The sequence below is a fragment of the Temnothorax nylanderi genome, unplaced genomic scaffold, assembly GCF_030848795.1.
Source record: "Temnothorax nylanderi isolate EJ_2023f unplaced genomic scaffold, tnyl_v1.0 TNYL_tig0361_pilon, whole genome shotgun sequence".
Taxonomy (NCBI): Eukaryota; Metazoa; Arthropoda; class Insecta; order Hymenoptera; family Formicidae; genus Temnothorax; species Temnothorax nylanderi.
In genome coordinates this window covers 55,428-194,969 of record NW_027249423.1, presented here as the reverse complement: position 1 = coordinate 194,969, position 139,542 = coordinate 55,428, and the positions used below count along the sequence as shown (strand labels likewise).

General features: G+C 38.2%; 1 protein-coding gene across 1 annotated transcript; it reads right to left on the bottom strand.

Annotated features, from left to right (window-relative positions):
* Window positions 1–17,890: 17,890 nt before the first annotated feature.
* LOC139781765 (protein CEPU-1-like) lies at window positions 17,891–120,803 on the bottom strand (the record flags this gene model as incomplete). The annotated part of the gene is made up of 5 exons (XM_071720641.1): window positions 120,053–120,803; window positions 68,953–69,062; window positions 24,213–24,420; window positions 18,193–18,351; window positions 17,891–18,019 (listed from the first exon to the last, which is right to left on the bottom strand). Coding segments are annotated over exons 1-5 (931 nt in total), but the record flags the coding sequence as incomplete, so codon positions are not given.
* Window positions 120,804–139,542: the final 18,739 nt, after the last annotated feature.

The window sequence follows — 139,542 nt, the reverse complement described above, 5'->3', positions numbered from 1 at the left end:
GGCTTGAAAAAGAAAACAGGGAAAGGAAAGAAAAAAAGAGAGGAAAGGCCGACACGCCCCTTCTCATGAAAGACATCCTATCTTTCTCTCTCGCTCCTCTCTCTCTCTCTCTCTCTCTCTCTCTCTCTCTCTCTCTCTCTTCTCTCTCTCTCTCTCTCTCTCTCTCTTTCTCTCTCTCTCTCTCTCTCTCTCTCTTTCTCTTCTCTCTCTCTCTCTCTCTTTCTCTCTCTCTCTCTCTCTCTCTCTCTCTCTCTCTCTCTCTCTCTCTCTCTCTCTCTCTGCCTCTGCCTCTGCCCCTGGGTTTTTGCGTTTTCGATGTAATGTCGTAAAACAGACAGCTCTTGAAAGACAACTCGAAAAAACGAGCGTAATAGTGCTAGCAATAGAAATTAATGTAATTTAATAGAGAGACATTTTGAAAATAAATAAAAAAGAAGAAATACACAAACATTTTTTAATAGCATAATAATTAACAAAATGCCGTATCGTTGAGTGGACTTTTTTCGTCCATATAATTATAAGTATAATAAATCAATCAGTGTATTTTAATATTAATTACATTAATTTTTGTCGTTAACAATATCATGCTTGCGTTTTTAAATCATCACGGAGCGACGTATAAAATGCAAGTGGATCTTATTACTAAAACATAGTTTATCCTATTTATATGTGGTTCGTTGCCTGGAGGCAGTACGATAAAGGGTTAAGCAAAGGCAAGCTGTTTAACATCAGAAGCCGAGATAAGAGATGAGATGAAAGAGATAGAGAAGCGAGCGTACGTATTATATATCGTGGCGTTTCAGTGCGCAAATGCCGCTTCAGGCAGACGACAATCGAATACGAAATCCTTTCCCTAATGCTATCCACCGACTACCACCGACGATCGCTCGACGATCGCTCGACGATCGCCCGACATTCGTCCCTTCGATTTGTCTATCGTCAATCCACGCAAAGCAGATTCATCTTCGAATGCCTACGTTCAAACGAGAATCAAATGGAGAATAGCGCGATGAAATGTCTACACAATGTCGAAGATTATTCGCGTTTATGCGAAATGCAGGGCGCTTGATTGGATTATAAAATTGTCATAGACACTCGTCAAGTCTCCGAATTTGTAAAACTAGTCTAAGATCGTAGCATTTATATATCATCATCCATTTCCTTATATCATATTACGAATAATATTGCCGGAATATTTTATTATGAAATATATTTTTAAAAACACCTTATAATCAGTTCTGGATCTAGTGAATTGATGAAATATAAATGAAATATAATTATATGGATGATAAAATAGAAGAAGTGATAAACCTAATGAAGTTCCTCTAATTAGTGAGAATATTTAATATTATTATAAAATTAAAATATTCATTGCAGCATTAAAGAGCTTAAAATATGGATCAATATGAGATATTTAACAGATTTTCTATCATCTTAAGCATATTCCTAATGTTCGTTAATAAACGTGATTCCTAACAGAATATCTAATAAATTTATAATAGCTAAATTTTTTTAATCTGATAAAATGTGTAAAATGTTGATTGTTAATAATAACGTTGATAATATTTAAATATACGTTTTTGTATTCCGTTTCCAACCTCCGTTTAATGGTACTTGAGAACTGTTTGGCAGTTCTTGTACGATATCGTTTAAACGTCGTTTCGCCTAAATAGAGTTTTAGAACGCCCCTACGCGATCGCATCATGGCCGGGAACGCAAATGATTATTTCAAAGATTAGTAATTACTTCCCTTTTCGTTTTACTCCCGCCAATCTTCCCAAGAGCCGTTAGACTTCCCTTCGTTTCAGCCGGGGGTGGTAAGCGTGGCGGCGAAGGGAGGAAGAGCAACATCTTGCTCGGATTAGAGATTCGCGGGGAGGAGGGGCAGGAAGAAGCTGCTTGGGAATGAAGACAGTTAAGAGGGGATGAAGATGGCGCCGATGCCGTTGTAGAATATGTACGGGGGGTTGGGATCGTAATGACACAGTCAAATTCATACGGAGAGAAAGAGAGACGAGGAGGCAGGGAGAGAAAGAGAGAAAGAGGATGAGAGAGAGACGGGGGAGAACCTCGGATGAAAAATTACCGATGATAACGGGCGCCGGGCGCGGAAACCGCGCTAAATGATCGCTCGCGGTTCTTTTGTGCGATTTGTGGCACCTTTACAAGCGGGCGCTCGCGGGGGGTGGTGGCGCACTGAAAAGGGATCTGGGGCTCGCGAAACCACGTCCATGAGAACTGCCGTTCGCTATTGCCGGGGGGTTTTACGAATTGTTCCTTGATGCAATATACGCGATAAGATAATGGCCGCGTTTTGAAAGTCGAATATATGGGAACGACAGGGGTGATAAAGCGTAATTAGTTGACGCATATATCTCGCTGCGAGACAAAGAAGCCGACGAATTACGTTAACGTAAACGGCGTAACGGCGCCGAAAATGTTCTAATTTGACGTTGTAGTTAACGCGGAAAAGTGCCGCGGCAACTCTGCGCGCATACATCAAGTAAACGTACGTAAATTTTAGTATTCCCGACCACGGTATACAACGTGGCCCAGCTCAAATTGGTTATGTGGCGTTGCTCGAAATAGAGCAATTAGACTATCTTAACCGTTCCCCAAACAGTAACGAGGTAATTTACGCATATTCTCGGTCAAGCCTGGCGTGCTAGGGTTGCATTTCAGCCCCGGAGGAGCGTCAAACGCGCTATATAGCACCATTGAGCATATGATAATTACACGACTCGTATTAAAACTTATGCAATAACGTTTAATATAGAGATCAATCGAGAAACAATAGCGATTCGTCGAAAAAAAAAAATAGTTATCGATATAATTATAAATAATCACACACACAAGTCTATAATTATTTATAATATCTATTATTATTTTATAAATGTTATAAGTCCTGAATATTATTATTATTATTATTATTATAAGATAGCCATACCATACGGAGGAGGTAACAATCTTTAACAGTGATCCTCGAATTTTTCGTGAAAATCGCACGACGTTCCGCGGAATCGGAAAGAAACGTCTCATCGGATTGAATTAAGATATAGCTAACATAGTCTACTCGCGGATAGTCTCTCGATCGTAGCTTTCTTTCAAAAATTCCGTCGAAACGCTAATCAAGGGTCGTGTAACGGGCCTAGAATATAAATTCGCTCTTACCCGCAAATTTTCTCGTGGCCATCCCCCCGTCGCTGCCCTCCTTCCCCCTCACCGGTACCGCGCACGGCACACAGCGTCGCAAGTATTCTTTCCACGCGGCTGCTTATCCGCACGGCGCTGAATTATTTCCCTCGTTTGCCGCCGCAGATTATTCTGTCAGTCAGCTGGGACTTAGGGCGAATGGAAGAAGGAGCCGCCATCGTGTTGAAGAGTGGTAGTGTGGCGGCTCGTCGCTCTTCACGCACACACACGCACACATACATACACACATACACATGCATCTCTCACACCTCTCGTCCGCGTCCCACCGTGGTATATGATAATTTTACGGTAGCCGTCTAGCGGAGTCCGTGATAAAAAGACGAGCGTACCCTCGGGCTCTCGGCCGCGAAGCACTTTTCCGGACGACGACATATTCGCTGATTCATCCGCTCAGGGCCAAGTCGCGAAGGTGAAGGATATGAGCGTGGAGAGAGTTACGTGTCCAGACTGCGAAGCTATATCGATCGAATTGTAACACCTAACACCCGATGGGGGAGTTATTGAGCGATTAATGACAAAGGATTAATTTAAGGATGACTAGATAAATATGTCGCAAATATGCCATACTTGAAGGCTCATCAAAATGTTTACTCTAAAATGACAGGGAGAAGCTTACTATCTTATTTTGAATTATATTAAAATTTCTCGAATATTTATAAACGTTGGCTTATAATTAAACTGGTTTTATAATTAAACCGAGTTTTCAAGCAATTATTTTCATATAACAAAATACTTCTTGATAAGACGAAAATGGTTGATAAAACAAACTTTAAGCTCTTTGAAGGTTGACGATAGGTAAATGGCCGCGGAAGTGTCTTTAATCGTCACGGTGAAAATCACCGTGTCGACCACCGTGTGGCGTGCAAAATCGACGGCAGTGTTAAAAGTCGTGGAATGACGAAATCGAGGGGTAACTTTTGCAGTCCAAGCACGTAACCTGTCTCGCAGGAACGTTCGTTATCTTGGGTCAGACATAGACGAATAAATCATAAAAATACGCGACATCAAAATTATAAAATTGCGCGATTCCTTGAATATCGGATTATTTCACGAATATACGATCGATGAAACGATATCGGTCGATTTTACTATTCCAATATTTCAAAGAGTAAATTATGACTGAGTCATTAAAAAGTATAAAGAAATAATTAAAAGACCAGTCATTATAATTTAAAATAACATAATTGAATAAGTTGTAACTTCATAATTTTTTTTTTTACGCGATTGTAAAGTTGTGTAGCAAGTTTTAAATATAAAGATGGTAGGACGATTGTTGAAGTCCGCTTAAGTATTAAACATTAGCGTGCATGGTTGAAAATACTCTAAAAATTTTTATAAACTTTTAAAAAGCTTTTAAAAAACTTTTAAAATTTTTTATAAATAAATGTTACTGCAAAAGTTGCTCAGGTATACATCAAATATTAATACAAGAGTAATAAACTGAAAGTAACGTTCTCTTACGCGTGTACGTTTAACAACTCTTATTTAATGACTTTTATATTAATTGAAGTAGTGGACTACACTTTGTATGCGTTAATTATAAATTGTTCAAATTACAGAAATCACGTCGCTCAAGAATTAATCGAATGATCATTAGTAATCTGGTTAATTTGTAAAAGAATATTTCTAACTCCGCATCGTAACTTTTTATGATGCAATTGTTTTTAATTCCGCATTTTTTCTCAATTTTCCATGGCATGTTAACTCTTTATTCCATATATACCTACATAAAAATAATTGAGTAACAACGTCTGTGATCCCTATGTTAATTTTTATCATGAAATTGAGATAGAGAATGCCATTGTACGATGAAAAATATCGGAAAACATTTTGATAATGCATTTATTCTCATGACACAATTATCCTAATTAATTTCAAATTACTTTTCAAAACATTCAATCGATACATGGATGAAAAAGGTTAGTAAGTATATCTTCATTAAGGGATGCGCTGAAAAATCTCGGCGTGACGGATCTTCATCGAATTCCACGGACTCTGACGCAGTAAACGCGTCTTCGGCGGAGTATTCGCAGTCTCGTTGCGACAACGCGTAAGAAATGTAGTTTGCCCGAGTGGACAATGACTGCTCGAGTAGTCGAGGCACGTATCGGGCGCGCCGGAGGGACATCGCAACCGCTTCACTCTCGACGAGGACGAATGAATCGAGAGACGCTTGACATTACAATTATCGGATAAACGTGGCGCGGGCAGCGTTGCGTCCGTCTTAAGCCAAAGAAAATGGATGATGGGGCCCTGTTGAAGGAGCTACGGCGATTAGCCAAGAGCATTCTGTGATTTATGACGCCGAGACAGACAGAAATGACAAAAAAAAGACGAGAGAAGAGAAATGAAAGAAAAACCGTTTTGATAGAATGAAATCCGTCCGGAGATATAACCGATGAATTCGGCATTCAATAGATAAGAAACAGAGGAGGGGGCGGAGTGCGTTTAGCTATTGTGCAATTTGTAGATATACATCGCGTTGCGAATTAATAAATCGAAAATTAATAAATCATTAAGCTCCGAAAGGCCATTAGGCCACGCTGGAAAGTATAGCCGGGGGCTTAAGTCATAATGGCTCTTATCGCGTAATATCGGATTATAATGTGAGACGTATAATTAAACTTCAATGTAACCTGGCGCGCCGTACTTTGAAAGCGTCGCTTCTGTCGTTGACATCGCGTCCATGGAGGACGCGAGCTCGTGTACGCAATTGTACAAGCCACTTTAGCGTGTGTGCATCGGGAGTCGATGTATGCCGCGTTAAAGGCTATAACGAGTCCTCGTGTGGCGCGATAATTACAAGCCTCGGGTACCCGCGGAAAGCACGCGCGGATTGCGTTATGACATGATTATTGTAGCCCGCCCTGCCAGCAATACAGTATAACATGCCGCGCAATACACTCCCCGGCGATATGTCACGTCGCGCATCCACTTTATATACGCAATTGCAGTACGTTATAATTTGTCCATGAAAACGTAAAACGATATAAAACGTTTGACTTGTCCGCGCAAAAATCGCGCGCGTCCAATGCGCTACATTACCCGCAGTCGTTTGCCGACAGAACAAGAATAAATATTATCACTCTTGTGACTGTAAATGTTTCGTATAATTGCGATTGCATGGCGTATACACGCGTATATATTGTTAGCTGGAAAAATTTATTCGTTATTCGCCGAATAATAAATGGAGCAAATTTAGAATTTAACCAACGCATGCACGTACAATTTCATATCTTCAGATAGATTTAAGATAGACTAAAATTAAAGTGGACTTTACAAGGTGTGGACATAATTCTTGCTCTTAAAACATTTATGTACAGAAGAGGATCGTACAATTAATGTGTAAGGAGATTAATATGTTATATCTTTCTCTCTCTCTCTCTCTATTTCTCGGCGCGCGGTCTCTGCCATATTCAACTAGCAGGGTCAAAGGCTGATAAAGATCGTTATAACAATTATACACGCGTATGAGAGCGGATTGCGTTATGACATGATTATTATGGGTGAGCCCTGGTCCCGGTGTAACGGCACGGTTACAATACACTACTCGGCAATACGTCAAGCCGTACGTCTACTCCATGTGCCGTTGAATACTGGCTACGCGACATGCAACTGCTCACCCTCCCTCGTAACGCCGGGCATCAGACGGAGAGAATGAGAGTCATGCGATGAGAGACCGTAGAGACGCGGGCTTGCCCGATGAGGAATGAGGAGGAAGGTAGCTCGACGCACGACGCAACGCGCAAATTCACCGTGTACTTCTCTCGCCGTGCTTTACATTTTTCTACATAATTTTGATTACGCCACCTGCGCTTTCGGATACCTCCGCACCAGGTGTATCGCCGTGCCTGGAGATTGGAGAGAAAATTTCGGAGATTTCGAAAATATCAAAAACTAAAATATATTCCTCCTCCTTCTTATTTAATCAGTGCTCGACGCTTAATTTATTTCCTCATAAAATTCAATATGATACAGCTGTGCAGTTGAATTCTGATTTTTAATAAAAATGAATCTTCTTTAGACTTTATATGATATGTAATTAGAAAGAAGTGCATGCTCTTTTTCGCAAGGAACAAATTTCAAACTGTAAATCAAGGCATAGAAATTATGATTATAGAAATCACGATATCTCTTGGCATTTTTACGTTATCATGTATAATTTAGATTCGTATTATCTACATATACGTTCGTTAGTGTAAAGGTAATAATTTTGACTGCGCTAAGTAGTGTGAAGTAATACACAAAAGCCGCGAGATAATTAAATTGCGCTTCAGTAATCTAGTTGCCGTCTTTAACTACGCGAAAGTACACGGTGCATGGTGTACATAGCGCGCACAGCTATATACGGTCTCGAAATCTAGCGCTATTTCTCGACCACATCTCGAGAAGGAGAGCTACGATACGCTGTCGTTTGCGTTCAGGGCAAAAGCATCGGAGACCCCATCTAATACACATGCCTGTTATGTTTTTTATCTATCTTTCTCTTATACTTATTTTAACGTGAGAAGCTGACGTCTAACTAGGGAGTTGCAGCACTTTCCATTCGCGCCGAGTGCGAAGTGAAATGTAGCCCGTTCGGAGGACTGAAATGAGAAGATATTGGCGACCGGAGGCGTGAATCCATGGGATTTTATAGTTTTATCGCGTTAACGGTATTTTCCGCGAGCCGGAAAATATCCCTCGCTTTGTATGTGCAACTTAGGAATTGCTGTAAAGTACACATTGTCGTCTTTCGAGAATAGAAATATCGACGGGACGAGAGGACTTCTTCCGCGCGAAACAATAATGTAAAGATCGTTAATTGCGGAAATAAATTATCTGTTTCCGATGAGAGTACGAACGATCTTATCAACGCGCGTCGATTCCGCATCAGCGTGTTGCGAAGTCATATAGCAGCGACACGTATATGTGTGTGCGCGGATCCGTGTATAAGGTAGACGAAACGTGGGCTAATTCGCGGTATGCAAGCTCATAAAAATTCAACGCCCCTCGGAATTCATACGCGTCGTCGCGCCTCGCGTCGCGTCGCCTCGATGCGGTGCAGTGAGACCGCATTTAAAAAGGGCAAACAAAAGCTACATCACCGGACACCGGGTATCGCTGCGTCTCGGTTCCCCCCCTTGAAGAGTATCCACGGCTATTCCGCTCTCTCTCTCTCTCTCTCTCTCTCTCTCGAATGTGCAGCTCTAGGAAAAATTATTCGCGACGGTATGCACTGTTCGCGCGCATTTCCGAACGAGGAAACCGCGCTAGGTCGAGATCAAAAACCGGACTCTGCCCAGTTCGCCGTCTTTATGCTACGGGCTTTGAAGCTCAAACACTGGAAAGTGACACGGCTGTGCATTAGTACAGTGGGAGAGCATATAAAAGGCATTACGTAATCGCAATTACTTTTGTGGAGAACGCAGAAATTGTTCACTTCAATAATATCCCTGTGAATAATATGTAGATATCTACTTTATTAAAAAATGCAACACTTGATTTTATATTACACAGAATATTTGATTATTAAAAGTGATAAAGAGAATTTTTATACGGCGTAATAAAGATATTCGATTTAATAAGACACTCCTCAGTTTGAACGGTAAAAAAAAAAGATTTCACTCAAGACTGATTTCGTTCAATGTTTTGTGTGTGACTATATACGAAGACACGAATCACATAAAGGATCCACATGCCTTTTCAACGAAGCTGCTCGACGTGCGGAGATCAAAAACACTGTTTCGAGCTCTCGAGGCTTTTCAACCTCGAGCTTTCGAGCTTAACTATCCTGTGCATCACTATGCGCACTTCACCGTCACGTATCGCAAAAACCATAAAGACCGGAAACAACTCGTTTTCCGATAACATTAAAACTTGGACTATAACTTTCAAGTACGCCAATATAATTAATACGCCAGTTTGATTAAAATTAATTTGTCATATGCGACACAAAAATTGTTCTGTCACAGCAGTTTTTTTTTTCAATAAATCTAATCTCTATCCATTACTTCCAAATATCGATATCATGTCTATATTTTAAGTTATTATAAAAAGAAATATCATGTCATGAAAAGTCTTGTTGTGATAATAATTATAATAGTTGAAATCTCGTTTGTAATGCTTTCTGTATCAGTCAGATTACGACAGAGTCGCACAAATTTTCAACGCACTCGAAAATGCACAAGTACCTGACACATTTTGCGTTATTTCTTCATAAAAGTAATTCTTCAAAGGTGGCCCCGTGTAAACATATTTCGTGAGCAAGGCGGAATGACGTTGAATGGTGCGACGTCCGCCTACACCCTACTATTTTATCATGTCGCGTGGTGCTCACTTATGAATCTTCCGTAGGCGCGAGACTGCACCACCCGAGTACTCGCCAAATGTAAACGAGTGTTAGTCGTCGAGTCGCGTAACACCTATCTAGATGCGCCCAAAATCATTTCTACGTTTATCGTTCGATCGTCTCGCTGTGTTCGGCGAACCAGAAATGATCGGAACAAACGTGCTCGTTCCTGCGTAACTCCGTAAAGATACTTGGTTGCGGTTTGCGTCGGAAGTACAGCACGTGGTTTATTGAGGCAACGTGAAAAAAATAGATAAGAAAACGTGAGAACTGTAAAAATAAAAAGTGCAAGGCGTACCATGCCACCGCGTGATCTCTTTGATCCTCTTCGTTGAGGAAAGCGTGGAGAAATAAATCTAAATTTGATCTCCTCGACTTCAACTTCAAGATTAATTTTCTCCGAAGTTATTGAAAATAAAAAAGAAACGAATTAAATTACAGCCGGAGTTTTAACTTCGATCGCTCTTCAGGCGCTGTATATACGTATTGGTGTGTCAATGTATATATGTATGCGTCTTTTTCTCAGCTACGAAGACGTCTCTTTGTTCCTTGAAAGCATGTGGCTAGGATTCGCGTCTCTTTCTATGTATGTCACCGAGCGCTTTGATATGCTGCGAGGGTAAACAGCGGCGGCTTCGTCTGGCAGCTTTAGTGTTCCGCGCGTGGTGAGTGAGTTTCGAGGGCTGAAATATTTTATTTATCGCCCGCGCGAGAGAAGATCTGTAATCTAACTTTACACCAACTCAAATGCCTAATACAGCGCGTAACTTAACTTTAACCCGTGACTTAGTTACCAAGGCATCTATAGCATTCAAGCTTTAAAAATGATAAAAAACGAGCTAATTATGGTGGAAGGAAAACTATTTCACTTTCCAACGAAAATCATCACTTTATTCGCACGAAATGCGTTTATTGCGCTGAATTTCCTTTATAATGTAAAAACGTAATTCACTCAGAACGTCTATTCCGAGTAACTCACGGATACATTCGTGAAATCAGATTGACTCAAAGGGAAATCTTTTGTCCATTTTTTTACGCTTACTGGCCTCATGTGACATTATTTTTAACATATTCCGCTAATTATATTTAAGCATTGCAAAAAGAGAAACAGGAAAATGTAAAAATGGAGAAATTGAAATGTATTTGAAGGTAAATCTCTAAAATTATGGTCCAATCTCGCGTTGAAACAAGTGAAAATAGAAGTTCTTTTTCAACGAAGAGAGAGAGAGAGAGCTTTCCATTTTTCATCATATTTTTATACAAACGTGTTCTAAAAATTACAATGCGCTTTTATTCGCGCGGATTAATTTCGCAGCTTGATTTTCAATACTTCTCTCTCAAGACACTCGGCGCTCCGTCACGTCGTCGTGGCGGCGGATTTCCCATGCTGTGCCTTTTCGCATCGTTCGCGCACACGGGGGCATCAGTGGAGAGGAAGAGGAAAAGGGAGAAAGAGGGAATAGGCCACCGAGACACATTAATGAGTTTTTCGAGGGACGTGCCGGGCGCAGAGACGATCGACAAGAGGCGGGAATTAGAGGTGCGAGAAAGCCACGAGGTAGGGTCGTTTGGCAACAAAGAAGGAAAGAAGCGAAAAGTCAGAATGAGAGAGAGAGAGAGAGAGAGGGGGGGAGGAGGAAGAAAGAGAGAGAAGACGGCCAAATCGAGGGAAACCGGGGGAGGGGCCGCTTGAGATCGATTCCCCAGTTTTAAATTTAAATAAATGCCAGCTCGCGTAGCCGATAAGGCCTTACCTCGCAATAGACGCGCGCAAACCCCTCTCGTTTTAGTGGCAATCTTTCTTTCCACCGCCGGTCGACTTGCTTGACAGAGACCTGAGAACATCCTTTCCCTCCCCCCATCCCGGTAAGATCAATATTATCAGAAAATCCGATTGTCATTACTTGCATCTGTTAATACTTACATCTGCTGAAGATTTTCGAAACGTTTCACGCCGTACCCGATAAACGCGATTTGATTTAGCGGCAGAAATATCGAAGGCAAATATCGTTCGACGACGTCACTTTATTTTCGCAAGGATAGTCGCTTGATGTATTACTTCAGAATGTAGCGTTTAGAAAAATAATCTTTGAGAGAGAGAGAGAGAGAGAGAGAGAGAGAGAGAAGGGGAGAGAGAGAGAGAGAACACACGTATGTATGGTAATTACCTAACATTGTATATTGAGCTGACTGAGACGCGAAACTAGAAAGCAGAAATGATAGAAATGACGATCTGTTGCGAGGTAACAATTAATTTTAAATTTATTGATAGATTCGCGAGGGTTATGAAATCGCATTTTCGTCGGTCGGAAAAGCGGATGATTTCCGGGCTTTACTCGGATAAACCGAAATCAATGGATTCAAATGCCGATCTGTAATATCGGCGCCCACGTGGCGTACGCTCCAAGCAGAATTCCAATTTCCTCGGGCGTCGGACAATTAAATTACAATCGGCAAACACGATAAGCACGATCGTTCCGATCAGAATGGATGTTGCGGGGTAGCATCGTTTAAATCAAAATGTCCGACTTTTTTCGGAAAAAAAGGGGACAAATAAAAACACTGTCCACGCCGTTCGTCGATGTAGATCAATACTCCTCGTATCGTAGAAATTAAATCTTGTTTCATCGGAGATACCGCGCTCGTTAATAGTTTCATGCATAAATAATTCTATAATTGCCGCTGTAACACTACAGAAGTTGTGCTTTTCTTTTTTTTTTTGCGTCAAGAAAATCGTAAATATTTAACAAATTTTCTGAATAAACTCTTTTCCCTATACTGGATGTCTCGTTAAAAATCGTTTAGTGAAGAGTGCGAAAGAGCGATAAAAACACATTTCGAAAGACAATTTTCTAAAACCAACATTTAGTTATTTGCGAGCGTACATTCATCTCTTGCACGTAATCGAAACAAACAGTATCTTCGCCTAGTCTCTCTACTATTCGGGTTAGAAGAGCGTAACGTAATGCGACAAAGAGACGCGGAGTTAATGATCGTATTTGCATCAATTTGCCGCTACTTTTTGTACAACAAATTTACCTTCCAAGTAAAACTTGTTTCCATTTTCACCCTCCCTTCTCATTAGCGTAATACATACTTTTTTTTTTAAACATATTCACTTAGATTACGATGAGAAAAAGATAAAGAAATCTGACGCGCGCGTAGTACGAAAAAAAAAAGAACAAAGTTTTTCGCGATTGTACGTAACAATTACCAGCAATTGTCCCCTGGTTTAGCAGTGGGGCGCCCTATTTCCCATCAAGATTTTTAACAGCGGCAATAGCGACGGCCACCTTGACGTAATTCCGTTTCCGAGTTTGCAGGTGGCTTAATTTTTGCCGTAACACGTCTGTCGTTGCGCGCGCTCCGCTCCGGTGCGTCCCGCGGAGATACGGCACGGATTTTTCTCGTTGCTGATTTTAATAACAGATTGCTACTGGAGGCAAGGGAGGGAAACGCAGGGATGTTAGCGCCGGAACCCGAGGGACAAGGAGAGGAAGGTGAAAGAGAGAGAAGGATCGCGAGCCTGAGTCACTGCTTATACGTGACTACGGCGACGACGACGACGGCGGCGGCGGCGGCGGCGGCGGCGTCGTCGCCGCCGCCACCTCCGCTACCCCCTTTTACCACCTCGATATAACCCCCCCGTCCCCCGTGCCGCATTCTCTGCAATGTTTCGCCGTTACATTCTCTGCAAATGCGATACCTATACTCACCTACACGAACGGCGGACACGTTCGAATAAATTAAAACGATTCTTTCCGTGACCTGCAACCTCATTTCGTCTTTCGCCGTCTGACGGGGGGCATCTTCGGCGACGCCGACGACGGTAAGAACGATAAATAAAATTAGCACGACCCGTGACGGATTGCACCCGTGCTTCTGTACTACGTGTACTTGCGTGTGAATAGTTTATCGCGTCCCGTTTATTGCAAATAGATCGGGCTATTTATCGCGCTGATAGCTTCGCGAACGAAATGTATTGTGATAAACGACAATTGTCTTTTTTCGTAAGAAATGTATATAAATATACAAAAGCATAAATATTAATAAAAATACATGTCATAAATATATATGTCATATATATATTGTTATATAATATCTATATATAACGGTAACAATTCGGGAACACAGCAAAATAGATTATTTGTTTGCACGAACTGTTGTTATTGCAATGCTGAATCCATTTCTGAAGCACGTTTCACATATTAAAAAAGTTACGCTGTGTACAATAAAAGTGAATACTGCATAGTTGCGCTTTGCATCTCTAATTAGTAAACTCAAAAAATTAAATAATTTGAATGAAAATAAACGTAAAGCTAAATATAACCGAAAATTAAGTTTTTAAAACATTATCTCGATTTAATTGCGTTTGCGCTGAAAATTCTTTGGCACACGAGCGAACTCAATTAGAGTTATTTGGTACGTTGTGACCAAATTAAAAAAAAAATCAAAGGTTGAACGTTTCTGGAACTTTATTCAAAAATTCTAGTTTACACACTCGCGTTTCTTAATGGAAATTTATGCAGAACGCGCTACACGTAATTTCAGCTTTCTCCCCTTCATCAACAAGTCCGTCTGTCCGAGTCGGAAATGGTGACTTTATCATCCTAAATTCGCGTCAACTAATGAGAGACGAAAATTATATTCTTTAGTAGGACGTTGTTTTGCCGGAAGTAATATTCTTTGACGAGACCACGCATATCGTTTCGCATACTCAAAAATTAAAGAGCATACGTAAAAGTAAGCTTTCCGCGTTACTATAATTGTCATAAAGGATTAATTAAAATCGTCAGGAATGCTGAAAAACTGCACGACACGAAATATTTCCCCAGTGAACGGTAAAAATGAGAAGATTAAAAAGTCAAAATTTTTTAATTAGAGTTATTGTTGGTATAAAAATCAAATACGTCGACGGTACATACGCGGTATATTTGCGAACGTGTCATAATTTTGCAAGTTTACAAGTATAATGCGCGTAGATAAAATATCTAAATATAAGCACATATATGTCCTCAAATATCAATACTTGCAGAATATTAATAATGGTACCAACGATACAATGTTTGCTTTTCTGTTAACTGTATTAATGGTTGCAACAAGGGAGTTCAATTGTGTTTGCTGAAATTACATTCGCCGGCAAACAAATGCGATATACTGCGATCGCATTGGCGTTTCACGTATTCGAGGGTGAAAATATTTCGCGAGACGTTTGCAGACGTGGCGACAATATGTTTAACGATAGCTTTATAATTATCATATTACAATATTGTCACGTTGTGTACGTCACGTTGCCGACGCACGAAGTTACGAGGGATGAAACAGCGGCAACAGCAGGCGGGGTGAGATGAAAAGCGTATACAACAGTTTTTCAGACCGTAAACTTGTAATGTCATCAGACCAAGGATCGCTGGTAGATGGTTGTAATCTGTCTGACCATTTAATTAATCTCCGCTTGAACACGTAAAAACGCGCCAAGTGTTACCGCCGGCCTCCCAGCTGCAGCACTTGCGTTCTTCCCATCTAAAAATGTGTCACCACGGCATCGTCTAGTAATCATCGCAAAGGCGCTATCGATTTCCACATACTAGCATATAAATCGTAATACACATATATGTATATGTACCGTTTGAAATATTCTCACACTAAAACAGTCCTATCGGAATTTATATCTCTCGGTAATATCTTGTATATTGATTACAAAATGAAAAAAGAACTATACACCCCTATTTTTTAAAAAGAAGAGCATTTCATATTGCAAGTGAAACGTAAAAATTCACTTTGCAAAATATTAACCTCGCATATATGCGATCGATTCCTCGTTACTATTGAAATTCGTGCTGATATTATTGACCATTGGAATATTCTGCCGTGATACGCAAACAAGTTATAATATGAAATGGCCACGGGTCAATGAAAGAGCCAATATTAAAAGTGTTTCTTTTGAATGAATGAGAACGATTGAAACGAGAAATTGGACAAAACTGTGTATCGCTCGATGGAAACTATACATTGTATTTCACAATAAATACTATATATGTGTGACATTTTACAGGATATTTTCAGATCCTGCAAATATTAGCTACTAATCTTCGACGCCGACTGTTTGAACAAATCTATTTAAAAGCAAAAGCGTAATGAGATATTAATCATTCTCATATGCAAGTATTCTGTAGTAAACAACGTGATCACTGTATTAATGATGCAAATTGACTGTTACCCTCTCTTCTCCTGACTGTTTATAAAACTGTTGGCATTAATAAAGAAGGTAATCTTACAAAACTTTTGTTTTTAACATTCTACAACATCCTAATTGCGTCAGTTCCAGTATTTAATTTATATAAATTTATTCACAGTGTCATTACGACTAACGTTTTGCAAAAAATACAACGGGTCTGGAAGCGAACATTTGCAAAGTGTACGTATTGATGGAACAGCGGTTTCTGCCAATTTCTTACATAATTTCTCATCGACGACGATGAGTTATACACAATCGTGGACAAAACTATTGCATTACTTGATCGTAATTTGACTTCAAAAGAGCCCAAGGTAATGCTCGTTGACAAAAGGCTTTGCCGGTTACATGGTCGCAAATAGAATTAAAGGACACTTAAAAGGATAATCCGTAGCATATCCGCGTCGTGAACCGCGGCAAATACATCTGCCTCTTTCTTCATCGCTCTCTCGAGCAACATCTCAAACGAATCATAATTATGACGTATCTCTTTCTAACGCTGCTGAATTAATTAGTTTTAGTTTAATTATATGGATAATCATCATTCCGTTTTCCCGTCTGTTCCCGCAAGATCTCCCGTGTGCAGCTCCGGATTGGCTTAGATCTTACGTGAAAACTCGAGGGAGCCGTCTTAAGAATACGAAGATTATGTTTTGCATAAGCTCCGACAAACTTCCGCTCTCATCACTCTACACTATCTCTTTGTAGTCGACGTAAAAGGCGGATGCAATTTTACTTTACGGATAATTAATAATTAAATATCGCGAAGCTTTCAAAGGTAGCGCAATACGGCACGGGATTGTAATCGTCCTTTCTTCATTGAGTATCACGTAATGCGCGTGTTTTATTTTATTCTTATACTTGTCTTCAGGAACGAGTTAAGAAATTGAAATGCGCATCGTGGACGTCTTGATAATCTTTGCATTCTGTAATTGATCCCTACAGGTTTCTATGTGATCTTTATGCGGATACGAGCAAAAACCTGCAGACGCGAAAGAGAGGCATAAAGAGCGATCCACTTTGAAACATGCATCAACAAATACATGAACGGACCTACAACGGATACGAAAACGGAAGCAAAACGAGTATCGTTTGGTGAGGGAAACCATGTCATAGAGGAGCTATGAGGAAGAGAGGCACGTGCCCGGTATTTAGGAGACGCAGTAACGTAACAATAGGCAAGTACAAGGGTGGAAACGGTAATGGTGTGTCGCGGTTCGCCCGAGCTTACTTTTATGTCTCACTAGGGAACCACCGCCGTCTCTTTCTCTTCTCTTTCCCTCTGTATCGTCCCCCTTGACACGCGCACTCACACATGATCGTGACTTTCAACGCCCCTTTGGCTGCCTTTCTACCGTTGCCGTCTCTCTTTCTGTCTCTGTCTTTATCTCTTTCTCCCTCTCTCGCTTTCGTTCACTTGTACGCTTATTTTAGCGCAGCGGGAAGCAGCCTAGAGGCAAGAGAAAGAGAGGGAGAGTGAGAGAGTGAGTGAGAAAGAGGTGAGGGACTCGGTAAAGCCCGCTTTGTCGTCGGTTTCCTTTCTATGTTATTAAATTGTATGTGTTGAACCCCTTTCTCCAAGCAGCGTATTGTACCGACGTAGTGCAATGCCGCAGTTGCCACTTAGAAGCTACCTCACAGCTGCAGCAGTCTATAACTTATTTGTCGGCAGGTACCTTTACTCTCCCGAGAAATCTGGTTGCCCGAAAATCTGGTTATGCGATCCCTTTCAAATCTTTTCTTTCTACTTTCTTTTTTTTTCGTGTCAATATCGTGTGATTTTTAAACGAAGATACATCTATTATTCGGATATATGACAAAACCATTTAAGATCAACTTTTTTAAGCAAATCAATGCTCAACAATTATCGTAATAAGCTTTAACAGGTTAGATAAAAAGAAAATATTTTCGTGAATTTATAAAAGATGAATAAATTTAGCAGAATTCGCCAAAGAAGACGCTATAGAAAAGATTGATAGAATAATGCCGATACATTGTGATTATATTGTTTATAATAGTTATATAACTATGATTTTTCTCCGAATGATGTAAGAATGCCGCGTTAATCTTTGATAGATTATCGCAATTTGATAAGCATAGAATGTACTTACAATCGACCGACACTTTGATCTGCTTGCTAACCGATGGTGGTATACCGTTGCTAGCGATGCATAAATACGCGCCCATGTCCAATCTCGAAATCCGCGCCATTTCCAGCGTTTCGCCCTCCCATTCTGCCACTGAAATTGTAACCGTTCAACATTCATTACTTGTCAATCGACTGTAGTTAATTATTTCTTATTCTCACGGTATATATTTTCAATTCCTTTAAATTTTTAAGAGAAGATTAATGTATGTATGACCGTTTTGTCTATCAACACAAAGTTTCGCCATCAAATTATATCGGACGTACCAGATAAAGTTTTGTTGATCGAGATCTTGGAACCGTCGTCTCGCTTCCAACGAATGTTAGGTGTTGGGCTTCCGGTCGCTTTGCAGGTAAGACTTACATTGGCGCCCTCGCGAACGATCGCATCCGATGAACTCTGCGAATCGTCAATATTCGGCGGCACTATAACAACAAACATTAACAGTTTTAGTTAGCTACGGACAGTACAAAATTTATAGACAGAATAGGAAATGAAAGTAAGACACATAGGCAAGGCGCAGTATAAATAATGCAATTGCGTGAAATAATTTAAAGTGCCATTATCCGTTAAAAATTATACGGCGAATAGTAAGTACAAATGACATTTTTTATGTAATACGCATATATATGTATATAGAGACCCATACATGTGTATTACAATATACACATAGATACATACAATTGTTCAATAAATTCGTCGCTCTCTCTCTCTCTCTCTCTCTCTCTCTCTCTCTCTCTCTCTCTCTCTCTCTCTCTCTCTCTCTCTCTCTCTCTCTCTCTCTCTCTCTCTCCTCTCTCTCTCTCTTCTCTCTCTCTCTCTCTCTCTCTCCCTCTCTCTCCCTCTCTCTTTGCATATAATATAAATATATTACAGAAACGCGCTTTTTTATTGCATAAAGAGATAAAATGTATAAATCAAAGTCACAGTACAGTGATCGATTATATTATTGATAACTCTTTAATTGTACCATGACAGCAATATCATTGCACATTTCACATTTGTGTATATTGACCACGTCGTCACTGCTCTTGAATTAAACGGCTAACCACGTGTGTGTGTGCGTGCGCGAGAGGCGTATAATTCAATTATAATGTCGTCGTGGTAACGAATAATATTAGTATATGGACATACGTCGTCTGCAACGTCGACGTTGATCAACCTGGAAATGCAAGTAGCTAGGATTGGTTGACATGTTTAAATGGACAAATATCGCGTTGCTTATATGCAAATATGTCGCATCAGCCGAATTACTCATCTTCCTCGTATACTAATTAATCAATCAATTTATGACGACTGACGTATCAACGAAAAACACTCACGTCACTTCAATGTGTTTAACATTTTCAGTTGTCATTACAAGACGATATATCGCCTTGTATTGAATATTTAATCCATTTTCTAATTTTCTGCAGTTCAGTGATACTTAGTATTTATAATTAAATACATGATTTATCATACATACGTATAAATAAAATGTATATTTTTGAAAAATCCTATCAGAGAGTAACTTTATATTTATTACATTTATCTTCAATAATTCTTTATCATATTACAAATAATTCTTTTCAGTTATGACTCCGAAAAATAATTTATTTCGATATTGTAGACAAACAAATATCTATTTCAATACTCAAAATAAGAATTTCAACTATATTAATACAAATTAATTAATTCAATTTAATCGCATTGTACCGTAGTAATATTGTTTTATTTGAATGAAACTATTTAAGAATAAGTCCACCGCTCTTTGTAACAAAGAAGTCGAAGAAATCTAGGGCAACGTAGAATTATAAAATTATGGAATCTTGGACAGACAAAAAGAAGCTTTCTATCATTAGATATTAGATTTAAGACTTATAAAGTGCACCGGGCAGAATGGAATCATGCTAGCGAAACAAAAAAAATATAGCTTCAAATAAATAACCCGCAGGATGGCAATATTCATCGATATATGCTGAAATAGCAGTGATTACTTTATATTGTACTACAAGTGTGACAAGTCATTTATAGACTACATATATAACTTTTCCACACTATTCGTGTCTTGCAGTCTGTAATGCTGAATATTCGAAAAGCTTTCTATCTTTAGACAGAGAGAGAGAGAGAGAGAGAGAGAGAGAGAGAGAGAGAGAGAGAGAGAGAGAGAGAGAGAGAGAGAGATATCGCGGATTTCTGAAGTAATTCAGGTCATTACAATTGATTCTTGCAAGCGGTTTAACGTGTATTACAATAGAATATATATCCAAAGAGAGAGATAAAAAGAGAAAGAAAATTAAAACTTATCACAATAGGCTATTCCTCATCATACAAGACAAAAAAGATATTATTTTATATAACTTTATATAAATGAAAATAGTATAATTGAATAGTTGCTTTAAATTAACCATGTTCGATAATATAATTAACTGAAGTAGAATATTGCAATATGCAATACATTCGTATATATTTCGATATAATACGTTTTTCCAGTACTGTTCCTTACGTGTTTTTTTTCGTATATATTCATTATAAGAGGAATTTTCATGTTGTATAATTTGCATTGTTATAACGGTCAATTGGATAAAATGGCACACTAATTTTTAAACAAAATCAATGTTCAATCAATTAGAGAAAAATGCCATTTACAGTCCGGCGACTAAATCTTGGTAGCCTATTAATAATTAAATTGTATACTATTTCCAAACTCAGTAAAATGCACGTCAATTTTTTGATTGGTCTTTAAAACGCAGCTCTTAGTTAGAACAGTACATAAATCCACGTACTTAAATCGATAATCAATTTAAATTTTTATGCTAATGAATATCCTTATTAAATCACTGTAAAGAATTTATTGCAAAAAATATCATCCTAACCAAGATTCGAACTTGGACCTCCCTACGTGTGTCACGTGACTTCCGTGACTAAAAATTAATGTTTCTTTTCTATAAAATTCGTTGCAACATACCATCAAATAGAAGAGTAATCATTAATTAACTAGAAAAACGCTTGATATTTAACATCGTCTAATTCTTATAATCAATCTCCGAACGAGAAGAAAATCCGCCTCTTTGTCCGTCAACAGCCGCGTGGTCACCGCGTACGTACGCGGCCAATCCTATGAATTACCGCAGGTGTCCGCCGATATCCTGCATTAATGCTAATGCGGGGTGTTACCGAATTGTTGAACAAGGGCAGATTGAACGCGCGCAGGGGAGGGGGAGGGGAGGAGGGGTGCGGTCCGCCCTCACTCTCGCCATTCTGCACGCCGTTATACTGCAGTCGCGTAACGGTCTGTTGATGCATTATTCAAGCGCAAACGCCGCCTCTGCCGCGCGCGTGTTGCCGCGCTGTTGTGCGTTAACTTGTCCTAAACTCCGGCAGCACAACGTTCGGGAGACGTCGGGAGGAGAGATCACTCGACGATGCTCACCGGAGACGGGAGTCTTGAGGATAAACGCACGGGCAACCACCCTAGTATTTCGAACGTGCAACAAAAATATGCGTTACGTGTAACACGCATCTAAATATTCGCATATATTGACAATTCTAGACAGGACCCCGTCGCGCGCCGCTTTTTGTCGGGTTGCCAATATCTCTTTCGGGGATCTCTCTAGAAAAATAAGAATGCCCCTTCTTTCGGGAAAAATAAGAAGTCGATCTCGATTTTCAATTTTTAATAAGAACTGAATTTATAATTGATGAAAACGCTACTATAATGATGTTATGCTGGTGAAATTGATAACAATGAAAATTTCTAATATAAAGAGAATCTCAGGATTGCAAAAAGGTTTCTTTCCGCGATGCAAGAAAACGTAATAAATTGAATAGATACGTTATAATAATAAATTGATGAAATGTGTTGTCATCCTATTGCTGTAAAATCCTTTTAAAATGTTTTGTTCCGGCGAGATATTGTGATTATTGATTAACAACCAAAAGAGAAAGATATATACTGGGATGATTACTGAGGTTTATCGTGAATGAAGTCATTGTGAGCTGTAGATTGCTAATTATAGCATACCCTTAGGGAATCTAATGTCATGTTCATATCGTATCCTACAATATACATTATGATACGCCTCTTGACTGATGTAAGCGCATAGTTTATGCGCTTCATAACTTCATTCATGGAGAATATAACGCAAGATTTAATTACAAGGTACATTTGCGATCAACAAATGTTCGTTTTTCTTATAAATAATTATTCAACAAATATTATAATTATATATTTCAAGATATTCATCAAAAATATGCAAAATGAGAAAATATTTAAATATGAGAAAGTATTTAAAATAAAACTTATTTTCAAAGAGAAATATTTAAGAAATAGAAAAAAATTACGTTATTTGTTTAAAAAAGTAAATAAGTTGTGTTTTATTTGTCTTATAAAATAATATTAAAATACTAAGAAAGATTTTTCTTGCTATCTGTAGCTTCTGAGAAAATAGTTCGTATTAATATTACGTGTGTCATAAATATAACATAAAGAATTAAGAAATTGTTAGCAACTGTCAAAGACAGAGTGACACAGTGAGTGTTTGCTTTCCAATTCTGTCGCGGCTTCTTTACTGGTTAAGTAGACCAACTTGCTTCTAAATCAAATAAAAGTAGTCTAAGCTTCTGATTTATTTAGATGGTGGTCAACCGCGCGCAAGTGACAGATCGAAAAATCGAGAAAGAGGTCCAATAACTAAATAGGGCAGAAACAAGAAACGTATAATATCTGATGTATGTTGGTCAGGAAGTTAGCAAATATATGACGAGAAATATGGATATTTGAACAGTACGATATTCTTGTAACATTTTAGTGACGCAAACCGTCTTTTTTCAATTCTTTCAATTTTTCTCAATTTATAAGATTTATACATGTGCATTAAAATGTGACACGATTGGAAAGTTTATTTGCAAAGAATGTTTCGAGTTTATTTTTTGTTATAAATAAAACATAGGACAAGTAAAAAAAATGTTGTCAGTAAAAGTAAAAAATAGAAAGAATAAAAAAAGAATACAGAAAGCTACATTTTAAATCATACAAACGTAGACCTATTGTAGATCGTCGTGCTACAATTAACCTTTGTTCCCGATAAATCCCAGTAAATCCTGTTTTTTTCCGAAAAGATATCGTTTAAACGGCCGGCCATTTTGCAAAATAAATCGGACGATTATCTCGCGCGACAAATGTGAGAACAGATAATACTTAAATACATTGGCGGAAGCTTGTTACGCGCGATGTAGTCATGGCAGATCGTCGTTGTGTCGGCTTCATCGGGATTATCACGAAGTGTCGAGAGTCGAGAGAGTACCGCGAGGAGATCTTGCGTGTGTTTGTGCGACGGAGAGCAAGAGTCCCGTGGAAACAATTAATCTAGCCCTCTGATTACTCCACACCGACGCATCCGTCCCCTCATCCCCGGTATCGTTGCTCTCGCTTCAACGGTGGCTGCAGCCCAGACGTCAAAACTCGAGATATTAATATGTTCTCTCAGCTAGCAGAGGGATGGCGACCGTCTCGAGATCTTATTGATATTCCCTCTTCTGATTAAATTATTATAGTTCTGTTCTGCTTTTCCATGCAAAATTAGCAGGAACGGGGATACTTTCGCTCTCTAAGCATAAATCTGTTTAGACGGTTGCGATAAAATGCTTATGTTTCGTTACAAACTTCGTAACTTCGGTAAACTGACTCCATTACGCGAAATGAGATTTATTCGAAGTATCTAATGGATTCACAGTACGATACGATAAGGTCGTAAATAACAATGGACCATGGCATGTTCTCTGCTAATGGCGCCGCAGAATTAACGTAAAGCGTATGAGAATAGTTCTTTTCTCCAAAATAATAAAATATAGTAAAGTAAGGTGTACTAGCGGAAAAACGAAATTCGTGGGTTTATTGACTTACAGAAATAATTAATTCTCATAAAAAATTAATAATATATATACATGGAAATATGTATTTTTAAATAAAACATGGTTTTAATCCCAAAAAGAAATCAATTTTCTGATAATAAATCCGAAACAAAAGAGATCTTTCGATATCACTATTAATCCGCGAAACATATTTCTAATCTTTTATATATAAATTAGTAATTTTGTGAGAATAATATCAAAGTATTTTGTTCTCTAGAATTAAAGTGGTTAACATGTTTAACGTCTACTTTGTATTAATAAGCAACGTCAGAATATAACTGTTTTAAAAAAATAATAATGCGAAATAATAATAATAATGAAAATGCTAAATACTATAACGTTAAGCGATTTTAACATTATAAAACTGATATATCGCATAAGCAGAGCCCCTTACCTACGACGTGTAGATAGCCATATTGCGTTTTGGCGGCGGCAGTGTTAATCTGGCACATGTACTTTCCCTTGTCCTCCTCGTGCACGTCGTTGATATGTAGGAACCAGGTCCTGTGCTTATCGTGCGACACGGATATTCTGGGGTTCCTGGTAATAACGTGATTCTGTACCGTCAGGATAGCGCTCTTGTCGAAAAGCATCCAGGCCACCTGAAACGAGATGGATATCACATTATACATCGTAAACGCAGTTCGTATATCGATTATTACGAAGTTGCTGTCCGTTCTTATAACGATATTCCGCAATATCATTTCCATTAAAAGTTATGCGTTATACAATAGTATTTATAAAACGTCATTTCCTGCCTTACTATCTCATTAACGTTTAGATCTCGAATAAAGATCGCAGGAATGGTAGATCGTAAGGATAGATACATATATATCCTTTTTAGTTTTTAGTTGCGCTAAAATTCAAGGCGGGTATGGCGAATAAAGATGTACAGTAACGATATAAAGGAAGGAAAAGAACAAGGAAATATAGGAATGAGATTCGCGAACGAGACGGATGATCAATGATGCTTTCAAGCATGGAGTGATCTACAAACCTACTATGGTTATATAGATATTCGCCAGTGGGATAAATCGCTCCGGGACTTCGAGGGCATATGTACTAACGTGCAATGTATATGTATATAGCGCGTTGTGTGATATGCGCGCTTTATGTTTTATACGAGCAAAGTTTTCCGAGAGCGCACGATGACGCTGTGCAGACCAGTAAAAACTGGTCCCCATAGAGAGAGGCCAACCCGGCCATTTCTCTCGTTAAATGACCGCTTATTGAGAATCCGGATGGTTGCATTCTGCATAGCGTCGTTGAATAGCGTCGATTGTTATTGTCGTTCGAAATATGTAAGTTTTCCAGCCTCTCTGAGATGGGGGAAATGGAATAAGAAACCGGAGGCGGAGATAAGTAGAAAGTATCGCGACAACGCGGGATACGGAAGTGCTCTGAGATATTTAGCCGATTTTCCCATTCACGTCGAAGAAAGTGAAGACCGAAGTAAGGTAACAAAGGGAAACGGGGAGGGGAGGAGGGTAGAGAATAAAGAGAATTCTGATCTCTCATTCGCTCGCTGCGAAAAGTCCCTGGAGAAATAAGAAGGGCAGCCAGTTCTTTCGCCCCAACACGAGGAATGTTGCACCTCAACATAGCCGCTCCCTTTCACAATGTGCAAATGCGCTGTTGTACAGACAGGCTATATCGCGAGATCGTGATAACTCTCGGCGCGGGCGCGGCGTCGCGACGCTAATCCGTGATGTTCGCGAGAGCCTTGCCAGAGGTACGCGCGACGAAAGTAAAAGAGAACGGCTCGCAAAAATTTTATAAATTGTCGTGATTTATAAAAATCACAATTAGTATTATACTGTAATTAATAACATACAACTATAAATATTGTAATTATAATATTATTTACGGAAAGAATAAACAACACACAGGACAGATTTTCGAAACGTAGTAATATTCCTTAAGAAACGTGAGAGGACCCGAAGTCTTCACGGCAAAGCCACATAATACTTAAGTGGATTTACCTTTTACAATCGATTAACGCAATAGGGGAACAAAGTTCTTCTACGGCCGTAAATCTCGAGGAGCATAACTATTCGCTTCTGACTCGGAACTAAGATCGTTTCGCAGTCGTTTCTCGCGTCTTCCGACCGTAACCGAATTTTCGTCCACCATTTATCCAGTCGCTCTTGCACCGGCGGCTGTCGGCGGTTATCTTCGCAGAGATATACGAATCTCGGCGGGGATTCCCGGCGTCGCGTCGGTGGGATTGCATGGATACCGAAAAACGCAGTTGACACTTTCATCATTTGCCTTTTCGCGGCAACGTATCAATTGTTCGAATTTCACGGTGACAACCTCGCGTTGCGATTTATGTACAAATTCCTTTTTTTTAAATACAATTTAATCTTTTTATGTCTTAGAATATATATCTTACAGACGTATTTTTTTCCATTATAATGAGATAAAAATGTGCAGTTGAATTTATTTTATAACCATTAAAAAAATATAATGAAGTTTACTTTGTACATAAACTATATAGGCTGTATTAAGATAATTATTGCGTGATCATAAATTTTTTTTGCGAAATTTTGCTTTAAGTTAACATATTCACTTGGGAAAATTTATTGAAAATGAAGCAAAATTGTTAAATGATCCAATACTTATCGTACATTTAAGAGTTTTCTCAACTTTGCAGCAATAACGTTATTTCACAAATCCTTGGAAAAGATCCAAAGAAAATGAATTATATAAGGTTGGGCACCTATGCTCTTTACGGAACAATAAGAGCCCTTAGCTCGATTCGTTTGATCCTTCTCATTGGCATACGGATAATCGAAGGAAATACTATTGTATTCTTTATTTCCTTTGATTGTCATTTCTAATAGGAATTGCATTGAACTTGCTTTTTCTCGAGATTCTTATTGCATTCAATAAACACAGAAAAGAAAGAACAAGAAAAATATTACAGTACGCAATCAGTCATGAGACAGAGAACCCCATTATTAAAAGTATAATTCTCAACGGCACCAGCGCAATCTCCGAGCAATGAGAAGCCAATTTTTCTGCCTCTTATCGATTTCTGCTTCGTCACTTACGGTGACGATCCGACGATGTAAAATCGGTGTTCCGGTGTTAAGTTTAAGACGTGATACGCAGGTGACACGAAGAGCTATGAGGAAAGCAAGTTCGAGTGACCATCTTTCCGACTCGTAGCTCGCTTTCCGATGCATCAACATGCAAGCCACACCAAAACTAAGATGGATGCGCGGGCGCGCGAGAGGGGTTTGCTCTAGGAGTTTGTTCCCCCAAGAGCCGTGGCACGAAGCATTGATTCCTCAGCGTGAGAGGAGAGTTACAGCTTTGTTTACTACGAGGGCGACGAGCTCAGCGCCGTCCAGTCTGGCCTGGCGCTGGCTATACTGTCGGTGTCTTCTTTTCTACCACGTTCTCCTTTCCTACTTCCCTCTCTTTCGACCGGTCCGTGACTCCCTTTCCCTTCCCCTTTTCCACCCAACGAAACGTCTGGACCGGGAGACCTATAGTTAACGTCAAGATCAACTCTCCTCGTCCTTTCCAACGTTCTTCTTCTACGCGAGTACTCCATGGTCCCCGTGTACGCAAACACATTCACCAGGCTAGGCGGTTTATATAGAACCGTGGAAAGCGAAAGAGCGGCGTGGCTGAGCCAACCATCTCGCGCACTCCCTCCCGTCATCTCTCATCCCCTTAGCCATTGTGTATGTGGAAAGTTGGACCACATTCCGGCTGAATGTATTACAACCACTTAACCCGCAAGCTGTCGAGACCTTCAGACCGGAGAATCCATGCGGCGTATGAACCTCTACTGAGGCTGATAGTTCGCTTAATAGGCACATTAAGCCCACTGATGGTTAAGCTCCGGTGAAGCGATTACATAAGTGATACTTTTTACATATAGAAATATCAGATTGATGCAAAAGATTTTTTGTCAAATCTGCCAAATAAAGTTCAAAGCAAAATCACAATAAAATCAAATTGAAATTGTTGCCACTGACTTCAATAAATTCCTTTTTATTTGAAAAGAATATTTTTTTAATTTTCTTTTTAAAAGAGCTCTCTGAAATTCTAACTTCATTCAATACAAAACTTGACAGAAAAACAAAGAATCTTTCGTCACAACTTAATATTATTTATAGTAATTTACGTTTAAGTTTATTTATAAACTTACACAAAATTAACTGAGAAGGATCAACTTTCTCGAGACTTTGTTTTTCATTATTCCCTTTTGTTTATTTTACTGGACCAGGGGAATGCATTAACGTTTTGAATACTCACGTCGCATTACAGACAGTTTATTACTCTCGCGTACTCCGCGAGAATAATAAACGCGTACAAATACACTTGTCTAGACATTGGAAACTATCCGAATAGAAATTTACAACGTGTAAAACAGCGCGAAAAGTCAGTTTAGTCAGTTAAGTTCGTCGAACTTTCGCTGTACTTCTCTGTATAAAATTGGATCAGGTTAGCACTCAAACTGTCGAAAATTCGGACCATTCGATCGTGTCTTTCCTTCTACAGCTTGATTCAACAAATTGACTACAATAAATTGTCTCCTGACACACAATCGTTTTGTGTCGGAATTAGATTTTCTTACAGTTTCGTTTATACGATAACAATGTGCTACGTATCTTATTTACGTAAAATCTGGATTTCTTGATCCTTTAAATTAATAAACAGAGAGGTAATAGTGAGGTTCGGTATGCCGGCTTGCGAAGCTTCTTCATTAGTAGACCCTTCTTACCTCACCATGCTTATACCACACCATGCAAGAACTTAGGACATCTTATAGATAAATGTATTAGGACCACTTATCCCACAAGCTGTCGGGTGCTTCGAGCTTGTAGACAACCTCTTAATTATCATAGAGCGTTAAGCCATTGCGCAGGCCGGAAGTACGACAGTACTGCCATGAGTGCTAAAAGCACCTAGAAACTTCGTGTCAAATACTGTAAATAGGCGAGAGTATCTCGCACGGCAGGCAATCCATGTGACACGAAGTTTCTCACTGAAAAAAGAAATGTCTATATTACGTTAAATAATAAACGAACAATTAGCAATTTCTAGACGATTGTTTGCAGAAGATTGAAACATCGTTTATACATAGTGAACAGTAAATATAAGAATAAGAAAGAAGAATAGAGAGAGAATAATGAAAAATATAATATCAATATTAGTTTTGTATACATATAATAAGTCACTTTGTTTAAACTACATTTTCTGTATTTAAAATAAGAAAGTTATGTATATGTTCAAGGTTGAGAAAGATAAAATGGACAAAATGCAGAAAATTAAATTAAAACAGGCTTAATATTTTGTAAGTTTTGTATGAAATTTTGACTTAGATAAAAACATTAAATATTAGGTATACATATACGTATTAAAATTATATTTTTTTAATTTTAGTCTGTCCATAATTCCATTATGCCTTCGTTTATGTAAAGTGTTGATGTATTCGTAGATACATATACATACTTGTTTTAAAGCGTATGTGCGACAGATATAATATTTCAACACGTAGCGCCTCGCATTTTCAATCAAACAACCGAGTGCCATAGCTGGATCATAACGGCAGAGAACCGGATGCTGCTTCTTGTCAGCCAGGAAGACACCGCGCTAGCGAGAAGCATTGCGCGCCGCACTCGCCGCCCTCCGCTTGTCAACACGTTCTTTCTAGCGTTAGTTCGAGCGTTCCCTCGGTTCCGCAGTGCCCGCCAGTGGAAACGCAGGGTGAGAGACGTGATTCAATTTAAAAATCATTCGCTAAGTGCTTGGGCTGAAATATCTTTCTTTTTTTTTTATTCGTGAAAACACATCGCGCCGCGCTTCTTCCGGTACGACCATTTAGCTCGCCCGCTTTAATTCACATTGTCCTGGCGGACCCCCGTCGGTCGTGAATCCCCTTCGACGTTTCGACGCCGAAATATGGACGGCCGCTCGAACCACTCGCTGGCAACGGCCACCGAGTTGCGGTTTAATCGTCACGTAGTCCAACGATCTCGCAGTACGCGTTCACTTTGCGAAGAAAAACGGAAAAAATAGAATGCGACGCGACGAAGTGTGTTTGTCCACTCACCAGCGAGAAACGTGTTATCGAAAACGTTATTGCGTTTAAAGAGAGCAAGCGAAAAAGTGCGAAAACAAATAAACGGGGGGATGTTTGATGTTCGACGACATCGGCAATCATTTCGTAATTAGCTGATTCAATCGCATTTCTAGAACTAGGTGATAAGATTCTGATTGCGATTAAATAGATCACTTTGGCATTTGTAATTTCATATTTCTGTATCTTAGAGGTAAAGAATTGTACCTCGAATTTTTGTAAAAAACAATCAATACTTTTCCCAAAGAGTTTAAATTGTATAATGGCAAAGGATCTTCATTATTACTAATTCCTAAGATACCATATTTAGAAAATGTCGTACTGGAAATTTTCATAGAAATAATAAACTTTGAACCTTGTTTTCTCTAAATTTATAATAATGGAGATATGATTTTTTATCTCTAAGATATAGATTTATAATTGCGATTTGATCAAGGAACTCGAATGAAGTTTATCTTGATACATAGCCCAAGTTCTATTTTTCTCGCGTTTCAATGTAATCGATTCTTGAGACAGAATTACATGCATATGTTAATAGATTTTAAATCTTTTATCAGTCGGATAAAAATTGCATATTACTTAAATGTACCCTGTGGAAGTGATTCAAAAAGAGATTGCATTAGATGTAATTAAAGAAAACAGATAAGTTAAATATTCCGCTGAGAAACAGAACAATCATTCTCAAAAAAGTCTGATTTAAAATAGATATTCAAAGTGTTATAACACTAGGACTTACGGAACGCTATTTTCTGTTACAGCCTAAATGACAATATCATATAACAATTTTATTACTTTTTGATTCGGTAATAAAGATTGCGATATGCATTTGTTTAGTCTTTTTAAAACTTGATATATCAGCGGTTATGAATATCAAAATGACTATCAAGATTCATCTATTGAATTATTTTACACCTTGAGTTTTTTAGCAGAAATGCGTTTATAAATGGACAGACATATAGAGATTTTAAAACGCTGACATGAATATGTCAGCGATATTAAATCTAATATTCATAGGAGGAAAGTTTATTTTCGTTTCCATCGGAAAAATATAAATAATATATATCAGCAGTTCATTATTATTATTATCATTTCCTTCCAATTTGTTACGTCCCAGACCAAAAAGACATGTGAGTTTAAATTAAGAAAAATGAGATTAAACGGCGATATATATGGCGATTTATATAATCTGATTTTCTTTAATTACTAAAATAACACAATTTACTTTTTATGATACAAATATGTGACATTTTCTACAAAGTAACAATAATAAATTGATTTGCATAAATATTTTTTTCGATCAAAATGAAGGAACAATAGATTTTATTTTTCAACTAAATATTATATCAATATCTGATAGATCTTTTTAAAAAGGATAATTAATCAATCATGTTCATTAAAAAAGAGCTTAAATAATACGTTAAGCTCAATTTTAACGATCTGTAATTTGTGTCAGAGTTCAGGATAGAAATCTATTTATTATACATAATATATTATATATTAATGTCACATAATATATGAGAACTATTTGAAGAGGATCCGAATTCAAAATATTTTATATGTACATATAATAATATACATATATATTAAAATACGTATATCAAAGTACACGGTATATTACAGATACAATTCTGTTCTGAAATCAGATGGAAATTATAGATTGTTTTAAATGAGCTTAATACTTCACTAAAACACTAGCTAAAAGTAATAACGTATGTACGTATATCCATTAATGATATACATATCATTCAGAAAAATTCAAATAATATTTCCATCGAATTTCTTCAAACTTCAGCAGAACAGAACGGAATCATTACCTTACATGCGAACGTATCCACGAAGCGAAGCATAGATAGCGGCGTGCCATAACAGCGCGTTCATCGTGGCTGACTTTGCTATGGCACGCCGTTTTGCTATTTAATACTATCATAAAAATTCTACCAAATTAAATTGATACTTAAAGAAAAGAAATTATTTTATGTCTAGACATATTTATAATTCATTGAATTATTATTAAGCTATTACATAATTGAAAATGCAGAATTAAAATTATGTCTAGACAAAATATTAATTCTGAATTTATTTTATGTTATGACATAAAATTTTTTCGGGAATTAAAATTATGCACATAATTGTAATTGCCGATTTTGTATTATGTACATAATTTTAATTCTAGAATTTGTATTATGTACATAATTTTAATTCTAGAATTTTTATGTACATAATTTTAATTCTTGAATTTCCATTATGTACATAATTTTAATTCTTGAATTTCCATTATGTACATAATTTTAATTCTTGAATTTTCATTATGTACATAATTTTAATTCTTGAATTTCTATTATGTACATAATTTTAATTCTTGAATTTCCATTATGTACATAATTTTAATTCTTGAATTAAATTATGAATTATTATGTACATAAAAATTCTATGTTATATATATAAGGGTATATCCCGAACAACCGATATAAACTGTACCTTTCTCTATGTATGGCACGCCGTTTTGCTATTTATTCATAAAATTTTTATTTTGAATTAATTTTACGTGAATACATAATTTTAATTCATTTTTATTATGTTATGACATAATAAAAATGGTTCAAAAAAACTATCTACTTCAGTTTAAATCAATTACTGAATTTTTATTTTAGACTAAAAAATCTTATTAATAAATAGCAAAACGGCGTGCCATACTTTGCGTCACGGGAAGCGGGGCGGCGTACACCTATTTTATAACACACGGTGAATATTTCGTAGCGGGGTAGCGGGTGACGATTGACCGTTGACTCGACGCTCGGTGCCTTGCGGCGTACGGCGCGTGTGTACACAACTACACAAGGTCAGCGCGTTAACGCTCGCGACTCGGTCGACTCGGAGCGGGGTGGGGGAGTGGGGCGCGTAGTGGCGTGAGACGCGCGTCACACCACCCCAATCCCCATTATCTCTCGCGACTCGCGACCGCGACGGGACGGGATCGACGGGACGGGATTGACGGGAAGAAGGAGCGCGATCGCCGCGATTATTTCTCGTGTCACACGAACGATTAGCCGAACACCATTCGCTTAACAAGCGGTGTCGATTGACGCTTCGTGCAAATGTCGGGACTATGGCTTATCGAAGCAGGTAATCGAGAGTCTAAAGCTCGTCTAAAGCGAGAATCGTAACAATAGGTATAATGAGAAGGGTAATTATTGCCGCTGTACTCAAGTTCCAGACTTTTCTAACGATATGCGAATCCGCCTCGAACTTTCCTTTGGTTTAAACACGACGTAACGTATACGTGGATCGTTGAATCGGACATCTTCATTATTTTAATCAAATTAACGATATGTTGAGCAGTTAATTGTGACCGTACCTTGCTGATTATATAGAAGCGCCGCTCGACTCGGAGCTCGGAGGCGATGCTTCGTGTCCGCGAGACGCCATTAGCGAAATAGCGATCGGACGAGCGGGAAGAGGCGAAAGTGACGCCAACGCCAACTTCGCTCCGATATCGCGCGGCATCGGAGCGAAGGCGGTTGGCGACGTTGGCGTCATTTTCGCCTTTTTCGATCGCTAATGGCGTCTCCAAATCTCGCGGATGCGAAGCGTCGCCCGGTCGCCTCCGAGCTCCGAGTCGAGCGGCGCTTTTAATCAGCAAGGTACGGTCGTAATTAACCCCGTGGCCGTGTATTGACAGTCGTTAACCGTGTAGTATAAATTCGATGTTGTACGGCGGTAATTTATTAAAACGAGCACCTGGCGAGATTCGTTCGGTCGGAGCTTACCTACTACCTACTACCGTGTGGCCGATAAATGCGATGAACGCTGCATCACGGTTATTGTATCTCGTGGATATATAATTACCTTTAATTTCGACTCGCGCGTGTTTGCTTTCTCGCTTATATCGTTGTAATGCGGAATAATACGAACGCTCGACAACAACGATAAGTCCGAAACACGAGCGAGCGTTCTCTGAGTTCTCTCGCTCGATACGCGCGAGGGAACGAGGAGCGGTTAAACGTTAATGTCGCGGCGCGGCGGCTGCCGCGTGAAGTTGGCCGTGCACTTACCGAATTTCCACCGTTATTCGAGATTCCTCCATTACGCTAACTTACGTTACGAGGTGTCGAGCGGATCGTGGCGTCGTGCGAGATCGTGATTCTTTGCTCCCCCATCGCGACGCGGTAAAGTGCGCATCGAATGCGATTAATGTCGGGAGTGCCGCGCGATCGTCGTACCTCGCTGAGCAATGCACCGAATGCGTGTACTGTCGTAATTAACCCACGCTGTCGCGAGTCGCGAGTGTTGTGTGAGTGCCACAGGAAGAGCCAGCCTCGCCACGGTAGAACGCGAGAGGAGGAGGAGGTCCGGGCAGGGGCATCGGGCAACGGCGGGGCAACCGTGAGGTAATTTACTGAATTTATTTCATTTTATTTATTATTTTTGGTACTTATTCATTTTACAAGCGCCACTAAAAAAAAAACAAATGTAATACATACATATGTATATATATCTATATATAACAGTAAATTTAATTACTATTACTTCAATAAATAATAAATAGGCTAATAATTGCTATACTCTCAAGTAGAAAAAAATGGAAGTGGCGCTCACATAATGAATAAGTCCTTATTTTTTTATTTATTATATTAACGATCTATTCCTGCATCTGTATGTTGCATGACGTATTCCATACGCGATTTGATATCATTGTGGAATGTGACCTATATACAAAAGATTTTTAAGATTTAAGACATTTAAAGTATTTTGTAAAATTCATTTCATATTTATATATACTATCTAATATATTGATATAGACTTTATAAATAATAAATATTGTCGCAAATTATATTTAATAATAACCAGACCAATAGTTATTATTTTTGATATATTAATTATTTTGAGTAAAATGTAACTTGGAATATTTGTATTTTACAGATCAACGTTTACATTACAACTCCGCTGCGGATCGTATCGGTGAGTGAATTATTTTTGATTGTAACTTAAGCCAATGGATCTATGGAAACAGTATGAAACACCTTTATTTCGCGTTCGCGAGCATAAAGCGTACAAGATCGTGATTTACGGAATCAATGAAAGAATCTTAGTAGAAGGTATCGCGCGCGCGCGCGCGCGAGAGAGAGAGAGAGAGAGAGAGAGAGAGAGAGAGAGAGAGAGAGAGAGAGAGAGAGACAAATAGTAACTTCTCGTTAGAAAGAAATCGCGCGATTATTTCATACGTTGTACGTGTAAATTCGCACGTGTCAGTCTATATGCATTTTTGTGTACCTTTCTGATGGATATTGGAAAAGTTGCGCGCGACATCCTGTAGCTCAAATCACCCCCGATGGAAGGAAATGTCTGCTCGACTGCGCCTCTTTCGCGTCTCGCAACAGTTATCCCGTAACTTTCGTTCTTCCTGTAGCTGTTTTCGTATGTCTTTCTCTTTCTCTCGCACTTTCATAACAACAACGGTAGACGCCAACTTCGGGACACGCCTGCTCCACTCGGTCGTGAAAACAACATCGACAAATATTTTGATTTACAGCCGCGGTCCGAGATGTTCATCATCCCGCACGTACATTATTAGCGACAAGCGCTGTGAGAGAGTTTTTGAATAAAGACGCTCCGAGAGTCCAGCTTGGATCCAATCGAATTTAATTGAACGGAGAAGTTCGGGATAAGTTTAGATAACTCCAAAATTCGCAATTTTGCAAGTATGCGCGAATCCGTGCTTCGACCTGTCCTTATTTCAATCAATGTTTAGTAAGCACCGTGCAATTCGCTTGGAAATCACCGCGCGCCGGCCCGTCGCGTCCGCATAAAGTTATTCGCAGTTCTCGATAAATCGTCCGCTATCCTCCGGCAGCGATCGCGATGTATTAATCCGCATACATCCCCGATCGATGTCTGGACACGGGGAGCGACATACTCGGTTAGGTATTCAGGTTTCCCAGATATCTCGCCGTTCGTGTAAATTCATCGTCCATTCGGACACCGACCAAACGAGATCTTCGGCATGTAGTATTAGTCCAGTCAAATTAGACATTTGAGCTCGGAAGTGAAGAGAGATTTATGAAACCTTTTTAGGGTTGTTGGGGGGATGTAGAAGAGCTTATTTCTGAGTTTTCGGGTTAATCGGACCGATGGGTTTTTAAGGGGGGGGAGGGGGAATGAAAAATTTCGTTTTTTCGCAATAACTCGGCGAATTTTGACCGTACATGATTGACTAACCCCTCATTTTGTAGCTCTTTTAAAGCCCTACAATTCATTTCGTGAAGACCCTAACTTAAAATCAAGATTTGTCGAGTTCTAGCCGGTGAAAGTGGGAAAAAATGTATTTTATCGCGGTTTTTTGCGTTTATCTCGTTTCCATTAATAGATAGAAATATGCCGCCACTGACAAAGTTGTAGGGCTTGAAGAGACCTACAAAATGAGGGGTCAGTCGTTCAGATTCGTTAAAAATTGAGCCCAGGAAAGCCTCTGGAAGTCGCGCTTTTAACGCGTGGCCGATCGTCGCCCGCGCCGCCCGCGCCGCCCGCGTCGCCGCGCCGCCGGCGACGATCGGCCACGCGTTAAAAGCGCGACTTCCAGAGGCTTTCCTGGGCTCAATTTTTAACGAATCTGAACGACTGACCCCTCATTTTGTAGGTCTCTTCAAGCCCTACAACTTTGTCAGTGGCGGCATATTTCTATCTATTAATGGAAACGAGATAAACGCAAAAAACCGCGACAAAATACATTTTTTCCCACTTTCACCGGCTAGAACTCGACAAATCTTGATTTTAAGTTAGGGTCTTCACGAAATGAATTGTAGGGCTTTAAAAGAGCTACAAAATGAGGGGTTAGTCAATCATGTACGGTCAAAATTCGCCGAGTTATTGCGAAAAAACGAAATTTTTCATTCCCCCTCCCCCCCTTAAAAACCCATCGGTCCGATTAACCCGAAAACTCAGAAATATGCTCTTCTACATCCCCCCAACAACCCTAAAAAGGTTTCATAAATCTCTCTTCACTTCCGAGCAAAAGCCTTTTTTTTGTCTAATTTGACTGGACTATATACACACGTATCATCTGGCACACACGTCCTCCTCCCTCCCTCCCTCCCTCCCTCCCTTTCTCTCTCTCTCTCTCTCTCTCTCTCTCTCTCTCTCTCTCTCTGTCTTTCTCTCTTATACTGTTGTGTTGGATATTGGTAAAGTTGTACGCGACATCCCTGCAACTCGAACAGCCCACGTTCTCTATAGCGATGTTCGAATTCTCTCCATTCGTATACCGTTGCCTTCTTCCTTCTTTATCCCGATTTCTCGGTTCTATCTCCTCGCTGCGCGTCCTTTTCCGCTCCTTTGACTCCTACTCTTTCTTTGGTAGTCTCGATGCGGTTCCAACTTTCTTTCCTCCCAAAAAGAAGGACAAAACGTCGTTCCGATAAAAATTCTATCTCTAATCGTACTTTTGCTACAGAAATCACGTTAATAAAATTCATTGAATAGGTATGACTTCGATTTCCAGCAATTGTCTATATTTGTGTCTATAAAATCAAAAGAAATTATTTATATAATTTCGTTTTATTGCATTTCGACTGTCACAATTTACTTCGCGTCCACTTTCATTAATTTGAACGTTTTTCATTAATTTTTGCTATCATCTATAATTTGCAGAGAGATTTTTAATGTAGTTTTTGCGCTCTAATTTCAAAATAGATAAATCGATATTATATATTGTATAAGAATATCAAAGCGTATTGCTATAAAATTTGCAAATATCGCTTATCACCTCGTTATAATGTAAACCAATAATAAAATATCAAGGCAATGTTGGAAAATTTCATGTCTATACGTGTGGCTATACGCAAGCATGTCGCTGTTAATACCAATCGATTTGTTGTGACCAAAAAAAAAAAAACAGCGTCCGACAGGTCAACGCCGAGTGGATATATACGGGCCAGTAATTTTTTAATTGCATTTCCATCGGACATTTTTATGGTTGGCTATTTTGGTGGCAGCGTAGGCTCATCCGGTTGCACCCTCCTCTCTTTTACGCGCTGAATGCAACGATTTAGCATCCATCCTTATAAATTCATTTTCACGGCGTGTTGTGCGAAATGAAATAAATCCATATTGGATTCTCCGTTGAACAGAGAAACACGATCAATACAAACAAGTAACAAGCGATAAATATAATTATATATATTTTAGCGTTATGATAATACTATGATAAAGATGACCGTAGATCATTAAAATTCATAGATTCATTACACAGTAAATTCATAATTTTATTACACATATTTATTATTTATCTTTTATATATTTTCCGCGGCACTAAGACTAATATTTCCGTTCGGTATTGAAATCTTTTTTTTTTTATTGATAGGAATTATTTTTTCTTACGCGCGAAAGCTATTAAAAGGTATTACAAAGCTATTACAAGGTATACACCAAGCAGTTTTTCTTAAGAAGAGTTCTTACGTTGCACTTGCAATATTATCGCGGCTCCAATAATTCCCACTAGCATGATATCTGCTGTTTCTACTATCCTAACACGACGATAAAAGTTTTCCATTTGACATTATTGTGTCCGGTGTACCGCACGCCAAACTAGTATCCGTATGTGGCAATATGTTCGATAGCGACCATCAGGCACCGTAAGTTGGTCTCTTTTGTTTTCGTCCTTGTAACACACCGATGGACGGTGGAACCTCCTTCTCTTTCCCGTAGTTCGCTACGGCCTAATAGCTGTCTAGGATCGGCGCAGCCTTTTATTACTTCGACACCGTATAGTATAGCTTGGTTTTCCTCGGCATTCTACGTCGCGAAAATGGCAACGACGATGCCTGACGCGATGGTGTGCGAGCGAAAGAAAGTGGAAAGAGTCAAAGGGAATGAACGGTACGGAGTTGGCGGAACGCGAGTGTGAAAAGGGGGAGGAGAGATAGAGAGAGAGAAAGAGACAGAGTACAAGCGGGAGAAAGAGACAAAAGAGAACGGATAGAGGGACAAGCGAGAGAGAATTAGAGGTGGTGGAAAAGTGGAGGAGCGTAGACGGAAAAAGGAGAGACAAAGGGGCGGAGAAGGACAGGGGGTCGAATTCCCAGTAGATCACTGTCACGCCGCGAGAAGCCAATATAAATACCTCAACGCCTCGCCCGGTTTGCCGCTCGCATTGCTATACGGCTGCCCCGCTGTAACTTGTCTGTCCCGTTTGTTTTCCCACGCGCAGTCAAGAGAGGGATGAGACGCGCTGACGAGAGGAAATGGCGACGCGGCGCTCGCGAAAAGAAAGGGATCATAGGCGACACGGCTGCTTGGATTATTCCGCGCACACCGGCGGAGCGCATCTCTGCTTCTTATTTCGAGAACCGATCTCAACTCGATTGAGCGCTTTTACAGTGACAGAAACAGAAAAAAAACTAACGAATATTGAGATGTATCTTCCGTTCGTAGTTTTTCGCGATTGAATTATGCAATGCATCTTCCTGTGCGAGTGACGCATCTTTTATGCCATAACGGCACTTGAAGAAACGAAATTAGTACATATCCGCGATGAAAGATTTCCTATCTTGATATTTCTGGAGAATTGTTTGCGATCCTTGCAAAGTAGACTTCAGTCTATATCGCTGTTTTCGAACGTATCGAAACAGATTGGACGCGATAAGAGAATTTGAATTATTCCACGTGCATACGCCTATCCCTTTTCGTATCCTATCCTTCTCGAGGGGTCAACCCTGTGCCATCCTCCTCAGACACTCGTTTTTCATCTGTCTCGGAGGACAGAGCTCTTGACGGCACAGGGAATTGGCGTCCTTCCTAGGAAGAGGTTCGTGGCTTCTGTCCTAGGAAGACGCCAGAGGGAATATCTCGTCACGTACGTCCGACAACTCGCGGGCGGAATTAAGGAAAACTTTTGTTCGAAAGTTTGTTTTTTGCGCAGTGCCGTGGCTCGACTGTAAGAGCATCGTCGATCGTGGAAAAGTTAAGGTTGCCGTTGGAGCTTCTTTTCTTTTTTTCCCCTGTTTTTCTATTATTTTTTTCTATTTTTTTTTTGTTATTACAGCGCACTCGGATCTTGGATAAATCGCGGTTTCTCTCCCGGTATCTCGATGATTTTTCTCCCTTCCTGTTAGTTTATTATCGTACATGGGCAAATTGCGGCGCTCGCGAAATGAACTAGTTATCCCTATGCGCCACTATACACGCGCGCGTGACTCCGTAACCGAAGGCGAAACAGTCGAAAAGACACGTACGATGGCGTAAAATTAACGTCGAGACGCTATTGTAAAGCTCGACGAGTGAAAACTTAATTGGACAAAATGCAGACAGATTTGTGGAAGCAGGTTAAGGCACTTGTACCGAGAGATTCATTCATTATAGCTGTTTCCGTTTAATTAACCGGAGATAAAATCGCACGTTAGCTTCGTGAAGAGTATTTAAACGTTTGAGTATTGCAGGGATCACGGTATCCGAAACAGACGAAATTACGAGTTATTTCTTATCGCGAGTCTTTCCTTCCTCGGAATGTGTTGAAATTAGTTGTAAACATTTTCCACACCGAACACGAGCAATCGCGAGATTAAGAGCGGAACAATTCAGCTTTGCTGCAAACGGTATGCCGACTGTAATATTTACCGCCGAGTTATGGAGTTCTTAAACTTCGTTATTAGTTCTCTATGTACGGATGAACGGGAGTTTCGTTTATCTCTTCTCAGTTGTTCCGGCCGCGGAAATTTATCCCGATGCATTGCGTTTGACTTTATGTTCATTCTTTGCAAGAATCTTAAATAATCGGTATCGCGTTTCGAGTCTTTCTTTCTTTCTTTCGCTGTCTTTCCGCAGTTCGCGTATTACTTCGAGAGACATTCTTTGTAAAAATGATCATTTCATGAAATATGGAATAGGCCGAAGCAAAAGTAAAAATAACAGATTTAGTTATTATTTTAAAGCACAAATTTTTAACGAACATTTCAGGCACTTGTTAAAATTAAAAATCCTTTTAAAATAAAGAGATGTAATGGATATCTTTTCTTATGTGTATTAATTTTTCAACATTTTTCTAAATTGATAATAAAAGTACGATTTAGTACCTTGCCTATACCCTTAAAGTGTTTGCACATTTTATTAATTCTAATTTTGAAATTTATATCATTTACATTTTCTCCTTCCTAATCACAATATACAAATAGTAGGAAATGAAACAATTGTACTGCTGCACTTAGCAGGACAATAAAATAATATCATCTGTACATATATAATTTTAAGTGAGCAGAGGAGATTTATCAGACCTTAATTTACAATATTAATTTTAACTTCAAACCATCACTTGAGAATTTTTTATATTTATATATATGATAAGGATTTTACTACAATTATTGTTGGGATAATTTTCAATTGTTCGCACACACACACACACACACACACACCGTATTGGTAGCATTACTTTTATCACCTCGATGATCGAGGGATGATTTTATTGCTGATTTCGTATGCCACGTGAGTACTAGGGTGGTTTAATGAGCCGCAGCGCCGCGTCTTCCCCGTGTCGACATCACCTTTTCGTCTGTTCGTCTCCCGCTCGGCTATCGTCGCCGAATGACCTCGGTTTCTCTCTCGGCTCCGGCGCACCTCCACCACGCTTTCAACCTGCTTCTCTTTTGCCCCCGTTTTACCCCTCTGTTGCTACCTAACGTCTCCGATTTTGCGCACCCTCCGACATCCTCACAATTACGCGTTGCGCGTGCCTTGACTAGAGAAACGTATACCACAACTAACCTTCACTCTCTTGGCTGATGGGAAGCAACATCCGAGCGGTCTTCCTTTAGTCGCGCCTGTTCTTCGCTCTTTCCACTTGCTTTCTCCGTTATACAATTGTAGTCTTGTACGTAAAGGTACAGGAAATCTTTGGTAAATTTTTGTTCTTTTGTAATTAGAAACAATATTTAATAAATGTAAAACTATATGGTGGTTTCAAAAAATAAAGTTTAAATATTAAACCGTAAGATACGCATATAAGGATAAATTTATTAAACTTTTTATAAAATTGCTACTTTCTTGATATTGAGTAAAAGTGTTAATTAAAAACAAATTAATATAATTGCTATGTTGTTAGAAAGGATAAATAATAAATACTGACATACTTTTTGTGTTAGTTAAATCCATGTAATGAATAACGAATCAATCGCGCTCTAAAATCGACGAATCCAAGTTACTCTGAACACGTGTATTGGAATAACAGATAGTATGTACGTTCGTTAAGCTGCCAAATTTGGACCTTCAACGAGTTAACTTTCAGCCGGCAGAGCCGTAATTAATGTCCTGTTTTAAACTCAAGGCATATGTAACAGTTAAATAGTAAACGCAAACCAATCAAAATACCACAATGTACATGTCAATCTAAAAAAAAATGTACGTGACATATATACTGATTTATACGTATATTATGATTAAAGTATGTAAATGATTCATCGCTTATAAAACGTTTGTATATTATACGCCAACTAAACTTTGTAAGAATTTATATAAAGTAAATCTGTGAAGTACACAAGTCTTACTTTTGTTTGCTTGATATAATGATTTATGTAATGCGTTCCTCCGTCTAATGCTAATAATTAGTATGAGTTAAACTTTGTCGTAGCAAGAAGACGGGGAGTCCACGTTGAGCGAAAGAAGTTTTGTAATCACTTAAAGTGCATTCGCGTGCGGCTTGGGAATTCAAGCTGCTAAGACGCAGATGACAATTTTTCAGCGTCTAGTAGGCTACGTGATGTGTAATATTGCAATTGCTTCGTCTCGGTGGATTAAATCTACACACGTGATTCTTAACAATTTGACGGCAGTAATAAAAAGCATTGCGATTGCATTTCTGGATATTACAATCATTTGTCAATGCTGGTACATTAAAAGTCAATACGTTAAAAAACAGTTTTATATTGAAAAATATTAATAGAATCTTCTATAAATATATTTCGAAGTAATATTCCAATCCATATAATTTTGCATTTATTTAATATTTTGTTTTTAATTATAACACAAAAAAACGGACTGTTTTCATTAATCCTATGTTTGAATTAAACAATATCTCGCAATACCAATAAACCACGTCTATTTTCGTAATATTTTTAATACAAATAAAAAGGATTTTAATTGTAAAAAAGTTCGTTGAAATAATGATTTTGAAGAATGGATTATTTATTTCACTATATTCTCGCGCTTAACTTAACTGAAACTTCAACTTATTTAAATTAAATAAATGAGATAACGTATAAATACGTTATCTAATTACAGGTCTAAGAAAGTCACCATTTAAATTTTATATGACTACTAGCAAAATTTTAAAATAACTGTAGTATTTTATTATTTACTATGATATTTTACGTTTATGCAGCATATTGCAGTTAGTAATTGTACTATAATTCGGCTGTTGTAGGTATTCGTATGAATAATATCTTAGGTGTGCGACATACAACTCCCATATAAAATTCGAATACTAATATGTGCATAAGCACGCGGTTTAGCATTATTAACTCCGCTATAGCTTAGATATTTATACTACAGCTTTTAATCGACAGTTTGAATAGAAATTACGATGCAGCGTCTTTAATAATTAAATACAATATTATTCGATAATTTGCTCTGTACATGTAAGCTCTATATCGGCGTGCATAATGTCGTTCCTTTGAACAGTTGTATGCTAAAGCAGTATGAATAACCAATTTAATATCAATATTGGTTGAACGTGGAATCGATCGTGGAACCTAACGTTTCGGATATAGTTGTACGTATATTAATATTACATACGCGGATTTCTTCAAGTTTATTCTATTAATCTTTTGCAATTAACCTTACGCAGGATAAGAGACATGAAAGATCAATCTTAGAGTGAATAATATTTTTTCTACACATTTACACGGCATCTAAGAACTAATAATAATTTGTTTCAAGGAGATGAAATATGATTTAATGTTTTATTTAACGCGTAAGTAATTGTAAGTTTATTTGATTTTAATGATTGCAGTATTAAATCTTTTAATATCTTAGCGAAATATTTTCCGTTTATTTGTTTGTTAGCTTTTACGAGTATGTAATGACTATATAAGTTTCGATCACAATTTATCGATTTGCCCGTATCCGATCACACAGATAAAAACGATTCTCTGCCATATCGTGAATCACGATGTGGCTACAAATATTCTGCTTTTTTTTTTATTTGATTTTACTACCAAATGTGAGAAAATGCACTTTGGAGACGGCGGCCGGCGAATACATATCATTCTCTTGGAGCGCGTATTTTTAGCGCGCCGCGCCGTAGAAGTCATAGACCAGAGATCATAGCGGGATTCCCGATGGCACACCATAATGTATCATACCGATGATCCGATCGTGAGTTACGGAGTTTCGAAGTACAAGAGTGGATTTACGATGGTGCGTGAAAGTTAGCCGCTGATCTTGCTCCAAGTGGCGGAATTCACTCTTGCACTTTGGAATCCCATAACTTACGAATGGAGACGTCAGGACGATATGGAATAACGCAACGATTCTATTCGATGTCTACCCGCAACGTTTGTATCTCTGTAAACAGAAAACTATCGCAGGCGCATTGAAAAAATATTCCCGTAGGTATACCTAATTCAATATTCTTTTTACATTTTGCATATTTTGGAACAATATAAAAGCATTGTTCAATAGATTTAACAATAACAATATATTTTACTCTTTCCCATTTTCTTTTACTTCTCGTTATTTATCTAAGTAATAAGTATTCAGTTGAACGACCCATCCATTTTAAGATAATGGATTTATGAAATATTATGTATTAATTTGTAACACTATTATATTCATATATTATTAGGTATAACTAGAGAGAGGTGATCCCCAGTTTTCGTCTTCCGCGCAAACACATTCTCGTTTTGCGTTAGTACTTCACCAAGAAAATACACATTTACATACTTCGCAACTCCTCATACAGATTTTGATTTATTCAGAAACAAGATACTTTTAATTCGTGGGAAGAGTTCTCTCTCTCTCTCTCTCTCTCTCTCTCTCTCTCTCTCTCTCTCTTTCGTCTTTCTTATATATTTTAGATAATTAATGTACGAAAGTTCTTTTTAACTTTTTTAATAATTATCTCGTTCTCTATTACTTTATTATATCGTTCTCTACACAATATTTACGTAAATATGTTGCTAGATACTGAAATAGTATTTAAGCAATACTATACGTTCATTTAATTTTTGAATGGAACATCGTCCGTTTTCTTCTCAAAGCTTGACCCACTTCGCGTGATATCGTGATTTCACACCCTTCATCTTATTATCCTGCACCCATGCATTTTATACGTGACCAGCACATCCAAATAGCATACAAAGAAACCATTAAATGGCAGATAAACAGCACTCGTTCCCGTATCTAATGGCTCTCATACGTCTCGGTCATATTCGTTCTGCGATCCACATGCCGGATACGATATATATCTACCGCGGTTGTAAAACGCGATATGAATATTTACAGGGATGTTGGTAATGATTACACGGCGAATACGTGGATCTTTCCACAGATTTGGCAGCCTCAGAAAATTTATCGAATATAGTTTAACCCGCTGTTATTCAAACAATTTTTCTTAATATTCTCACTCACGAAGAATGTATTTTATACATCTCAACATTATACATTTATTTCCATTAACGTTTCACAATTCGATAAGAATTGATTTTGAATTATTTTTAAAACTAAAAACGTCAATTTCAAGTAAATAATTAATATACCATTTAGAAATTGATATCTTTGCGATATTTTTACGATGCTCTTTTATCGATTTTTAGATTATTTTATACTCGTTTATTCCTTAAAATCAAAATCTAAAATCGTCGGCTATGTTTCATATTTTATTAAATTCTACCACCTCTTAATTTTGACTAATTAATATGATAATATTGACTAATTAATGTGATAAATATTAAACTACAAACATGACAAATGATATATACACGTATATCATTAACGCGTACAATAGCAGTTAATTACAGCGTAAGACAGACCGTAACGAATAAACTACGTACAAAATTATATGCCTTTTATTACACATTCGTGACTTTTGATAATTAATAGTGTACAAATTCACATATTCGCTTTTGAGCATTAATGATTCCGGGATTTTATCTAAATGATATTCGACCTGTCTACCATTGAAAAAACCCAATTTTTTTGCAAAAAAAGTGATGAAAAGTGTTTGTAAAAAAATAGAGCAGTACTTCTGAAAACAATACCCTCGAATATCTCATGAATCCTCATAATTTTCATCTCGCACTCCACGTTCTAAAATATTTGATCGGTTTCTCGCGCGAACACTGGCGGGAATAAAAAGTACAAAACATATCTGGAATCGAAACCCTCCGATCTTTCGGTGTAAAAAATATCTCGTAAAAACGTTGATATTTTACTTGAAATAGATTCGATAAAAGCTAGCGTGATATCGATATCTATCCTGATAACCGATTTTTTCGAATTTTTAAGAATATTTAAAATTATACAAAGAATCAGGCAAAAAAATGTTAAAATGACCAATTAGACATTGTGATGCCCTCATCGTTTACTATGTAAAATGTGCGAAATATGAGCGGGTCCTTATCCGAATGAAGTGAACGAATCCAGAGGTTAAATATTGATTTTCTGCCCGAGTGTTCAGTCTCGTCCGCTGCACAAAATCCGTAAATTACCGTGGACTTGATAATTATTTCCCGATGAAATAAACCGGAAGTCGCGATTAGCTGATTAGGAAAATAATAGTGCAGGTATATCGGCGCACAGAGTTGCTAATTATATTATTATTTTGTTGCGGCTTTTTACGGAACGCCAGCTTCCGCGAAAATATGTGCATACGTGCGTGTTGACTTACATCTGTGCTGAATATTGGTAAAATTGTGTACAACGCGCTGTAGTGCTTTCAATAGGACTAAAATGAGAACGCATTCGGCAAGCTGAGTTCGCGACCTATATTTGAATTATCAAACGGCTCCTTTCTTTGTAGCTTTTTCCTGCACTTCTCAAATCACAAAGCACGGAAGCCATCCACGAGCGATTTAGCATTGCGGCATCTTTATATATGACTGTTAAGTCAATCCATCAGTAACATAATTTTCAAGTACCGCGTAAGAAGACTTTACGGCGCGGAGACTTACGAACATAATTTTTTCACGAGCTTCTGAAACTTTTTCATTAAACTCTTTACGTTAGAAATATGGTGCCGATATAGCGCTAACGTATCGACGGTTAACTATAATTTTGCAACTATTTGAAATAAAATAATGGTAAATTGTAATTAGAGCCCGGATGAGGGCTGCAAAGTGATGTACCGTTCGTGCTGAGCATCACTGAACGTTGAAAGGTAGTGATGAGGAGTAAAACAATCGTAGTACAGAGTGGGGAAATGCTTTGGGCATTAACCGCTGCTGCGTATAATCTTACTCGTTTAGCGTTCAGTGACGCTCAGCATAAATGACAAAGCGTTACAGCCCTCATCCGGGCTTTAATTGTAATATGTGAATGCCTGAAAAAGACAAAATATCCTAATAACTTTATTTGCTAGGTATTTGAAATTAATTTTTTTTAAGATATTAGGAAAAATCATAATTTATCGCAACTTGTGGATTTTAGCATAAATGGTACAAGCTTAAATTAAGCTGAAATTAGAAGATTTTATTAAAGCAAATAACATCTCTGAAATTATTAGAAATCACTTATAATCCGAAAATTATTAATGACTCAATATTTTTGCTGAAAAGAGATTAACCTCTAAAGATCAGTGTCATTAAAAAACATCTCTTTGAAATATATTATACATATATACAAAAATTACATTTATTCATTGAATTATTAACTTATATTTGCCTTCTCATTTTTTAAATATATAATTCAGTGTTTTCAGAGATGAATGATGCGAAAACAGCGTCTGGTTTAATTAAATAATTAAATTATCTTACATACATTTTTAGTAGATTACGAATTATGTAAGAAATCTGATCTATTTTATCTAAAGTTGCTGGATATTTTAAACTACCTGTCTGTTTTTTTCTTTCTCTCTCTTTCTACCTACACAAAACTCAAACACTTTACGCTCGTTTGTGTTGCACATTTGCCGCGATCGTAAATCAGAAATCAGCTCCAACAATGAGGTTCTCTCGCATCGGTACAGAAGGAAAACACGATACGCGTCTTTTTATCCTACTCTCGCTGAGATTCGATAAATTTTCTTCGCTGTACAGACAGAAACCGCCTGCACAATTTCTGTCCAATCAGGGGGCTATACGGAACAGAAGGAACCAAAGAGAAGAAAAGCAGAGTAGAATGGAGCGACAGACGAAAACAAAAGCACTATCGATTAAAAAATCACGCAAGCGCCTAGAAAATCCTGCTTTATTTCGCTTTTAGATAAAAGGAAAAACTTGATTGGAGCTTAGTACGGAGGTATAATCTATAGAATAAGCTGTGAAGTGTCCCGAGAATATGTAAGGAGGATCTGTGAAAGGTGGATACAGTTCGTATGAAAAACGTAGTGAAACCTGAAAGGTTACGTATTTATGATCGATAGTAACTCTGTCACTGCAATTTATCGTATCCTCTCCATTCCGATCCGCTCTCTTATTCTATTCGTTTCCTCCTTCATAGATTTCGATTATTTTCCGATGTTCACTCATATATACGACTACGAAAACAGAATTGCAAAAATTTACTATACGTCCATATTCGTCATTTGTGATACATATTAATGAGGCTCTTCTTTATTGCATCGTAAAAGATCTCCCAAGGTAAATACAAGATCAGTTTAGAAATTTTTTAATGAGAATTGCCAAATATTTCCGCTTTATGTCTGATTTGCTCTACGCAAAATTGTAACAATATCAAAATGGCAGTATTGTGAAAACTTTGCGATAAAATCCGAAAAGAGATGGGAGATAGGTAACTAATCTCGATCAATGCGACCATCATTTCATCTTCCCATTTCTGTACTCCCACGTACTCCACGTCGAACGTATCGGACAAAACATATTGCACGCGTACTCGAGCCTGCTCTATCTCGATCGAAAACCAACAGACCAATACGAATCTCCCTATCGATACTTCTCTTTTTGCTGAGTAACCGCCTTCTCAAAATCACTGCGCCCACGACACGTGGCGTATCAACACCACGGAGTAACAATCAGGAACTCTGATTGATTTCACAGCCGTCCGTATTCGTTGTCTTTTTATGTCCAATTCTGTCACACCGCCATAGGTTTTTTTCCCCTTTTCGATATTCTCACTGCTTTTCCGAATATACATGACGATTCGTATTTTATCCACGAGACTGAAGAAATTTGATAAACGTCACGCGAGAAACATACCTTGCCAACGAAAGAATATTCATTGGTTTGAATTTATTAAAAAATATAATATAAAGGGATAAAATAGTATTATAAACAGCGTGATTGTATTAATTTCTTGCATTATCAAAGGTAATCGGGCGAATGTGTTTCCAGTCTTAAAAAATATATCTGACGATCGAGAGATAATAGTATTATTCTAAATTTATTGGCATAATGTCTCAGTATAAACTACTGCCCGGCGGCACTGTCGAGTAACGAGTCGAACCGAAGTTTATCGACGTTCTCTTACCTAATCCCACATTTCCACTGCCTTATCGTTGGCGAACTTCTTCGAGGCGCCGGGGTGTACTCGCCAGATATAACTCAGTAGTGGAACAGTGTTAGAAGATAAAGAAGCGATATTTTATTTGGACGCGCAGTGTGAATTTCTCTCGATTTCCTCGAACAACGCGGAGGTCGTCGAAAGCCGATTTTTTTTCCGGCCGTGCCCAGCAGGTAAAGTAATTTTACAGGCAAATACGCCGCTTTGCGGATTTTACGTTAAAAAAGAAGCAGAAATAAAAAAAATACTAGCGCAATGGCAGCTACATGACACCGTGGCGCACACACATTGACGTATGTGGTGCAGTTTGTGAGCGAACGGCATGAAATGGACTGGGGAGGAGAGGATGTGAAAAAGAGAGAAGGCAAAGGAGGAGAGAGAGAGAGATTTCTCGAAAAATAAAAGCATCGAGGCATCATTTTTTTTTATTGGTTCGACGGGGAATCGTTATCACGCCATTTGCTGCAGCCCGACAATAATCCACCCGATCGAATCAATGATTGTGGGCCATTTTCGCGCGGACGTTCTATTTTCAGCGCATATGATTGTACTTTCGGACAGTCAGACTCGATTCGCACATACATAAAACGGATCCTGCATGCATCGCCACCTGCATGACGTCGCCACCTGCGGACACCTTGCCACGCATTTTAACATGACATATTTGCGCCTTTGAATCCCATTATTTTCTTACCACTCGCGGCATCATACGTATTCATGATGCTCCCGCAGGACGTGAGAAATACGTATATAGATATATATACTGGAATCTTTTTGCCCGTCTTATTCATATTAGGACGAAACTTTGTTATATAAAATTGTGACGTTACAGAAACTGACATCGTATCCAAATTTCTTGCGTATACTTCTATCGAGGATATCGAAAACACATATTATATCGCCGCAAAACGTACAGCTACTATGTGGTAACTATTAATAAATGCATATGCTTCTATCGAAATCAGGAAAATAGATACGTTGATAAATCATGACGTAATTTAAACTTTTTATGAAATAATATATATCTCCAATTTTTCTAACTTTTAAAAATGGACGCAATCATCTCTTAAAGAACGCCTTAACTTTACGAAGCGCACGTGTGCCGGAGGTTTAACGATCCAATTAGTAAGCATTGGTAGAATTTCCCGTCGAATAAACGAGCTTTGGATTACGCCCACGAGTTAGCCTGACGCGCAAAAATATCGATCTGCCTTTTAACCAGTCTGTATAGAAAAAAAAAACCCCGAGCAGGAAATCTTTGGAATGCAGGAAGCGACAATGAGCGCGCCGCGCGAATGCCGATCGTATGTAAAAAAAACACGCCACGCAGCGCGTGGTTTTCGATCGGCGGGACACTGCAGCGCGCGCGCCATTCTTCGCGTCCTTTTCACCCTCTCTGACCTCCCCCCATCTTTTTTTTCATCGCCACGCCGCGCCGCGCCGCGCCGTGCCGTACTGTGCCGCACCGGAAACTCCCGCGGTCGGCGGCGAAACATTTTTCCATGGACATGGGTGCGCGCCGACATGTGGAATGAGGCACGGTTCGCCGGTTGAAAGCTTTTTAATGACCGGCAAAACGACAGATCGCACTTGGACGGGGCTCGTGAACGCGGAAGGGAGGGGTCAATTGTATATATTTCGGATTTCGTTCCTTTTCATTCTAATAATCAACTGGTTTACCAATCACGAGTTATTCATTTAATACGTCTAAATCGACACTCAAATCTTTTAAATACGTCGAAAAGCTTTTTATGTCGTTATCGATTTACGGGGGATATTGAATGTGATTATTAATCAGAATAGCTATGAATAAAATCGTTGCTTTATTTAATATGCACATTCAATTCAAATATTAAGTAAAGTTAACAATCATTTATTGTTATTTATTTCTTAATTTTATATTTCCAATTGAATATTTCTCTTTTCTTCGTAATTTTAAACTTACAATTAGTTTTGAAACGATAGAGTCAGCATTGACTTAAAAAATTTAAAAATAATTAATAAAAAATAGTCTTTTATAGCTATTTTTCCAAAAGCAAAAACGTAGATATTGACGTCCCCTTTTGTTCGTCATTAATACAAATTAACGGAAATCAAAACTTAAAAAAAAAATAGATGTGTTCTATATTTAATTATATGATTATGATCAAAAAATAATTCTAAAATCAGAAAAATAATTAAAAAGTCATTCACTTCTTTAAATGGATTTAAGTGCACGTATCGTATACTATGTATTGAGACTAATGATATACATTATATACAAAATGATATCTGAATCTTTTTAGAAAAGAGGTATAATATTCTATACACCGCTACTCCTCCCCCTCCTCTCTCTCTCTCTCTCTCTCTCTCTCTCTCTCTCTCTCTCTCTCTCTCTCTCTCTCTCTCTCTCTCTCTCTCTCTCTCTCTCTTAGGATATTAAAAACTTATGAAGATGCAGGTGTCACGGCAGGAAGATGCGTGATGGTTAAAATAATCGAGTCCACATCTCGCGCGTAATTACGATTGCGGACACAACGAGATTCGACGATGCTTCGAGAAAAGTTCTTAATTGAATACTTCGTCCTTAATTAAGAGTAGGGTCTAGATACGTGGGAGATCGCGCCGCGTTTTTCGTGATTGCGAACTTTCGCTCGCATGTGAGCGAGCGCGCACGGCACATACGCACGTGTACGAGGCCAGCAGAAATGCACGATCGTTAGCGACCGAAGGGGATGAAATGACTTGGCCCAAGGCTAACGCAATCAGCATTCCCAGTTTAATGAGCCCCGTATCCACCCCCGCCTCTCTTTATCACTTTCTGTCCTTGCTACGCGCAAACGTTTCCACTACCGCCGTCTAGCTATCCCTTTTGCGTTGCTCTTAGGGATTGCACACTGCCCCCCTCTCCCCCCCTCCGTCGCTCCAGAAGAGACAGTGGAGGGCTCGCAATCGTAGCCAGGGTAATTACTATCCTTTCAAAATAGACACTTCCGCCAAGCAAGTTGAGCGAGGTGAGTTTAGCGATGTAGCAGAATCAGTACAAGAAATGCGGGAAAGAAAAGAACGAGAATAATAATTTTGAAAAAAGTCAGCGCAGAAAACAAAATAAAAAGCGAAGATGGAGAGAGAAAGAACGAAATGAGACAGAAAGGGAGAGAACAGGAGTAAAAAAGAGAAAGATAGAGCTGAACATGCAATATTATAAGAATAAAAATACTATGTAAAGGGAGAACAGCACATTAAAACATAATTTTTAAAAAAGGAAAAGAAAACAAATTAAAGCTAAACGGAAGCGTAAGGGTAAGAAAGGAAAACGAAATCAGGAGGAACGAAAAACAACTCTTGAGTGAGGAATGTGGAAGAGTTTATATAAGAAAGAATCTCGCGAAAGAAAAGCGAACAAAGAAATACAAGGGAGAAAAAAATTAAAACGCGAGACTAAAAGAGAGAGAGAGAGAGAGAGAGAGAGAGAGAGAGAGAGAGAGAGAGAGAGAGAGAGAGAGAGAAAAAGAGAGAGAGAGAGAGAGAGAGAGAGAGAGAGAGAGAGAGAGAGAGAGAGAGAGAGAAGGAACAGGAAAGGAAAAAATAGAAAAAAACTGAATATATGATATAAAGTAAAATTAGGTACAGTAAACATAAAGTAAATTAAAGTAAACATTTAAACAAGTAAATTAAGAAGATAATCAAGAAGAGTGAAGGAACGGGCCAAGAGCAAGGTGTGTGAAAAACAGTAAGGAAAAAACCGAAAGGGACGAAAGCAGATAGAATGAAATCTGTGCGTCATTCCGCGCTAAAGTGCTGAAAAGTGTTCCGATGTGTCCGCGCTAATCGGGGCGTCAAAGCCTCCTTTCGTTCTATATCTTACCGAGCGGAGCCGTCTTCGACTATATAAGGCGGAGAGAAAGGGGATGAAGGGATTTGGCGCGGTTTGGCACGGAGGGTTGGAATATCAAGGATTTTCGCAGAATCTGAGCCCACTCGGTGCTCTGAGCTTAATCGTTTAACGCTGTCGTCTTGTCAAGCAGTATGATCGAGAAGTGAATCGACGTGATATGTTTTTGGTTAACGGGCTCGAAAGGTGCATGATTGCATCGATTACGAGTTAATCTTTCATTTCTGTACCGTATTTTGATGGGCTAACGTTCCATCAACGGATATAATATTATGAAAAACTGTGATTGTTATTAAATTGCTGAACCGTAAACTGATAAAATAATCACACATCGTATTATAGCGTAGTTATGGCAAAAAAATTAACGCGGATACATCGTGTTATTATCCGATTTCGTATGATACGGATTTGCTGGAGTTTATATCTTTTGTTTATACAGCGATAAAAATCGCGCACGGAATTACTCGCGATATACCGATTTTCGCGTAATGTTTATTAATAAGTCCAAGTGTGTGGGAAAATATGCGCATATTCTCGATACCTTTCTGAATACGCGATATTGAATTGAATGGATATCGCGCCAACGTGACAATCCATAATTCTATTTGATATATGCTCTTTGCTTGTGAAAGACTAAAATAAAATAAAATCGTACAAATATACACAAACATTTAAGAAGATTTAAGAATTCCTACGGGAGATAAAAGTATAAATGCCGGATTTACAAGAGGAACTGCGCCGAAAAACAGAGCTTATCTAGGAAAGCTGGTATTTTCATGCAACTTTCTCCGTAATGCATTCTCGCTCCCATCCGCATATTGAGGTAAACAATACAATACAATTATCCGGCTCATTTAATGTCCAATAATGTAAACGCCCCGTAATTTAACTCTCTCTCCCATGCGACGTAACATCGCGGTATCGTGTCTGGGAATATTTCCAGTATCGCCAATGACTGTTAATAACAATGCCGGTACCCTAAAGATGCGTCAAACGAGCGAGCGAATAATTATGATATTATCCGCGTCAATACTTTATCCATTTTGGTACACGGAAGCTGCTCGCCGCAAATTCTTCGATCGGAGGAGTTTACCGCCACCATCGCCGCCGCCCCTCTGCCTTTACCTCGATCTATCCACCTTATGACCCTGCTACTTTCCTTCTTGGGGCCCGTAAATCGATTACTCGTCGCCGTGTCGAGTACGGCGTTCGTAAATTAGCACCGAGGCGAACGAGCGTGAGCGAAGTGGTTCGACAAGGTGGTACAAAGTCGAGGGTCGCCTTCTTTACGAGGGTTCAGCCTCCGGTGGGGGTGGTTAAGCGGCAGGCTTTAGTGGCACTTACCATCGCAAACATTATTTTATCATTTTAATGGCGACCTAAGAGAGAGAAAGGAGGCCGTGGAGAGAGAGAATAAGAAAAGAAAGAGAGAGAGAAAGAGAAGGGGGTGTTAGAGAGAGAGATCGAAGTACAGGTGGGTAGAAACGAAAAGTCGATTCTGAAGCAGGAAAGAGGCATAACTCGACTTTGTGGTCTGAGGTTTCTTACAGGCTTCTCGCCCGATACTTCCCTCCGTTTCTTCTTCTTCTTCTTCTTCTTCTTCTTCTTCCAATCTCCTCATTCTCCTTCTCCACTTTCGATCTCATCCCACTTCCTACAATTGACCCTCGCGTCTCCCTCCCGCCCCTTCCTGTCTTATATAAGATTACGCTTGTTACGACAGTCTCCGCTCGACAAGGCGGCCTCATCCGTCCGCTTGGCGTGTTGACTTCGTTAGGGACGACGAACCGCTTTAATTCACTACCCTCTCGCTGTTCCCCTTGAGCCGCCTGTACTACAAACCAACCCTCTTCGGCGCAATGATTCCACAACTGCCGATTCTCTTTTCTCATTCTCACTTCTTCTTTTTCTTCTCTTTCTCTCCTTTGCTTACCTATATAAGCGAGCGATTTTTCGCTTTCTTCCTTTCCGCACTATCGTAATCATATATTTTTTTCGCCTTTTAATCTGACGCATATAAAATGTGATATTGGAAAATATATCTATAAAGAATGTTTTAAAATTAATTTTTATTAGTAAAATTATTGTGAGAAAAAAAAGTGTTGAGAATGTATTTCTTAAAATAAAATACACACACACACAACATATATGGCCCTCTAGAAAATACCTTTCTCTATTCTTAAAAATATATTCTCAAATATTTTCTTGTAAAACAAATATTAAAATGTTTCTTGCAAATATATTTCCCAACAATATCACATTTTTATGTTAAATCTCGTTTATCATAAATCTGCACAGTCTCGCTGTTATCATCTCTCCCATCTTGCTTTGGACGTGACGAGATCTATGGCTGTCAGGATGCTTGTCTTTCATCCAATCTTAAAATGCTTTCAGTCTCTTAAATTTTCTAGACCAAATAAGCCACAATCCTGTAATATCTCTTTTATTATATTGAAGGGATCTCTTTTTTCGATCTTCTTTCATCTCGCTGTAGTTTTGGCCACGTCGCTTCGTATCTCCAATGGCTTCTTTCTTCTTCTTCTCCTCCTCTTTTTCTCCTTTCTCTTCTTCTTCTCTTTCTTCATCCTAAAGCCCTTTTGGTTGTGTTTCTTTCAGCGCGTGCTTATCATCAAGCGCATAATCTTCTTTTTTGCCTTCATCTTTAATCCTTTCTCTTGTAAATCATTATAATACTTACTATACAGAGCAAATTTCAAAGTAAATACTTTGCAAAGATAGTAGCTGATATCTTGATCGTATCATTTTTTCTCTTGTCATTACTTGTTTGGAAAAAATATTCAGCTTTAACATATAAATTTAAAGGAATCGATTGAAAAAGATTCCATCCTTCATCAAATATTATCCATATTTGCCTTTGTACCTCTTTGCACTTCTCTGCTATTGTTTAACAAAAACATTTCTGTCCAATCTATGCTACGTTAGAATGTTTAATTTATCTCATTTCGCTTTATATTCTATTAAATATTTGATGTATTTTCTGCTTTCGTTCTTTTGTGCTTTTGTGCTTCAAATTCAAGAAATCTTTGTGCAACTTAACTTCTAGCAATAATCTCGTTGTATGTACTTATTTCTCTGTAAATCATTCTTTGTTATCCTCGCAACTTTGATAATGATGCATTTCCAAACAAGATTGGCAAATTATGCACACCATGTTTGATATAAAGACAAAAACGTCGAACTCTTAAGGAATCGAAGAAACCGGCTCTTCGTCATTTCGCTGTCTTTTTTACAATTTTTCGAACTGGATAAAAATCAATTTCCTTTCTCACCGCCTTGGAAGAGAACTCACGCTCGTCCCTCTTATTTTCACTCTTTCATCTCTCCTTATCTTCTGCTTCATCAACCGTGCGATCCGTACAGTTTCATCTGTTTCTGTCCTTAACGGCTTTCGTCGTCTACTTCATCTGCTTTTTCTTCCGACTTTCTTACCGGCCATCCGAACATAAGGCCGAGGCCGAGGCCTCTCACCACTCCTTCGGAGATATCCATCATCCTTCAACGCAGATTTTTAATAAAACTTCTACAGCCTCGGCCACGCAGCCGCTGCTCTGCTCTCCTCGGCGCTGTGCCTCCCGTGCTGTGCTTAATATTTCATCCCATCTATAGTGATCATCTACGAAGCCCCTGATTTGCCTTCAACGCTCCTGGCTTGCCCCTCTCACCCCTCCCTCTTTCCTTGCCTGTACGAACAACGAGGCGATCGATTCCACAACGGGACCATTGTGGCCGGTATTCAAGTCGTAAAACGTGTCGTCGACCCCGCTGTCAAATAAGATTGCTACTTATGGGGGAACACAATCCAAAACTAATTGATCCTTGAAATATGCTGTTAGATACAAAAATATAAGTGGCGCATAGATTTTTATTCAAATTTTGAGATTTACAAGATAAAACTATCCTTTGAACAGTAATATTTACTAAAAAGAGTACGTTCATTTTTTATGAACAGTTGTGTGATTGACATGCACATATATTTTAATGGAAATATTGCTGTGGAAACATTAAATAATTATAATCTCAAATTATTGTTACCTAACTATATCTGGTTAGATTATGACTGTTCACAGATGTGATAGAATGAAGCTATGTATCACATGAAAATTTCCTGTTTCTTTGTTTCGTGAGAATATATAATATAACACTTTTTATATAGAAGTAATAAATACAGGTTAAACCACAAGAGTTGCAAGCTGTTTTCTCTAAAATTCTTAGGATAGCGATAACATTCTTTCCTGATGTTTTAAGATATTCTTTTCGCGCTCTTTATCAAACAAATGGAGTATTATTCCAATATATATTATCTTAAAATTATCTCTTAAAAAAGTACTCTTAAGTATATAGAAAAGGAATTTCTCATTTTCTTAACTATGTCAAGTATGAAAAAAATCATTTATTTTTAAACAATCACTAGAGGAAAGTCCCCTATTATGAGACAGGATCCTAATATGAGATATGTTAAGCTAAAAGGCCCTATATAGGCCCCATCTGTTGATCCCACCATGAAAAAACTCCGTCATCTCATATTAGGATCCTATCTCATAATAGGAGACTTTCCTCTATTAATTATTTGTATATTACACATATACAAATAAATTTATTCCTAACCATACGTCCTAATATTTATAAAACATATAATAGATATAAATAAACATCTGTTATTCGTGCAGCTAATCATCTAAATGAATGCAATGTAATTATCTGCTGAATAATATTATCGCGAAAAAATAGATAATATATCTCTGTTGCTCGTGCAGAGTTGGAGCAGGTGTAATTTTCTTCACACACCCATGACCTGTATCACGATCTCTTTCGTAATCTCGACTGCTTGATTGGATTCACAATTCAATTATCACAAGTCCTCACGAGCGAAGATCGATAGAACATGCAAACTCTATTGCTTTTGCACAAAACAAATAGGTAGGTAGGTAGGTAGGTAGGTAGGTATCACTGTACCGTGAAAGAGGGCCGAGAGTCCCTGGCGCAGATGAACGCAAACAGACTCGAAAGAAGCTTAGAGAAAATTATTTCGTCGTAAGAAAGAGCGCAAACCTCTTACTCGTATTTCTGATAATTTTCCTGCAAGATGTCACAAAAACATTGTAATGTAAATCGCAACTATATCACATTTAAAGAAGATTTTGTAAAGAATAATTATAGTAGTGATTATTTCTCTTAGTATTTTATTGCCGTTATTATTAGTATTATTTTCAGTAGAAAATTGTTAATTTATCGTTTAATATAAGTGGCGTAATAAAAAGCGTTTAATCTTATTAATAATTCAACAAAAAAAAATATTAGTTTGCTGCAGAGAAAAAATATCACGATTAAAATTTGAATAAAAAAAGATGAACATCGATACTGCGGTTTTAATTTATCACTTACTGTGTGCGGTCTTTTAATGTGGCTTCCATTTTTACAATATATCAAGTAGTGTCAATATTGGAATTTACACTTGATTTGAAATTCAAATTATATTGCGCCGTTATAGATATGACAATCGTACTGTTAAATTCCTAATGATTATCGGTAATCGTCGGACGGAGTTGTAACGAGATCATAATTTCATAATTTAAGTTAACGATTTAGGATTTCACAATTTCAAATATTAAACCAAAGTCATACGCAAATACAAAAAGAAACAGTTTAGTTTTTCTATTTCGGAAAAGAAACACGTAAAAAAATGCGCATTTTAATTCTTTTTATTTCTAAAAAACGACTATGCTATATATTTTATTTTTTTCACGATCGCAACGCAATTGAATGCATGCAAATGAAGACTCGTATGCAGGCGAAGGATCAACGGAGGACGAATCGACCGCCAGATTGCACGCAATGTTACAGAGATATTTTTCGGGCAGGATGCCGACGACATAAAGACGTCGCGGACAGGGGGACAGAAGGGCGCGGACGGGCGAAGGTGAGAGGAGTAGCGGGAGCGGAGAACAATTCGGAGATTCGCGGCACTAAAATTTCACGACTACGTCGGTAGCAATTTCGGCTGATCGAGGGGGTGATGCAGCCGCACCGTGTCCTTGTCTATTTGTGTCCTTAGAGCGACCGAGGGAGGCGAACGGGGAACGGTGGGGGTAGGAAAGGAGGTTTCGTGAGACCATCCGGAATCAACGGTCGGGAAAATGAGTGCCATCTCTTCCGGAACACGCACCCGGAGAATCACGCCGGAGCCGGTGAGAAATTCACGGAAACGGCTATGCCGGAGAAGGGTGACGAAATTCCATGACCGATGGCGGAGCGAAGATTTTTCGCCGTCGAGCGACACACCAATTTTTTTACGTAAATGAGAGCCCCGTTAGATCATTACTGTGGCATGCATTATCTTATCCTTTCCTTTAACTGTCGTCTCGCATCAATTTCTTATTCATCTAAGTCAAAAGCCGTCTTTCCTTCTTCGAATATTTACGCCTAACGAGTTAATGTTGGAGAACTATATCTACTATTATATAGATACGATGATTAATGTTTATTTTATATTAGTTTACACGCATGTTGACAAAGTTCAATTATAAATCCATAACCCATTTTAATAATTTTTTGGCAGTTGTGCTGTATCATCTTTTTCTCTCTCTTTTCTCGTATCTATTGCCATTACTTTCGAGAGAAGCACATAACATTTCACGGACGTCGAATCTCGTAAAATTCGTAACGCATCTGGAGGGAAATTTGTCGCGATATATTCGCGGCTGAACGACATTTAAATCCCTGTGTGGATGTAAATTTTATCCTGTCCATGTAAGCTAATCGTCAGTTCGCAATGACTATTATTGTTACGACGACAACGATTACATCGACACTTTTACAGCTGCGTACGCGCGATTTTGACAACCACGCTTCTCTGAATACATGGAATAAAGAGGCCGTAAAAATGGTGTATATACATTCGCTTCGAAATTACTATACATATATGTAGAGATACTTCGTACACGTCGTCGTCAGCGTTTCATTACTTTATCGCACGAAATTGAAATTATCGTTCCTCATAAAAATTTCCTTTTGCAGTGTATTCTTTCTATTATGTAACAGTCTCTTACAATAGTCTAAAAAAAACCATACACTACGATATCGAACGAATCTGCTCTTTTATGAGTTTAATGCGTTCAAGGAAAAGATTAGTTTAAATCGCGAATAGAACACTGCAGATTAAGTCTTAATTTTATGAAATTAATTTAAGATCTTAATTTTGATGAAGTTTATATATTTATATTACCAATTTTTATTATATTACTTGTATGTTATCATCGATGGCAGTAATAGTCGCTTCATTATTGCGAAGTAGCGTCGAGTTGCTAGTAGCATCGACAAACACCCTTTGACGCGATGCATATTGGATGAAATACAAAACGCTTCGGGATAGGATTATCAGGGTATTACGTATTGCGAACCGTACGGATGGAAAGAGGCGTGGCGTTAGATTGAAAAATCCTTCGAAATATCTCAACGTCATTTTTCGGCTCTTGGCGGATAGGAAATATTCTATCGAACAGGCAGAATGGCCAGGGCGGATCGGGAAAGGATAGTACGACAGGGTTCGAATGATCGGGGCGGGCCGGAACGGCGACGAGAGAGTCGAAACGTGGGGATAAAAGGTCAGGAGATTAACGCATCGATTAGTTCGAGCACGGCGAAACACTCTTCGGCACTTTTGGTACCGCATGTATGTATGTATATGTGTGTATGTGTGTGTATGCTACCGTCACGTCCGTCGGTCCGAACGTTCTTTTTATTAAGCCCAGCTACCTTCCAAAAGAGCCCGGATGAGGCCTCATTGCATTATGCGGGATAACGCAGAGAAATTCTTTTTTCCAGAAATAATATTAATTTCCCGTAATTCGTACATCTTCGGTACGTGTCGATTTCGCATTATTAATAGCTCCGTTGGAGATGAATTAGAAAGGAGCACTCCGGCACTGTAAATATCTTATTAGTTTCCGCTTTTACATGAACGGAAGGATTAATTAAAAAAAAACGAGGCCGCTAGTGAAATATTTATGTTGTTGGAAAGGAACCGGTCGGAATAAGCTATAAAGATAAAGATACAAAAAAATAAGTTTTCATACAAAAAATTAACTTTACGCGTATTTTTTTATTTAAAAAATTGTATTAAGAATAGATTGAAAATTACAGAATACGACATATTTTTTCTTATTTTTTTAAATTTTAATGAGAGAAATTTTACGGTTTTAAACAAATTATATGTAGATATTTAAAATTTATATCTTATGAAATTTAGATGGATATTTATTGAGATAGATATTATGTAATAAAACCGAATTTTTTCTCCCTTCGTTTCGTGCGTAATTGGAGAGATTTTTTAAATATTAACGGATCACTAAAGCGAATTATTTAGGTTTTCAGTTCTACGCACTTAAATCGTGAGACCTTGGAAACCATTTTAAAATTGAAACATGTTAGAGAATTATCACTGCAATTTGTGCCGCGTACAAATAAGTATCTTATTGGAAGATCTCAATATAAAGAGACAACGAATAGACACAGAGATAACCACTAGGTTAATCATCTTATTTATGTATTATGTAAGCATGGTACTCTCTTAATAATAATCAATTGAAGCCTTTCATAACAGTTATAGCTTATATTTCCATTTGTACCAATTGAGACAAATTATACTATCTAAACATCCTTTATTCAATTCAACGAATACAACCTCGACAACTATAACCTTCCAAATTTTGCAACTACTTTTTCTTACTCCATATACGTAATTACGACGATAGGATTTAAATACACAATAGATATATAAATGCGAAGTGGAAAATGAATGAAGACGCCACATGCAGTTTTACGTTTTGCAAAACTGTTATTTAAAATACAAATGCGTCTTTTAAATAACAGTTGAGAGCAATAATAGACAGCGTTACATGCGGAAAATGAAAAACACAGACGGAACGAATACGTAAACTAGTACCTGTACCACGTCGGAAGCCAGCAATTTACGTGTTAAAGCGGAAATAAGAGAGAAGAAACGCTGCAGAAGAGCGGAGGTTTCGTCTCACAGATGCAAATACTTAATTTTTCTCTTTACGCCAACTACAACTACATTTCCTTTGCGTTTTTGATCTTGGTTGAATTACATTTGCAGTTTCCACACAGTAATACTAACTTTTTATCCGCCATTTAGACATTTTTCTCCTCTAAATGTAAATACGCAAATACATCAACGGGGAATGTAGGTATTCGCGAGCCATTGTAGTATTTTACGAACTCAAATAATGAGAACATTTTCTAAATGACAGTGAAAATTTGTGCCATATCTCTGAAGATAAAGATTTAATCCGTAAAGAACCAAGTTTTTGATCAACGTAAGAACATTAGATCTTTATTAGATCTATTTTTGCTTTTACCTTTTATTTTCCTTATTGTATATTTGTGGCTCTTATTTTTCGATTTTTCTCGTTATCAATATAGCTTTGTGTGACACGTTTTAAAAATTATAACAAATAAATTGTCAATACTTCAATAATATTTTCATCAATAGTTATATCAATAGTTTCATTCTGAGACAATTGATTATTAGATTTTTATAGAGAAAAAGAGAAAGACTGATGCTGCCAAATAAAATTTACGAGTCTCAGTTATGACAAACTCAATAGACGATTCACTTCCTCTTATAAATTTATTTTTATCTATCAGAATAAAACATTCTCATTTACAAAAAAAAATTACCGAAATAATTAGAGTGAATAAAAGGCATTAATTTCTCCGCTACTCGCGGTCAGGCCGATTTCGCGAGTGATGAATGAAGGCACGAGCAATCTTTTTTCCCCCGTTTTTCTTGCGACATTTCCTTCGCGTGGTCGCTCATCGAAACTACATAAGCTCTACTTACCCCCGCGGCAATAGTGTTGGCTTTGGTTTGAGGTTTGGTCGCGCCAAGCCGCGTGTTTGCGGTTTTGCTGTCGGCGCTCCGAAGTAGACTCCGCGCACACTGTATATCCACATATATCCACAAACCCTGCCGTGTGTCCTGACGACAGCTCTCGAGTACTGTGCAAGAGAGTGAACGGACGCGATCGATATAACGATAGATGTTCTGCGAGCAGACAGCTCGAGCTTATCGACGAATCGCGTGCCGCACCGCTCCCGTGTGATTTGTGGGGATAAAAACGCGCGGGATCGGTCGGTGTCAGATTTTCGACGATGAGAAAAAAAGCCCACGGCGAGCGGGGTCAGCGAAGCTGATAGCCAAGCGAGGAAAAATCGATGATTATTTTGCCAAAAAAAAAAAAAAAAAAACAGTTCCCGTATGGGACACTGGGGCTTTTAAAGGTAGCGAAAGCTCGCATTTCGGCCGGCGCGATTCTTCCGACTGCCAGTATTTCTATTTGAACAAAACAATAACAAGGAAATGAAAATATAAAATATAAATACAGCATGTATATATGTGTGTGTGTACCAGTAAAAAATAACTGAATGAAAAATATAATGACAAATAATAATCAAGTAAAGTTTCAATTTATGAGAATATTTATTCAGTTGTGATAATCAAATAAATGAATGATATCGGTTTAGAAACGCATTCGAAGAAGAGCTTTGGATGGAAAATAACGCAAAGTAGATGGTGATGGGAGGTGCAGATAGACGGTATATCGACGGTTCCGACACGCTTAATTCCATTATCCTCGTTATCCCCAAAAGCGCGGTCAAGCATAACACAATCTAACATCTTAATAATACAACCCGGTACGAACCACCTTCCAGTTCATTACCCATTCCTGTCTAAGGGTGAAAGCGAATCGAGGATAACGAACCTCTTGGAGCTCGTCGATGGTGGCGGGTTGCACGCCGAGGATCAATTGAAGAATCGTTCGGGCTAATTAATTGGAGAATAATCTGAGGAGAACTTAATACAGATATACCCTCGTCTATGTAACATGACGATGACTCTTGTCGAGAGGAAGCGACACGAAGTCGAGAGAAGAAAAACGTGAGGGTGAAATCCTCGTTGTACGAATGCTGTATAAATTGGGGGAACAAATCGACAATATTAAGAGTGTATATCGATAAAATAAATACTCGCTCCAATTCAAACCTAGTCGAAATAATACAAATCAAAGTATTCTTCGTGATGTATATCTATTTAGCAGGGAAAAATCAATAAGAAATACTCTAGCTTGTTCCAAATTTTATCAATGATATTACCATTTTTCTTATTTTACAATATTTTACAATATAATTCGGACAATATAATAATATAATATTCGATTAGATCTGTTAATATATTTTAAAATATATTATAATACATAAAAGTATGTCCGACATGTATAGGTGACCTTCTATAGCGAATTTTCGACGACTCAGAGGACGAAAAAAATGGCCTGTATCCCGGCTAGGAATCGAAATGTGTTTTCTTATCAGGCATCTCTTCCTCGTGCGATTTCCGTAGAAATACCGATCGGCAAAGCCAATATCCTTACGTTTCACCAGGAGACTCAGAATCCGCGACCAGCATCACGAAATGGTATCGGTAAATCGAGGAATTCTCCGTTTAAGAGATACGAGCCGGCTGTACGTCAGGCAAGCGACCAAAAAACAATAACGCCGAGGAGAATTTTTACTTCCGGCCGGATGCATGCCACCGACTACGGTGCTGGGTGAATTTACATTTTCGTTGGCTGCGCATCGAATCATGCGTCCTCTTCCTTTTTCCTTTTTCACGACGCTCGCGAACAACGCGCGCACGCGGTCCCACGATTTGCCTGTATTGAAGCGTACAAAACCGACGGTCGTATGCGCGCATGACCAATACACGCGCGACTGGTCGGCGAAATTCCAAATAAACCGTTGCTGGAATCCTGATGAGATACGTGTGAGAAAAACAGATATTCCGTACAATTACATTATTAAGATGCGCGCGGGCCTGTGTTTCATTCATACAGATGATGACAAGCTTTTTGCACGATTCCGCGCGATACGAAAATGTGGAATGCGAGTTAAATCAGAATTATGTTTTCGCGGAAACAGACGATCGATACAACACGGCGAGATACGGACCGTGACTTGTATAAATTGTGAATAAAATTTTGTGAGGTATATAACTGGACATGACGATTGCTGCATCAATGTTATTATCAATTCGTTATGACTCTATGAAACATACTAAGATTCATAATTATATGAACTATACATAAATTTAATATTGACGTAATACAAGTATTAATAAAGGTTTTTCTAAAAAAAAAAATGAAACTTTTAAAGAAATTAATTCGAAGAAATGTCTCGATAAGAATCTGAACTGTAATTTAGAAGCATTGAAATTAATAAAAGCAACTATTAAATTAAATTTTTATATTACGTTATATAACGTTACGGACTTTTCTGATATACAACAATGAATACTTTAAAGAACAAAAAAGAAATTTCTCAGCGAGGTATCATATATTTTATATTATATCGATGCGCAGTAAAAAAAGTTGGAATTTTAATATCTTGACTAAGCGGTTATTTTTCTCGGCCGGTGTGTCTTGATTCGCGAGAATAAACGATTGATCTTTACGATGCCGGCAAGTAAAAGGAAGCTATGAAAATCTCGTTGTAGCATCGATGAGGATTAAATATCGCGAATTTTTCTTCGATAATACGCAGGAGCTCACCTCGACGAGCGATCCAGAAGACCAGAAAAATGCAGAAATACGTTAAACGCGATAAAATTTTTTCGCGCGTAAATGTACCCGTTAACGACGTCAAGCGCAACTTCAGAGAGATTGCGAAATAATTCGGATTCCCTGGCAATGAATGCAAAATTATATCAAACGAAGTTCAAAGCGATATAAAATATCCTGCCTTGTTCCGTCCTGGAGATAAAAAAAAGATCTTTGTAATTTATACGCTCATTTCAATTTAGATTGAAATTAGGACTTTTATTTTGTTTCTCGAAAAATGTACAAAATTAATGTAAAATTAAATTCCTTTCTCTCTATATAATATACACCCACATATATTGCTAATTGTTACTATCTTTTTTATGTTTGCTGTAGCATCTACCATCAATTACTCTCACGACTTCTGTTACACATAAAATTATGACGTATACCGTTGCAATAAATCGGGAAATCACTATTTGCAAAACGAAAAAGCCGTACAGCCACCAACAGTAATTGATCGATGTAACTCCACAGCAATTACTTTCCACTCGATATATACGTGTGAACCTGAATATGGTAAACGGTGGACAGAACGATCGTAGGATAACATAACGTTGATCTCGGTGAGCAGGCACGAGGGTTGGTTTAAGTGCGTGTTTAGCGGTTGCGATCCCCGATGGCCTTTTCCATGGGACACTAAAGGGCACTAAGGGGCAGTATAAGGCTCGTAAGGAGGAGTGGTAGTAGTGAGAGGTAAACCGTTGCACGTACTCAGACCACTACAATATAAAATCACTCCGCGTAAGCGCCCGACAAAGTATTGTCCGGTTCGATCTTGGACATATTTCAATACGGAAATCCTCACATAAGTTATAGAATACAAAATCTAAATATACACTTTCACATACATACATACAATTAATCGTATATACGTTATATTAAAAAGCCGAAGATACTTTCTTTGCTTATTCAGGATACAAACTTCAATAGATTATGTCATTATTAATATCGAGACGCTAAAACAAATTTTAGTACCTTGGATATTATATAAGAAATGAGTTGATAGTTAGTTTACTATGTATTATTAATATCGAGACGCTGAAACAAATTTTAGTACCTTGGATATTATATTAGAAATGAGTTGATAGTTAATTTACGAAATGATAGAAAAATATGCAGAGCTCAATCGAAGTTAACGCGAAGTATATGAAAATAAATTTTTACTTAAACAATCGACAATAATTTTAGTTTTAAAAAACAAAGTTACATTTCTTATTTTTAACGAATGATATAGCTAAGAAATAAAATTAAAACATATTCTACGTTAATAATTATATTAAATTTATCACGATAAAACAAATAATTTTGAAATAGCGTGAGTAAAAAGAAAACTAGATGCATCTTAAACACACCGAGAGAGTGCCTCGCTGGTACGATCGAATTCTTCAATTTGAGACTCGGGAAAACGAGATGACGACTATTCGAGTGGTGCGACATATAGTGTGAGACGAGCTGGCGCGGATCCAGAAAGTGCCAATTCAATCTTACTTCCCTTTCCGGATGTAAAATTTCAGGTAGCCGCGTCGAACTTCCGACTTCCGTTGCTCGTTCTGACTACTGTAGCGTTGCGAGTGTATGTTTCTGGTTCATTTGCGAATACGAACGACATTGTAATAACTCAGCCAAATTGCCAAATTATTTAACAGCATGTTTTTTTTGTTCCCTTATACATCTTTTGGAGCGAGTTAGATCAGATTAGACCCTAAAACATTTTGGAAAATGCGAGATTTGCAGTTGAGTAAAAACTCATTCTTTCATGACAATGACGATAAAAGATAAAATATATCCATGTTTCCTTTATCGTTTCTATATTAAGAATATAGTATTATCGCGTTTGTTAACGATGCAATTTTAATTAAGCGCGATGCGAAGAGTAATACTTGTATCAAGTAATTTAAACGATCAAATTTCTTGGCCAATATTACCATATTCATTAACGATGACGCAACTTTAATTAATTGTAGTGCAAGGAAAAATGATAATATCAAGTAATTTAGACAAATAAATTACTTGAAATTTTGATTTCCAAAAGTCTGAATTTTTCAACGTTCCATTCACAACTAGTTCCATTCGGATAATCATTATCAGTTTAATAATTGGTAATGATTACGAATTCGATCTATTCGTTGCTTGAAGCACAAAGATATATTAAATATAATATTCGATATATACATCCATGGTGCCATTAATTTATTCCGCGTACGATAGCAGCTGAGTGAGATGAGTGCGCCAGATGAGAAAATTATTCAAGATCCTCGAAGATATGTATTCCTCTTCGCCCTCGATTTTTCTCTAGCATCCCGCGCTTCGAATTTAATGAGGTCCTTTATTGATGAATGACATTTATCAAAGTATCTCAGTATCATCGAACCACGTGATCTAACGATATCACGTACTCATAATTCTCTGCTAACTTGGTTTTTCAGCGGAGATTGAATTTAGAAAATTACAAAACGGAAAGTAAAAGGACGCCGGTCTTTAAAATTTTAATTAAAAGTCGACTGAACAAAATATTGATGTTTAATATTTATCCTAAAACTGTACTGCCCGCTCGTTTTAATAAAATTGATTAAATTTTTAATCTTCGATATTAATGTAGACAGGTATACGGGCGTAGATATTATTGATTTATTAACTCTTGTTAGTTGTTCAACAAGTAAATAATATTTTTTTTGTTGTTCCTATTAATATTACAGCCCTCGAATTTAATTAAAAGTAATTAAAGTAAAAGTAATAAATACACATAAATGAATGATATCGTAGTATAACAAAGTAATAATATGTTATTCATTCATGTACGTACCTTAAATGATCCAAGATCTTTTACACTGCATGCCAGTTTGACATTTCGTCCTGCTGGTACTGTAATATTTCCGATTTCGTCGACAAATTCGGGATCAGGGATGGTGGTAACTGAAAAAAAATAGTAAAAGTTTACGTCAATAGATAGATATAAAACATCTATTAAAATTAAAGTATAGATAATTTTCTAATAATTGAGATCTAAAGTAGTATATTGTACTAAAATTGCGAGAAAATTTCTAGACTAGCATACAATAATTAACTAAACTCTGTATACATTTAATTATAATTATCTCACAAGTAATAAAACAAAATTACACATGTAAATGCTCAAATCATATTTCATCCCCGCGGTACTGCTTTACAGCATATTGTTTGCGCAGAGATAGACCGTTGTACCACATGAAATTTTAATTAAATTTTAATACGGTTGAAACGGGACATCCTGTGCGACGCCACAATGCGACAAAATCTTGGACTAAATTTACCTGACAAATATGAGACAGTTTTGGGATCTGTCAGACATCATCGGGTTTCGGAAGACGTGCAAACTCGATCGACAAAATCCGATACAAAGTTCGACGGCGAAATTTTTTGAAATCACAACGTCAGTGAGTTTCCACGAGTGCGCCAGGGGGAGCATGTACTATTCGTACATCCCCCGACGTTGCTTTACTTCGGGAAAGGCGATCGATCGATCTAGGGGCGGTGTACGCGTGGCTGCGTGGATGCGCTTTGAGTTATAGAAGCTCACCAGTCGGCGTGACAGCTTAGTTATTGAATACAAAATGCAATTTTTCAAGTCTCTACGTACCCGCGGTATCCCGCACCAGCGCCAGTCTCCGACCATCGTCTCGGAGAAACGTGGCGGAGGTCCTTCGCGTGTGCGATGATCGAATCTACGAGAGGATTTCGAGATGCTTATATGGAGATCGAGTTCCCACCCGTCTGTCCCGACGCTTGTATTTCTCCATCCTGCGTGATGTTACTTCATGCGTGAGGCTCGCATTTGCATAAGAACGCCACGCGTGGAACAGAAAAATTCGTAACCGATATGTCGCGAAAACGAGTTTATACACGATATCACTTTGCTACCGTCTATGAGTGTCTCAAATTAGATATACAACAACTTCCATTTGTCATTTTTGGATGTGCTTATTTTGTTCGTTATATATTTTGTCGGAATGTTTTAAGTTTACTTATCTATAATCTCTTACATAAATGTTGCACTTTAAACATCCAACAAGCGCTAGAAATATCTGCCAAGATAGATCGATTTTTATTTTATTCAATACGCGTCGTTCAGATATTATTATCGATTTTAAGAAAATTAATAAAAACACGTGGGAAGAAGCAGAATAAGAGAAAGTTATAAATCTGTAAAGCCTACGTACTTAGAGTTATTTCCGCAATAATACTATTTGAAACTTCAAATCCGATTTGACTACTAAAGTATGTCTCGTTGCAATTCGAGCATGGACTGTGTGTAAATAAGAAAGGAGTATAAAAGAGACAGAAAAAAAATATATTATATTCTGGAAATATAAATTTATTAAGATAAAAAATAATACAGCAAAAATAAAATGTAACAAAGTATTACAGTATTAAATAGAAAGAAACATGAAAGAAAAGGTTGAGAATAAGAAAGTACATGTGCCAAGTAAAAAGGAAGGAGAAAAAAATGGATGAAAGAAAAGGATGTAAGAAGCAGTAAAAGAGAAAAGGAGAGAGCTTATCAAACTGGATTTATCTCGGTGCGATTAATATATCATTTTTTCGTGAGTCATTTTATAGATTCTTTTTTGTAGAAAGATATACTTCGGGCGGAAAGTCTCAACGGTCGTGTGATGACTTTTAAGGGTGAATCGAAGTGACTCTCACTTGTCGAGTAACCAAAGTGTACACTGCTAGAAAATTCTCTTTGGTCTGCTGCCATCGGCTTTACTATCTACGGATTCTAGCGGCCGTGCGGTGACACGCGTATGTGGTTTCCGACTGTAGAGAGACTACATTCTCCAAACTCTCTCGCTACTGAGTCTTTTCTATATACGTCGTCTGCAATTGCATTGCACGAAATGGACCGTGCGGGCGAGAGATCTTTAAAATCAAAAGTCTCTAGTGTCAGACTGTCGCTCAGGCGTGATTTTTACGTACCTGAATCAACAATTCTTAAGTAGTATGTAGAGACTTTTGCGGAGGCGCAACACGATTATAGACAACGCCAAGATTTTCTAATCAATAACGTACATTCTCGTCTTTTGTTTAATACATCTAATTACCAGCGACGCTGACAATGATTATGTTTATGCTAAATGATCATAATTTTCTATTATGACTATTATGAGAATACCATCGTGATGTTTTATCCGTCCATTTCCAGTTTTCTGACAATAACTGTATGAACAAAGATAGAATCAAGTTTAAATAGAGAAAGTATTTGCTTTGTCATTCGCATCGATAGTGTTCCTTTTGTCCGGAATCTTGTTATCTGTTAAACTCTTAATTACGCAGAGAAAATAGTTTTGATGAAAGAAACTTCCGCGGTGCGATAATTGATACGGCATCGAGGCATTGACCGTCGCTATAATGAGTCCGATGAGTGACACGGCCGCAAGCCAACCGCGTCGCGAAAAAGATTATTTTTTTACGGCCTTTTACAAACGCGGCGGAACACAGTGGGGATAAGAAGCCTGCAGGAGATCAGCAACTTCCGCCGTATTATTTGCGGAAACTTTATAACCACGACGTGTAATTGGAACGGACTCTCGCTTGCGCCGCGAGAGCCTAAAGGAGAGTAACTTACGGAGCGGCACAAAAGCGTGCTTATACGCGCGTTATACACACGTATACACACATACGAACGTCGTCGAGGTGGTTTTCATGTGACGGAGGTGATTAAAGAGCGGGAGATCTCTTCATTACGGGTCGAGTGCCCGCGCGAATTTTAATTAATATCTACGGCAAGTCTCCAGTCACGTGTCGCGCGCGTTTCAGTACTCATACTACGCATCAATCCATAAGAAATTCGACCCGGTAATAATCGCTTTGATTCACTAATTATGTAAATCTAGTTATGTAAGAATCTTATAAAATTTATATAAGATGCTTTTGTCTCCAAGGAACTTCTCTATGGAATTACAGAAAGATTTTACAGAAATTTATAAAAATTGATTTTTTCCGCATGATATATATAAAAATAATAAATGTCAAATGAAAGTTGATTCAGATATATTTATATAATTTCTGTTAACAATTAGCAACTAATAATATAAATTTGTAAATAACGAACTTCCACAACGAAAAATGATCTAACTTTTTAATATAAAGTAAAGAGGTCTCTCTCTCTCTCTCAGCATTTTCATTAAGTATAAATTTTAATTAAACGACGTGCTACATTATGCTCATTCTACTATATCAAAGAGTCATATAATTAAAAAAATTTATATGTAATAACGTATTTGCTTTAAAATATAATGAAGATAGGAAATGATTTTTTTCTTTTAATATAATGCATTATAATTATATTAAAATGAAATTTGTAAGTTGAAGTTATATAGCAAATCGGTCAGTTCTTTTAGATATATTAGTAGAAGTAGGGGGGATAACAGAAAAAGGAATCTTAAGGTATTCGCGACACCACGAGAAATTGCTGACTGGCCAACCTTGTTATTAGACATTGATTTATTATTTCCGGAAAAAGTATAATGGAATTATGTTACCAGAATTATATAACTCTTATCTTATAACCTATGATCTTACGGCTAAAAGTCTAGGCCGTTTTTCAGAATAAAGGAAGGAAGACTTGAAGGAATTTACATAAGAAAGAGTAACTCTTAACACTCGCGTGACTGAACTTTTACAAGACGTATGAAGCAATTTAAAGCGTTTTCGCTACAAGTCAAATTTCTAATACAAATCAAGATCTATGTGGTATCGGATTTAAAGATATTAGTTCTAGTTTATCATATATGTATGTATGTGTGTGTGTGTTAGCTTGTGTCGCGAAAAATTTGACAATAGCGTTTGAACGACTTGAGTCTTTTACTACGAACACCTTAATGTTTTTATCGTCATTATTTTGTTGCTAAAATTTCCGTTTCACATATGTAAGAAGCGGTAATCTGGATAATATCGAGGAATTCACTTGAGTACCGGTAATGTCAAGTAAATCTCAAAGACCGCACTTATCTCGAGAGTGTCTCGCGGTGACTAGTATAAGAGAGCACCGTGAAAGTCTACCTTATACTCTACCGCAACAACGTGCACGACGCTTCGAGCAAAGGGTCTCGTGAAGAAGTGCCAGGAGCAACAGTTTATGTCAATTTTCCGCTTCATGTACTTCATGCCGCACTCTTCGCGAAAAAGCAAGCCGGCGCGGGCGCGACGCAGCGGCAGTAGAGAGCATACACGTTGTGGAAATATTACTGTTCTAAACGCGAAAGACGATACGTAATTTAGTATGGGGAAATGATCTTTGTACAAAATCTCATGTTGATATGCCATCCGTTACTTATATAATAGCAATTTCGCCCCTCTCATTTCCTTACGATCATCGTTACCAATGATATGATGGTTGATATCGTTTCCTTATATTACGAAAAACCAGCTACATCATGTAAACTTTAATATTATAATATTTTTCTCAGTGAAATATTGCAGTGTTTAACACAAATACATACAACACAAGTAGGTACAGATTAAGAACTGCGATATGTAAAAAAATCTAGTGAATCGCTTTAACAAAATGAATAATCGCTCGTTCAAAAATATCAGTCATAAAACGGAATATTTTCAAACTCAATTGTCATTTCAAATAAAAGGTTAATTTAATTAAAAAAAGGAAATATATAGCGATATTAATAGCTTAGATAGCCACAGAACCATATTTACATTAAAAACCGGCGAGTTTCGACGAGTTAAACTTTTAAAAGCGTAAAAAATAGATAATAGAAGCTTGTCTCTTAAAAACTATATCGCAGACATCGTGCACGAAAAATACAGATAAGTGCATGAAGATCGAATCGTGAAAATTGCAGCCTTGCGAGGAAAGTCACCGCTATATGTGGCATTGGGATCGGATTGTTTTCGGATACTCGGGTTTTCATTAAATCGAGATCACAATCGCCTCGATTCCAGGGCACGACGGATAAGAAGTGAAGCCCGTCGCGGGGCTCTACGGGTCTGAACGTTCATCAGAAATGCATGGGGTTCCCGCGGCCGATTCCGCAACCAGAAAAAGGACTGTTTCCTTCTTGCGGAGGACCTCTACGTGGGGCTGTAAAGTCCGAAACGAAATCCGAGATAAGACGGTCGAGCGCACACATGTGCAACCCACACGGGGACACCTACGCATCGACCGTTCGTATACAATTTATATACATATCACCGTCTACAGACATTCCCCTGGAACGGAGTTTATCTTGATTCTACTGGAGTATTTCCTTGTCGATGCGTTTCACCCGCCGCTTTTCCTCCTTTTTTCCCCCCGTTCTCCCGTTCTTTTCTTTTTTTGGCTCGGCTCGAGAAAAACCACGCCCGTGGAATGCACTCTCGGCGTGCGAATTGCGCACGTGCGAGACGAAGATTTTCGCAGATAAGATTTTTCAATGCTAATGTCACCTTAACGCCCAGCACCGACGATTCCATCAAATAATTTTGAATGGCTTCTCGCTTTACGATAATAGTTTGTCTTATTATAAATATTCTTTATATAAACAAATATATTTTAAATAATGATTCTTCTCATGCAAATTAGCGCTATAAATTATAAATAACAAATTAATTATTTGAATCTGTCGAAAAATTTCCTTATATGTATAAGATATATGTAAATGCCGGTATTTATCTATATAGCGTAACTCTTGAAATGCATAAATATACATATATACTTTTTACTTACAGAAATATAGAAATCAAAATCTAAGCAGCTTTGAATAAAACAAGAATTGCTAAAAATTGTGAGCCAGTCTTGATATCCGAAAACGTTTAAATCAAATCAAGTTGAATCTTTAATTTAGCTACTTTAAATTATTAAGAAATATCCAAATAAAAGCAATGCAATTTTAATTTGAAGCATAGATAAAAAGCGCATTCGAGAAAGAAATGCTGCGAAAATAATAATGCATTTGGTCAGTCGAATTGGAAACTTATAGGAAGGCGGAGTTAACGGTACACATCGTTTCCGGCGTGGATGCCTGACAAATGACAGCAGTCTGTCTATCCCGGGACCAATGAGTCGTCCTTATCAGCTGCCTTACGGCGCCGCAGCCTCTCGATTTTTCCTTTGGAAAAGCGAAAAAAGTCGCTGCCGGCTTACCTATCTATCGATATCACTTCTTTGCCATGGTGGTAGACTGATGATGGAAAAACAAGAACGAGAGCAGATAAACCTTTCTTTCGCGCCGACATCATCAGCTACAAAGATTAAGTGGCCTTAATAGAGAAATATCCTAGATTAGTGGCGCTAGACGATGACTGCGATCACAATTATCTGGCGTCACGCCGCGCCGCAGCATACCGCGAAAAAACTTTACTACGCGCGCGCACGCGTTACCTCCTATTAATGCGGATTATCTTCCCTACCACGATCACATTGATCAACGTAAAAACGCGAGGATAGGACAAATGTTTCGCGTTTTTCATCACGTTTTTTTTCTCGCGCCACGATACCATCCGTTTTACTCGCGTACATGTTTTCCACCGCTTATTCCTCGACCTTTTCTCCGTTTGCAATAAAAATTGTGAGAAAATCATAAGATAAGAATAAAATATCCTTTTTTTCGCTTGCACCCATGTTGCAAATGAAAGGTCAACTGCACATTAAACGAAGTATGATTTATTGATAAACTTTGGATTCAATCAAATATCACAGTTTTGAGATACATTATTAGAAATATATAGCATATTATATGAATTCCAAAAATGTCTTTTTTTTTACCAATATAAAGCAGTAAAAAGTCCAGATAATTTTCAGAGGAAAATATAGTTATGTATAATAAATGTAGCTATTGGAATGTCAAAACTAGACAACGTTTATTTCTTTCTTCACAATGTTTTTAGCACACTCAACTTATAGATCCATTAATGGTTCAATTTGATAAAGTTGCAAAAAATTTATCAAACCGAGTCCTTTATTTAGATCAGCAGAAAAATTGAAAGAATCTTTCATAATAGTTTAACTTTAACTTAAAAAGTATAATAGGATATTATATCTACTAATAGGTATATTTCTTAATTTATCTTTTTATGTTAAAACAAGCTAAACAAAAATTTTATGACAGCAGTCTGTTTATCTAACGAGTCTTTCTCAGTCACCTTTTGGCCGCGCAACCTTATGATTCTTCCTTTTTCAGCTAATTGTAAGTTTTTTTTTTAAAGAAACTATAATATAATAATATAATATAATAATATAATAACATGATAATTAAAAATATAATAATAAAAAATAATTAAAAAATCTAAACTTGAAGAGATATTCATTTTCTATTAATACTCTATTTCTATTGCGATATAGAAGCGATATCCGATTATCCAGACATAGTTTATCAATCAATTTTAGTTGATTAGTTGAATTTCAGTTATATTTTCGTCGCACATTTCAGAGGAACATTCCGAACGATTCCCATACGACGGATCGTCGTATTTTTGGGAAAATCACAGACGTTTCCCGCATTAAACTGAACTGTTATATTTGAACCGCGCGATTCCAGCCCCCCCTCCTTCCTGAACTCCGTTTATTTCCCTCTCTGCGCTCCTTTTTTTCTCTTCGAGGTCTCTCAGACTTGCTCTTATTCCCTACCTTATCGGCTCAGATCTCATAAATTTCTCGGAAAACGCGATTAAGCGGCCCCCAGGCCGTCCCCACCCCTCGCACGGATACCATCTACCTCCACTCTTTACCCGGATCCTGAAGCCCCTCCGCGACCCTTCCAATCTAAGTATTCAAATGAGAGAACCAACTTGCACCCCTTGCGCCGTACGCCGTATAGCTTTTTACAATCGTGAGGTCCTCCCCCGCATGCTCGTTACATTCTCTACATAGGGACGGGGACGAAGAAGCGAGCGTGGCGTAGTTGGGTGTAGTGGACCAACTCGGAAACTTGCGAACGACGGGAGAGCGGTCGCACACGTACATATTATCCGCGTGTAAAAGAAAGAAAAACGAGAATCGTAGCGGTATCTCTAGGAATTTTTCTTATGAAGAATCCATGCTGAAAAATTCCCACGTTCCTGCGCGTCCAAGAGAGGAGGTGTGGGAAGTCAGAGAATTTTATCTTAAAGTAATGCAGGAGAATGAGAGGAAGTTATAAAAAGCCTCGATCTAACCAGCGACGAAAATACCATTATAATGAAACTTTATAAGAAATCGATAACCTCGCAAGCGATACATCTCTGTGTTATTTCAACTCTGTGCAGCAAATTCGGTGTAGCGATTCATAACGTTCATGCATCGTTTAGATTAATCTCATATCGTTCGTCTGTTATTATATAACCATTAAACTTATTTTCCTTATGATGTAAAGAGACGATTAAAACGTCCGACCGGGGGGAAAGATACTGGATTTGTTTTGCCAGTGATAGAATCTAGAACTGCTATCCCCCGAGAAGTCTGGCAGTCGAATGGCGAAAGACGAAGATCTTATCTAAATGAACTGCCGGCGTCGTAACTTCGTACATACTCTGGCTAAATGGTCGAACGACGTGGAAATGTTCCGTTTTCCCTGAGAAAAGTATAATTGGACGCGGATGTAAAATGAGAAAGTTTGACTGCGTTTCGTTCCCGAAAACGAGATCCGATAAATTTCTCGAGATATTAGAACGTATACTCGTTACCGTTAGGTAAATGCCGCTCGAAGGTAAATAAATGTGCGAACAATCTCGAAAGAAAGTTCCGAAGGAGGATTAGAGATCGTATAAAAAATATATACATCGGAGCATCCCGTGGGGAAGCATCATTTCGGCGCTAAACAGTTTTTCCAAACTGCTATAACCCGGCATTGCTTTCAACGCCGGTAAAATAATATTCTTTCATCCATCAATCTGCAGTAAAGTAAATCCTCTCGGGACTCACGTATCGTGTGACGGATATTCAGCGCTCCCGCGAAGAGAGTGAGGTAAGACGCGCAGTGAGAATATCGGATTTACGTACTATGCAACTCGCCTTTTGCCTGCCGCCGCCCGCGTGCTCTCGCCATAAAGGCTCGTCTTCCTTTCCGACTTCGTCTTCAAACGCGATTTCCATCTTTTGTCTCGCGTCGCGTGACGGACCTCGTGCCGAAGTCTAACGCTTCGCATTGCGATAGTCACTTCGCATATATATAGTCGGTGTTTTAACTCCCCCAAAAGATCGTAATCGAAATACTATTCCCTAGCATGAAATTTTCCGCCATAGCCAGCGCGAAATCTTGTCTGACTCAAAACTATCTGTATTCGCTTAAAGAGAACGCGATTCGAGCAACCGGATAGGAAATTCAGACGAGGACAGCCATGCCGATTAATGGAGTTCCGATCAATATTTCATTGAGGATAATTTGCGAATGCATTTTCGTCCGTTCACCGTGCATTTGAACTTTTCCGTGCTTCCGGAAACGTGTAATGCAAATTTATTCGTTTATGAGTTTACACAATCGATTATATGCGCGGGCATCAGCAGATTTTACCGTCGAAAATTAATCTCTCCTTAATTACTGTAACATCATATTTTCCGATTCTACAAATAACGGCTAAAAGAACGCAATTCACTGCACATAAAGTCGGAAAATGGTCGTAGCGGAAGCTTAATGGACGGTATTGCCCCGTGTCGATCTGAATTGTATAGTACGACGTCCAATAGGTTGCCCTGCATTCGTCTACGCTCCCTCGTCGCAGCAGTTAACCGATTTTAATTTCCTGCGCGCCTTTATAGCCGCAAAGGTTATTATCCCTTTCAACCTCTCTAGGACGACGTGCCTCGCGAAATCTCGCACGCTCCCATCGGGACGCCAAATAAGTGCTGCGCTCTGCACCTCGGTAAACCCTAATAACGAATTCATCAGTATTGACCGAAACATGATATACGCGCAAGAACAATATTTCTTTCCCTTCCGCTTCTGCACCGGGAGAGGGAAAAAGATCATCGTCGTAACTGCCTGTCGAGAATTTTATGACTGTGTACGTAGGATCTTTATGGCGCATGCTGATTTATGTGGCAGATCCGTGAAAAAGTCACAAAATCTACAAAACCGACATGCTACAAAATTTAGTCCCAACCTCAGATTTTCATATATTATTGATAGTATATTATCCTCTGTTCCACTCTCTCGCTGAAAAAAGATTGCTTGTAATATTTAAAAGTAACTACGTATACAGGGTGTTACCTAAGTAAATACACAAATTTGAAGGGGATATTCCTTGGCTTATTTTAAGAAAAAAAAGTTCTATAAACGTGTGTTCTAAACAATATATACGTGCTGTTCTAAACAATATACGTGCTTCGTTTTCAAAATACAGGGTGTCAAAGTTGTAAAAAAAAATAAAAATTTCGAAAATTTGGAAAACGTTTAAAGATATTTTATTCAAATTTGATATGCGTACGTGGTATTAAAGAACTATTTTCTAGTACCGATAAAACATTTTTAAATCCAACAGGAGCGTGCGTTTTTGACACTCTGTATTTTGAAAACGAAGCGGTTTAGGCATGTTTATAGGATCTTTAGACATGTTTATAGGATTTTTTCTTCTTAAAATAAGCCAAGGAATATCTTATCCCCTTCAAGTTTGTATACTTGCTTAGGTAACACTCTATATATCTGCTACATATACAAATGTACGCGTATATCACATTTCTTTTATGAAAATAACGATTGACGAGTTTAAAAAAGAGGTGAAAAGACAAGTATAAACGTAGACATCCACACATAAATAAAAACGAAATAAATTGCTTGTCTCGCTAAACTAATTTTGGTCTATGTATAAATAAATGTGAAAGAATAGCAATTACCATCAGTTTTGCGGATTTAGCATCATTCGCACATTGTGTCTCGTTTGTGCCCCTTATTTTAAAACTCGTTTAATTCATATCGGATAAAGGCTCAAAATGTAAAAATTGCAAAACCAAAAATGTTCGAAAATGGAAGAGGGCAGCAACAGAGCGGAAGTCCGCATGGAGAAGGTTGAGCCCTCGGCATGTTTTCTGGTCACATATTTGTAAAGTACCCGGCAGCCAGCCGCGCTCTATTCATTTCTGTCCGTACGACGGACGTCCCGGATCCCGGTGCTCGCATAAATTCCGACCACGCAGCATATGAAAGAAAAAAGATTTCCGCCTGCGGCACGCATGGAAGATGACGGTAGGATCCTGTTAGTAGAGACGGAAGAGTATAGTCAGGGAAGGATATTCAAAAGAAAAGTGATCCAGGATGAATCTGTCTTAAGAGTCTCGAGGGAACGAATGTTGTCTTATTCATTGTTACCTTCAAGCATATTCTGCCTTCGCCTGAGAATAATAACAAATTCACCAGATAATGAACATTCAGAATTCATAATTGATAATAAGAATTTCTTCAAATAGAAGGATAAATTAAAAATATATATGTATTTGACTGAATTTTCATTCAATCTTATATGTATTACGGATCATAATACACTTCTGCTAACTTGCAGAACGTTTAGCGATAATTGTTTAACGTGTTGTTTATATTTCATTTTATTTTTTAATGGTATAGTTAAGAACCTGGGCATTCAATCCGCGCGATTATGAATTCTTTTTCTCTGTTTCTCATCTTTTCACTATATCGAATTTAAGTTCTGAGCAACACTTATCCTTGGAGCGAAGGAGCAACGTGAGGTGAATATTCAGATACAGAAATATAAGAAATACATACGTAGAAGAATATTCAGACGTAGGTTGGGTCAATTCTAAAGCACAGAATAGGAGATTTTCTTATTCTGCTGATATTCCCATATGTCAGACGGTGGCGAGAGATGCATCTTGCAACACGTCAGTTTAATCTCAAATATCGAAAACGCCATCACTATTTTTCTTTTGTATATTTCTCGGATAACGATAATTTTAAGTTCAAATGTATACACATATATATTACTGTTCTATATTGCTTTTGACTAGTTATTATGTCAAAGATAAACAAGAAAGCTAGCTAGATTATTTAGCGTTTATATCACGTTAGCCAGATACATATGATTGTGTATCGGAATACAAATAGATCGAATAGATAATTATTTGAACCGCGCGATTGATATTGCAAACGGAATGTTAAAACTTAAGAGGAACCCAGCTGCGATGAGAAAATACGATGTAAAACGTTTCCAAACGTGGAATGTAGCGCGACAGTTTTCAGCGCTTATTCGAAATTGTATCTAGACGAGTGGCGCAAATATTCCATGAAAATGACGCATCGCGGTTCGCGTTTCCCCTCGTTGCCGTCGCTGAAGTTTGTGCTACACATTTTTCCCGCTTCTCCGCCGCGAGTTTAGCAGTATGTCCATCTATCCGATATCATCCAATTGCGGAAAATACCGAACGTGGTTAACCGCACATATCGTCGCTACAAACGAGTCGCGGGCCCGCGAGCCAAATCACGAAAATTCGAAAAGCAATACAACACTTGGAGCTGATACGCGCTATTATTTCAGGCGTAAAGAGCGAAATGGCTGGGATAATGTTCATCACTTCCGATGGACAAAGATGGAACGCGTTTAATGATAGCGACCAATCGACCGAGCGATAATCTAATCGTTACTGTGTCGTGCGTCGACTATTACATAAAATGACAGTTTCCATGATTAATCGTACGCTATGCTATGCAATGCTATATTCACTTGATGTCACTCACGGCTCGAAACGTACTTTATCGAAATATTTCGAGAATTAATGAAAAGTCATATCTGTATGTATATATATGTATATATCCATTTATCTAATTACATATGTACATGTATCAGAATTATAATAAGCACACATTTATAGCTTTTTTGCTTATAGCTTCTTCTGTCACTCAACTGATTAGACTGTTTTACGATAGACATAATAATTGAAAATATCATTTTGTCACTGTTATTTTTATATTAAAAGTACCGTGTGAAGTTTTCTCAAATATATTATTGCAATGTCTCAGTAAATAATACGGATCTCTGAAGTAAATCCATTTGACCATTCGCGTCATTCGTGAGAAAAAGACTAAGATATTTTTCTCGCAAATGTAAACGTCGATAACAGAACAACTGAAGATTGCACTTCTAGCCGTTTACTCAAGTATAACAACGATATTATCCGTGCATTACGAGAAAATACATTCACTCTTAAGAAAACTGATTTTCTGTTTATCCCGAAATTTGGCCATGTTATGCATCTGCATCTGAATTTGTTACCGATACTAAAGTCTGTATAAACGAACTTTTACTGATAAATGCACATATTTATCGATAAAAATGCGTTCAGAATACGGGCCTAAGTCTTTAAAATAGCTCCTATGAAACGTGTCCTAGAAGAGAGCAATATTTTTTTTTAATACCGATTATTCGAGTTCGCGATATCTTTCTGTTTGTGTTATATCGTTGATAAGATGAATGAAATAAATTATGATGACATGACAGTCGTAACGATAATCAATAAGCTAATAAACTAACCCATACAATAGAACTATACATAAATAGGTAAATTCGATAAGATCGAAAACCATATAAACTAGTTCTCTTTAATTACGATCAGAACTATCTCTATTGTGAAAGATTTGATTTATTCGCAAATTTTCCTCCAATAATCGGAAATTATATGTATGTGGACTTTGCAACGACTCGTGCACGTCACGGTTCTCGAATTTGAGTTGTTTAGTTATCTAGAACGAATGACGCTGGTACGCGCCAACACGAAATGACCGCGCCAGAGAAATAACGGTGGCGCGCGGCGGGGAGCGCGTTATAGTCGCGCGTGGCGATCGGCTACGGCAATTTGCGACAACTAATCTAAATTCAAATTGCCTCGAACAAAACTAATCTAGTGGTCACACGGAGCGCCCGCAGTCGCCCGGCCTCGCAACTCGCGCCACTCCGCGCCACTCCGCGCCACGCCGCGCCACGCCGCGCCGCTACTCTTCTGTTTCACGTCCCTTGCTTTCACCCTTTCACCCTTTCGTGCCTTCATCCGAAACGTGTGCTCCATCGCACACCGATAGACCGCGAGTGACAATCGACCGAGCCCCGACTTGGTTAAAATCTACCCGCGTAGACGCATACGAACGCTGATTTAGAAACCGCCGGTCCAATTGTTTCATATACGCGCTCGAATCGTATCGTATCGTGGCGGTACGAAGCAGATCGAATAATAAAGTTAGTTACGAAAGCGTGAAGAATGATCGAATTTAGTCCCTCTAATGCTTTCAAGGAGTTGCGTGAGATGTTCGGAACAACTTCTTCACTGCCGTGCATTAGTTTCAAATAATTAATTTTTATTACCGCCTTAAATATATTTTATTACGCTTCTCGATGCACGAGAAGCCTAATAAAGTATATTTGTAAAGTAAAAATTACATTTGTACAGTAAAAATTATATATTTGCGCTATTCAAACAACGTGTACAAAACATCCGCTTAGAAACGGATACAAAACGGTTTAGAATATCCAGAACACAAGATATCAGGATGGTTTTAAACAGTTGACGACCCCAGGATATATCAATTAGGATTTTCGACGATTATATCTTTCGGCGGAAGCGTATAGATTTTTCACCGTTCGCCGAGCAAGATTTTTCCAAGAAAATCGCACTTAAATCACGACGCGAAAACTCGCCAAGCTGGCTGGCGGAACACATTATAAACGTGCCGTTCCACGGATATTTCGCATATTTCAGGAATTCCACTCAGGAGGGTTCGCGTTTGACGCATGACTCATCGCCTTGCGTAAAGAACACCACTGCATTTTCAGCCACCCGGGCGCGGCGCATCGCTGGCCAGTTAAGCTCAATCAAATTAACTGCTCCAAATAAACTAATTCAGACGCGCGAATATAAAATAAACGAGTTTATTAAAGAGTTGCGATATAACATTTTTCTTTCAAGTGAAGAATCATTTTAAATCAAACATAATTAGAAATAATTGAGTCTTCGCCACGATAAAAATATGTTCTCAGGCCGAACATGTTCAGGTTAAAATAGGATCCCTCGATACATGATTCATTTCATTTATGAATAAATCAAACATATTGGTGCAATACGTCGATTTTTTGAAAATCCAATTTTTGCTTTTTTAGAACATCCCTTTTTTACTTGAAAAACAACGGTCACGTGGTTATGTCGTGTTGATAACCGAACTTTTACACATACATGTTCCAATTTTCGGAACACACCATTGAAACATGCCTCCGAAAATCTCGACGGAGCGAAAATGCCTCGCTGAAAAAACATTTCGACGTCAAGGTATTACGGCTTTAATCGTGGACTAGAGGCGATCGTGTTTTAGGTTTTAGGGTTGGGGCCAAGGAAGGAACTTGTAAACCTGAAGAAGCAATATTGGTTCGACGGTAGGAGTTACCGAGCCACAATTCATTACGAAAATCGATTCGCCGGCAATAGTGGCTGATTGGAGGTGGTCACTAGTTTCATCTCTTTCCCTCTTCCTATTTCGTTCCTTCCTCTTGCTCTTTTTCCCTCCGCTCGTTTTCGTTTCAGCAATCATTCGCGGATCGTAGTTACCCTAAGTTTGATTCGAGACAAACTGTATCGCGATTCAACTCCTTAAATTTAAACCGGAAGAACGTTAGGAATCTTTGTAGACGATTCTTCGCCACATGAAATGTTATTCCGTTATGCTAAACTTTTATATTCGTTGTCTCAGATAGATCACGGAAATAACATTTGCACAATTGTAACAAAACTGCAATAATGTTATTTTTAATAAGAATAAAATTGGAGGAATTTGTTGAAAGAGCAACTTTTTTCGCGTTTATATATATATATATATAAATTCATTATGCACAATTATTACATTATATATATATATATATTTTTTTTTATTGTCATGTACAAATATGGTAATAAGACCAAGAGTGAGAGAGAAAAGCAAAAAACGAGCTCTGTAGCTTTATTCGAGAACTTTTTCGATTTGCATTGTTTCGCGTTCAAAAAATACCATAATAAAACATTTCTTCTTTTATTATGTATAACATATATTTTTTCCCAATGCATCATAATAACATGGTTCACAAAACTTGCTGCGGCTTAACTTTATGCGTAGCGTCGTGAAAGAGCTTACCTATGCTTATTTTACGACAAATACAAGATAGCTATAAATTGTGTGTTAAATTTTTACGATACCGAGGGATTTATATTCATGTAACCGCGTAACTAAGATTTGTGTATGTTTATATTTTAGTTATTATAAGAGCTCTCTCTCTCTCTCTCTCTGACACCTCGCTATGAAAATCAATATGCCGCGCGAACATCCACCTCTTTCCGTTCGTCGGTACTTGTTTTACTTTGAATCCTTCACTTTTGATTTAATCTCATATTCCTAACAAATTTTTGCAATAAGGATGAGAAGAGGATAGTATTAAGTAATAAATATCGGTGCGCGTTATCGCTCAGGAAAAAGGACGTCTTTAAATCCGGAAGTTTCGTGACGCTAAGTGATGGGACAACAGTGCACGAATCAGGACAATAAAGGTCCGCCCTGTCTGCGAGGGGTTGCTGTACGCGGCGCCTCACACCACGTGGCATTGTCCCGGCCGGTATTTGTGATATTAAACTGTTTAATCACCGAACTATAGAAAAAGCGTGAGTGCCTACGGTCGCGCGCGTCGTCGTTCGTGAGTTTCGTATGCGTATCTGTGTGCACATCGGTTCCCGCATAGCTCGTAAATCTCACCCATTCCGAGTTCCCCCGTATATATACCATGGAGGAACGGACGTTTATACACCGATACAACATGCTTGTCGTAGCCGATGGGTGAGTGTACGAAACATCCAGTTGAATCGACGAGGAACAGAATGCAGAGGATGAGGAGTGAAATCGGAGGGAACAACAAGTTACACGGTGGTGGCGCGAGGATCCTTTCCTCTCTTTCTCTTTCGCGCTTTTAACCACTTTAATATAAAGCTCTGACGGCTTATCCTTTCTCCAAATAAAATTAGCGAAGCTTACGCCGAATTAATATACGTTTTAACCATTCATGTAATGATATGCAAATTTTATTCATCTCCATTCCGTTTATTTACGCCGTAATTACATAATTACAATTGTAGAATCGGAACTATAAAACTTGTATCTATCTAATATTCTTCTCGAACAATTTTTATAGCGATGATTCGATAGTTCGGATTCAGTAGTATAAATAGGCTCTAAAATTTCTAGCGAAGTTAAATACAATCGATGCTACACGTTCAGCTTTTGGAGCAAAACCATTCATCGAGAAAAATTTGCGCCAACGCGAGTAAAATTTATCGATATATATTTTATTCTCTCGCTATCATTAATTGACCGCGACTCATGGCGACGGGCATCGATAACGGGCATGAAAGAAAGGATTAGTGTCGGTGTGAAAATCGCAAAATAGAAGGAGAATATAAATAAACACGAATGTATAGATTTCGGTGCGGGATTTGCAGATCCGGGAGAGAAGCGACATCGGACAGTATATTGCACCGCTTGTTGCACCGCAACGAAACGCAATAACGTATCGGTGCACAAATGTCAGTACGGTTGTCTGTCGCGGCACATATACACCGCGGGCGAAGCTGTCGAGGACCGAAAGTATAACAACCATAATAGGCTCCTGAATTGTGTGGCGAACAATGGGCAAAATGAAAAACGACCCAGCGCCTCTTTCTCTCTTTTTCTCTTTCTCTCTCTTCCTTTCTCTTTCTCTCTGTCTCTCTGTTCTTTCTTTAAACTTTTTTGTTAAATGAATTTCGTCTGTATTTTTTAATTTAAATTATGAATTTTTATCTCATAGATAATTTTACATCGTTAGTATATGATGTAAAATATTGATAAACGGAATAGGGAACTCTTGAATTTTTCGCCTTTCAATGCTATTCCAATAGTATAAAATGTTCATAAAATACACATTAACGATAAGACAGATATATGTGAAATAGCTTAATGCAAAAGTAACACCTACTTATGCATTAGCAATAGTTTACCAAACTCATCCCAGTACCTATCACCGACAAACACGTATTTCGCTCGTTATTCAAAGTTTACAAAAGTCTAATGAGAGATCTCCAACCGCGATAAAATAACAACATACATTATTTACGAGAATTTTATTGTCCAAAATAAACTAGTAAAACTGCTATATACATCTCTCATCTCATCACGCGGCGAAAGTTAAACTTTACCTTCAAATATTTTTGATTATTATTTTAATTCGAGTATTATCGCGTTCTGCACCCAAATTATCTTGTATTACGCCCGAGTTACTTCCTAAATTATCTCGCGTAACATACATAAATTGTATCGGGCAATAAACGATATGTACATTGGCACAAGCATTCCAGCCATACCAAATTTAAAACGTAATTCCGGTATTTTAGTACAATTTTAATAATGTGTTCTGAGATATTTTCATAGAATTTAAAGTATCTGTGTTGTCAAAATTATTATAAATTCTCTTAAATTACTACACACGCATACCGGAACTCATTTTCGATAATAAATCAAAAAGCACGTTATTGAACAACAGTATAATGTAATAATACAGCTCTTTATTTTTAACATGGCTCTTTATTATATATATATATATTACAGATCAAGTTTATTATAAGGTACGATACATCATAAAATTTGTTAAGAATTTTTGGTAATGTAATGCACGAGTAAATTTTTTAAAACATTATACATTTTATATGTTCAACCAAAAATCACTTACTCTACTAACTCGCGTTATAAAATTACATTACCAGATATAAGTGTGAACATAATTTTGATTTCAGCATTTTCAAACTAATTTAAAGTTATATGTATAATTTATTTTAATACTGACACAATTTGACGTTTGCATATAGTGCCCGAATTATATGTACATATATCGAAGGGATATTCTAAAGAGATATTCTGTAAAGTGAACGGACGAAAAGTTATATCATATTTGCCGTATTTTGCTGTAGAGAGTACAAACAAAAATATATCACCTAGTATTAATTCTTCGCGTTAAACGCTTGATATTATAATTCCAAGGATTCTACTTTGGTTCCCTGAATCTCGTGGTCATTATCGCAGGCTGCTTCTTCGGAAACTCCAGATCAAAAAAGCCTCAAAAGCTTTTTTTTCACTCTAAGGTGTTATAACCTCAGCCACTAAATAAGCACCTCTCACACAGCATGGCATGAAATTATATAAGAAAACTAGTCCACCGTGTAGCTACCACAATCTGTCCCGATTTCCAGCATGGCGTAGGACGTGACAGCTTTACGAGGATAATAAGCTAGTATTACGCCCTCACGGTGAGAGTTTTTGCAAATTGAAGTAAATTCCATTCCCATCCCTGTATTCCCCCCTGTCGTCCACGATGGTGTACGATGCGTGAAACCACATTCCCCGTAAGTAATGCTTTACTACGCTCGTTGGCCTGGTTCTCTCGTCTAGATCGCAGTCCTCCAGACTTCATAAGAACCCTCTCGCCCGAGTGCTTATATCCGCGTCAAAGCACCAATAATATCATCAGTCACATTTTAACGTAGCAATCGACAGTCGTGAGGCTTTTCGCGGTTATGATGCAGTGCTACATGATATACATAATTATATAAGACGTGCAATTATGTATATGTATATGTATATGCACAATCATTATATGGATATATATTATATGTAATGAAAATCTCAAATTTCATCTCAAATCGTATGAAAAATCGTAATTAAAATAGATATGAAGTCAGTAATATTGATATACTGATATAACTAGTGAATGTATTTATATGACACAGATGATATCTTTATACGAAACGATTTCTATCTTTGCATTCGTGACGCTGGAAGCATAAATAATTTTTTGTTGTCGACGTATTATGGATCGTAATATCGAAATTCAAACTCGCGCAAGGTATATCGATTTTATTTCCCGAATAAAACTATGTATCCGTTGAAATATCCATGAAAATATATTTGTTTATCCGTGCACCGAGAGAGCGGATTCGCGTATCTTTAACAAGTAGTCACAGACAAACTTGGCCAGTCCCGACAACACCTTCTCCTGGTTTTGTTCCTCGACAGAGTGGAAATATCCCCTCGAAATGTTTTCCGCGAAGATAGTACGTGCTCTGCGGTTTTACCCTACCTTCCTCACATGAATATTCACGGCTAATTTGTAAGAAGCTCTCCAAACAACGTTGCTACATACCGTCTAACCGAGCGTACAAGCACTCATACACGTGCGTACCAACACGACTCGACCACCAGAATTTACCTTTAATTATCGTAAGAGCGAATAAAAGATCGTTTTCACGTGTAAACAGCGAGAATATTCAGCCGATAAATTCAATTTCAGCGTCGACTATCGGTACACGTTGGAAAATCTTCAATTCAGAATTACGTTAGTGCAAAATTGAAATCCTGCTAGGAAGAGAACAATAAGTTACACGAGAGAAGATGGATAATTTGCGATAGAGAAAAGCGTACGTTATATGAGAATAATATCTCGACGATAATCTTTTAACAATTTAAATTTATATGGATATACATATGTATAACTTTTAGCTTTGAAAGAGGAAGAAAAAGCGATAATATATTGATTACATTTTATTAAAATTCTGGGAAATAATAAAAGATGCAAATGTCTGGCGGCAAACCGGAAAAATATTGAGGAAATTATTTGCAACCGTATACACGATGTACGGTTCAACAATGAAATCTGGAATAACGTCGATACGTACGCGTATATAGAAACATCGCATCGGCGACACTTTTGTGCTCGGGCTCAACACGCTAGAATTCTCATAAAATGCAAATATTATTAGCATTCCCCGACGTCCTCTTACACGCGACGTTCGCGATCTTGCCAATATACATGTCTACGTATACGTACCGTACTTGATATTCAGATGATGAGATTTACGACAGATACAAAGATACATTGTCGGATAGTTCCCTACCGTTTGCACATTCGTTTCAATTCAACGCGAAGTCTTACCTTCGTAATTATTCTTCATCGAGTGAATATGCGTGAATTCTACAATGATTCTCTCCTCTGTGTGGACGATCCACATATTTGCATAGGTATACCCGATATTAAGATTATCGACATGACACGTTTGCGTAACATGGTTCTCGTGTACTCTCCCGATTCGCTGGCTTATTGTTCGTAAATTATGTTTTACGCAAGGATTTTCATCGCTTACGTTATTAAAGTTGGGAAAGTTATACAATAATTAGCACATTCACAAATTTACGATTTTCTTAAGATTTTAATAAATTTAAAAAAAAAGAAACAAATTTGGTTCTTTAAACTCATTAAAATCTTTAGAAAAGTACAAAATGTTGTAAATACAATTTTTAATTTAATTAATTTTAATTAATTTAATTTTATCTTAATTAATTTAATTTAATTTAATTTAATTTAATTTAATTTAATTTTAATAAATTAAATTAATTTAATTTAAATTAATTTAAATTAATTAATTTTATTTTATCCTTCCAAATAGTTATCGTTTTTTTTCTCTGTAAATAGCTTTAAGAGGAGAAAATATCGCAATATTCATTCAGAGTATTGATGTTGAACATACTACATGCCCTGAATGACAGTGCAATACCGAGAGTGACATTCCGTTGATCTAAACTCTTCTCGTCGCAGTCAAACCAAGTTTTACCGTTGTAATTATCGTTCCTCGACCGCATGCATGCGTATTCGAGATGGCAGGAAAAGAATTACATCAGATATAAAGGAGTTCGGCATTTTCTTCGGTTTACGAGCGCGCTTGTTACGAGGGCGTAAAGATGCCCCGCTTTTATTAAATTCTATCCCGGTGAACACACCAAGGTTCGAGTTATATAAACGACGTTACATGCCTTCGGGCGACATTTTAGGAGTACCTAGACGACTCTACGATGCGTTTAACGGCCAAATAGTCGATTCATCGTGTCAGATTTGTGTTCTGATTTGCCTTTTTCGTAGTGTGCTCGGCGGAAGAGAGAGGATCATCGCGTAAGTCTCGAATGAGGGAATAAAGCTTAATAAAGATGAAAACAAAGTAGATCTCTGACGCACGGGCGAAATAATCAATCGCAATAATTTATCGCATTCAGTTGTAAATAAAAACGCTAATTCAAAGCTCTCGATCGTATATGGTATCGCATTGCGTTTCAATGGATTACTTTCGTATCCAATTAAGATACGATTAAAAACATTAAGTATTAGAAATAAAAAATAAAACGCTCACGTAAAACGCGACACGTGAGAAATCCAACTGATCATTAGTATTCTCTATCAGTGTGCCGTTCGCGGATGCATAGAGTTTATGTTTCATGTGACGTTTGCGATTGCAAGGCAACGTATTGCCAGATGCTTCGTCTGATTTCCCCCGAGATCACGCTGCGCTACACTTTTTAACAACGAATTATAAACTTTCAGTTGTGAATTGGGAGAGGAATTTCGATTATTTTCGTTTGAAGCGATAATTGCTCGCTCTTTCCGTTCTTAAACGATACATGCGTGTGTGCGATATACCTAAAGCTCGAACAGCTTTTTTTCTGAATATTCGAGGTAAGCCATGCGGCGAAACTTGTTTTTATTTCAACGGCGGAAACCAGAATGTTCAAATTTTGGTGGTTCGCATTTAAAAGCTTGATCCGCAAAGAGTAAAAATAGCGGTCAACAGCACGATTTTCGACCCGACCCCCAAGTTGTGAGAAACGACGGCATGAACTATTCATCGTTCTCTTGTCACTCCGGATCCGATATTTCCCGTCTCTGTAATACTTTAATTATGACGGATTAACGCTACGTTCTATATAGTCACGTGTAATTAAAACGCCGCAAAAAGGTGATTCGGATTAGCGAGGCGAAATAAAGCGGAAGAGCTGCCCGGCTACTTGGTTTCCCTGTTTACCAGACACATGACGTAGGACGTCCCGAGAGAGAGAGTAACGTCCGGCACAAAGATTACTCGTTTATCAGGGGCCGAGTGATAGATTCGTTATTACTCGTGGATCTCTCATATTCTATACACGCCAGGTGACCGTGTAATAGGGAAAAGGGTAATGGCTATTCAGTATGCATTGCTGTCCCTCGGTACGGGGGTAATATCAAGCTCTCAAGTACATGATACGTTCCATACGGTGCATATATACATGTATCGTGTGTTTATGCATAAGTGTATTGCGCAGTTACAGTCGAATGAACACGCTTGCGTGTGCATAATATGTATATGTATATGCGTATGTGTATGGGCACGTAAGACGTTATATCGTATATCTAATCGCGCCTTTTAACTTTTTTAAAAAATCACGATGACATATATGTTCGATCGATCGGCCGTTTACAAAAGGGACGCACCGAAGTGATAACCAGCAAAGTTGTCAATCTCTTTCGGCCCTGCCAGCCGATTATCAACACGTGACAATCCGCAAAAGATTTGGTGATGTAATCGGCAAAGATTTTATTAACTAACTTCTTTGTTAACGAAGTGTTAATAAGTTTGCCAAGACCGACGAAAAAGTTGGGAGAATAAGGGCCAAAGCACATATGACAGTCGTAGTCGTGGACGTAAGTAACGCACAAGCTTTGGCGTATCCTTATTTGTCAGGTCGGGGACTACGACCGTCGTATATCGCTACGCCATGTTATGTGCTTTGGCCCTAAGACTGTTCGTATTACATTAGAATCCGTGATCTATCGATAACTTCGCTCGTATAAGAATAAACTGCTAGTTCGTCAAACTATTTATCGCGTTTGTAAGTGTCCAGTTGAACTTGGTTTACTTTGTTTAGTGCTTTAATCTCTTGCATATTGCTGTTTTACATTCGAATCATTTATTTCATTCGGTTATACGTGTAATACAGATAGAAAAACGCAGCACATGAAAAAAGAAACTTTAAAAAATCGTAGGAATTTTTTGAAACATGCGAAGAAATGCAAGACAGATTCTATCAGAACTTGCCGCGTAAGTCACTATCGTTCCTATGCTTCGATTTCGCATTGATGCAATTTGCACATTTTTAAATCTCTGTCAGCAGTGTTTTGTAGTTGATAATAGGTTGATAATGCTGATAAGAATCAAGGATTATAAATCCACGTTCTGCTAAATCCGCGGCAATACCCTTTTACCCCCTGCTTCCGCCTTTCCCCCCATATATACCGAAGAAAGAGAGAAGGGTATACCGGATGAGACAGGCAGATTACCTAATCACGGGTAACCCGTAAAGCAATCAAATTCTCCGTGGTATCGTTACCAACGTGTTGGTCCTGCATCAGTGTGAGGGGTGCCCGAGCCGGAGGTTCGTACGGAGGGTAGCCAGAGACGGAGTAGATGAAGGGAGAAGTGGTAGGGGGATCGGCTTCGTAGGCCGTTAAATTCGATTTAAACCATTAATGCGGTATTGTCCGGATAATGACCGTGCATCCGGCGCGAGTTTCCTTTTCGATGTCATCTCTCGACTGCTATTGCTGCCGTCGCTACTGCTGCTGCTGCTGCTGCTGCCGCTGCTGACTGTTTCTTTCAGTGAATTAGAGATGCTTCGTTGGCAGTCGCAGGTGCAGTTACGATCGCGTTTAAAATATCCGCGTAGGCACGGTCAGTAATCGTTGATTTGCTCTAATGTCATTTGCGCTTTATAAATGTCGTGATTAATGCTTGAGAAATAATTATTTGCATATAGGAACGTAAAGATTTATTTTACGGATAACTAAGACTGAAAAATATTCTACTATTCACAGTTACTTGCTTCGTCTGTTTCGTGCGAAATTTCGTTTTTATAAAAACGGCAAAATAATTTCGTATTTTTCTATTGCATAATTAATAGAGATACGGAAAAAACTTGAACTTCACCGCCTGTACAACATTAATGTCCATTTCTATCAACGTAGACTTAACTTTAATCTCAGCTTAGTTTATTTTTTATCTTTCTCTAGTTCAAAAAATTAGAAAAGAACAAAAAGTAAGTTGAACCGAGATTAAAGTTAATCCTCATCGATAGAAATGGATATAAGAAGCACATAAGTTTGAAAATCAAAATATTTTTCGTCACATTTATTCGTCACATTTTTTCATCCAAATATATCACAAAAACGAGAGATATAATACCGCGGATTCTTGCAAGACTATTAGAGAGAACGAATTATATCCCTTTGTGAAAAGCTGCACGGCTGTAGATCTTCGCGCGCGAATTTAAAAAAAATTATGATATATCGCGGCGTATTGTATCCGTTTTTATACAACCACAAGTAGTTCTGGCAACACTATCTCCCGCTTCTTTTTTTTCTTGCGGGATAACATTGTACGTACGGATTCCCCGCAATAAAGCCACGCGACGACTCCGCAGAGGCAACGGCGCGGGCGCGGCGGTCACTTTTAATCGCCCGTTTATCATCGCGTGTCGTACCGCCTCTCCATTCGGGTTTTACTCGCCAAGTTGGCGAGCTCACGATACCGCCAAATGTAGTAATTTCGATAATAACGGATAGATTGCGCGTTAGATTTGGATATCCTGCGCGCGATCGCTATTAGATGATCACAGTGCATTCCATTTTATTAATGCGAGATATTAAAATCGTCCTTGTATTGTATTTGCGAAGAAGATCAAAGTCTTCCCTGTGTGTCCATATCAGGCTGATTGTTCAACCGTTACGCGTTGCTGAAGCTCCTTCTAGTAACTACCGAGTTGTTTTAATTCGGCTATGTACATTTATCTTTTTAAGCGACTCTAACTCAATTGATCTCATTCTCGCCTTCTTTCCTCCTTAATCCTCTCTCCGCTATTATTTCCTCTGTTCTCTTTTTTATTTAATCATGCCTTGTACCGTGATACATTCAACGGAACGTAATCACGCGAATTAACATGATAAAGAAGCTATTCAGTACGGGCCACTTTGCATTGAATTTTTATCAAACGGGTACATCATTGACATTCTTTCAATTTTATTTGTATTCCTTTCTCAAATTTAAATTCATCAAAAAACTACGTGAAAAGCCAGTTGAGTCGATTATTATCGATCTATGTGCAAAAATATCTTCTAATGTGCTTAAATAAATCGTTTATGGGACAAATAATGATTTACGACGTTGGTATCCGTTGTCCTGAATATTTCATATCACGCTACCATGTTCGAATATATCCCTACTCAATTCAGGCATATGAATGGTATTAGCTACGTGCACAGTTAACGAGTTGACGCCCGATGCATAAATAATGGGGTGGCCGATTAATAGCGCGATCGTTCGCTTAATGATCTAAGTTAATAAGAGATAAACACTGACAGAGCAATATCATGAAACTGTTGATGGCCCGCTACATGCCTATTTCCATATAATGCCATTGGTAAGGGGATTTGGTAATTTATTTATTTATAATTATCCATAATTCGATTCCTTTCAGGTGCTGTTTCCTGTCAGGTGTTACAATGCGAAATTAAAGGGATAAATCTGAATTAACTAATCAAAATTTAATCGGTCTTTCAAGAATTGTGGTCTGGGTGTAGAATATTCCATTAACAGCCAACGTACATTGGAACGAATATTTCCATTACCGTCACGGACAAACGAACGGTTTATTATTAGTGACAAATAAGCTTTTCTTTGACCTTTTCAGTAATTCTAATTTTCACAAAAATATTACAATTTTTAGAAAAAGAATTATATAATGCTAGAGAATTTTGTTTATCATTTAACAAAAATTCTTTGCATTATAATTACAGTTTAATTGCTGGCTTTCTGATAAAATTTCAATAAGCAGTTTTAAACTTTTTATTCGTATATCAGGGTGCCCCTCTATTACCCGTATGAATATTGGTCGCAATTAAAAAAATAATACGCTGCACCCTCTTCGCGATTATAACGAGTCATGGCAGCCGCTCGAAATCCAAACGCGTTTTTGACGATAATGAGAACACGAGATAAAGAATACGACGCGCAAAGCGTACGTGGATTGAGAAAGTGGAAAGAGATGGTTATTGCGACAGAGATGGTTAGTGTCTTTAATCACGAGATACACAATGCGGGAGGTGTTACTTTCACAGTGTCGCAGATAAATTGTCGGCGTCGAGAGGTATCTGGACAGGGCGGTCATTTTTGTCCGTACGTGACTGCTTTCTGAGATACTTGACCGTATAAGACCAGGATCGTAAGTTGCGTCGTGAGAACATAGCATCCCTCTCCAGGCCGCTGCTTTCAAACGGCATTTATTGAAAATTTATCGTTTTGTCCTCACGGGACTTTATCGACATTCCGTTTGCCGTCATCAGCCGATACTTGTCGTGTGTACAGTAGATACGCGTATCGATATCCATTTCAAGATCACCTACCTGTCGGACAAGTATTCGCGTTTCTCGTTATTAAATTATATATTAAATGTATTCGCTTATTTATATATCTTAAAAATTACCGAACGAATAGTACATTCAAAACCGTAGAGAAACGATGAGAGGAACTATGCTACACGATATCTTCTCATTTTGAACCTATACCATATTTTTCTTTTTTATTTAATTTATCCATTTTCTCTCGACGTCAATCGTAATTAATAATTTTTCTACGAATTTTGATGTCCAAAGTAAAATAAAAAATTGCGCGTATATTCATTAATACTGTACAAAATTAAAGTATCGAAAGAGATGTGTTTTAGCAATATCAGCGCGAGTAGTTTCCGTGTGTCTCGCACGTGCAAAGGTATCTTCCCTTCCGCATCGGTGTGCTACACGTGGCGTTGCACAGCGCGCCGGTGCATCCCGGTGCCGCAGCCTCGCGCTAACATAATGAATCCATACCGCGCACCGGACGCGTTACAGGTCGCATCGTGAGGGTCAAACGCACGTGTTCCCACGTGTGTACACACATCGCGCTAAACATACAAATACAGAGGCATGTTGTCTCCCTCCCCCCTCGCTTCTCCCCCCCCCCACCGTTCTTCGCGATCGCGTTGTTGAAAACGGCACATTTCGTAATTGGAATACCAGTCAGTACGGAGCAAAGAGAGGCACGTTGCGGCGATACGCACCTGCGTACACGCATGCGACGACACGCGAATAGATGGGGAAAGATAATAACGGATAAACACTGCGTTAATACGCGATACGGCGCGGACATATTTGTCATTACATCAGGACGGATTAGTACGAAAACCGTGGTTGCTGACATTAAGTACGTTTTACATGAAGTTGTATCGCAATTTGCGTAAGTCTGAAGTCTGAAGAGATGTGCAGTGTATTCGATATAAGCGTTAACACGTAATTTTTAACAGTATCTTACAAGCGAAAATTTATTCTAATTTTTTAAAACGCTCTTATGAAATTATGTGTGTTTAAATTCGAAATAGCTCGTTCCCAATATCATTATATTGGGAAGATATTGAGAGAAGAGCTAGTTCAGCTATAAAATAAATATATATTCCATTTCAAGAAATCATAATTATAATTATGAAATGGAATATATATTTATTTTATAATAGTATTGAAACTCTCACGCTATATATATATAATAAACTTAATGACATAAAAGAAAAATGTAACTTATTTATATAATTATATTAATTATATATAAAAATGTTCTCCTTTGTTCTGCAACATTAATCTCTGAATATTCGATAACAAAGAGCTCTTCTTTTGGTGATACCTATATACCTGTACACGCATGTCTATGCATATGCGGATTCCGAGAGCGCAAATTCGTCGATATAGGGATAACGAGGGGGGTAGGATAACAAGAAAGAGAGCTATAGCCGAACAATGTCCGGTATGAGTAGGCTCGTGCGGCTTCCATTACCTCCGCTGACAATTAATAATTACCCCATATCGCTGATGATATCCCGGAATGCATTTTGGCTCGTAGAATTGCGACCTATGGCCTCTCCCTCATTTCCTCCCTCCCTCCCTCACCCTAGAACCGCTGCAAATCTACGTCTTTCTCTCTCCCTCTCCTTCTCCCTGTCTTCTCTCTCTCTCTCTCTCCTCCCTCTCTCCCTTTCCTCCCTCTCTCCTATTACATCCGTGAGATCGCAGCGGGCTGCAAACGCGGCGCAGCGCGTGCATCCTCGTGCATCTGGACGATTCAGTTCGTATCGGTTTGTAGTAACGTTTCGCCGAGCGGCTCTGAACCATTTTGTCCAACCCTCCAATAACTGGAGGTGCATTAATGCAGCCTAGCGAGAAGATAACGCCGTTGCATCGACGGGCACGATGGGCACAGCGCTATCGATCCTATCGACCGATGCGCGAGAAGTTAATAGGGAAAGCACAGCAGAGGCTACTATGCACGACCAGCAGCAGCAGCAGCAGCAGCAACAGCGGTAGCGGCATCGTATTTTAAAGGGAGATGGCTGGCGAATAGGGGACAGAAAGGGGTGAATGCTGCCGGCCGCTCGCATCGCCGCCGGCACTAGTCAGGATTCGCGCTGCATCGCGCTGCTGGACGCGTGGATTCGCGGTTCTGCAACGCGGTACGTAGATGGAATTCCAGCCTTCGCTTAGGGAAGGGAAAATCCACCTGTATATGGTAATATGCCTGTCGTAATTTGCCGAAGAATGGATTCGCAAGGAAAATCAAATCATGATCAAATCATGATCAAATCATGGCCACATGATAGTTGATACTTTCAGCGGGATCAATACGCAGTATCATTACACTGAGAAAAAAATTTATTAAACACAAAAAAATACATTTTTTTGAATGTGGTTGATTTAATTCTAAGAAATATTTATTATGATTAAAAAGATGGTTTTAAATTTAAAGACATATTTTTTAAAATACATAAAGTGATTTATTAAATCAAGCACTTTTGTTATTCAAAAAAAGATTTATTTGATTTAATAGGTTGTAACATAGAAACTAATAAGTGATTTGTTTAAAAGAAAAAAGTGCATTTTTTTAAATGTAAAAATTGTATTTAAAATAATATTTGTTTCTTTTAAAAATAAGCAAAATACAAAAAAACTATTTTGTAAATTGGAACAAATTACTTATTTAGTAAAAGTATTTATTTGTTTATTTGAAATAAAAAAATTTGTTAAATAAAAACTGCACTTTTTTAAATAAATGTAATAAGCGTTTTCACCGCTAGGCGGCTGCTAAACTCGTAAGTCAAATTCGACCAGAGACCGTATATAAGGCCCCACGGCGAAAGCGTCTATCACTCGTAGTTGTACACATCATTGGAATCCATCACACCGGTCACTCGAGTGATGGAGATATGACAATTATTTTTGATTTATTTATATATTGTTGCGCCCGTGCGAGTCTGTCCGAAACGCCCGGTATGAAGAGAAGCGAAGCGTCCTTAGCAACGAGATGATTGATAAAACAACAACTGACGGTTTTGTTCTCGAGCCGCGGGATTATTCGAACGTGTGTTCACGCTCTCTGTAACGAGCCTTGTTTAATAAACGCTAACCAAGTTCTTCTTTTTATAAACGGTGTTCTCTTTATTTCCGCGGGTCACAGGAGTGAGTGCGCGTGAGTGTGCAAGCGAGAAGAGTGCTTCGCGACGAGCGCAACAATATGTAGCAGTCAACCGACTACTACATATATTATGAGTTTATTTAACGTAAAGAAAGATGTACTAGTAAAACTAGTTCCAAATAAACTATTTTTTTTAATATTACGAAATATTTACTTTCCTTAATATCTCCTTTTGTTACGTTATAGATTTATTTATTTACATTAAAGTATTATTTTCTTCGGTTAAAAAAATTAATTTTTTGTATATAATATTTTCACAAACAACTTGTTTGATTTAAAAGCAATATTTATTTAAGTTGAGTAAATAATTCCTTTATTTTAGGTATCTTTTTTTCAAGTATAATAATAAAAATTTTACGTGAATTAAATATTTCTTTACTTTTAACATTTGTTTCTTTGATTGTAATTGCTGTCTCTTTTTTAAATATTTATTTTTTTCCAAATAAAAATCATTTCTTTTTAGAATAATAAAATTCATTAACTTCCTTTAAATAAATATTTAGTTAGAAGTATTCAAATAAATAACTTTTTTGTCTCAAACACAATTTTTTTAATCTTAATAAATTTTTTTCTCAGTGTCATTAGGATATGAAATCGCGAACTTCCTGCGACGTCGCAGGAACAAAGCTTTGCGAAAAACTCGTTTTTGGCAAACATATTGCGCATAACGATAAATCAATCCGAAAGTAATTTAGATACGTACAATGTTGCGAATAAATTGAAAGCTTCCTATAGCACATCGCAAATAAATATCTGCAGAAATCCATTTGTGCTAAATATAGTGTAACAAATGAATTTATTTTATTTACTCTTGGTTCGAATCGTATGCAACAAAAACGCGCAATTCGTATCCTAAAGAAAGTCCGCACAATGATACGCATAATTGTTGTTTGTTGGCCGCATTTATCAAGATTAATGGCTCCGACAATGAGATTCTCCCTCGGTCCTTTAATAGTGAAAACGAATTAGTTGGCGCTGAAAGGGCCACGTCCAGGAAACCCAGCATTACTTTCGTGTCACATTTGTGATTTATGCGCAACATACGCGAGAAATCGTGATAAACGTAAATTACGTCAAAATGCAATAAAATTCGCTTGCGACATTAGGAGAAATTTACACATACGCAGAATAATGTGAGGCACGGGAGAGGAGCTCGCAGAATCTCAAATCTCCAACAATGTGTACCTCGCATCGGAATCCGAATGCAGATGCATTGCGTATTATCGGCGCAGAACAAAACGACCGCTCGCACACATCTATTCATTCAAGTATGCAAGCCGATAATTGAATGAAAAGCACAACACATGACGATGTTGCGTTAATAAATATCTGAAAATGGTATTTTCGCATAAAAGACTATATCTTTATTGCATTATTTTCAGAGTTAACACACTGTGATATCTGTATATCGTAATATACATCTAACATTACAACTGATCGAAATCGCGCAAATTTACGAATAACAAATAACGAGGAAAGCTTGATTCGATAAATAATACTTTATTTGCGTGAAAACTTGTTTGTGTACATATAAATAAATATTGTATTTATACCGTAAATCAAAAAGCTCCTAAAATAAGAAATAATTAATCTGATTTTGCGAGAATATTATTTAATTAATTAAATAATTTTGGTTTTTACCATTATTTCTCTCGAATGACACATAAAATGTAATACAATATTTACTATAAAAAGAGACCTACATGTACACAATAATACATGTACAATTATCCATTAGAATTCACGATTTTATCGAATGAGAATATGGAGAGAGGAAAATGCGAAATGAGTGCATTATGGCTACGTATCAAAGCCGAGTTACACATGTACTCTGTCCGTTGAAAATGTTCTGCCACCTCGACAAATTCGCACCCGCTTTTTTTCTCCCCTGCAGCGCTCCGAGATATTTATTGTTTTAATTTACCACACGGTGTTTAATTATAGAGAGTTAATTTTAGCCGGGCACGCCACATAACGGGCACGATTGCACTGGCTCTTAGCTAAACAGGTTTTATTTGTGCTTAACCAGAACCAAACAACGATTATTTACGAATCTGAAGAGTGCATTGAGACGTAAAAACGAAGCATGTTCCGGTTTGTAGTACTTCTGCGAGATTACAATAGACACTCTGTATTTTAAAATTTTCTAGCCGTTTCGTATATCTATAGGTATAAAACTAATAGAACACAGTAAACAACGTATGTTGTTTCTAAATAAAAGAGCAAAAAATATATATATACAGATTTACTATTTTATAAAAGTATAGAATATTATACAGTATAGTAAAATGTTTCACAGCCATAGCTGTAAAAATATTTCAGGAAATATATCGTAAAAAATAGATTGGAATATCCCTAAAAAATATGGAAGCGGAGCAGCGCGGGACTTAAAATGACGGTTAAACACATCTCCTTGCTTCTTGCTGGTCCGTGTTCAACGTCTAAAATTGGTGAAGACTGTTCATTAACAGAGACCATGTGACTCCGTGCCAAGAAATAGTCGGTCTTTGTTCGGTGTACTGTCTCCACTATCGAGAGTTTAGCACCAGTGCGAGAGCACCGAGAGTAGAGGAGACAAGAGAAAGTAGAGGATATAGAAACTCCTCAGGGAACTGAAGCAAAAATAGAAGAAGAGATCGCGCAGAATAGAAACACAGTCGTGCAGCTGCGCGAAGCGAGGATGTAGATCGAGATAGATACGACCCGGTTTGTTTTCATCTAATTAAGCGCCATTCAGGAGTTTTGGCAACGTTACAACTCGGAGTATGTGCATTAATCACGATGAATTAACATATTCTTGAAACAATTGCATAATAGCTTCTTTTATTTGACATATCTCTTTGGATATTTCTTCAATTTTGGCTTGGCTACTAAATATCTAAACACAGAAATAAATATTACTTTTGTTATTTCTTCTGGGACGAACTTTTCAAGTAAAGTAAGTAAAAAGTTTTTTAGTACAATATTCCAAGTGACAAATATTACATCTGCTATTATATGACAAGATTTCGCTTTTTTATTCATTGTATATTTATTCGCATATGCATAGTTTTCCCTTATGCGTACAATATTAGAAAAAAGGCTAAATATATTACATATGCTAATATGTAAAAAAAATTCTGAAAAGATTAAACAGCTCAAAAAAAACGAAAAATTACGATTTAAATTCGAAATAAAACAATATTAGTCTCTATATTTACCTTTTAAGATTTAAGCTTGACAGGAATTTTTGTGAATATTCGGGATTGCATGTGATGCTGTTCAATAAATTATGTTTGCAATCGCTGCGCGCAGCCCTCTTTGTGTGCAAATGAAAGTAAAATAGCTCAGGGAAAAGGCGTGGAGAAGTGATGAATTAAAGAAAGCGAAAGGGAAACGGCGGCGCAAGAAGACGCGAATTACGTGCAGTCAAAGAGCAGTGTGCAGAAGAATGACACGCGAGCGCCGAGGAATCTAATGAAGGTGAGGAAGAGACAAATGGAAAGCGGGAAGAGAGACAGAGGAGACTGGCGGTAGACACAGATGAAGAAAAAGAGCAAGTATACGGTACCGAAATAGCCGGACATTCCGTTAACTTGGCTCTCTGCAGCTACTCGAGACAGAGAATAAAAGGGTCGAGCGGAGGAAGGAAAGCGGCGTTCGTCTGTCGTGTTTCTCGCCCGGTCCTACCTCGTCTAGGAGCGTTTCAATTACGAAATCCTGCGAAATCGTCCGACGATTCTAGCAGAGTGTTCGTCTACCCGTTATATCCGTCGCTGTGGTGTCCTCTTTGGTCCTATTTCTCTTTTTCTCTCTCCCCTTTCCTACCGTCACTTCCTCCCCCGTTTCTCCTCCTTTCGTTTCGATCTTTCTCTCTTTCTCTTTCCCTTATCGTGTTGCTGAAACGGCTAAATAAAAGAGCCACGTCTATTGTTTGTACGACACAGAGTAAACACCAGTAGCTGCAAAAACCAAAGGCGAGAGCTCCCGGATTGCAGGGTTTCAGTGCTCGGATATTTATGTCCCTCTTTACATTCACGTGTGGCCATTAGTTGACAATTCGACGGCGATTTCCAAACAATTCCGATATTACAACGAGAGAGAGAGAGAGAGAGAGAGAGAGAGAGAGAGAGAGAGAGAGAGAGAGACGCGGTGTTTCGCGATCGCTCGTTTCAACGCGAATCGCGATCGATCGGCAGATTAAAAACTGAACAGTTTCGAAGGTATTTATTACAAAAAGCGTGTCTTATATACATGAAACGTAGAAGTATATTTCCTAATTAGATCAGAGTCTTCCGTATGGCTTGATACATAATTATTGTATTTATAAGACCATTCTGTGCCACCCTTTTCTTCGAGCAGTATGAGAAATTATTTTAAGTCTGGCGTAACTCGAAGTACCAGAAGTTCTAATTGACCTACTTCAGTATTCAACATTGATATTATAGTTGGATCGTGGTCAGGTAACCAAAATCTTTGAATATTTAAACGTATTTTTAATACTCTAGACTGTCATTTCAAATATTTCAGAAATATTTGATCTGAACTGACCGTTGCATTCAAATTTTGTACAATGCCGGCATGCATATCAGTTACTCTCTCTATAATTGTATTAAGCTTAATTTAATCTTAACGAATCAGAGTATGACTTATACCGATGACCCCGCGGACTTTGCAGGTGAAATCTGGCTGTTATGAAGCCGGTCGAATAATGGAGTACAATATAGTACCATTTCGCGCTTAAATTGCCAGACATTGTTTAAGCCCGTGACGAATGATCCTGCGCTTTTCTTAAATCCCGTGAAACTCTAATAAAACAAGGATGTACAGAGTATCGTAATAGTAATAACTATAAATCATTAAAGTGCTAATGTACATTAGATAGTCTCGCGCAACTGTTCAATTGAAAGCATAATTAGCAGTAAATTATCTGAGCAGATATCAACATCGAATTCCTTTGAGACTAGAGACTTGTTACGAGTTTTTATTTCAGTGTATAAATAATTATTATTGTTTTATAAATGTATTAGCTTTGTGCAATAAAAAACTCATTTATGTAAAATAATTAAGACTGCTAGTTCATAATTATTGAATAATGTAAAACGATTATCCTTATTTAATTTAGTACATCTAGCAATTAATTATTTCGCAAATGCAGCAGAACATCGTTACTGGAACAATCTCTTTTTTTTAAATCGCTAAGATGGGGCTCAATTCTTATTACAAAACTTGTTAAACTGCAGGCAGTTCCGAAAAAGCTTTGATACGGCAGTATAATTACACACTTTATCCGGTTGTCGCGGCGCTACGTCAATATCCCGAGTGCACCTCAAATAAAAACGGTTCGAGATTCGAATCGGGATTCACTCTCGTAACGAACGTACGCAAATAAAGATTGTAATTCCTTGCCCATGGTAGGAATAGCGGCTGGCGGTGGCTACGCGCGCCACGCTGTTTTCTAAAAAACAGCCATAGGTCGTATGGTCGATACGTGATGTAGGTTGTCAGACGGTACACACCGATGTCGATGGAATATCACATTATGTAATTATGTGGGTTATTCCCCGCGCGTTTCTTCCGCGCCGTGAATATTTCGCTCGTGGCTCTTGCCGCGGCGCGTATGATTCCGTGGGTGGTTCGGCGCAAAACCGTGGAATCACGTGGAACCTCCACCGGGAGAAATTCCGAACCCGAACTGTTTTAACTCCATTATGACTTTTTCTTTCCGATGGGAGGAATCCAAATCGAATCGTTGTTAGCCATTCCGAAGAACATTGGCGCTAACGTCACGTAAAAAACGTATACGTAAATTGAAACGTGTTTCTCTGTTTTTAGACATGTATCTCACCTTTTCGTTGCCTCTCTCCCCCGCGATTAAACTGCTCTTATTTGTTGAAATAAATCACTGAAGACTAATTGACAAGTGGTCAATAAATTTAAAAAATACGATTATTTTTTACATACATTGTAATTTATTAATGGCATTCAGGATGGTTATTTCCGCAATATTTTTTTCTTCTTGAAAAGTGTTTTATTTAGCATTGAAAAATGATAAATAAGAAAAATATTGAAAATGCAATACTTTTCATTGATACTGGAATATTCTTAGTTCTGTTAGGTACACAAATAGAAGAGCAGGAGAACGGCAATGCTTTCAATATGGCCAATCAATACGGAATATATATCCATATTTATGTAGGTTGGATAACAATAGAATAGAATCAATTAATTTAATTGAAAGATATATATAAATTGACAAAACAATATTTTAAAATAGTAATATATCCGAGAAAAAGAATGTCTCTATAAACATTTATGGTAATCATTGCTTTCTGTTTTAACTTTTAATAAGTGATAAAAAGTTGTAATTGGTAATAAGGAGTCTTTCGGATCTCTTATTTATTTTTTCAGTTTTTCTTTTAATGATTCCTTTAATGTAATGTTTATTATTGTTTATCTGAAATATCTAGGATAAATAAAAAAAATTAATATTTTAAAATCAATATTTTTAATTATTTATTAATTTTTATATCTACCCACAAACGTGAACTAAAAAATGAAGTAGGAGCTCAAAAGCGAATTTTGAGAAATTATATATGTATATCTCGTTACCATCAACTGCGCAATAACATTTATCTCTGGCAATATTAATTAATTAAGATATTAATTATTATCTCAATATAAATATAAACTGAGTATTTTGTGTACATTAACATTTAATGTTCTTATTTGCAAAGGAATATAATATTATAGTAATTTCGATTTCCAATGCTACAAATAAGATAGAATATGTACATCTAAACTGAATAATCGCGCTTATAGATCAATAATCGCATTTCTGTTATTATCGGATAAATGTCGAGACTATTATTATGCATCTAACATCGGGATCTCTTAACTCATTATCATTATATCAGTTCAATAGCAAGGTTTTCATTTCGGTATCTTTGATACAGAAAATGTAAGTCAACTAAGTCATCAATATACATGTAACTTCTCGACTCAGTTCGATTCGAGATCGCAATCAGTTTTCGTATGAAGCTCCGCGATATCAAATCAGGCAGCGAAAACGCAGACTCCTCGAGCCCTCAACTCGAAACGATTCTGAAATCGAAGTTTCTTGGCTATGTAAGCACAGCCGTATTTCTAGCGCTTTCTGAAAGAAAGTCCGGCTGTAGGAAAGTCCACGGGGGTGATTGGTGGACGACGAGTCGGGATTGAGGGTGGTGCACCGTTACGAGAGCGAATAACAATGGCCACATCCGTGTATGCATTTCCGGTCGGTGAGCACCTTCCGGTTGTGAATTACGCGGATGAATAAATAGAGTGGAGACCTAGGTATTCTGGGCTACGGAGAATATTACGAACGACCGGGTACGCGCAAGCATATACATATAAGCTCGTTTAATGAAATTAAAATGAATGGCAAAGGAAGGATTAGCTTCTGCTATACGACGGTCGAATATCCGCGGCGAGAGACGAGAAACCGCTTTGGAAAGCGTTACGCTGGTAGAGGCGAGAAAACTTTTTGCAAGTTAGCTTCTTACTCTATGAATCTATTATGATGAGATTAAAAATTCACCTTTGGACCCACATAAAATAACGGATATTTACTACAAAGTCTTATACATATATAAATAGGTTCTGCTCATTCTATTACAACTTTTCTCATACCCAACAAATAATTGCCATATACCATTGCTACGTGTGTCACGTTGCGATGAAAAGTATTGTTACAGCAATTTCTGCATTGCATGCGAAAAATTACGACATGATCACGTATCGCGATCGAGCTTCTGACAAAAGAATTCATTGCGTATAATACAATTCCACGAGGAAAGTCAACGATCATTTCTTTGAAATATCAGAACAATAATTCAAACATAACAAACGGCCGAATAGTCAAGACGTTGCTGCATACGTTCACGAACTTCTGCTGCATATTTTACGAATCACCAGCTGCGCAAACTCGTGCGGCAACCTCTGCGCAGCGATTTCGGTTTACGAAAATACATTCCTCGCAGAAATGTATATCCTCTTGACTGCGTTTTCATAAACTGAATTTTCCTGAAATTTTCTTCAAAGACCTTCGAGAGCGGCGAGAGAAGAGAAGAAATAGAGATACGCCCGTGAAATTGATAATTTGATAATTATAATAATAGCTCTGTAGCCAGGAAAAGTTAATTTGATTACAATGTTAATATAATTTAGGAATTCCGCAGACAACGTGAAGTAGAAAAATGTATCACACAAAGATATTTTGAAGATATATATATATATATATTAAAGGGAGCAAAATGCGACCGTACTCTTGTGCGGCTTGCAGAGTTGAGTAAAAAAAAAAGTTTCTACGAAGTCAGATTAGGTGCGTCGAGGGTGCGCGCTGTACACACTAAGCGGCTGTGGGGCAAGACTAATTATTCTAATGGGCTACAGTGTTTGTATTTATCGTGTAAATGGTGCATTCAAAGGATCGGTACTGGCCTCTGTGGACGCTTGAGTGCGCATCCATGTCCTCCTCCGCAAGAGCGGAACCGTAACACACATTGTGTCGATCGGTCCATCGAGATTGATGAGATACCGATAACATCGATACAAAGAAAGTGCACTGGGATTTTATTCTCCGCGGCCTTGAATTATTACCATCTCGCTGACTTCGATTATATTAAATATATACTAATGAAAGCATGTTCAAACTCGATTGTATTTTTCAGACAAAATCGTGTAATTTATTTTATTTTACATAAACTGGAGCATCCTGTACATAATAATATTAACGTAAAGTCGTTAGAAACGAACATTTTTTACTCATTTCATTCTAATAAGTATATTTGGACACACAATATATGGTAAAATAATTATAGACACTTGAGCTTATTGCGTATAAGAAAGTAGTACAATCGCGTTATAAAGACCTATATGTAATTATATTTATCAATCAGAAACATATTTATAAATCATTATCTAAATTTAACAGCCAATAAATTATCGAAGAAAATTGAGAAATTTATCAAGAGACATAAATTAATCAAGAGATATGGTAATGTCTCTTGCCAAGTGTACGTGCCCGCGACAGAGAGATAGAGTACACGCGCCCAGGTATAGCGAGACAGAAAGTATATCTATATCTGAATCATCGAGTTGAGCGGAGACACGGTTGTCGTATCATAAAAATGGCTAAGTGAAATTTTTAATAGGCTCAATCGCTTGCTTAGGGTAATATTTTGGGTATAATAAAAGTGTATTTATTTTTTTCTACATTGAATATTAAGAGAGACTTTTTAATGTGGTATATATCTTAAAATCGGATAATTTAAATTTTTAAGAAACGTCATCATTATCATCATCATCAACGTCGTCGTCATCGTCGTCCCAATATCCGGTTTATAAACCGACATTTCAATATTCACGTACACCCCCACACACTCCTAAGCATCCTTCACACCCTTATCTTCAGCGGCTTCACCCACGTCATTCACCTGACCACTCCCCACTTCCTTCCCATTCCAAAGACCTTAATACACTCCGATACGTCCTAACATAGTCCAATACACCCTTACCCATCCACACACATTACCACCCACCCCCACTCCCCCCACCCATACCTCTCATCCCAAATACCTCAATACATCCCGACACGTTTCAACATAGCTCAACACACTCTTACTCACCAAACACAATAACCCATATTCTGAACGCACTTTTATCGATAAATGTGTGCATTTATTTCTGAGATGCTATAGTTCATGTTACATATGTTCTAGCATTTCAGAAATAAATGCGCGCATTTGTCGATAAAAGTGCGTTTAGAATACGGGTCATTATCACCAATCTCACCCCAAACACCTCAATATACCTCTCAGAATATCCCTCAATACACGTCTCACCATAACTTAACACACCCTTACTCATCCACACACATCACTACTGGTGAGACGCACCCCTACTCCCCTAAATAACAGAATATTTTGTCCAAAAAAATTGGGCGTTGCTAAACAAATATCCATGCAAATGTTTCATGTGCATGTGTGAAATTTGTGTGAATAAAGAGCGAATTTAATTTAAAATATAAATATTTTGAGATACATGTGCGAAGGAGATTTAGGATAGTTTACCTATACATTACATAAAGAGACGACTTCCTTTCTCTGAAACAGTCACTTGCGTATTGCTTGCTCATAGAGGAAGCTTTTTTTATTTAGCAACGCCAAGTTTTTTGGGCGAAATATTCTGTTATTTCAATTAGCATAATAATTAAAGAATTAAATGTTATGATACACAAATTTTTTACTCAATACTAAATTCTTTTGTATTAAATATTTTACTATTCTATTAAGTATAGTATGATAAGAGAATTAAATTTTATTATGTGTATAAACTCGTTCTCAATTTGACGCGACGTTTGACGTCACTACTTTTATAGCAAAAATAGATTAAACCAATATTGTTTCGCAAAATAGCTTTTCAAGAGCGCGCGGATGCTTTGCGCTCTTTTTTACCTTTTTTTAAAAAGGCATTTTTTATAGTATTTAATTTACAATGCGCAATTCTGAACTTTACATTTGCATTTATGCTATATTTATCGTTTTGACATGGAAATATCTTGATATCTTAATTCTTATACCTATTTCTAGATCGAATCATTTGTCATCTCTCTGAACCTCTCATTACTGATATATGTATAACTTACATCATTCCTGCTACTGATAAGCAAAATTGCGCGGTTTTTTTTTCACGCTAACATTTTTTATATGATGTGTTTTCCCCATTGCTTTCCAAGTCAGGGATCATCTCCTCGATTTCCAACGCGACGGATTCGATTCCTTCGCAACGGGAATGCGACTTCTCCTGAAACGACCGTGCCGATCAATTTATACGCGCATTCTTTACTCCTTCGATTCGCGAATGCAGATGGTGTCTGCCTCGACGTCGCGTCGGGAGTGTCGGGACCCTCGACGGTGTCCCCTCGTAGACGTCGCGTCGACGCCGTAACGGTGGTGGAACTTTAATTCGCGTTTTCGGATTTCCAATATCGTAAAGCGAAAGAAGACGACGAGTAATACATGACGGTCGATAAGGATAACTTCCTTTCGATAGGCGACGGAAGCACGGAGGGCGAGGGGTAGCGATGGCGGCACAGGATGGGCGCGGGGTTGAAGGGGGTTATTTCGTGACTGCTACCTGCGCGCCACGTGTATTATCATATTTATAACTCGGTTCGACCCGTGGAAACGTGAAAAAGCTGGGGAATGGACTTGGCGCGGCAGACGGAATCCGTCCAATGTGACGCGCTCAAGGATATCACGGTAGGATCAAAGTGCGAATCGAGTATGTTAATAAGATCTACTGTCACCGATAAACTCTATCTATCTCTCTTTCCCCCCCCTTTTCATGTGATAAGTCAAGACGTCCCTGAAATAGCCGCATCAAACCTTGAGAATTTATTTCATATTTATTGTGAGAATTTAAGAAAAAGTCATGCAGATAGGGAAATTATTTTTTCTTTTTTTTTTAACCGTGGCAAAATTTTATTGAAGTACCTAGCAAGATTATAAATATAAATATTATTGCTATTTTTTGTTTCTAGTTTTTTTCTGTTTCTTTCATTTACTTTTTCCGCAGTTAGTAATAATAAAATATTTATTGTGTCAATTTGATATTATAGTGCGATAAATGTCTGTCAAAGTAAAGCTTTTATCTATGTTGAGTCAATATGAAGCGTGTATCATTGAGAAAGAAAATTTTTTTAACATTTCCTTTAAAATAAAAAAAGAGAAATATTTATTTTAAAATCAGATGTCTTTTCACTATTAAAATAGAATATAATACACGTAAAATTTAGTCTTTTTTTACTTCAGCGGCGCTACAATGTGTGCATTATAAATACGAATTTCATATGATATATTAGAAGACAACCCAAAGACTGTATATTTTTATGACTACCTCCTTATATTATTTATTAACAGCTTACTATACTTGCTATTTCTTATTCATTTTTATTCTCAATCACTCCCATAATTCCCCCAATTCATTCTATTATTAAAATATATCATTCTGTCGGGATAGAAAGGGGGCAATTTGATAATACATACGTATTATCAAAATATGATATTATTCAAAGGAAATAGTGGAATATATTCGAAGATTTAACCTTTCGACAGGACCTGAGTTTTAAATAAATGTTTTAGCGAGAAGTTTTACTTTCCTAGAATGAGGGTGAACAACAGACTAAACTCATTCCGTTTACGCGCGTGGTTCGCAACCACGGACAGAGGAAGATGTTGCATCTTCCAGGAAGGGAAAAGATCCCTTCTCTCGGTATACATTCGGTAAGCTTCGAGAATACAAATAGGTGGATTCTCTGGGGACGAATAGGAGATTAATCAGAAGATAATTTTTGTTAATAAAGAATAAGGACGCTTGTGCATGTTTTTAGATCGCTCGATTCCGTATGCTGAAATATCTGAAATATTAAGCGATGCGTTTTCTTAAATTTACAAAAAATGCGTGCATTTATAATAAAGCTATGTAAAGCTATGTCAATAAAATCAGCACCGTAAAATATCATTTTGAAAATGTTATTTTAAAAATGTAGCGATCGATATATATCACCAGACATTCTGAATTCTTTTATCATTTTTTAAAACTATCATCAAAATGTGTTAAAATACTTTTTATAACTATGCTTTAAAGAGCATGTTTCTTGATCGGTCTTGAATTGTTTTTGAACTTATTTCTTCGCAATATAATTATTTATATGCGAAAAAATCTTATATAGCATAACATGCATTACGCAAGACCAATCGAAACTGATGTATAACAGGCGTAAAAGAGTTAACACGCAATGTCACCTAAAACGTATTGCGAAATTTTACTGCAAGTTCCAATTCGCCCCACGAAACTTAAATCTTCCGCAATGCAGTGCGCTACTTCCCGCGATCATTCACTCACTCTCTCTCCCTCCCTCCCCCCACTCTTTCCCGCTCTTTCTCGGGTACTTGGATTCTGTTATTCCGGTAGTAACGGACGCTCGACGAATTTACTGATTTTCACTCCTAGCACGAAGTCCGACGTCTACTGCGTAACGAGGAGTCAAGCTCTTTCGAGTAGAAGACCATCGAACTGGCCGTCGCCAAAAAGGTCGCAGAAGCGAGTAACGTTAGGTGACGGCGTAACGACAAGAGAGGTTGGTAGGAGGCAGGATGGTGGTGGTAGGATGGAAAGGACCCTAACTTCCTAACCGAATTGTTAACTCGGCAGCAGTCGGACAGGAGCAAACTTGTCCGTTAACTTCTTGCCGAGGAGCGAGCGGAGCGAGCGAGCGAGCGAGGCGGGCGATTGCGAAATGAAAGAAGAGAACGCACGGGGGGCGAGTGGTAGAGGGGGAGGGCGAGGGAAAGGGAGGGGGAAGGTAAAAAGGAAAATCAGCCCGCAAAGAGGGCTGATTTAGTAAACGTAATTTGAATATCTGATTGCTGATGGCTTTAAGTTTCGTTGTATCTCCTCGCACTGCGTGGCGCGAACGTCTTAACCCGCGTCCCGTCATCTTCTGTCATTTTCCTCGTCCGTTTTTTTCTTCTTCTCCGCCGATCTGCCTGGCTCACTTTGTATCCCTCCACTGGATATTTCGCTCGTCCGAAGTGGTACAATGGAAAATGGCGGGTGGAAAACCCGACTCTGCACTCCCACCCCCATCCCCACCCCCTCCCCCTCGCCGCTATAGAACTTGAAATTATTTAGATTTTATAACACAATAGCGAACTTTATGAGATGGGCCCCCGGTATACCTACATTTCCATAAGAATTTAATAATACCGCAACACAGTGCGCAATTAATGTACTTTTTTGCCTTGTTAGAGAGCAGCTATTGCGAAAGGCGGCAATTCTCAAAGGGAGACGTTCTCCGCCACGACGTAATAAGAATTATATCCTTGGCTGGCATAATATCTCGAATGACGCTTCTGACGCAGATTGGCAGAAACGTTGGATCACGGTCCCGGTTGTCTGCCGATCTACTCTCCGCAAATCCGCTTGAACAGGCAACTAAAAGCTTTTTCCACCCTGGCGCGATCATAAACGTGAAAAAGAAATTTTACAAATCTTGCGACTTACGATTTCGCCAAAATAATTGCCGACGACACAAAAGTGAGTCATATATCATTGTGAAACGAATGCTAAATTTATGTTAAATCGAAGTAAAGCAATTTGCTTAAAATCTTTAGCGTTTCTAATGATGTCCTTATTATACAATTCCTTCGGCATCACAAATGACAAAAATCCATAACAAATCCTACCCCCAAAAAATAATCGAATACATAATGTATTAAAATAAAAATCTGAAAAATAAATCGAAATTTTTAACTTTAAATTATGAGATCGTGTTGAACAATAAGCAGATTAATTAACAATGATATCAATTCCCCATTATTTTAACACCTTCAAGTTAATAACGCTCCGCACAATTGCCCGTGCTTTAAGCTCGACCGACCCTACGTGGAACATTCCAAAGCCAATAAATCGCCGCGCACCTCTCGAAGGCCAGATTTGTAATCCCCCTACGGACTTCTCGGTCGCCCGGTATCACCCTCTAACCGCGTAGCCACAGAGGCTTTGCCTTGCCAGTGGATTCAGAAACCGGTTGCGGCAATCTCAAATATTAATGGCCCACGTATACCACGACCACTGTTTTAACGTCTTTTTCCTTCGAGGCAATCCTAAAAGTTAGAGAAAAAAAGTAGGGGGGAAAAAAAGAGAATAAGGAGGAGTTGAGAAGGGAACGGCTACCGTTATTGGCCGAACAGAGACGCGTAGGATGGAGAGAACCGGAACGTTATCTCGTACACGGAACGTACGATAAATGATGGGCGTGAAAAGCAAAATTGGCAAACAATAAAATTGAAATATAAAAAAAAATTGAATTATTCTATTTGTGCGTTTAAAGAAATGCGGAGAGCTTATTTTACGAGAATGGAGGCTCTCACGCGCGTGTAAACGCACGTAAAAAAGCGAGTAAATAATTAATATATTCATGAGAGACACAACAAATAATGGTGCATATCAAAGATGGAAGTTGTTGGTAGTCGAGAGAGCTGAGATATTCGCGAGAAGAGACCCACGGAAGAGAAAGCTTTCCTTCCACACGTACGCACGCCGGGGATGCGAGAAAGAGAAGGAGAGAGGGAGAGAGAAAGAAAAAAAAAGGAAGAAACGGGAAGACGAGCTGAAAGGCAGTGGCGGTGAAGGTGCGAAGTTGACTCGAGGTGGGGAGCTGAGCGGAAGAGAGGAGAGAAAACGAGAGGATGAGAGAGCTTCGAGTATTTCGCCAACTTGGTAAGCCGAGTCGAGATCGCTCACGCGAGGATTTCTTCTCGGGGAAACACGTTCTCCTTTCCTCACCTTTCGCCCCTCTCTTTTCTTTCTTGCGCACCCGTTTCCTTTCTTTACCTCTCACCCGGCCCCTCGTTCTCCCAACTCTGTCTGCTCCACTACGTTGCGGGACCAAATCTTTCGCGAACAGATTAAGCTGCGGAATATCGAGTAATTTGGGATGTCAAATACAGCTATAATGACATGTTTACGTATACACGCTTTTCCTATAATCCGTAATAAAAAAAAAAGAAATAAAAGGGAGCGGAATATTAAAAAGATTAGTAATTTCAGTATACATTTTATATATTTATGTAATATAATATTTTAATAGAAAATACTATAGGATTAATCTCTTTAAATTATAAATAAAAACGCAAACATTTGATAATAATATATTATTATATATTTATTATAATAATAAAATTTAACGATACACAATAATTTATAATCTAATAATTAATAATATAAAATCGACTATTTCATGATATAATAATAAAATGTATAAATTCTATAAATATTGAATTTAATCTATAAACAATATGGATTTATTTTAAATTTATTATATATTTGCGAAAATTATTTTGGCTATATTGCAAAACGAACTTTTTCAAGCACGCATGCATTAAAAAAAAAACATGCGCACCATAAATCGTCTCATTCACTCTCCCGTTTGTACGCATTATTGAAGAAATTAAAAATATATTTATTCCAAAAAATTATATTTCCCAACTCTGCTTCCTCTCCTTTGTTTTTTTCTCCAAATTTTCTCCCTCAAGAAAGGCGTCGGCATATCCTCCATACACCGATAGATACCTGCCCGAAGGGAGATAAGAAGAGGGTCGAGAAAGAACGTTCAATGACTGAACCATGATCAAAGATAATTTCCGATCAAAGATTAAGGATTACTCCCGTGAGCCGCACGGCCCGTCTAGGAATCAAAGTCTGCCGAAATATAAAATGCATGAAGCGAGAATCCCAGGGGTGCGCAGCACGTGAAGCTCCCCCCTTGTCTCTGTCTTTCTCTCTCTCTCTGTCTCTCTCTGTCTCTCTCTCTCTGTTTATACGTGTATACGAATGAATATGTGTTCAGAAGCGAACAACTCCCACCCACTTTATCCCACTTAAAGGCAGATGACGTACGATCGCTGCACACGCACATACACTTGCCTTGTGCATATTATATAGTAATAATAAAATAGTAAAAAGGTGAGGAATATATACGAAAATACTACAAGAGATATTTCTTGAATTACGCATTACCAAAAAGATGCTTGTAATACATCGTATGTCTTCCTCTGTACTCTCTTTTCCAATTTCAATAAAGTTTTTAACAAAATATGCGAACGTAGCTTTTAAACTGTAAATTAAAAGAATCTATCCTTGTAAAATAAATTTCGAGGAATAAATTACAAATAAATAACAACATTTTATTCTTCTTCTTCAAACTTTAATGAGACTTCAATTTGAACAACACTTTTACCACGTTATAAAAACATGGTTATAAAATATAGTTACGCAAACATGTTACAAATTATAATGTATATAAATATTTCGGACATGAATGTCCGTTAATTCATATAGAATCTCTAAACGATTTGAGGAATAGTTTTTTTCTCCTTTGTTAAACGTACCGTAATCATGATTATCTACGCTGTATAGAGGGATGAGCGCCTTTTACGGAGCCGAACAATTGGCCGAAATGTATGGAAATCTTTCGTATTTTCGACACGTATAAGCACAGGCCTCGCGCTTCGGACATTAGATATTAGATTTAGCACCCTTACAACTGTCGCCGTACATAATTAGGGGTGGCTTCCCCTATCGAAACAGATGGCAACCCTTAGGCTACGAGATAATTTCGCGGAGAACAGTTGGGAAAGAGACCATGGCCCCTGGTGTAGAACAGAAAGACAGCAAGGAGAAAAAATGTATAAGGAAAGAGAAAGGGAAGGGCAGACAAATGCCGGCTAAGAATAGAAGACTCCCGCACACCGACGATAAGTTCGACGAACGGGAAACGCGCGCGAAAAAAAGGCCAATATACGACTCGACAATCGTTATCAAATTTCTTCAATAATTCATTGAAATTAGATAAGCGCGCGCGCGCGCGCGCGGGGCAACGGCGGCAGCGGCGGAATGGATATCGGGCTCGTACACCAAGTACGTATTAAACGTAACGGCGGCGAGGCAATCGGCAGTAACCGGACTAAAGTGGTTTTATTCGTCGTTCAGTGCGATCAGATATGGAGACAATGAAAGACCCTCCATATTCCCGATCGTGGACCACGGGATCTATCTATCTCTATCCGATGCGAGACTACGTTACCTAAAAGATTGTGCTCGAGAGCAGTAACATGCGAATTGAATGACCACCGTATAAAATTCGCATCCACCGCGACCGCCAGCGGAAGGGGGTGGGATGAGGGAACGGGGGGATGATAATGGGCACTCGCCAGCCTGATTTCAAGACCGGCAATCTGTGCGTTCGTAAAGACAATTGGATTTGGAAATCACGCCACTCACCCCGAGGCTTAACGCATCCACATTGTTTCAGTAGATGTAAATTCGATTGATGACCAGCTGATCGCGCAACTCTTTTCAAAAATTTTTTTCACAGATTTTCACGAATATACACGAGCACATTGAGCACATTGAGAAACTGCATCTTAATATATCGGTCTTCTTTATTTTTCAAAATTTATGATGTTTTCATACGTATCGTATAATGTATATACATACAATTAAGCTTTTATAAGAGTTGTTAAAATGAGTTTACATAAAAAAATTTAATTTACATTTTATTAAATATACAATACCTAGTTGTAGTAAAATCTAGTAAAATTTTAGTTGTTTTCAATGAAGCTATTAATTTATTGTATTCATTATTATTGCACAATGCATTATTATATTTACAACGTCCGATCCAAAATAACTTATTACGTAAAACCCACTTTAGACGATTTCAAGATAGAATAGCATTTACAATTTAATATATATGTATATATATACCGTGTATTTTGATCTGTCTATTTTAATGTATATTTTGATATATTATGTTCAAATTTTTACTCTTGTTGAATGTTTTATATTACGTTTTGAGTTATAGACCATCTAAAATAGGAGTTTCACATAATATATTTATAACATATCTCACAACGATAGCTAATAAATTGCTGATATAAATTCTTATAAAAAAGCGAAACATAAGGGAAGAAGAGCGCTTTCGTGTATTACAATGAGGCGTGTACTACGATGTAAACGACACCAGCATGGAGAGGAGCATTAATTTGCATCTGCTTTCGTACTCTACCACTTCCGAAAATTTTATTCGCTCGCCGTTTAATTGTGGTATACGCGAAATAATAAAGTGGAAGTAAAAGGCGGATGTGCGGAAAGAAAAGTGTGCCGGGAGCTTAATACCCCGTGTAAGTAGTAGCCACTGCATTACAGTCAGATTCATTTGCATGCACTTTTACATCCTTCCGTCCTCAAAAAATATTTATCGCCCGAGGTTTCACCGTGACGCCTCGCTTATGAATTATGCATGTGAAGCACGCGCGCAGGACGTAGCTCATTCCTAGCGCAATTTCGCCATTGAAGCGTAATTTCAGCAAGCTCGGGTATTAGAGCCCCTCGAGCAGCTTTTTCGTGATAGTGCTTACGAGGGAGAACGAAAAGACGTGTCATTCGGAACGACGATGATCACCTCAATTGCGTCGAAGAGAAGAGCACCGTGCGTATTAACTTCATGCTACGCCCCAAGTGCGAATATGAATTTTATTTCACACGTAAAAGTAACGAAATGCATCTTCCTTCGCTGTTAATTAGGCGCGCGACGATACTGTTGCGTTGTGGGTACTCTTATATATAATTTTGGGACTTTACAAATTCTATTCAATGCGTCTTTAGATTTACAATTAATAGCATCTACATATTAAAAAAAAATGTTTTCCCTGACAATAATATTAAAACAATATGTTGATTACATTATTTTATATATAGTTATACATATAGTTTTATATACTGTTATATACATAGATAAATGTTATATCGCATATGAAATTTTTCTGAACTTTTGTTTTATATTTTGGTAGATTCTAAATTAAAAAATATAATTTTTCTTCTTCATAAAGAAGTGTGATCTCCAAAATTATATTTTGCTCTTTGATCATTTAACACAAATTAGCAATTCATTTTCGTCGTATGTAACATTGCAAAGCTATAATATATCAGAACATTGTATACCATTGTCAGCACCAGATTTAATGTGACCAAAATTAAATCCGAGATTACCGATCGAACAGTACGGGTTTAAGTCACCATACAAACAAACGTGGGAGACACCAGCGGAGGATATGCGGTGGATAGTTTATATTTAATTATGTCACCAACTTTTGCAATATATATTCATCGATTACAAAACTGAAACTATATAATTAATAGCGGAATTGAATCGTTATAATCGTTATATAACTCTATGGATTGATATAATTACAAAATATATATATATATATATATATAATATATATATCGTGAGGTAATTATGAATAATTATGTACCGTTATCTCAACAAAGTCATCTATCACCTCTATTATAAACCAAACCAAGAACGCCAATTTATGGTACACCGATATACACGCAGGAACGCGTGTAAATTATTTCGAATAATATTTCTCGACTGAAAAATAAAAGGCTTTATTCTCAATTTGCAAGCTATTAAATTTTAACAATAATATTTTCTTATTGAAAAGGATTGAGGAAAATTAAAATATACCCTATCTTTTTAAAGTAAAGGTAAAAATATTAAATTAAATAGTCTTTTTGCATGATGATCAGTCATTTTTATTTAATACTACAGAATACCAGAAATAAATACAGCATTATATGATTTTTGTTTATAAGTACAAATGTTAATTTGCATTAAAAAAAAATTGTATTTGAGACTTTATAAAATTTGTTCAGAATCCGTATTGCTTTAATTAATTGCTTGCCTCAACCGTTATGCGAAATAGAATTATTGGCAAACAGTTATAACTGTATATATAACTATATATAATTATATATAACTGTTATAAATGACGATAATTTGGCTAAACCAAAATCGACAATTATTCATGTGTTTTCTCTTTGAGAGATATTATATCGCATAGGACAAATTTAACATTACCAGTAGTAAACGCTGCGAATGTCGACCGACCATTCTGCAGCAGAAGGCAAGCGAAAACAACGACCGCCACCATCCTCGGTAGGAAATTAAAAGTCATCCCCTTCCTCCTTCCAGCATGTAGCTGCATCACCGATATCCGATTAACAAATTCGATGTCACGAATATAAGATCCGCATTCGCATTCTATCGGTTCACCAGTCGAGTCCCTCCAGTCACTGCCAATTACCCCAAGACGACACTCGCTCCGTTCCTCGGGAGTCCAGCAAGGACAAGCGTTAAAGCACTTCTCGCGTTGATCCGAGGGAGCCCCGGTGCGATCTTTCATCAAGAGGACCTGGTACTAGAGCTATGTCAGAATTTTGTAAAAGATTATGTCCTCGCGATGCATCCTAGACGTGTCCCAAGTGAAGAGAGGCGCGATGTCACTTCTTCGTAATGTCAACAAGCGTGTCTTATTTCGAGAAAAATAGGGAATGCACCGATATTTCTTATCTCTTCTCTCGGCAACTCGCGAGATTCTCGCGAGTGTACGCGCGATATCGTAGCGGCGAGTTAACGTCCCTCGTCAGTTACGTTAGGTACCCGGTGTTTCGACTTGGGGCGCGATACGAGAACGGCTCCCAGCAAGTGCGCGCTTGGGACGCCCGGCGTCGACTGGCGTTCATAGAGGTACCAGTAGAACCGGTCGGCGGCACACGCCGCCGTCCCGGCATCACGGCGCAGATCTCTGCCACCCCCCTGCAAGACCTCTCACCCTTTCCTGAACCAGGCCAATCGGCGCTTGCGAGTCACCGCCCATCGCGTTGCGAGGGCGGCACCGCGCCCGAATTAAGATTTTCGACTTTTCTTAGTCGGGTCTACTCCCGCCAGCTATCTGTCTATTCTCCTTTTGCCCTCTCTCGCACCATGTTCTCTCAGCATCACGCATTGTCCCCTCATTTGAGAGAGCCTGTCCCCTCTTTCCTCTTCCTTTTTTTCTTCTTTACAGACATTGTGCATACGAGTCGCAACACCGATGGGTTACCCCCGAAGAAAACCACACAAGACGTGGATAATTTGCATGGAATAATAATTCAAATGTTTATTGTTATATATAAAATTTTTTGTGTGAGGTTTACATGTCATGGGTGTTGATTTTTTTCTATTTTGGCGAAATGTAGTTAAGAATTAGTGTCAGCTCGGTTTTCGCTGTTTGAAATCTCATTTGAAATGAAACTTTAATCCTACTTCGCAAGAGATAGTAATTCTGCTACATTTTTATATGTTATTGCGTGTAATGGAATTATAATTTACTCTCTGCGCGCGTCTGCCATGAATAAATGTAACATTCATGATCGAAATCGTTTTGCCAATCACGATTCAGATAAAATTGAAAACAGCGCTCGTGAAATATTGGTATGTTACCTTATTAACGTTAGTGGATAAATAAATATTCCATGAAAAGGCGCGATCGCACACACATAACGTGACATAAATCAAAAGCAACGTATATTATCATCAAAAAGTCACTACTCCGCATGTTATATTATAATATTTTATAGAGACATATGCATATACATTTTGCCAATGTCGCGAAAGTATGTAACGGATATTAATTTTATATCGCATCACGTGCATAAAAGAAATTTAAATGGCTCGCACAAGTGGAATATGCAAACAAACGATAATTGATTTAAAACAATTTTCACAATCTAAGTGAATAGTTGTAAATAACCGAATAAATAAACATCACAAAAAAACATCGCATGTTTTTAATACATTGTACGCTGTTTTTTTTTTACCCGACTTGTGATTTCTAAACATGACTCTCGCGAGAAAGGTTTGCGCAAAATGTATGGCCCGACCTATCAAATTTCTTTTATTAAATAACAACCCTAGCGTGCAAAAATAGTATAATAGAAACATACAGTCCACGTTTGCCGAAAAGCAACATCGCGGAATGAAACATACGATATACAAGACTGATGAGCACGGTTGATGGTAAAATCATGTAGGATGCGGCTGCAGCGCCATTAGAATAATATCACCCATTCTTTATCAAGAAGCAAGTCGGAGATGTGCCGTGCACTCATTTCACGTGACATTTAATTTTCGTGAAAAATCACCGGTGAGTTTGCTCACACGAAATAGAGCGTAAAACTACCGGGATGAGTTTGGACATACTCTTCCAGATTTCGTGATCTCGCGTCACTCGAAAACGTCCGAATGCGATATCCCGCAAGCGGATAATATCCAAGAATAATATCCGCGTGAAACGTAATCACTGATACGAACAAATTACGTTTTTCCAACGTGAATATTTCACTTTAATAAAATACTTATGTACATGAGAAATATTATTAATCATTAAATTATTTTTCAGAATGTTTCCTTCTTTTATGGTGCGACAAATAAAACAGAATGCGTTTGAAGATAACAAATTTAAAATGCGAAATTGCAAAAGTGTTCGTTAATGAAGTCGGTTAATTTTTATCCTTCGCGTCCTGTGTGCATACGTGTATATGTCTCGAACAAAAATTCGTTTGGAACGTATAAAATAAACATATATCTATATGAAAGAAGTAATTTAAATTCAAATTTTACCGATGTTCATTTTAATGTAATTTTAATCTTGATGAAAGATTGGATTTGTGATGGTAACGCTGCTAAGTAATAAGAGAAAAGTGCATTTAAAATGTTGAATTTTTATATTAATCGGATAGACAACATCACGCATTGAATAATGGAGCTATAATATTCTACAATAATATTTGATACATACATATCAATATTATATGATAATACGATACTTGAATGATAAATCAAATCTGATTTTTACTGCTTTTTCTGCAAAGTATAATAATTTAATTTTTGATAAAATAATACGCATCAAAAAATAAAAGAGATTGCACAATAATAATATTATTTAGTACATTAGTACATACATCTGATACGTACAATCTGAAAATAGACATTTTTAATATTATTTGTATAATACAACGTGCTTTTTCCTACAGAAGAAGGTAACTGTTTGAAAATTATATTAATACATAATTCTTCGTCAAAGTATATATCAGTACGGCACTACTGACCAGTGCGATCGCATATCATTTCTATGAAAATTTCAGATTAAACATGGCAATTATATTCGGCTCGTAATTATATTTTGCCTTTATCGGCGTTATCTTCAATCCACGTGCGACCCGGTATTTCGTCACTTTGCCTATAATTTTCCAGTATACAATACATTCAGTCTATGATACAGTTTATGTTTGATTTCAAGCATTAGAGAATGGATCGCTTTAATCAGAGCACAATTGCATGCGATGTATCTTTGTACCAAAATACATGCGATATTGCAAATGGTATGCATATTCTATCGAAATGAAGTAGATTCTATCTCTAAAACGCTATAATAAAAGATATAAAAGAAGATTATATAACAAAGTAAAATATTACAAGCTCTATCTTTTGTAACCCTGATATTTACATGTATGCATCTATGTGAATCTTGATTATAAAATGCAATTGCATATTTTTTTAAATTAAATTCTTATATTTTTAATATTTTTACGTTTATTGATATATCTCATAGCTTTTGCACATTCATATCTTTCAGTTAGAGATTCTGTTGTTTTCAATTTTCAAAGACCTTTAAATTTGAAAGAAATTTGTGAAAAAAGTGCAACTGCAGCTGCATATCAATCCTCTGCGAATAAACGACCTTTAGGTCAGCGAATTTGAAAAATGGTTGTACAAACCGCGAATATATAACAGAAAAAAATGTTTGCACATGGGGTAATTTTAAACATAGAAAAAATGCATAAATATACTAGTTCAGTTATAAATAAAATTTTATTTATGTTATTATAAAATAATAAAAACATTTGTCTAATTAAAACATCTTGCAATAATCTTTCCAATAATCTTTTGCAATAAAATTATTCCGAAGAAAATAAGATATAAAAATACCAGTTTCTTTTATCCACTATATGAAACGCTCGAATAAAGAATGTATGATTATGGTGCTTCGATCGCGCGTGTCGATGTATTCTTTATGATATATGAAGGATATGTCATCATCACATGCGTCTAGATATTCGTAGAAAGTTTTCTTAATAAACAGCCAAGAGAGACCCGCGTTGAAAGTTGGAGAACAAATAAAAGCAGCGCAGGAGATCAAGCGGATATCCGGCGGAACGAAACGCAGACGTCTAAAAGATGGAAGACGGAAGAGAGCGGGGCTTTCATTACCTTGATGTAAGTTTTAGGCGCGTCTAGGCTGATCCGCAGACTACCTCCGAGCGGAAAGAAGATAAACCGTCCCATCGTTATCAACAGCCAGAGAGAGACTATGCCGCTCCTATCCTTCGAATCCATTCTTAAAATCACCGCTTGCACTCCCTACCTCACGTCCTTATCAGCGTTATTAGTTATCTTCACATCTTATTCCGCGAGCCAAGATTGACATCCTGGTTATCGTCCGAGGAATTTTCCGTAAGAACAATTAACCGACCCTGTCGGCTCGCGCTGCGAGTCTGGTACTTTCATCGTTAAGCGAAACTTCCGCCCTTACACGAGAACCTGCGATATCTTTAGTCAGTGCTACAAGATCATGAGGATCATGAGAACCGCGCGAGACCGCACGAGAGATTTCGCTAATAATATATGGATTACGAAAATCGGAGATCCTTCACGTGAGATACACGCAAAGCGACTACGAATGGTGTAATTTGGCAATCGGGAAAATAAGCTCTTAATCTCAAGTGCAATTCTACGGAAAAATGTGACTAACTAATCGCAATCAAAGATTAGATTAAAATAGTCACAAAGCGATTAAATTCACTATTTTAGAGAAAAATTATATTCGATATTACAATAACGTTTACAATAAATTACATTTCGCGTTTTATCTGTCGTGGAAAAAAAGCTCATAATAATTTATCTTTATACAATTAATAATCGTTACAGATGGAAATCTACATGCTTAAGGACTTAGATGTATAAAACCACGGACGGTTTGGCTAGATATTGAGAGCTTGAAGAAAAAGGGAAAAGTGAGAAAAAGAAAATGATGTGACAATCAGAGGTGAGTTTTTGCCCGGGACACATCTGGTCTCTTATTTTCATTTTCTCCGTCAAATGATTTCTTTCCTGCTTTAACTGAAGAACTCTGCAAACACTTTCTGCGAGTATGTCGCTTTTTTCCGAATAACTTTCCTTACGAATTCGTAAGGTATAGAGTGACATGGTAATCCGCGTGACAAAAAATCTCCAATTAAAATAAAATCTTTAATTATGTAAAAAAATTTTTAAACATATTATTATCACATTATTGTTTTTTATTTTATTCTCTCATTGTAACATTTTTATGCTATACCCGACAATTTATATCGAAGAATTTTTAAAGAGCTACATTTCTCGAAATGTCAAGTAAAAATTGTCCATTAAAATAAAAATAAAACTGAAATAAATGTGATACCATAATTTTACTGTAAACCACATAATTTACAGTTTTAACTGTTTGATGATTTATTAAATAAATAGTTATTAAAACAAAAATAGGAACTTTACGTCGCCAGCAAATAATTAAAAAAAACGGTTATTTTTAAAACTGTTTAAAAAACGGTTTTTTTCATTATTTGCTGGCGACATAAGTTCCTTAAAAAATAACAGTTTCTTTAAATAGCTATTGCTTGTAACAACTTTATAGCGATTAACATACATCCATTGAAAATTTATTACAAAGCATTCAAATAATTTAATATCTGTACCAGATACACGCGTCGAAGCTCATTTGAAAGACGGCATTAAATCTTGAGCTTTTATAGAACAAGTGATTCAAGTGTCACGAAATATATTCATAAACGGGGGGGACATCCTTTCGAATACGCGCCGCCGTTGTGCAATTCGATCCTCCCAATCGCGACGAGATTCAACGGATCAGTCTCAATTCGCAAAACATTATTATCTTCGGTCGACCAGGCCGGTTTCCTTCTGCAAACAAAACTCCGTAAGCGATAGACAATTGCAGTTTCGAGACTCCCCGGTACTCTACAGCCAATTAAGATTCAATACAATCGATGAGGGACTATTCAAACGATGAGACAATCGGAATGTAATTGCGTCGCCCCGATCCCTCTGAATACCAATTCATTTTCCGAAGCCCGCCACCGTGCACCTTCGTCCTTTCACTTCCACCTCCCGCCAGACCGCTTTTGTCTTGTGAAAATCTTCTTACCGAGTCCGCGAGCGCCAATTCTGAAAGTTTAAATTTTCTTTTCCTCGCGTCTCCTCTCTGTCAAACACCTTTTCTTCCTTAAATCCCGCGCTATCTCTTCTCTTTCTCGCTCCTTCCATCCTCGGTACCACGCCCTCCCGTAGAGCGGACGAGCGGGGTGGCAGGGAGGAGGGGGAGGGATTGTGGGTGGCCACCCTCAGGGACACGTAATTACGGCCTTATATTTCACAAATATTTCGCCAGTGTGATTAATGACGTTCCTCCCTGGCTCCGTGGTGGATAAAGTAACGTACGAAGGGCGACAAAATCGAAATCATCATGACGGCAGCGGGTGATAATAAGAGACAAACATTACCAGCGGAACGAAACGGAAAGCGCTCTATTCCTAAACGAGGGATGACGAAACTGAACAATCTCGTAATAATCCTCCGTAATCCCTGAACAATCGCGTAATAATCCTATAATCTTATAATCTCTTAACAATCCCGTAATAAGTATAACAATGAAACGTAATAAATATACGTACATGTATCATTGCATAAATAAGTGTGCTGCGTTACCCTAAATTTATAGTTCTTTTTTTTTTTCTAAAGATAGTTATGCCTTATGAGATGCAAAGCCATGTTTCGTTCTACCTGATAATCGGGAAGTACATGAATACGTCGTGAGAAATGTTGGAGAAAAGCATCTCGCGTCATCTCATACTGAAAGTATTAACTCCAGCACTAGCTCTGATCCTCATTACATCTCACGGAACGAAAACTAATCATCTTCCGGATACCGAGGGTCACGCCCACGTGCGGCGCGAAGCGCGCACGGCGGGATAATAAAATTGCCGCGCCTCTCTCCGATTTTTATCTCACCTAAGACGCGAGGTGTCCGCGCGCTAAAAGGCCCGATATATTTTCCGAATAACTTTAAAGCAGGGCGCGCACGCGATCGATGCTCACGGCTGCGCGGCTTTCGCGTGTATAGGCGAGGGAGAAAGAGACCCCAACGGGCGCGTATACAAGGAACAAGCGCGCGCGATCGCTTCGATCCAGGGGGCTTCGAGAGACGAGGTAATAAAAAATTGTTTGTTTTAACGGGATAAAAATGCAGGGCTCGAAAACGTGCTTTCTAAAGTGTTGACGATGAGAACGATACCGATCGCGCAAGCTGGGATACGCGGGAACGACGCGGGCCCAAAAAACAGAGATAGAGCACGGCGCGAGAGGGCCATTCGCCAACACCGACGTTTGTTGTATCGGGATAGGACGGGAAAAGTCGGATCGCGAATAAAACAAAACGCGACGTGGCTATCGTCAAAAATAGACAAAGAGAGAGAGATAGAGATAGATGGAACGCGCGAAAGAGAGAGAGAAAGAGAGAGAGAGGCAGCGAGAAAAACAGGCATACCCGACAAGCGTCAAAGGAGGGGGATGCGAGGGAAAAAGGCCGCGAGGAACAAAATGTTCCTCCCGGTTTTGCGACGGGCTATACAGGGACAGAGAGCGCGCGCGCTATCGACGCATCAACGCGTTTTGAGCTTTTGAGCTTGGAGCTTTTAAAATCTGTCACCGACACACATTAACCGTTACGCACTTCGAGCCCGGTTGCACAATGCGCGAGCGCGGGCTGCGAGTGCGCTGCTTGTTTTCGAGTCGTTGTACCGAATGCAAACGAATGTATGTAGCTACATATCGTCCCGGTTATCGACACGCGTTGTTCCCGTTGGACGCCCTACGTTCGCGGAGGTAGAGCGAATTTGTTGCACACATGTTGCTCCTTTAAAATTGATCCGACTGCCGACAGTTTGGAAAAAATATAAAAAACCATAAGAATAATTGACGGAAAATAAGGAAATTATATACGTTTGATGATACTTGTATTACCTCTTCGAATAATGAAGTTTCTCTTACCTAAGTCGTCTTCTTTGAATTTCAATCGAATTCGAAACAGGAAAGGTATACTTTTATTGTAAGAATTCGTTTTGCTTGGAAGATTACGTTCGATGAGACCGCCCTTCATTTATCTGAGTGATAATTACGTCTCTAAAATGCTTTAGTTTTTCCTTAGATAATTTTTTTTAGACATTTCAACGAAACCGTAATAAAATGCCAAATAATTTTCTGTCATCTAAGGTCACGGCGTGTAATGAAAATCAAGAGATGTCCCAGCCGGTATCACCGCGTATAATTCGCGCCGAAGTGTACGGCCTCTATACGGCTTTTTACGCGGCACGATTTATGAAGACTTCAGCACGATGGGTGGCGACTGGGCGCGGAGCGGCCCTCAAAATTGATTAATGAACGAGGCAGCCGATCGATTCGATTAAACCAGTGTAAACGAAAGGGGCGACCGATAAATATCTGCCGATATAAACGTCGACGTTACGTCGTGACTTTTCCATAAATCAAAACCCGGCCGCGTATGTGCCGCGTAAACGTGCCAACGTGCCCAACAATAACAATCCCAGTAGCCAGATCGGGCACAGCCACGATAATTGACGCGTACGCGTGACACAATCGTTGAAATAAAAAAAAGTACGTTGCACGGCGCGGGCGTAGCGCGTTATTACGTCCTATAATATTAAGCGTCTAATTAACCATGAATTACAAAGGCCGTCACTGATCAAAAATAAATACTTTTGTGAACGAAATAATTGCAGATTGGGTTACTCGCATTAAACTGAGAAATTTCTAATTAATATCCGTCGTTAACCTAACAGTTTAATAATAAATAAATTATATGGCGGGTGAAAAATGGATAAAATCGAAATAACTGGCGCAACGATGATTTTACAGCATATGTATAATTGGTTTGAAAGTTATTATAATTGCATAAGTTGTGCTTAAACACCGACGTAGATTCAGGAAAAATACATAGGTAATCGCGCAATACGTGCAATTTTCCTAACGTAAAACACCCCTGTCGCATACCTACCTCGGAGATAGATGATAAGATGATATGTATAAGGAGTTATACATCCATTTACATATAGATATACAACAGACGGATCCTACATAGTACGAATAAGTGAGTGAACAAGGAAAAGAAGGAGAGAGAGGATATGCGAGTATATCTGCGTAAGGCTGCCACTGACAGCCCTGTCTTCACAGGCAAATTTCACTTTTTGTCAACGAACGGGTCGTTTGAAAGGAACGAATATTGGATTCGGTTATTACTTCTTCGACCTTCGTCCGATTCTATACCTCCTCTCGATCTATCTCCGCGTAACAAACTGTATGCGCAAAATCGATATTCCTTTCCGCGATCGCACACATATGTACGTAAAATCATTTCCTTTAGCACGAGAAATATTTATAATATAAACGTGGCACATTTTTAATTTATAATCAAAATCCTCGATATAAATATATACCATATGCATGAAAAAAAAAGTTACGTTACGACTAAGGAAAAATGTGAGAATCACTGTTATAATAAATATGTATATGAAGCCATATATTCTATGGAAATATTCGAAAAGGATTCTTTTCTTTCATCCGAAAATGATAAAAGAAAACGAAGCTGAATTTTTAAAGTTTGATAAAAAAAACTCGATATTCTGAGATACTCTGCGCCGTAACAATATACTCCGTGAAATTCTCGATAAAGGTAACACATAGTAAAGCAGAAGTGCAAAACGTGAAAAAAGAAAGTTGAAAATATGTTAATTAATGACGGCTGGCATATGACTATTTATTTATTTACATTTGCGTGTAACGCATGTTAACTCATTCGATTAATTACATTTTACCATTTATCGAAAAATGCATCCGCACAGATGGCCGATGTAATTGTGAGTCATATATGTATAAAGCGTAAGTTTATTCATTTGTCAACTGTAATACGTAACGTGCGATATAATGCTCTGTGTTATAAATTTTCGCTACAATTATATTTACATTAACGACGTGTAGTCGAAAAAGCTCGAATAGAGCGTGACATATATGAGTTTTGTAATGGAATAAAGTTGAGTTTATTACGCACAACTCGCGCCGGGTTGTTTCAAAATCAGTGTCTATTAATATGCCTGCACATACAGTATCGCGTTGGATTTCAAAACAAATATTTTCGCCCGATGCAACATGTGATTTAACAATTAACTCGCCCACTAATAATCTGATCTGCTTATTTGAAAACAGCCATTTATTAAATTTAATTAAACTTATTAACACGAGTAATGAAAGGTTATTATAAAAGGCAAATTAGTTAATTTCTCATAATTTATTATAACGAATATTTTATAATGTTTGACAAACAAATGGAACTAAGCTATGCATCTACGCTATATTAAAAATTATTTAGTATTCTAATAAATGATACCTCTTTATTGTTGTGTAATGAAATAATTAAAGGAAGGTTTCATTACATTCATAGTAATCTGGCCTAGAGCAAGTAGAGTCAGTTAAACTCCATTATTATTCCTGATAAATTGCCAATTCCGTTCGAACCGCGCCTTTCGAAATTTCATGATTGATACGCCAGACTTGGAGAAAAGGATAAAAGAAGAAAACACAGAGATGTGAGATGAGAACAGATTAGCTAATATCATATATATATATGTATATATAACAGAGTTCCTTACTTTAATACCGCCACGAGATAAATGGCACGATAAGCATCGCAGGTTGAAAGAAGAAAGAACGCAGTTACTTCGGTGATTTATCATAGGAATCTATGGTGTTACGAGATATAATGTAGCTTATTAAATATATTAATTAATTACGTTGTTCAAACTGCGAGCTTCGATTCCTCCTCTCTTCTTTTTCTATCTCGCATCATCGATGAAATAGTTTTCCATACCGAAATAAGATATAGATTTAATGGATGGATATTGGACATCGACTAATCTTAATTAAATTAGAATTCGTCTATTAGCAGCAATTGTGCATTAGAACAAACAGATATAGATTAAACACGGCTTAAGAATAAAGTGTCCAAGTTTAACATCGTTAATGAAGGAACCGTGTATACTCCACAAATCTAAATCATATATCTACAATCTTTCAAGTTCTTGTCGCCTTCAATTTAAATTAATCCGACGCGCGTCGTACTTTATTAGCACTCAATACAGAATTCTCAGAGTGCCGCAAGAGAAAATCCCGGAGATATACTTTTCTTCAATTCGTGTCTCTTTTTTTTTCAATAGAAATTACATTGTCGCGTAATATCGCATTTATCGCGCGCATCGTCATCCCGTTCATCTCATCGTTACCACTTTCACGCGAAGAACGGCGGAATTGTCCGGAATTGACAACAGCGGTACAACAAGAAACTCCGTCATTTTAATGTTAGCCCGATGACGCGTTATGACGACGCCGACGGGACGGTCAACAGCCATGCTGAGAGCGAGGTAGCGGGAGGTAGCGGGAACGTATGTAGGTAGTGAACAGTCGAAGTAGCGTAAGGGAGAGTCAAAGGGAGGGAGGGACCGACAGCGGAGCGGCAGCGAGGTGTTAGTTTCCTGGTCGGATATTAGCTGTCACGCGGCTCACTGGACAGGACACACCAGACGTATACACAGAGAGGACACGGTGTAAAGGTAACACCAACGCCCTAAGTACGCCGGACAAGTCCGGCATTGGAAGCTCGCCGCACATTTATGTATAGAAAAATCTGATCGCGCGCCGCGCCGAGACGAGAAGCCGGATCACTCGCGCGGCATTTCGACGCGCGGGGCATTTTTCTCGCGGTATAAACCCGGGGGCCTATCGCCCCTTTTCGCGTCGCGCATTCCCGCGTTCGCGTTATTCCTTCTTACAGGAGGGAAAACGAATCTGCGGACATGTCAGATTGATCGGCCGATATAAGCAAGAAACTTCACCAAAACACGCCGAGATAGCCGGGACATAAATAACAACGGGGGATACGAGGTCTCGCCGTAACGTCCTTTCCCCGAAGCTTTTCTCTCGCCGACGTCCTCGTCGGCGCGATTATCTCGCTAGAAATTTCGCTGTTACGTCACACCGCGCGCATTCCTGACGTCGATAAGGGGTTGAAGTGGAAGGATTTCTCGACTCGATTCGAAATGGAAGATTATGAAATTAAATCGGCATCCTTGCTTGATATTTACATTTACAATTTCGTTGTTTTTCACCCTGTTAGAAGTCTGATATAATTTTTATTATTATCGGATCGTTTAATAATTGCTCTACATATATTGTCGGTTTACTTTCTGTAATCTACCATTTTTAACGTGCAGTCGCTGGTAATAGATTATAATTTAATTATATCATTGAATTCATATATAATTAATATTTGCACGACGATCCATTCCGCTGTAATTGGCAATCAGTTTTCCGGAATTAGCGGACGGTCGATACTCCATGGCAAAGAGAGGTACAAAGCGTCGATTTTCTTTACGCATATAAACCGTAATGAATGTCATTTCCATTCTGAAAGTGGGACATATCGAGTTTTTACTTCCACTGACTTATATCACCGTTTCAATCCTACGCGCATAAACATATTAATTATTCGAAAAATGGCTGAAAATGGCAATTTGTTCCTCTGTCACGTAATTGCGATACAATTTGAGGATCGATAGCGAGCACGACCGACCATAAGCCAAGTAGCCGTGTGTCGCGCCCCTAACTCTCTCTCTCTCTCTCTCTCTCTCTCTCTTGCTTGCTCGCAAAGCAAGCAAGCGGGCGAGCAGGCGACGCTCAAAGTGTCTTCCAATTTAACGGGCGGCCGGGACGGCTTGATGAGCGCGTATCCGGGGTATCGCTGATCCGCTATCCGAATATCTCCATATATACGTGTAAACCTGTGGCCTATGTTGTAGTCAAGGTGCGGCATACGTGATGCAATGCAGCCCAGATCGTCACCGGAATACCAAACTACCAAGCCCTTCCTCCCTCGCCCCCATAGCCTTCACCATCCATACTCGGCGCACGGAATCGTCGTCTTCCTCACCCGCCCCCGCCCCCGCCTCCGCCCCCTCCTCTTTCTTTCCCCCTCGACGGGGGGGGGGGGAGGACGCGTCCAAACGGAGCATCCTCGCATCATTTTCATGTTGGGGCGCGTGCGTGTATCTACTCATCCCCCCGGTGTACACGTCGTACGCTTATGTACGGTGAAACTTATTGCCGCTCGCACACGAGAGTTTACATCCTGAATCTACAAAATGCAACTTCAATATCAATACTAGAATCTAGAGTCGCGTCACGCTTTCTACGGAATTACGGGTTTTACACAGTCCCTGGGTTTTTTTTTCCCCTCCACTCCCCTCGAGAAGAAGAGAGACTGACCCGCGAAGCTTGACACATATTTCCGTTTTGAGTCCGGTAAATTTTGCTACTGTATACTCTCTCCGTGAATATACACCGTGTCCTGAAATGCGAGAATGAGATTTAGAGACCAGATACCACCGGTGACCTCGGAGTCGACTGTGTTAAATCCGTCTCTATTTCATTTCGGCCTCGGCATACGCAAATATAGCTATTATATGCATACACGGCATACAAGTACAGATTACGTGTCGTTAACATAACGAAAGCAGCTACTTAAAACGAAAAGCGGCTATGCGTAAATGCTTAGAGTACAGTATTATGATAAGATTCTCGCGTGCTTGTCGAAAGAGGATCACGATGAGATTTGATAATACATTACCGTAAAATCATGTCTAACATTTGCTTAATTCATTGTTTATAGAAACTCATAATTTTTGACGCAATATAATTCGGGAATGTTAAAATCAGTACATGATTTATCAAGTAACAATGCGTTAATACAGAGTATTAACGTCAGGAATATCTTATAGCGTAGTAATTAAGGATTGCTAAGATAGGAAATGAACGATTGTGTGCATGGAAAAACCTTTATTTTGCACTAAAGAGTTTTGAAAATCATTTAGATGCCGTTCAAAACGACGATAGAAGCAAATTGAAATAAACGAAACAAATAACTTTTGCAGCCGTAAAAGTCTTGTTTTGATCTTTTAGAAAGAGCGGTAATTGCTTTTACAATAATTGCTTAACGGTGACCCGTGGCGGCGTTGCAGACATTACAGCGGCAAACCATTGAACCTCTGACATTCGTGAATATGTTCCTGATTATCTGGAATGTCATTGATTATCTGGCAGGTCGCCATTATCCCGGTGGAAGTAATACTTCTGCTGGTGTTTCTCGTAGACCGTTTTCATATAATTCTAGTGGAAGAAATCCAATAAAAACAGATTTACAAAGCTCTCTAATGCGAAATAAAGACACACTTCTCCGCTTTTGCGAATTGTTCTCTATTTTAAAATGATTATCAGGCTCTCTCCTTTTTAACTTTGCAAAATGTTTCGATATTATTCCGAAATACCTTATACATTCTGAGATTGTGTTATCGCATCGTTTTTTACTTCAGATATGTATCCGCTGTGTGTGTGTGTGTGTGTGTGTGTGTGTGTGTCTGCACGTACCTCGTGTCGAGTTTTATTCTTTTTATTTATGCCTTTCGTGTTTGTTCGCCGGTTTTCATTATTAGCGAGTAAGATAACGTCGTTTCTCCTCGGAATGATTTAATTTTTGCCTCGACTCGCCTTAGCGTCGTAAAGGCCTTAAAAGAATTACGGCCTGTCGCGTTTAAAGGAAAGCTGAGTCCGAGAAATCTCCGGGATCGGATATCATCGAGTAGAGTCACGAATGTCCCGCGCCGCGCCGTTCGAATTTTTGAACGACGAAGAGATGAGATTTCGCCGACTCGACGAAATCTATGTCCCGACAAGAAAATGTCAGAATTACTGTACTCGGTCTAAGACTAGTTATTGCTGTGCGCACTGACGGCGCTATTTACCGGAGCACACGCGTGACCTATATTTGAATACGCATCGAGCACATGAGAACCTGGCTGCAGTGGCTGCTAATCGAGTTACCGACGTGTCCATTAAATTATAACTGTTATCAGATAATAACATGCACTGTCTATAAAACTTTAATCTATCACATCTCAAAACGTTCTCAAATGTGTTAGTGTGTGTTGTGATAATTCCAATGAATAAATTCCAAATAAAATTCCCAAAAATTCAAACCTCAAAGATATAGCTAGCTAGAGAGAATGCGAAATAGACTGTTTTTCACGTTTGTACGCACGTTCATCATTTTCATTCCGTGTATATAACTCTCGATCTGTCGCACCGCCCATCTCGTACTGATCGAAAAGAGTCAGCGCGCTCGGATTTTTACAGAAATAAATGAACTTCGGTTGGAGGACGTGCTGACAGAGGCGTTGCTGCCGCCGTGGGTTAGCGTTAGCAGAGTGAAACGGGTCTAAAATACACGAGCGTACGGGAGCGTTGCGGATATAAGCAAGCCGTAACGGTTACCAACCTACCCGTTCAGAGGCTACCTATCTATCCTACATACCGAAGGGAGAAAGAGAGGACGAGAGCGCCACGGTCTGGAGTAAGGGATGGTCGGCGGTGAGCTCCGAAGGTTGCAGAGATGACTGCGGGGTTGGGGTTGGACGTGATCTTTCATAGCTGCTTGATTGGCCCCAGCACGCGAGCAAATGTATTGTCCTGCCTGCGAGCGCCCCCGGCTCGTCTCGAAATGGCAAAATATTTAAGGCCACGTTAAACTGGCAACAATAAAAGGAGACACGTTGATGAAATCAAGATCGCAGGAAAGTTGTGCGCCAGGCCGGCCCTGCACGTTCACGCTTAGCTCGAGAGAAGCGCCACGGAGGAAGTCGGGAGGCAAAAAAGGAGATGGCTAGAACAGCCGAGTTACCTCCCATGCCGCTATGTCCAATAACTAATAAGGCAATGTAGAGATAAGGCAATGCCGTAATTGTTGCAAAATTGCGTTGATCGTGGATCAAATAGCTCGTGCGAGAAACAATCGTGCGCAAAATCTGCCGTACGAAACACAAGAATTTTACAATAAATTACAATTGTCGATACAAATAATTGCTGTTACCGAATGGTAAATACTATCTTTATATATTTAAACATAGATGTGTATTATAATAACGCGCGTCTAATTAATTAAAGAGCTCTTTTTGAGGAGCATGTTTATTTACATGCTAACGAAACATGCCGCTGACAAGCGAGGAGACTAGGAAGCAACTTGGCTCCAATAATCGAGGAGATTGTTCCGTTCGGCGTAACTCTGCTGGCTTTCCGACCTCACGAAAATTACAAGTAATCGCCGCCGAGTTCGGAACGTACGATCGACAAGTGAGCCGCGCGAATATCATCCGGTATCACGAAATACCTGGTCGCTGCGGATTGCATCGGGGACATTGAGAGCGAGGAAGGGCAGGGAAGAGTGAACGGTTGAGACTTGCCGAGGAGAAACGACTGGAGTCATGACTCCGGTCGTAAATATTAGGCGTCCTACCGTTGATTGGGGTGTGAATCTTCAGCGCAGCGTGGTACGTCTACGGGTATATACATGTTCACCGATAAATGCGTACACGTGTATACACGTACACACAACACACGTACGCGGAAGTTAAGCTAGTGACTTATCTTTTCCAACCGACGGCGACGTATCGATTACGGCGTCGCGTCTTCATCTTAATTGATTCAGAGGGATCGGGATACCCTCAAGACCGGCATTCCAGTTCTCATGAATCCTCGACGCTCTTTCTTATATCTCTTCATGCTCCCTCCCATACTCCCCCCCCCTCCCCGAACATTACAACGCTTCCGCGTTCCTTCTCTCGTTCCTGACCTCTTTGATACACTTCGACCATGGGATCGCCAAGAGAGTGCACGAGAACAGGAACCGTCTTTTTAGTCCGCTTCCTAAACTTTTATTTCTTAGAGAAATCGAAGGAAGAATTCAAGTTGCCGTAAAATCGGAAGGAACGGAAACGGGTCATGGAACGTCGCATTACGAATCTGCGATTCAGTAGAAGACCCCAAGGGCAACATCGATAAAGACTGATAACAAATAAAAGAGGCAGAGAGTGAGAGCTTGGACAGCAAGAAATTACATATTAATTATATTTTCTACGTAAAAGCTTTAATGATATCACAATTTTTCCATGCATGGCTTCTTATTCAATTTCGTATTGACAACTCTCACAATGCCAATTATATTCTGTATGTAAAGAAATCATATATATATTTTTTTTTCAATGAAAAAAACTTAGGACTCTCGATAATGAAACCAATAAAGTAGAGTTCAAAAAGAGGCAAAGAGTACAATGCGATTGTTGGTGCATAAGTTTTCAGAATAATAGTAATTTATTTAAAATTAACAATGAATAGTGATACGAACGTTTCGGCTCCGCTTTGTACCATCTTCAACGATGTCAAAAGAAAAATATTAACTTATAGTTATTTCTCACGCTTTTCGTTAAGCCACAGATGAGTGCTTCAAGATTAGAAAGTCAAAAAGCTATATAGTTTTATGTTGGAAAGTTGGCGTGTAACTAGACTAAATGAGATCATTGTCTGTAATATAGTCAAACCCAAACAATTAGAAATTGAATTTAAACAAATCAAAATCAATTTAATGTAATCCAGAGAACGTGAGTGTGAAAATTGAAACCGAGGTAAAAGATTACATCAATTGGTCACACATGATAAAAAATATAGTCGATAAATTACAAAATTGTTTATAGGTTGAGACTATTCTTTTATAATTTAATATGGGCCATCTCAGAAATCAAACATTTTGATTAAAAATTTCTGTTTATCTAAAATTTGTACATTCACATCAAACAAAAGCGTAACGAAACAGCTGTTGTCATATAAGTAATATAATCGTATAAAATCATTCTTATACCTAAATATATTTAACGAATGATGCACGAAATGGTGTGCATATAAATATAGAATCATATAAATTTCATTCTTTAATTAATTTGCAATTTTGGAATAAAACACAGTTTCGCAAAATTTCAATATAAGATTATGTTATGCTATCATATATTTAAACAAATTTTTAAAATTAAAGAAGATGAAGTTTGGTTTTCCCAATTAAAGTCATGATTGAAATTAATTCGGTGTTCAGTGATGACAGAATGAGTGGATGTATTTCTACGGATACGATGTTTCGAAATTCTAGTTTTTAGTTGTCTCATAGTTTGTCCAACGTAGATTGCGTATTATTCTGACAATTTACATCAACAACCGCGTTGTATTCTCAATGCTCTTTTTCAATTCCATTTTATATATCTTTTTTTACTTTAGAAATCACATCACCGTTTCTCACTGACTATCGGAAAACTTACTTGTTTCCATTGCGTGGGGAACAATTTAATTTATTTCATCGAAACCATATTCAACAAATCTAATAATCCGACGTTAAAAATTTCAATTTTAAATAAGTTTGCGATAGCGCGTGCAACTGCACGCGAAATAATTATAAGTAATTATAAGTAACACGCAGAAAAGTTGTACGAGATATTTTACCCGAGCATCGAGACCAAACGTAGATATTTTTATCGAGTAAAATTTATCATCTTCGTACGGCGCGCAACTTGCCTCGTTATCCCGAAGCGGATGTAATTCATTTCAATCGGCCGAACTGCCGGCGCCCTTAACAGTGCGTCAGCCGGCTCTTCAGGACCGGGCGACTTCTCAAAAACGCTTAGTTATCTTCTCGTTCCCGACATTTTATTTCCGTCGGTGTCCACCGGTTTACGGTTTACGTACGCGAGTGTGTATGATGCCGAGAGACCGACAGGGGAATTTAAACAGTTTCTCCTCAACGGTGCAAACCTAATGACGTACGTGCTCGTTCGCTCGGCCCTCTCCCGGCTACCTACTCCTTCCCCCCGTTACCCCCCCCCGTCGTTGCCAACCACTACTGCTCCTCTCCTTCGACATCCACCCTTTCCTATCCGCCCTACCTCTCTCCATCTCTCTCCCCCTCCCCCCCCATCACAAACCCTTCTAAAACCTCCCTGCAACTGCAGAACTTAACACGCGTACCTAGTTTCGCAAGCGTAACAAGAAGTAACAGCTGCAGCGAGTCCGTGGCAGCCACCGACGATATATCCGAGAGATCGAGCAGACGAAAGTAATTATGTGGAATACATCGAACGCAATCTCCGTTCCCGGTGCCCCGTGCCACGAATGCGCCCACTCACCCACCGGGATTCTTGCGTATACGAAGGAAGTTTTGATTTATCGTTTCGCCCTCGCGGGCGTATCCCGTTCTTCTTTTGACGCAATGGCTAAAAATGAACCGAGCCGCTCGGACGATGCACACGTATACGTGCGTGTCAAACAAACTAGAAGATTATTCGGTAGATAGCGGATCTTGCGACAAACCAATCAATATATTTTTTTGTTTACGCATATACGCGCGCGCACGTACGCAGGCATATAAA